Source organism: Octopus sinensis, linkage group LG20 (genome assembly GCF_006345805.1).
Source record: "Octopus sinensis linkage group LG20, ASM634580v1, whole genome shotgun sequence".
NCBI lineage: Eukaryota > Metazoa > Mollusca > Cephalopoda > Octopoda > Octopodidae > Octopus > Octopus sinensis.
This window is the reverse complement of record NC_043016.1, coordinates 15,016,951-15,161,129: the sequence shown is the minus strand read 5'-3', so window position 1 is coordinate 15,161,129 and position 144,179 is coordinate 15,016,951. Positions and strand designations below refer to the sequence as shown.

The 144,179-nt window shown below is 36.7% G+C and overlaps 4 protein-coding genes across 9 annotated transcripts in view; 1 reads left to right on the top strand and 3 right to left on the bottom strand.

Annotated features, from left to right (window-relative positions):
- The window catches only part of LOC115222458 (histone-lysine N-methyltransferase SETD1), a 94,174-nt gene extending 73,775 nt beyond the window's left edge, over positions 1 to 20,399 (top strand). For both annotated transcript variants that reach the window (XM_029792655.2, XM_029792654.2), the window contains 5 exons: positions 654 to 1,924; positions 12,677 to 12,783; positions 13,339 to 13,449; positions 17,097 to 17,354; positions 18,786 to 20,399. In XM_029792655.2, coding sequence (XP_029648515.1) covers positions 654 to 1,924; positions 12,677 to 12,783; positions 13,339 to 13,449; positions 17,097 to 17,354; positions 18,786 to 18,959 — 1,921 coding nt within the window. In that variant the 3' untranslated portion in view covers positions 18,960 to 20,399. The remainder of the gene's footprint in view (positions 1 to 653; positions 1,925 to 12,676; positions 12,784 to 13,338; positions 13,450 to 17,096; positions 17,355 to 18,785) is intronic.
- Positions 20,400 to 40,200: 19,801 nt separating this feature from the next.
- LOC115222565 (SWI/SNF-related matrix-associated actin-dependent regulator of chromatin subfamily B member 1) lies at positions 40,201 to 57,733 on the bottom strand. 3 transcript variants are annotated; one of them, XM_029792841.2, is made up of 10 exons: positions 57,327 to 57,733; positions 51,461 to 51,566; positions 51,014 to 51,098; positions 50,245 to 50,379; positions 47,978 to 48,105; positions 47,647 to 47,813; positions 47,275 to 47,383; positions 44,016 to 44,097; positions 40,590 to 40,742; positions 40,201 to 40,361 (listed from the first exon to the last, which is right to left on the bottom strand). In XM_029792841.2, the coding sequence occupies exons 1-10, from the start codon at positions 57,417 to 57,419 to the stop codon at positions 40,322 to 40,324; spliced, it is 1,098 nt and encodes a 365-aa protein (XP_029648701.1). In that variant the 5' UTR covers positions 57,420 to 57,733; the 3' UTR covers positions 40,201 to 40,321. The 3 variants fall into 3 exon arrangements, with proteins under 3 accessions (XP_029648701.1, XP_029648700.1, XP_029648699.1); XM_029792840.2 differs by having other exon boundaries at positions 40,590 to 40,721; positions 50,972 to 51,098; positions 57,327 to 57,732; XM_029792839.2 differs by having other exon boundaries at positions 50,972 to 51,098; positions 57,327 to 57,730.
- A 15,117-nt stretch (positions 57,734 to 72,850) lies between these two features.
- Positions 72,851 to 132,952, bottom strand: LOC115222540 (phosphoenolpyruvate phosphomutase). Its single transcript, XM_029792798.2, has 9 exons — positions 132,693 to 132,952; positions 117,909 to 117,976; positions 103,998 to 104,094; positions 96,300 to 96,512; positions 94,056 to 94,156; positions 91,611 to 91,728; positions 79,651 to 79,730; positions 74,999 to 75,175; positions 72,851 to 74,150 (listed from the first exon to the last, which is right to left on the bottom strand). Exons 1-9 carry the CDS (start codon positions 132,745 to 132,747, stop codon positions 74,067 to 74,069), a joined length of 993 nt encoding a protein of 330 aa, XP_029648658.1. The 5' UTR covers positions 132,748 to 132,952; the 3' UTR covers positions 72,851 to 74,066.
- An 8,442-nt stretch (positions 132,953 to 141,394) lies between these two features.
- LOC115222600 (CDP-diacylglycerol--inositol 3-phosphatidyltransferase) overlaps positions 141,395 to 144,179 on the bottom strand; it is a 40,797-nt gene continuing 38,012 nt past the window's right edge. For 2 of the 3 annotated variants that reach the window (XM_036511678.1, XM_036511677.1), the window contains exon 7: positions 142,614 to 144,179. This exon is cut by the window's right edge and continues 2,427 nt beyond it. The gene's annotated coding sequence lies outside the window, so the exon portion shown is untranslated. Of the gene's footprint in view, positions 141,426 to 142,613 lie in introns of those variants that run through there. The other variant, XR_005003220.1, reaches the window with a different exon arrangement.

The window sequence follows — 144,179 nt, the reverse complement described above, 5'->3', positions numbered from 1 at the left end:
TTTCAAACTTGGGGTCTCGTTCCTAAGGTATTTTTCAACGGGCATATGGCATAGTGGTTAAGATCGCTGGCTACTAACCCCAAGATTCTGAGTTCAATGCCGGGAAGTTACCTGAATAATAATAACAACATCGAAAAATACCTTAGGAATAAGAACCCAGGTTGGAAATTTCCCGAAGACACCTGATCAAGGCTGGAGGTTATATCAGCCGAAACGTTGTGTTAACAACAAAGAAGATGAGGATAAATATTCGTCAAATGTAAATAATGTACTAGGGATCTTGATTTTTTTTTTTACCGTATTTCAGGTGAATATCTTTGATTTAAGGTAATGTATCCAGTCTAGAAAGCAAAGCTGAGATAACTACAGAGCAAAGTTGAACTCTATAAATTTTATATTTGACTGCTATTTGGTGAAGCTTTGGAATTGTTGCACTTGTGTTTTTTTTTTCGAACTGCTTCTGTGATGGCTTGTTTACAGATATTCTTGTGATTTGTCTGGACAAATATTTCTATTATCTTTATATTTGTGTATATCTGCATTCATGTTCTTGGGTGTGCAACAGACACCACTTTTGTGTTGCATTATTATTTCTATTTCTTTACTTTGCTTTATGTTTTAAAATTCATACATTGTTTTTGATATTATTGCAGGGAAACTGAAACCAAAGTGTCAAATAATTCAAAACCAGAATTATCTGTGTGTCTTAAACTTCCATCATCTCCAGTCAAAGAAGAAACAAAACAAAATATACTTGTTAATGAATTAGAAATGAATGAATGTCAAAACGTTATTACAAATGACTTGGTAAAGGACCAGATAGAAACAAAAAATATTGAAAAATCTGAAATTTGTATTGATAATGAAAACAAAGTGGATGAACAGATTTCATTAGTAGATTCAGAGCATTGTGTGATAACACCAAAAGTGTTGGCTAGTGGTGCAGAATTAGCTGATGTTACGTCAGACAAAATAGATGGTGTGAATTTAAATACTTTTGCAAAGAAACCGTGTAAAGTTTGGGATGAAACAGATGAAGATAGAAATTCCACTGTGACGAATGAACAGGATGTACCAGTTGCTGATATTTCATCAGAAATGACTACTACAGTCGATGAAGATGTCTGTAAAGCAGATCGGTCAAAAGCATACGTTGTTCCTGCAATTGCTGAACACGATTATGTTGCTGCTGGGCCACAAGGAGTTTCACCATCATTGAACTTGAAATTAGATGAAGATACCAGTCATAGTGTTGATGATTCAGATGATTCAGACCGTACTGAATCATGTGATGAGGATAATCCACCAGTGGAGATATTTATTGATCACAATTACTGCTTACCTCATGCAATTGGAAGTATTCACGATGAGAGTAAATCGTTGGAAACAGGCAGCTCAGCTTTATCTGAGGCTGCTTTTAAAGACTATAAATTAACGGATGAGTCTACATCAGAAGTACAAATGCGACCATCGTGGGCAGTTGGTGACCATTTTGCTGCTGCATCAGCAGTTGGCGTCGCCATGCCAAAAGGTCAGATGGCATTAGATGATGATAGATTAAAACCCAAAAAGAAAAAGAAACGTACCAAGGATTCAATGTTGAGTGATATCACAAATAAATCGGTAAACGAAAGAGAAGGTGATATTATGGACACGGTAGTTAAACCAAAAGTTCAATTCCAGCCTCGGACCTATGAGGAAGAAAAGCAAATTTTCTTTGACATATATAATAAAGGAATTGACTTAGAAGACATAAGCTTTCTCCGACGAACATACGATACTTTATTGCAGTCGGAAGATCCAATGTTCGATTGGTTGAATGATATATTTTGGGTGGATCATCCACACACAGATATCCCTGACCCACCACCACCAAAAAAGAAACGGAAAACAGATGAACAGATAAGACCGGTGCATAAGTCTGGTAAGCAACAAAGTGTTTTCTAGTTGTTATTAACTGCTGCAAGTTGAACAATTTATGCTATGATTGTGGGAAAGCAGTGTTAATGCCTTGATTTTCCTCATTACAGCCTTTTCTGAGAGACAATAATAATTGTTGCTTCACTGTTGTGATGTTATAGTTTTCTGATTTTGTGTTGTAGAGCTACAGTTTTGTTGTTTTGTTGGGAAAGTATTAGATGTCTGCTCCTAAATTAGGTGACCCGTTGGACCTAATGATAAAGCAGTTATTGCTAAAATTAGGAGATTGAATGTCTGTAAATTTCTTCATATAAATCTAGCATATATTCTTTTATTCTTTACTTCAGTCAGTGGACTGTAGCCATGTTGGGGTACCATCTTGAAGCATATTTATTCTAAGTTTTGTAATTGTTCTATCAGGCTTTCTTGGATATATCGTCATGTTATGGACAATTAAACCAGCACCAATAACCTAGTAATGAGATGCAAAGATGCAAGTACAAGCATGCACACACACACATGCACACATAAGTCATGAAGTGCTATTACAAGAAGCTATTAAATGTGAAGAATGCATAGGAGAAATGTCTTCCCAAAGTGAACCCAACAGTAGGATCAGCCATTTTAGTTGATGGCAGCACGATAGGGCAGTTAAAGGGATGAAGGCAAGAAAGTCCCAGGGCCATCAGAAATTACTGTAAGATGCTTAAAATTTTTGGTGTTGGAGGATACAGCCTAGTTACCTGCCTAGTTAGGCAGGTTGCACATGAAGTTGTTATACCCCATGAGTGGTGTAACAGAATTATTGTAAACTATTTACAAGAGTAAAGGGAATGTCTTAAAGAGAAGTAATTACAAAGGTATTAAATTGCTGAACCAGTTATGAAAGTTTCATTAAATTAATTAGGAAGGGGATTAACCTTGATGAGATTCAGTTTGGTTTTATGTCAAGAAGTGCTACTATTTGATGTTGTCGTTCTTGTAAGGCAACTACTGAAGCACTTGGTTAAAAGTCACTGTCTTTGACAGGAACATTTGCACTGTGGTTACTGTAGTAATTAGGGGAGACAAATGGTTTGTGAGAGCCATACAGGCCATGTACAGAGGTGCTGTTAGCAAGTTGAGGGTTAATAAGTACAGTGACAAATTTAACAGAAAGGTAGGTGTTCACCAGGACTAGTTCTTAGCCACCCCCTCCTGTTCATCATAGTCCTTCAGACTATAACAGGAATTCAAGACCAGTTAACTGTGAGAACTGCTGTATGCTGATGATCATGTTCTTCTAATTGAAGCAATTGTAGAATTAGAAATGAAATTTCAGGTGTGGAAGCAAAACCTGGAATCAAAGAGCCTTAAAGTTTATTAAAAAAGACCAAAGTTACAGCATGCAGGAAAATGATCCTGCTCATTATATAGAAAAGATATAGGTAGAAATTCCATATAATATACCCAATGCAAAATATGGACACACAACAGGTGCAGTGTTATCACTGACAGGTTAAAAGAGAAAGTTGACTGGCAGATACTGAGGAGCAATAAACATGAAGAACACAAGAAATAGACTTTCTCTAATGGCCAGGATTTCTGAAAGTAGTAGATAGTTTCTGTTACCTAATTAGCAGTGGAGGAAGATGTTCTCAAAATATAGTTGCTAGAATAAGGACTGGCTGGAGAAAATTTAGAGAACTGTGACGTCTGTTGATATAACAAAAGATTTCTCTCTCTCAAAAGTGAAAGGTAGATTGTATGATGCTTGTGTACAAACAGCTATGCTACATGTTAATGAGACATGAACCATGTAAAAAACATGAGAAGACTAGAATCATTTTCAGCATGCTCCATTGGATGTGTAACCTAAGAATGCTTGAACAACAAGGTACAAATGGTATGTTCTGTAGTTGTTTTGTTACTGGGTGTTATCAATGATAGACAACATCAGTGGTTAGCACAAGGAAGAATAATCTCATAGTAAGATCATTCACCAGTATTACATATCTCATAGTGAAATAGTTGGGCAGATCCAGAAAGAATTAAATTTTTATTCTCTTACTCTATTTTTTTTTTAAATAAATAATTTTTAATCGTGTGAAGTCCTTATATATTGCATAGTGTTCATAAGGAACTTGTCACTTGATTTATTGTCTCACTTGAATTACTAAAATACCTTTTACTTAACTCTAGTTATTTTGTACATATGTATGAATATAGTGAAACCTGTTTAACAATTCTTTAACTGTTGTGGCTTAATGAGTTTTCTCATGATGTGAATAATAAATGAAACTTCAGTCAAAAGATTCAGCACGGAAGAGTGTCATCAAATAAAGAATGGACCATGATTGCATAGCATTTGATTCTTTACAATCTAGGCTTGTGAAATGTTCCTAATACTGGTTTGAAACTTTGGCACAAAGCCAGTAATACCGGGAGGGGTTAAGTTGTTAGATCAATCGCCAGTACCCAGCTGGTGCTTATTCTGTCGACCCTGAAAGGATGAAAGGCAAAGTGGACCTCAGCAGAATTTGAACTCTTTCTCTCTCTCTTTCTCTCTCTCTCTCTCTCTCTCTCTCTGGCTGAGCAACCATCAGCTGCCTCTATAGTAAGACACCACTCTGTTAGAGTGTTTCTCTATCACACTCTAACCTTTCATCTGACCCAGAATCACCTCCTCCAATGCCCCTTCCTCTATAGCAAAACACCTGCTTCTCTCTCTATATCACACTCTAACCTTTCGTCATTTAACACAAGTTCCACTCCTCCAATGCTCCCTTACCTCTCATAATTCCTTGTCTTGCAGGTTACATGGTGACCCTGTCAGTGCTGGTGCCACTTAAAATGCATCCAGTCCACACTGTAAATAGGTTGGCATCTGGAAGAGCATCCAGTTGTAAAAACCATGCCAAAACAATTTTACCTGTGCTGGTACCACATAAAAAGCACTGAGTCCACTCTGCAGAGTGGTTGGTGTTAGGAAGAGCATCCAGCCATAAAATCCCTGGCAAAACAGTCACAGTAGCCTGGAGTAGTTTTCTACCTGGCCTGCTCCTGTCAACTGCCCTATCCATGCCTACATGCAAGGTGGACTTTAAATGATGATGAACGTAAAGACAGGTGAAATGCTTCTACGTGTTTTGCCCTGCATGCTAACAGTTCTGCCAGTTTGTTACCTTCCATGTTTCTAATATTATGTCATCAGAACAAATATTGTATTCACTGACAATAATAGTGTGTGAACATTAGCATTTGAATATCAGATTATACATTATTTGCGATGCTGTCTTTTAATAAATGAATCTTTTAAAAAATCATTTGTAATTGTTATGGTGAGCATTGACATGTAAACAGTCCCTTCTTGCAAATCTATTTAGCACATGGCATATACTATTTAACTGGTTCTATTTAGATATGAACTAGTTAAATAGTGTATACCATGTGCTAAATAGATTCACAAGAAGGAACTGTTTACATGTCAATGCTCACCATAATAATTAGATTTATTATAATAATTCTGTTTAGGTCTGTGAAGATGCTTTGCTCAGTGTTTAGGACATTTGGCTCATGATCGTAAGGTCATGAGTTCAATTCCCAACAACGCGTTGTGTCTTTGAGCAAGATACTTTATTTCGCATTGTTCCAGTTCACTCAGCTGACAAAAATGAGTAGCATCTGTATCTCAAAATGGACTGGCCTCGTCACATTCTGTATCATGCTGAAGTTTCCAGTGAACTACGTTAAAGGTACGCGTGTATGTGGAGCGCTCAGCCACTTGCACGTTAATTTCACAAGCAAGCTCTTCCATTGATTGGATCAACTGGAATCCTCATCGTCGTAACTGACTGAGTACCAGTTGCCAGAATTTAGATCTGCTAAAATCTTTTTTGTGTTTTGTTTTTTTTCCCAATGGAAGAGCAATGTCAGTATCCGTCACCTTTGTGGTATGATGGATCATCATCATTTAACATCCATTGTCCATGCTGGCATGGGTTGGACAGTTTGACTAGAGTTGGCAAGCTGGGCAACTGCACCAGGCTCTAGTCTGATATGGCATGGTTTCTACAGCTGGATGCTGCCCACCTCCTAATGCCAACCACTTTACAGAGTACTGGGCGCTTTTATACAGTGTCACACGGGTGTTTTTTATGTGGCACCACACAGGCACTTTTACATAAAATATTGGTAGGGAGAAATTCCAGAGAGTTACAGTTTTGAGGGCAAATAATTGAGTAATGTGTTTAGAATGGGGTTTTAGGGTTATGAAGGGTGGAGGAGAAGTGGTTGTGTTGGCTGAGTGAGAGATATAGTCAAAGAAAAGTTACATTTCTATGGTTAAGTAGTTTTAGTCTGGCTTTGGTACACACTCCAGTCATTAACATGGCACAAGTATTGAACTAACTGACCATTCTACTCTTAAAATTCTTGTCAGTGTTTGTCATGCAAAGTTTTGAAAAAATGAACATTAAAATATTGTGTTAGCATGTATTGTTGTTGTTGTTGCTGTTGTTTAGCCCAGGTCAGTTCTGACCAAGCAGACTATGATCAGATTTTCTTATGACCATCTTTGCCTGTTATTTTTTTTTAAGGCATTGTGTATATAGGACCTCATTATTAAATATGTTCATTTTAAAGAAAGGGTATAATTTGAATGGGACTTGATTCTTATTTTTACCTTATCAAACGACCATATAGAAACCTTCCATGGAGCAGACAATTTTTCCACTTTACAAAGCAATTTTTATTCAATCTACCCTTAATTTGCCATAATCCATGATTCACGGCTATGAATTTCTCCAGAAATGATTTGGTTTTGATAACATGAAGTAATTTCAAAATTGAATTATATCGTTTTACATGTTGCTTTTTACGTTTTCTATTTTTGAAATCAGTTCTGATACTAATTTGATACTAATTTATTTCAGGAGTAACCAACAAATGTGTGTTACATAGGTTCAAGTTAACCCTTTCGTTACCGTATTTTTGTTGAGATGCTGTGTTTCTTTCAATTAATTTTAAATATAACAAAGAATTTAGTAAAATGACATAGTTATCATTAAGCTAATATTAGGAACATAAATTTTGACTAAGGTTTGTTTAGTGGAAGATTTTAATCTAAAACTTATGAAAACAAGACATTTGTACTACAGAGCGAGAGGCAGTTTCAGCTGGGTTGGTAACAAAAGGGTTAATCTAAAATCTGTCATTGCCTGACACATTGGCAACAACTCACACATCTACAAAACTAAAAATGTCATTTTTTTACCTTTTGTAGTTTTCCCTTTTGAGTACAGAACATAGAAAAAAGAATGTTTAAATATATTTATTTCTTTATTGCGCACAGGGGGTTAAACATAAAGGGGACAAACAAGGATAAAGGGATTAAGTCGATTATATTTACGCCAGTGTGTAACTGGTACTTATTTAATCGACCCTGAAAGGATGAAAGGCAAAGTCGACCTGGGCAGCATTTGAACTCAGAATGCAACGGTAGATGAAATGCCACTAAGCATTTTGCCTGGCATGCTAACGATTCTGCCAGCTTGCCACCCTTAAATATGCTTAAATATATTGATGATGCAGTTAGTGTTAGTCCCTGGTCGTTTCTGCTGAAGAGTTTGATCCATGGAATTAATGAATGTTTGTAGTTTTGATTATCTTGCTTTGTGGACATGTCTTAAAACATGGATTCTCTTTCTTTGGAAGACAGAAAGAAATTTTATGAAAATTTGTGAATTTGTGTACTAAATCATCATCATCATCATTTAATATCCATTTCCATGATGGCATGGGTTGGACGATTTGGCAGGGAACTGGTGAGCTGCAGGGTTCCATTGATTTCCATTGTCATGTTTGGCATGGTTTCTATGTTTGGATACCCTTTCAAACACCAACCACTTTACAGTGTCTACTGGATGCTTTTCTCTTTGTTTTTGTGCCACTGGCACCCGTGAGGTTGCCATGTGACTTACAAGACAGAAAAGAAGAAAAGAGGAAGTGTGGGTGGGGAAGGTGGAGATGAGTGGCTAGGTGTTGAAATGCTAAAGTATAGTGGGACAAGCACAAGTGTTTTGCTGTACAGGTGGTACGTGGGTGAAGGAGATGAAAGGAAGGTAGTGATGGGGGTGCTTGAAAGAAAAAGGTCAGCATCAGAAAGGAGAAGGATGATGAATCATGGAAGAGGATGAGAGAGAGAGAGTGAATGCATCCATAAGAATGTGGGGAGGGAATAAACAAGTGGAGTTAGGGGTTAGTGTTGTGAGTGAAGAACAAGAGTAGGGGTGCAGGGGAAATGTCAGTATGCAGAACAGCAAGGTGAGAAATGTAGGAGTGGCTCAGGAATGAGAGTAGAAGAGAAAGTAGTGGGATAGTGTGTAGAGCTGTGGAGAGGGAGAGATAATGATACATAAGGGGCCAAAGTAGGTGGGTCATGATGGTAGATATAGGAGGATATTGAGAATGAATGATGGCAGATAAGAGAAGGGGTCAGAATGGAGTATAATGGAGAGGAGAGAATTAGAGAGTGACTCAAGTGAGTAATTGGTTGAAATAGCATGGGCAGGGATGATAAGGAATGGGGATTGGGTGTAATGTACTGATTCTGCTCTCTAGTACCATAGATAGGGGAGGGTGGATGAAAATGGGGTGGGATAGGACCTTGGACATACATACAAGGAAAAAGAACCCGTGTACGTAAATTTTAAGATATTAGTTAGTCACTGTGGTATATAGATCGTAAAATAGTAATATGATTTTTTTAAGGAAGGTTATACGTTTTTAATTTAATTTTTAATTTTTAAACTGTATTTCATAAATATATTCTGTAGATATTTATAACATTTATGTAAGTAATAAAGGACTAATTTATTTATTTCTGGTTATATGTTTATATATATTGATAGAGAAAATTTTAGATTTTTAATTACTATATTTGTTGATTATAATTTAGATACTTATTTTTATGTATTTATTATTTTATAATTATTAGATGTGAACTTAAATCTAAAAATATTAATAGTGATTATTTTGTTAAATAATTTGGTAATTAAATATTGAAGTATAATTGAGTTAAAGATATTCGATAGTTTATTAATGTCTTTTTAAAGCCAAATTATATCTTCAAAGATAAATACATATTTCTATCTATTTTTTTACCTAAAAAATTAAATATTTAACATAATAAATGTGTTGTAGGAAATAATCCTAATGTCTTAAGTTTCTAATTTAGTTAATGGAGTCTTTTTCTATAAGGAAAATTATTATTTTATTTATTTTTTAAATAAATATTCTTTAACTCTATTTGCTTATTTATTTAACTATTATCGTTAACCTGAAGATTGACTATAATTTTAAATCGAATTTATTTCAATTGAATTTAAACTTAATTGTAATTTGAATTTAATTGTAGCCATGAAACGTACGTAGTTTTTTTTACTTATTATATATTGATCATTCATTTTTATACTTTTTGAGATCTAGTTATATGTTTTATAAAAATATATATTATTTGTTATTTATGTTTTGGTTTATGTCTATCACTATTTGAGTTGCATAATAGTGGTTTTATCTCTAATTTATATTTTATATATACTTGTAATTTTTCCTATGCACATGCTCTCTTACACTCTTCACAAAGATAGCAGTGAAATGTGAGTGGGATGAGTAAGGGTGGGGGGAAATTGAGATTGCATGTGTGGTGCACATCTCTCTCCTATTTGCTTAGTACAACAAGAGGAAATTTCTATGTAACAGACATGTATTAAACAAATTTTATTGATTGTAGCGTAAATAATGATAGAAACTAACATCAAGGTACTTAAAATTATTGTCCCCAAATTTGTTAAAATGACAAACCAAATAAAGATGCTTTAGATAAACAAAAAAATATACACAAACAGATTAAAAAAGTAAGATGCTGCACAATAAACTTTGCTTTTACTTTTTCTGTCACAAACAGTTCCTGGTGATGTTTTATTCTGAACTGTGGCAGGGGATAATTCCATAGAAACCCTTCAGTACTTTGAGAATATTAAATATACACACATTCTGCTCATTTTTTTCTTATACTTTACCCTTTTTTGTCCTTATTCTGTTCGCATAAAGTCCTCTTTCTCCATTCAGGGTTCGTAATCTTGGAAACTGCATGGTGACCTCACTGTGTTTGTTTCCACAAAAGAAAGCATCCAGTACATACTGTAAAGTGGTTGGTGGTAAGGAAGGGCACCCAACTTGGAGTCCTTGGGCCTTGTCAAACCATCCAACTCATGCCAGAATGGAATGAGGATGTTAAACAATGATGATGGTGATGATAAAATCTGGCTGTATGGAAAGAAGCTTGCTTCCCAATCATATAGTTCTGAGTTCAGTCCCACTGCACAGCATGTTGATCAAGTTTCTTTGATTTCTTGGGTTTAGTAGATGGAAACTGAAAGAAGCCCATTGTGTGTGTGTGTATAATGTCTGTGTGTGTGTCCCAACCACTGTTCGACAACCAGTGATGTGTTTGTGTCCCCTGTAACTTAGTGGTTTGGCAAAAGAGACTGATAGAATAACTACCAGGTTTTAAAAAAATGTAAGTACTGGGGTCGATTCATTTGACTAAAAATTCTTCAAGGACATTGCTCCAGCATGGCCATAGTTTAATGACTGAAACAAGTAAAAGATAAAAGTGAGTTGAAAAATTTTGATTAACTGAAGTTATTTATGCTATTAATAAATAAAAACACCCTTTATGTGTATTTAAAATAAAAAATTTTTAAAAACCCAGAAAATAACTTCAAAACAATCAACCAATTTGGTTGATCCAATAAAAAGCATGCAGATGAGAGTGGCTCCTGTCTTTAACCATTTTGCATTTAGACCAATCATATCAGGCTGAAATATTCTACCTATTATGTGTTCAAACTGACAGATCCAGCCTCTCACACCTACCCTACAATGTGATTCTGAAAATGTACCATCACATCGTCAGAATCTCAAAGCCACAAAATAATGCATGATTGATTTAAAACAATATGAGTATATAAGCATTGCATTAGACAGAGTAATGTGAATACTAAAGGTGAAAGCAATCATCATCATCATCATCATCATCATCATTTAGCGTCCCCTTTCCATGCTGGCATGGGTTGGACGGTTCGACTGGGGTTTGGGAAGCCCAAAGGCTGCACCATAAATCTGGCAGTGTTTCTACAGCTGGATGCCCTTCCTAACGCCAACCACTCCGTGAGTGTAGTGGGTGCTTTTTATGTGCCACCGACACAGGTGCCAGACGAGGCTGGCAAACGGCCACGCTCAGATGGTGTTTTTTATGTGCCACCGACACAGGTGCCAGACGAGGCTGGCAAACGGCCACGCTCGGATGGTGTTTTTTATGTGCCACCGACACAGGTGCCAGACGAGGCTGGCAAACGGCCACGCTCGGATGGTGTTTTTTACGTGCCACTGGCACGGAGGTCAGGCGAGGCTGGCACGGCCACATTCAGATGGTGTTTGTTATGTGCCACCAGCATGGAGGCCAGTCGAGAACACTATATCTCTATAGTAGAACATATATTGCTCAAACCTTACCCTGAGTCTGTTTTATATGCATAACATGTTCCTCACGTACGTTCAGTTAAGCCATATTGTTGATATTCATAATATGCATTACATTATTTTTGTTTCCATACACAAATGCCAAGCCAGTTGAGTGCAATATTATTGGCTGGGGAGATCTAATAAAGCTGAAACATATTCATTGCTTTCATCAGATAGCACTAGATTCACTCCCATTTACAATCACTTTATTTTCCAGTTGTCCATTTCAATTAGCAGATATTAAGGTTATCTCACACGCTTTTTTTAAAAAGATTTTTTAATCCTTTAGCACTAAGATTAACCTGTCAAATGTAATGCTTCTTATTCATTCACCTTGTTTTGAATTAATTATGCATTATCTCATAACTTCAGGATTTCAATGATGTAATTGTATGTTTTTAGAACAACATTGTAGGCTAGGTGTGAGAGGCCAGATTTGGCCAGTTTGAACCATGACTAGTTTAAATGCTAAAAGTGGGGAGTCTTTGTCTACTGATTGCATGAAGAATTTCAGTCAACTAAAATTTACAATTCTGTGTCATCACATGTGTGTGAGTCAATGACCATGCTGTAACTCGGGGGTCGCTAAACTTTTTCGACCATCGACCCCCTTTAGCCACTTCTCCTTCCACATCGACCACGCTCCTAATTTAAAATATCTTAATACCCTGCCATACCATATCTTAAATGTGTACTGGGTTCTATTGGTGGCAATTAAAATATTAGCTAAAATATACATGTACGACAGATTAAAAAATTGCATTGAAGATGACACACTTTTTTGCATTTAAAACTATGTGTACGAGTATACAGTATTAAACTTTCTATTTTCATGAGATTGTTTTCACAGTTAGAAAATGTGGAAAATGCATCATATTGCTGGAATATCTTTTATTGAAATTGACAACATCAATGTGAGCTGACTAAATATTTCAAGCAGTTCATCTGGGTGTGCTAGCCTTTCGCATGACCCCCCCCCACACACACACACACACATTTGACCCATCCCTGTAATTTCCATCTAAGGTTGAAAGAAATTAAAATGTTTTTTTCTATATGAGGTGATAATTATTTCAATATTTTTAGCATGTCTTTTTGTAATTACATTCCATATTTATTCAAAATTGGGTTTACATATAATTCTGTTTATAAACAAAACATTTATAATTAATGCTATTTTCTTATTCAGGATCAGCTCGAACAGAAGGCTTTTACAAGATCAGTAACAGAGAAAAGGCTGGATACCTTTGTCATGCAAACAATATGACGAAAACAGCTGAGCCTGGACAACAAAATGTATGTTCAGTTCTATATTTAAGAGATGAGGAATTATTTACATTATTTACATTTGACGGATATTTGTCCTCACCTTGTTTGTTGTTAACACAATGTTTCGGCTGATATACCCTCCAACCTTCATCAGGTGTCTTGGGGAAATTTCAAACCTGGGTTCTCATTCCTAAGGTATTTTTCAATGTTATTATTATTATAACATTGCAAAATACCTTACGAATGAGAACCCAGGTTCAAAATTTCCCCCAAGACACCTGATGAAGGCTGGAGGGTATATCAGCCGAAACATTGTTAACAACAATCAAGATGAGGACAAATATCCATCAAATGTAAATAATGTAAAATGTATGTTGTTTTGATTTTGAAATTTATTTTCTCATTTTCCTGTAGCTATTTTTCATTACCCCTCAGGAGATGACAGGGCCATATACATAATATAAACCAGGGAAAGGACTGTCTGTCAATGAAGGGATGGTAGATTACAACAACCCACATGTACTCACACACACTCATAAAATTCTGTTGCCATGTTTTATTACTTTTTCATATTTCTTTTAGGAAAAGAAGTTGTCAATGACCTCAAGAGAAGCCAGGCACAATATCAGACGTTTCCAAACAAATTTTGGTGATTTAGAGTTGGGTGAACTATTTAAATTTAATCAATTGAAGGTAAGTTTTTCAAAAACAATTTTAAAAAACCTTTTAGTTTTTGTAGACATTATTTCTCTCTGGTCATATGAAAACAACTTAAACGGCAAAATGGACATGTCCTATATTGCAAACAGCCAACCAACCAACTGTTGTATGTAAAGTATGCATTATGGCCCAAGACAAAATTATTACATTTATATCGCAGCATCTAATTAAGGATTTGTCTCATTACTTTTATGTCTAATCATTACAAATCAATTCACAGTAATGATACCAACGAATTGCCTTTTAAACTCATTTGCTCCCACTTCACATTATCTGTCATGCAGTTTATATTCCTCTCCACTCTCTTTCATTTACTTCCAATTTTTTATTGTCTTTCCCAATAGTAAGTTTTGATCACTATTTTCACACATTTAAACATGACATTTTTTTAATAACTTTATTGTTTAGAGACATATTACTCAAAGCCTTTGACAAAATAGCAGGAGATATAGCTTCACACAATGTAGAAGACAACTGGAGGTTTCTATGGGACAATCTGCTAAGGGCCACTGACCAGATCTGTGGATGGTGCAAAGACCCCTCTCGACCCAAAATAACATGGTGGTAGAGCAATGTTGTTGACAGGGCTATTAGAGAAAAGAAACAGGCTTGGAAGGACTGGAAGAACGGTGGTAGCAGGGAATTGTATCAGACTGCCAGAACTGAAGCTAGGGGGCAGGTTTATTTAGCCAGAGGGGAAGCAGATAAGAAAAAATTTGCCAATGCTCTGTGCCGTGAGGACCAAAGACTTGAGGTATTTCATGTTGCAAGACAGTGTGTGAGAGAGAATCGTGATGTTGTAGGAGAGAAATGCACCCACATGTATGATGGTTCACTTACATTAAACGAGGTTGCAAAGAGAGAGGTTTGGAGACGCCACTACGAAAGGTTGCTGAATGAAGAAAATGAATGGGAGAAAGAGGGTCTGCCGAATGTCGACCCAACAGAGGGACCTGTTATCCAAGTTGACAGTACCTTGGTAGATAAAGCAATTAAGAGTATGAAGACAAGGAAAGCCCCTGGCCCATCAGGAATCACTGCAGAGATGCTCAAAATATCTGGCTGTGTTGGCTATAGCCTAGTCACCTGTATAGTTAACCAGGTGATACACGAAGGGGTCATACCCAATAAGTGGTGTAGCAGCACCATAGTCAACTGCTACAAAGGTAAAGGTGACGCCCTAGATACAAATAACTACAGGGGTATCAAAGCTGTTGGATCAAATAATGAAGGTTACAGAGAGGGTCATAGCCCAACTAATTAGAGAGAGAGTCAGTTTAGATGAGATGCCGTTTGGGTTTGTGCCAGGGAAAAGCACCACTGATGCTTTATTTCTGGTAAGTCAGCTGCAGGAAAAATACTTGGCCAAAGATAAACCTCTATACCTGGCTTTCGTTGACATGGAGAAAGCCTTTGACAGGGTGCCCCGATCCCTTATCTGGAAACTAGGGTCAGATGAATGGTTAGTGAGAGCTGTGCAAGCCATGTACAGGGACGCTGTTAGTAAGGTGAGCGTTGGCAACGAGTACAGTAAAGAATTCCGGGCAGAAGTACGGGTCCACCAAGGTTCAGTCCTTAGCCTCCTCCTATTTATCATAGTCCTCCAGGCAATAACAGACGAATTCAAGACAGGATGCCCCCAGGAGCTCCTCTATACTGACAACCTTGCCCTAATTGCTGAGTCACTATCACAACTAGAGAAGTTTCAGGTGTGGAAACAAGGATTAGAATCGAAGGGCCTTAGAGTCAACCTAGCTAAAACCAAAGTCCTAATAAGTAGGAGGGCAGGCAAACCACAAATCCCTTCAGGTAGATGGCCCTGCACGATCTATAGAAAAGGCATAGGTAAAACTCTATAAGATGTACCCAGTGTAATCTATGGACATATAAGAAGTGCAGTAATGTCTGGGAAGATAGTTTTTGTATGTGGCAGATGCTCAGGAGCAATAAACACTGAAAATGCTCAGAGACCAACTTCCACCACATTCTAGGGAGAAAAACTAGAAATAGTTGATAGCTTCGGTTACCTAGGTGACCAAGTCAGTAGCGGGGCAGGGTGTACTGAAAGTGTAGCTGCTAGAATAACCTGGGCAAAGTTCAAAGAGCTCTTACCTCTGCTGAAGACAAAAGGCTTCTCACTCAGAGTAAAAGGCAGACTGTATGACACATGTGTATGAACAGCTATGCTACATGGCTATGAAACATGGGCTGTGACTGCTGAGGATATGCTTAAGCTCGCAAGGAATGAAGCCATTATGCTCCGATGGATGTGTAATGTCAATGTGCATACTCAACAGAGTGTAAGTACCTTGAGAGAAAGGTTGGACCTAAGAAGCATCAGATGTGGTGTGCAAGAGACGACTGTGCTGATATGGTCATGTGGCGAAAATGGATGAGGATAGCTGTGTGAAAAAGTGCCACACCATAGCAGTTGAGGGAACCTGTGGAAGAGGTAGACCCAGGAAGACCTGGGATGAAGTGGTGAAGCATGACCTTCAAACATTAGGCCTCACCGAGGCAATGACCAGTGACCAAGACTTTTGGAAATATGCTGTGCTTGAGAAGACCCGGCAAGCCAAGTGAGACCATAACCTTGTGGCCTTTATGGGGGTGTAACTTGCCCACTTATGCATACCTTCCATTCATTGGACACTGCTTGCGAAGAGCTGTTGAGGCAAGTGAAATCGAAATCAAATTTGATGACTGGCGTCCGTGCTAGTGGAGCACTAAGAGCACCATCTGAGCGTGATCATTGCCAGAACGGCTAAGTGGTGTTTGTGCCGGTGGCACGTAAAAAGCACCATTTAAGCATGATTGATTATTTAAATTGCACTATTATTTCTCTTTCGATAATTTTCTCTTTCCTCTGTTTATACGTTATCTAATAATAATTCATTCCATCATATGCATATATATATATATAAAAGTATAGGTTTGTATTTATGCATATGTAAAAGTGTATATATATATATGTATGTATTTATATTTATAACTTAACCTTATGAACTTTCTAAAATCTCTGACGAAGCCCAGAGGCACGCCCATATACTTTTTATCTACCAAATACTTCAGTTCACTTAAGGGATGGAAGTAAGGTGGGGTTACTATGACCTCTTGGCTGAAACAGCTGTAAGAAATTATCCTATTTTCTATGCTCTAAGTTATATATTTTAATAATTTCTGATATTTTTATATATAATATATGTAAAGCATAATATGTTTTACATGTATGTATATTATTATAATTGTTTTTTTTAAAAAATAAATGAATTGACATAATATAATGTCTAAAAGTTGATGAACACCACCTCTTGATCCCCTCCATTTTCTTATTGCTGTATAAATTAAGGGTAAAACAACTTTTTACCCTCACCCATTTATTACATTCAGTAGTGTAATTACCATGCAATAAAAAACACTTGTGTATTAATAATTGGGTATTCTTCCAGCAGTATATTGGATATTATCCCTTAGTTGGTTGGATTCACAACCTCTAACTCTCTTGGAAGTATACATATATGTATATATATATTAGAGTTAACGTTAGTGTATTGTACTAAAATTTTTATAACCTGTACATTGACATGGTTTAATAATAAAAATTTTTTTCATTTTTACAGTTTCGCAAAAAGCAATTAAGGTTTGCTAAAAGCTCAATCCATGATTGGGGCTTATTTGCCCTGGAACCCATTGCCGCTGAAGAAATGGTTATTGAATATGTTGGACAAGTAATCCGACATTTTGTTGCTGATGAACGTGAGAAACAATATGGTGCACAGGGTATTGGCAGTAGCTATTTATTCCGAGTTGATAACGAAACAATCATTGATGCAACAAAAGCAGGCAACCTGGCACGTTTCATCAACCACAGCTGTAATGTAAGTGACATTTCATTTATACTCATAGGTAGGCATGGCTGTGTGGTAAGAAGTTTGCTTCTTAGCCACATGGTTCCAGGTTCAGTTCCACTTGGGCAGGTGCCTTCTACTATTGCCTTGGGCCATCAAAAGCCCTGTGAGTGGATTTGGCAGATGGAAACTGAAAGAGGCCCAGTGTGTGTGTGTGTGCATGCATGCATGTGTGTGCGTGTGTGTGTCATTGTCTCCTTGCTTTAACCTCACTTGATAGTTGCGAGTGAGTGTCACTGTCATGCAAATGGTATCCTTTGTTTCCAATCCTTCTTAAAAACATGTCTGGCCAGAAGGAAATCTTATTTAACTTGGAAACAAGTGAGGGCTGGTGGCATTAAGCCATAGAAAATACACATCAACAGGTTCCATCCGATCCATGTGAGCATGGAAGAGGACCATTTAATGGAAGGGTGAAGGGTTCCATTCAATTTCTTGCTTACTATGACCTTGGTCTTTACTAAGTTTACTTTAAGACCCTTAGATTCTAGGTTCTGTTTCCACATCTGGAATTTCTTTTCTAATTCTGTTACAGATTTTGCTATGAGTGCAAGATCATCAGCATGTATGAGTTCTAGTCTTAAATTCCTCTGTCATTTTCTGAAGGATTATGATAAATAGGAAGGGGCTGAGGATCGACCCTTGGTGGCCACCTACCTGTACACTAAATTCATCACTGTACCCATGGCCAACTCTTATCCTACTAACAGTACCCCTGTGCTGCTTTCACAAGCCATTCATCCATCTGCAGCTTCTTCAGAGATCACTAAATTACAGAGCAGGTTACTCTGTTGAAGGTTTTCTTTAGATCAACAAATGCCAAGTACAACGGCTTGTTCTTAGCTAAATATTTTCCTTGCAGTTGTCTGACTATGGAAATAACATCAGTAGTGCTTCTTCTCGGGACAAACTGCATTTTATCTGGTCTAATTCTGCTCCTAATTAACTGGGCTATAACTCTCTCTGCAACTTCCACCTAGTCCAGAATCTTGATGCCTCTATAATTACTTCTATCTAAGGCATCTCCTTTGCCCTTGTAGCAGCTGATTATGATGCTGCTGTATCACCTTCCTGAATAACCTGATTATCTATACAGGTGACTAGACTGTGCCCAACTCTATCAGATATACTGAGCATTTCAGCAGTAACTGCTGATGGGCCAGGAGCCTTCCTTTTCACTGTCTTCATATTTTTATCTTAATATTCAAAATCACAAATCTAGCAATAGTTGCTTATTTTCACTAGCGTGTACATCTGTTGCAATTAATGTTTGGTGGTGCTCAATTAGCTGATTTTAAATTTTATGTTGTTAGTTATGGATGTGAAGTTAGTAATGATTACAATTATATATAAGCTCATATATCTTAATAACCTTTCGTTATTTTTTTTTTATTTTTTCAGCCAAACTGCTATGCAAAAATCATCACAGTTGAATCTCATAAGAAAATTGTTATTTACTCCAAGAGAGATATTGATGTTAATGAAGAAATAACATATGATTATAAATTCCCTCTAGAAGAAGAAAAAATCAGTTGCCTGTGTGGTGCCCCATATTGTAAAGGTACACTGAACTGATCACAACCTCTCCTATGGATGAGATGAAAATGTATATCAGTAAGCTTCCATCATTGATAAATTCCTGTAAAATTTGTGAAACATCATTGTTGCCTTTGAGAAAAGAGGAAAGGAAAAAAAAGCACAGTTTTTGTTTTCATTGTTATTAGAAAGGTCATATAAGAAAGATGTTAATAATTCATACTAAGATAGCCATAATCTATAAGATGATAAGGATTCATCTTAGCAAGCATTAAATCTTGTAGAAATGACTTTGTATGGTAAATTATTATAATTATTGAGTATCTTTTTTGAGAAGGTATTTTCTTTTTATTAATGATGTTGACTGCTTAATACCGTAATAATTACTATTGAAATTATTGGAAAATATATGGATAGCCTGATTTTGATTTATAGATCTTAAGATCTTATCAGTTGGTATTCACATAGAATATTATTTTCCATAAAAATGATATCAGGGAAAACTTCTTGTAAACTGTGTCTTCTAATAAGAAAGGTGATGATGATGATAAATATAATTCCATGTAGGAATAGTGCTTTGATACTCATGAGCAAAAGTAGTGTCAAAGACACAGCCTCCTCACTTCTAAATGGGCAAACATTAACCAGCTACTTTGGTAGTATATTATAATTAATGACTGCTCTCACTCTCTCAGAACTCTTAACCAGATTTGTATAAACACTGTATCAAAATGACCTCTTAAATCCTTTCTATGACTGATCTTTAAACCTGTTGTCCTATTTCCTGTGTTAAAAAAGATGGTCGTCTCAAATACTTGGATCTCTCATGTAGGACAGCTTAAACAAGCAATGAGTTAGTTTTGTTGGCTCATTCTAAAACTTCTTCCATTTTTCGTCCATCTGGTCTAAAATGCAGTCTAGATAAGGTTTCCGTATTTATAAATACATAGAAAAAATGTTCATATGAAATCATCTGTATCAAATCTAACATTTAGCTCATTCGTTACACTGCTACAGTCATTAACTGCAATATGTTTTGCATATCGTATTGCATTTAGAAGATCAGAAAAGTATGTAATCCTGGGTTCTGTTCTAAGTGTGTTCTCTAAATTAGCAATTCTTTTCCAACTAAATTTTTATTTCATGTCAGATCATTGCCCTAACATTTGTTATTGCACATGTACAAAATTCCATCACTGGAGAATTCAATTCAGTCATTTTTAGATTTACATACAAAGAAATCTAGAAAAACAAAGTCAAAGATATAAAAATACATGTATTATATTCATGATCTCTTTAGTAATTGTTTTTAGTTGAAATTAAAATAGAATGTCTTCTATATGGTTTGGAAAACTTTAGCAGTTATATGCAATTTTCTTTAACAAAAAAAAAAAACAACAACAACAACAAAAAACTATTAAAAAAAAGAAAAAAAAGTGGTTATTTACATCTAAATAAAAGATAGCAATTAAAGATGGATCAGGAAATTCGATACTAAACATGTCTGAGTGTTCCTAGAAAGAATTAATGATAATCTGCTTTCCAAAGTCTCATAAATTGGGAGATATTTTCAATATTCAGATGTGTTTGAACTTTACAAAGCATATTCGTTAAATTAAAATATTATAAAACCGCAATACAGGATTGGAATGTGCTTCTGAACAAAACACATTTATTAAACTGGAACATAATTTGAGTGCTCTACAAAAGAAAATTGCTTGGAGGTGCCCACTGCATCTATAAAAACTTGTATCCAACAGTTTTGAAAATGCAAACTTTTCTAACAGAGAATTATTATTCTTATTATTGTCTGGGAAAATATTCTATGCTGATGCTGTGTTTGTGTGTGTGTGTATATATGAATGTGAGTGTGTATGTATATGTATGTATGTGTTTGTATGTATGTATGTATGTATATATATATATATATATATATGTATGTGTGTATAATATATATATATACATGTCTGTATATATATGTATGTGTGTATATATATATACATGTCTGTATATATATGTGTGTGTATATATATATATGTATGTATGTATGTGTATATATATATATATATTATATATATATATATGTATGTATATATGTATATATATGTCTATATATATATATATATATATATATATATATATATATAAAACTTGTTGTAAAGATATGTTTTTTTTTTGTTCATTTGTATTTTTTCTTATTAAAAAAACTTGGCTAAAAAGAATTGGACAAAGACACAAATTGCCCGAAAGAACAATAAATTTGAAACACTTCTACTGCCCTGTCTGCAACTTAATTAAAATATCAACTGTGTTTTAAAAATATTGAAAAAAAATGTTTAATATTGGTATTTTGTTCTTTTATAGATGTATTTTATGTTAACGTTGTGTTTTTTTTTTGTGTTGGGAAGGTGGTGGTGGTGGGGGGCATCCATATGCAAAATGTGTAACACTTTCAAGATCTCAAGATATGTTTGTGTGCGTGTGTAAGTGTATTTTTGTATATGTACATTTGTGTGTGCACATGTATGCATACACATTTTACGGTTTAGATTTGTGATTGCAGCTTTTGGAAAAGGTATGTACATCATGCTTTTTGATTCCTTATCTATTCCAGGGTGTTCCCCATAATCCTTTGCAGGGCATCAGAGACTGATGAGCAAGAAGTAAGACAGTATCCTCAAGCCAGAGACCTGCTCTAAATGTTTGCAACAGAGTGAATTCATATTAGGGCCAGATGATGGTATTAAACCAGACAACAGATTATGTTCAGTGAATGTAAAATATAAACATATGAGGGTGTGCTGAAAAGTTCCTGGCTCTGGGTTAAAGAAAATAGAGGAGGATCAGTTAATTATGACTTCATTCAACATATTCCCACCTCTCTCTCTCTCACTGGGTAACCATGTACCTCTTTTATAGCAAGACAACTATTTCTGCCTCTCTATTTCTCTATCAAACTCTAAACCTTTCACCTCCCAGATCTTACTGGAACACCTTCTCCGATGCCTCCGCCATTATAGCAAGACACCTGTTTCTGTCTGTTTGTCACCCTCTAATCTTTCATCCTCTGACACAAGTTCTCCTCCTCAAATGTTCCTACCCCTCTCATAATTCTTTGTCTTGTGAGTTACTTGGTTAGCCTGCCAGTGCTGGTGCCACATAAAAAGCATCCAGTCCACAGTGTAAAGTGGTTGGCATCTGGAAGGGCATCCAGCTGTAAAAACTCCACAAAAACTGACCTCACTGGCGTGAGTGCTGTGTAAAAATCTCTCAGCCCATTCTATGGAGTGGTCTGTATGGAGTTGTCTGTTAGGATGGGCATTCAGCCATAAAAACCATGCCAAAACACACACACACAAGCGTGGCACAGGCACCCACTTGGCCAGCTCCTGTCAAACTGTCCAACCTGTGCCAGCATGAAGGGAGGATGTTAAATGATGACCATGATGATTACCCTCTCAGATTCACACACTTTTTGCAGTGGTGCTTCAGTTTCCCTAAGTCCTGTTAAAGAACTTGGTAGGTTGGGTTGCCAACCAGGCATTTTATGATACCCTTAAAGCTAAGAACTTTTCAGCTCCCCCTTGTATATATGTTAATTGAAATTTCTCGTTAATATACTGAAAAAGTACTGAAAATTGTACCAATTCGTCAAATCTCATTAATAGACCATATAGAGTAAGTAATGTTATATGAGACTATCTCTACAAATTTAATTATTCTATATTTTTACGTGTTTGTTTCGATTAATTTTGAAAATAATAAAGAATTTAGTAAAGTAAATTTGTCATTATTAAGCTGATGTCTAGAACAAATAAATGTGAAATTTTTTGATGGAATAAGATTTTAATTAAGATCATTTTAAAAGAGAGTTTACCTCATAGACTCAGGGCTGGTTTCAGGTAGGCTGGCATCAAAAGGGTTAATAGTGGGTAGAAAATATTTTTTTAGAGGAAATGGTGACTGTGTGAAGTACAACTATTGGTTGTAAAATAATAAAGAAATGCTTGAAACAGAAATAATCTGAATGAGACGAATATATTTTATTAAATTAATTAATCAACAAGAAAAAAGAAATGAAGCTTATCAGAATGTAAATTGCTAATTTCTTGCCTTATTGTCATTTACATAAACCCTGGATGTTTATTCTGGTTTTAACAGAAGTCATGACCAGCATTAGATATGGAACTGTTGGACATATAGGATTTAGGTAAAGCATTTACAACATTGTTTCTCAACCATTTTGTTCCCTATGGAGCCCTTTAATTTCTGTTTTATTCAGGTGAACCCTTCCTGCTGTTTGATGTTTCAAAAATATCCTATTTTTATATTATTATTATTAGGAAGTGTACATAAAAATTAAAGTATTTTGTGTATTGTAAAAGTATAACCAAATTAGTGCAGATAAATTTTATAGACTCATAAGGGTCAGATGAAAACCACATTTTTCCAACCAGTTACATATCACTGCTGTTAATTTGAAATTTGAATGAACTTTGTCCTGAATTAAGAAAGCGAAATCACTGCCATGTATCAAATGTACCCCCACTGAAAACCCCCTGAAATGCTGTAATTACCAGTCATATAGTAAAATTGTCATTTCTCTGTATTTTTATGAAAGTACACTGCTTTCTGAATTAAAACGGTAAGAAAGAATTAAGAGGGAGCTGTTGTGCAGTAGCTTGAAATGAAGTTGCTAGACATAGCAACTAAATTCCCCTGCCATCTTTAAAAAAAAAAAAAAAAAATAATGGAAGAACAGTTGTTCTAGATATAGAAGATTGGTTAGTCATGTCTGAAATGGCTTTCGATCATAAATTCAACTCATCTGGGATTGATCCTAACCTGGGGCCAAACAACATTTCTTGCAATGTGATAATGACAATGTATATATAATGAGGTATTCTTAAAAGAAAAAGAAAAGATTGTTCAGTTTAAGATTGGGTTTATATCCCCCCCCCCCTTTTTTTTTTCATGTTGTTAATTTCGTTTATGACAAAATGCTGTTGTATTACTGCAGTGGTAAATCTGAATTGTATTTTTTTGAAGTAATCTCTAATACATACACAGAATGAAAATGAATAGTGTCTGTGAACGGATTTTAAGAATAGTTACATGGTTTAAAATGTTTATCCATATATGTAATGCATGATGGAATGAATTAAAGTAATCCCGATACATGAAAAAGAAAAAAAAAAACAGATTATGTTGCTAAGGTAAGTGTAATGATTGATTTCAGATTTTATGGAAAGCTCATCCTCTTGAAATTTAACTCCAATGTCCAGCCCATGCTAGCATGGAAAATGGACGTTGTATGTTGATGATGAAGATTGTTTCAGGCAACTTATCTGAGTCATTAATCCTTTAGCATTTAAACTGGCCAAATGTGATCAAAATATTCTCCGTTTTATGTTCAAACCAGAGAGATCCACCCTTTCGCACCTACTCTATAACGTCATTCTAAAAGTAAGCTATAACATCACTGAAATCTCAAACCTATCAGAGAATGTATGATTAATGTGAATAAAGAAGATTGCAACTACTATACTGTCTCAACTGCTGTAATTCAACATTTAATTAACATCCTGGCATGGGTTAGGTGGCTTGACAGGAGCTGCACGAGGTTCCAGTCTGATTTGGCTTGGTTTCTACAGCTGGATGCCCTTCCTAATGCCAACCACTTTACAGAGTGTGGACTGGGTGCTTTTTACATGGCACTAGCACCCACACCAATGCTTTTTAGGTGGCACCTTGGTTTTAAGATTTCAGTTCTGTTGTGGTGGCTTGGTCTTCTACAATACAGCAATGCACCACAGGTCTCCGTCCTCTGTCATCTCCTTTGTAAGGTTCAGCATTTTCAGATCGGCCTTCAATACTTTGTCCCATGTTTTCCTGGGTCTCCCTTCTACCACAATTTCCTTCCACTTTAAGTGATTGGCACTTCTTTATGCAGCTGTCCTTATCCATCCGCATCACATGACCAAACCAGCATGGTCACCTCTCTTCCACACTGCATATAATTCCTCTTGTATCCAACTTCTCTCTCAATACACCCATTCTCCACTGCACATCCAGCGGACCATACCAGCTTCATTCCTCTCCAGCATTTGCATGTCCTCTGCATTCAGGACCCACACCTCACTACCATGCAGCATCACACTTCATACACAGGCATCATACAATCTTCCTTTCACTCTGAGAAAAAGGCATTTGGTTGCCAATAGAAGTAAAAAACTCTCTGAACTTCCTCCATAATTATTATTATATAAGAGTAGAAAAGATGCACATATTCCATCCCCGACATTTTTGTGCTACAATTTACCATTTCTTGGATCTACTTCCCCATGTCACTCACCTCACGTACTCAATATCATCCCATACCACTATTGAACGCCTCATATCATTCATTGACACCCCCCCACTTCCTTTGTTTATCTCTCTCTCTCTCTCTATATATATATATATATATATATATATATATATATAAATAAAATGTATAGTCACACCACACCCATGAGCTCTCTGCCCTTGCCACCAAGCACCCTCTTCACTCCCTTACCCACTACTTATCTCCCTCACCCCTCCTATTTTCTTCACTTTCGCCCCACCCCAAACTGATATTCACCTTTGACCTTGCCCCTTTCCCATGTTTGCCATCCACTGCTTCATCTTCCATATCCCTAATTTCTGATCATCTGTTGCTCATTTAACAGTACCGAACTTAGCTCATCCCCTGTTCCTATCCACACTACATTCTTCTCACATTCACCCTCTTGTACCTAGGATGACATTGTATGCTAGGTATGAGAGGCTGGATATGGCCAGTTTAAATGCTAAAGCATTTAATGTTATGAACAGATTAAAGAACTCACCAGAAAAAGATATAAAAAAAAATATATATTCCACTGTCATCATTTCAAGATAACACATCTTAATAATTTCAAATTTTTGCACAAGGCCTGCAATTTCGGGGAAGGGGATAAGTTGATTACATTGACCCTCAGTGTTCAACCAGTACTTATTTTATCGACCCCAAAAGGATGTAAGATGAAGTTAACCTTGGTAGAATTTGAACTCCAAGCATAAAGAGGGACTAAATGCTGCAAACCACTTTCTTTGGTGTCCTAATGATTCTGCCAGCTTGCTAAAAGAGTTTGTTTCTACATGACACTTCGTAGCTAAGCAGTGTTTAACATAAGTAAATGACCTTTAATAGTATGTAGTCCCTTTAATTTCCAAATGTTCCTTATCCATTCAGCTGGCTTCTTGTTTGGTAGCTTGGCATAGGTTATTAAAATTATGCATTAAGATTGTATGTATGAAGACTGTCTGTTTGTATATTTATACACACACACACACATATAAAGATATTCTTTTACATGTTTCAGTCATTTGACTACAGCCATGCTGGAGCACTGCCTTAAAGGTTTATAGTCAGAGAAATTGACCCCAGGACTTATTCTATCAGTCACTTTTGCCAAACCACTAAGTTACAATGGCATAAACTCACCAGCATCAGTTGTCAACTGATGACGAATGGACAAATACAAACACACATAATAGAGGTGTGGATTCAAGTCTCATGCATATGGCAAACCCTACTTTTTTTTCTGTTTAGGGCTTATATGCCCCAATATTAGACTATCCTAGTCATTGTTTATAAGATTTAAGCTTAAAATATTATTATTTACAGACTGTAATATTCAGCACCACTTACCAAATAATCACAGAAAATGCATATATATATATTGGGTTGGCAACTAAGTTCCTGCCATTTTCTTAAATTTTAGAATTTATTGAGTTTTTAAATTTTGGAATCTATTTTTTTGAGAATTCTATTTTGGAATCTATTTTGATTTTTTTATAGTTAATTTTGGTTAATTTTTGTTTATTTTCAGATCATTAAATTGGAATGTCAAGTTAAGAAAAACAAGCATTTTTAACACCTCCTTCTTTTTGCTTTTAATCAAGGTTCTAAGGCTGCAAAAGCTGCTTGCGACATTTGTGCTGTGTATGGAGAGGGTGCCATAGCTGGAAGAACCGCTCGTGATTGGTATGCCAAATTCAAAAATGGGAATTTTGACCTCAAAGTCACACCTTGTTCTGGTCTTACAGTTGAGTTCGTTGAGGAGCGATTAAACCAACTTTTGCACGAAAATTCTTGTCAAACGACAAGGGAACTGGCAGAGAAGATGGAATGCTCCTACACTGCTATAGAGAAGCATTTTCACTCGATGGGAAAGGCTCAGAAGTATGGAGCATGGGTTCCGCATACCTTAAGGGACAACAACAAAAATCAACAAGCCACAATTTCCGCTGGTTTGCTGGCTCATCACCGCTCAACTCATGGACACCAGCAATGATTTCTTTACCAAATCATTACAGCTGACAAAATATGGTGCCTGTATATCAGTATGAAGCAGCGTAAGGAATGGCTAAGCTCCGGTAAACAAGCAATGCCGAGTGTGAAACAAGATCTTCATCTGCGTAAAATGATGTTGTGCGTATGGTGGGACTGGGAAGGGATTATCCATTATGAATTGCTTGAACAGAACCAAACGGTCAATGTGGAACTCTATGTTCAACAGATGGAACAATTCAACACAGCTATTCAAGAGAAAAGACCTAATCGGCAGCATGGAGTTCTGCTTCATGGCAACGTCCGCCCTCATATTGCCAATATGACCAAGGAAGCCATTCAAATGCATGGCTGGGAAGTGCTGCCACACCCACTGTACTCTCCTGATTTGGCTCCAATGGATTTCCACCTCTTTCAATGTCTTTCAATACTGATGCAGAATTGAGAGCTTGGTTGGATCAATTTTTCGAGTCGAAATTAGTGAGGTATTGAAAATCTTGCTGAACGTTGGGAATAATGTGTTCACCCTTGTTGTTTACAACAAGGGTGAACACAATATTGATTAATTAATTATTTTTTTTATTAAACCTTTTAAAAAAATTAAATTAAAAAAAAACAGTGGGAGCTTAATTGCCAACCCAATATATATATATAATATGCAATGGGCTTCTTTCAGTTTCTGTCTACCAAATCCACTCACAAAGATTTGGTCAGCCTAAGACTATAGTAGAAGACACTTGCCCAAGGTGTCACGCAGGGGGAATGAACTCGGAACCATGTTGTTGGGAAGTAAGCTTCTTACCATACAGCCAAATGAACAAAAGTAGAGCGTTTCATGTCTATAACAAACAAATTGGTCACAAACATGACTCCAAGCAAAAAAAATTTTCTTCACGCTTCTGCCAAATAAAATGATGCTGAATGACAAATGTAAAAGTAATATCTTCAACTCAAAGATCGCAAAATTTGTGTGTCTCCTTTTATTTCTCGCAAATCATCCATTTCACGTGCACAAATTAGCCGTCTTCAAATATTTTATGGGTATACATTTTCACGCATCAAATCCTGAAACCATGATGCCATGTAAAAAGCACTGGTGATGGTGCCACATAAAAGTGTCCATTACACTCTGGTGTTAGGAAGGGCAGCATCCAGCCATAGAAACTATCCCAAAACAAAAAATTGGAGCCTGATGCAGCTTCCAGCCTTACCAACTCCTACCAGGATGGAAAATGGATGTTAAATGATGATGATCCGTATGCGTATAAATTCTCATAGAACACAGGTGGATCCCTCTATCAACTGCCTGCCATTCTGCATTGCCTCTGGTTTTTGCATCGATGCATAAAATGAAATTAAGAATGTAATGACTGATAAGAACAACTGTTTATATAATACTTTCTACCATAGGCACAAGGCCTGAAATTTGGTGGGATGGGGCTAGTTGATTAGATTCCCCCCTACCCAGTGCGCAACTGGTACTTAATTTATCGACCCCCGAAAGGATGTTTAAGTGTTATCATTATACGTAAATCCTGACTCCAGCTACAAAAACGCCATAGCGAGAAATATATTTTCTGGAACACTAATGGACATTAATCGTGCATGTATGTTAAATATTAATAACTTTGTGTTCTTTTAACCGCTATTAAAAAAATACAGTTTAATAATTACAGAAATACATTCATTAATAAATTGAAGAACGTGAAGAAAGAGAAAATAATTTCTACATTATTTTATTATATACATATAGCATTTTTAATATTTGTATACATTTTGAAGAAAAATAATTTTTGTCGTAGAGAATTACGACTTAATATTTTAGCTAATTAATTCCTCATTCTAGCTATTATAGATCTCAGCAATTCAAACAAGTCTTGTTGGATTTTTCATGGACATGGCATAAAAAATAATCAATGTCTCAAAGGAGTGAGTGTCGTGGAGTTTAGTTACATTCCACAAAACACTGAAGTTTTTCCCAAAATCCAGGGTTTTTATAACTGCTCAACTTGACTTTAAAGAATCGAAATCACATAAAAATATTCTTTAACTAATTTTCCGAATTCCTATATGAGCAGTTATTTCAACCAATGGGAAAACAACAATCATATTTCTTTGACAATACGACATTATGTCATATTGCCAGCTACCACAAATTGGCGCTACTATTTGAAAATGGCTACATGCTACAGATGAAAGGCAAAAGTTGACCTTGGTGAAATTTGAACTCAGAACATAAAGGCAAATGAAATAACACTGAGCATTTTACCTGGCTTGCTAACAATTCTGTCAGTTTGCTGCCTTGGTGTTGAATTGTTATAGCTAATTAAATTAATAAGTTGCTTCCCAACTACATGGTTCCAGGTTCACTTCCACCTTGGACCATATCTTTTTTACTATAGCTCAATCTGACCAGAGCCTTGTGAATGGATTTAGTAAATGGAAACTGAAAGAATTCTGTCATTATATGTGTGTGTGTGTGTTTGTCCCCCACTACCACTTAACTGGTGTTGGTTTGTTTATGTCCATTAGCAGTTTGACAAAAGACCCATTGAATAAGGACCAGGCTTAAAAAGTATTGGGTTCAATTTATTTGAGTATAACCCTTCAAGACTGGGCCCTAGTCCAAAGATAGTTTAGATAATTGTATCTAAATGAAGTTAATATGCAGGCAATTTTTTATTTCATAATTACAAGTCAGTTACATTATAGCAATGTAGAACGTGGCTTGTTTAGCAAAAACATTTACTTCAATATTCAAATTTCTGTTCATCAACAATGGAAGAATTCAGAAGTTATCTCTTTAACATTATCATCATCATCGTTTAATATCTGCTTTCCTTGCTGGCATGGGTTTGACGGTTTGACTGAGGGCTGGCAAGCCAGAAGGCTGCACCAGCTTCCAATCTGACCTGGCAATGTTTCTGCAGCTGGATGCTCTTCCTAATGCCAACCATTTCAAGAATATAGTGCCTGCTTTTTACGTGCTACTAGTACAGAGGCCAGTCAGGTGGCACTGGCAACGACTACACTTGAACATTGCTTTTTACATGCCACTGGAACGGGTCCCAATCAAGCAGTACTGTCATCAGCCACGACGACGACTTCACTTGCCTCAACAGATCTTCACAAGCACAGTTTATAGCCCAATGATTGAAGGGTGCTCTTAAATGGGCTGATTGTGCTGCACTGGCATAGGCCGCAGTTACGGTCTCATTTGGCTTATGATTGAGATGATGTTAAGCAAGTTGGAAAGCCAGGTTCGGTTAATGATGGTCGTCATTGTGGTTGCTTAATATCAATCAGTATAAATAGAATGTTGAGCTAATGAGCCAACACCATCAGACACGTATGATTCAGCTCAGTTGAGTATCAGCAGAATATTTCTACACTCTGAATAATTATTCACGGCACATCTGTTTCTAGACTTGTACAAACTCTTGATGAAGATGGCTTTGATCATCATGCTTGTTTTGGCGACATTCTGTCTGCATAATTTAGTCCTGTAAGGCCAACTGCTATTGCGGAATGATTTTAATATTTAATCACATACAAATTTAATTGTAAATTTACCTGGGCTTCACCTAATTTCAGGCATTGCTATTTAAACCAGTGGTTCCCAAAGTGGGCGGTACTGCACCCCATGAGCAGCAGAAAGTAAAGTGGGGCAATAACAGGGTGGGGTGGGGTGGGGGCAATAGATGCAACCCCTCCAAAAAAATAATGGGTTTATTAGATTAAGTTTTATTTGTGAAATATTGTTTTGAATTTGCTGCAGAAAGTGATCTATGTTTGTGGTACTGAGTGGCTTGAGTGCCAAAGGGGCAGCAGCCCGCAAAAGTTTGGGAACCACTTCAGCAAGCCTTAATATTTGCTGTCATGCATGCAAGGAAAACCATTTAATTTTTCAGGGATTACTGTTCTGTTACTTTTTGCCCATTTCTGTACTGCCAGTCATCACCTACTCTCCCTTGTATCATTGATCATTCCTCCACCCTATCATTGACTACTCTCGCCATACATTCCAGCAATCTCTACCCTTCCTGTCCTTTTATCCTTGCTCACTTCTATACACCTTCCACTTTGAGGTACCAGATGACACCTTGTCACCTCCATCTTCATCTCTCTTTCCAGCTCCACCCCATACACTCTCACCCACTCTTGTATAATGCAATTAGCCATGTATCTCTTTTACAACAAGAAACTCGTTCCACTCTCTTCTCCCTAACTATAACCTTTCTCACATAAAGTGCTCTCTCTCTCTACTGCAGTCCCAATTGGTAAAAGGAATCTTAGTCTTGTAAGCTACATGCAGCCTCACTAATGGGAAGAAGTACCTAGTATACTCTGTAAAGTGGTTGACATTAGGAAGGGCATCTAGCCATAGAAAGTGTGCCAAACTAGACATGATGCAATCCGCTGACCCATTAGATCCTTTTTGTGCTGTCCACCTCTTTTCAGCATGGAAGGCATATGTTAAAAGATGATGAAGGTTTAAAAAATTCACATGATGAGTTGTGTTAACGAGGCAGAAATACATCATTTAATGGGGTTATATTGGGTTGGCAACTAAGTTCCCGCCGTTTTTTTTGTTAATTTAGTAATTTATTGCGTTTTTAAATTTTGGAATCTTTTTTTTTTTTTTTTTTTGAGAATTCTATTTTAGAATCATTTCGGAATCTATTTTGATTTTTTTATAGTTAATTTTGGTTAATTTTTGTTTATTTTCAGATCATTAAAATGGAATGTCAAGTTAAGAAAAACGAGCATTTTTAACACCTCCTTCTTTTTGCTTTTAATCAAGGTTCTAAGGCTGCAAAAGCTGCTCGCAACACTTGTGCTGTGTATGGAGAGGGTACCATAGCTGAAGGAAACACTCGTGATTGGTATGCCAAGTTCAAAAATGGGAATTTTGACCTCAAAGTCACACCTTGTTCTGGTCTTACAGTTGAGTTTGATGAAGAGCGCTTAAACCAACTTTTGCACGAAAATTCTTGTCAAACGACAAGGGAACTGGCAGAGAAAATGGAATGTTCCTACACTGCTGTAGAGAAGCATTTTCACTCAATGGGAAAGGTTCAGAAGTATGGAGCATGGGTTCTGCATGCTTTAAGTGACAACAACAAAAATCAACGAGCCACAATCTCCGCTGGTTTGCTTGCTTGTCACCGCTCAACTCATGGGTACAAGCAATGATTTCTTTACCAAATCATTACTTGTGACAAAAAATGGTGCCTGTATATCAATATGAAGCAGCGTAAGGAATGGCTAAGCTCCGGTAAACAAGTGACACCACGTGTGAAACCAGATCATCCACATAAAACAATGTTGTGCGTATAGTGGGACTGGGAAGGGATTATCCATTACAAATTGCTTGAACGGAACCAAACAGTCAACATGGAACTATGTTCAACAGATGGAATGACTCAACATGGCTATTCAAGAGAAAAGACCTTATTGGCAGCATGGAGTTCTTCTGCCAATATGACCAAGAAAGCCATTCAAATGCATGGCTGAGAAGTGCTGCCACACTTGCCATACTCTCCTGATTTGGCACCGATGGATTTCCACCTCTTTCAAATGCTATGCGTGTTGTTTCTTTCAAGAATTGAGATCTTGGTTGGATCAATTTTTTGAGTTGAAATCAGGTGATTTCTACCAACGAGGCATTAAAAATCTTGTTGAACGTTGGGAAGAAGTTGTAAACAACAAGAGTGAACAACATTATTGATTAATTAATTATTTTTTTATTAAACTTTTTAAAAAATTGATTTGAAAAAATGGCGAGAACTTAGTTGCCAAGCCAATATAACTTAGACTCTATTGCAAAAGAGATTCTCCTGCATAGACTTTGGTGTATACAAGAGCTTGTATCTTTATTTCCCATAATGATGGTTTCAAATTTTGGCACAAGGCCAGTAACTTTGAAGGAGTCGGGGGGGGGGAGTCACATCAACCCCAGTGCCCAACTGATACATATTCTATTGACCCTGAAAGGATGAAAGACAAAGTTGACCTTGGTGGAATCTGAACTCAGAACGTTAAGATGGGTGAAATGCTGCCAAGCATTTTGGCTGGTGTGCCAACAACTCACTGCCTTTTTATTTCTTATAATAATGACTGATAATCAATTGGATTGTCAATCAGGTTTTTTTTTCCTTAATCTTTTTCAAGGAATTGAGTTTAAAAAATCAAAGTTGAAAGTAATTTCTGCTTAAGAATCATTTTTACAGAAATTACTTCAGACATTAAATATTTCTTCGATAAAAAGTCAAATGAGAGAGAGTTTGGTATATTAACAAGCATTAAAACACCTTCCTATCACCTTGGAAACTTTTTAGTTGAAGTATTACTACTGTGTAATCCCAGGTCATACCAGATAAGGTATGTCTGTGGCATGCAGGTTGTTAGCCAAATCAGATCCACTGATTCAATCTGGATACATTGCACCATCACTGTCTCATCTATTCTTATGAAACCACCGTGGGGGTGGGGGTGGGGGGTTGACAAAATGAACTCAGAGCACAACTGTTACAGTTCCTATGCAATTATGACTGCTGTTGTACATCCTGGTATGTCTGGATCAAATGAAGTTATTGGCTGTTGCAGTTGTGTACATGTCCCTTGTGCCTGCCAGGACTGAGTCAGGGAGATGGTGTTTGCAGGATGTCGTAGTAATGCACTGAAATGATATACATGTTTGTGTGTGTTTGGCGGGAGTTTTTCTTTGTGTAGTAACAGAACCTGAAGGCATTGAAGTTTGCTGCAACATCAAATTGTGATCCTCTTACATTTTTGAGTAATTCTGTTTGTAACCTGCTGCGATGTATAGTGCACTGCTTTATGTTCTTCATAGTTTATTGTGGTCCCTTATAGAAATATTGGATTCCAGGTAAGACTGGTTGGGTCAAAAATAGATCCAATGGATTGTTTGTACACCAATATTTGCCAAATGTAGAATCTGTATTTGCTCTGAGTAAGTATTCTTGTTTTACTTGTACAATGTCATTTCAGTCTGCTGTGGATGTTATTGAGGAATCATATGTGATTCTTAAAGGTTTTTGTATTTTGTCTCTGTCTCTCCGAGAATGTGAGTGTGGTGGTTGGTTGTATTTCATGGTCTTTAGTGTTGCAGGTTAAGAAGAGAGGTAATAAATCGTGGAGCCAGGTCAGTTGACTTAAAATGTAGTTGGAGTATTTATGCAGCAAGTGTCTGGAAAACTGCAGGAAGATGTGTGTGTGTGTGTAATGTCGTCATTGTGTGAAACTGTATGTTTTGTGTGGAGCAGGAAAAAGTCATTAAGTTTTAGGCTGAAATAATGAGTGCAAAATGAGAGGATGATCATTGTGGTTCTCCATTGAAGAAATTATAGGATCTACAAGTATTGTTCTTGTGCATGGCATCAGCTTGGCTGTCAACCAGAATCTTGTGTTGCTTAAGGGAATGTTCAATATTTTTTTTTTTTTTTTTCTAGTTTCAGCTCAAAGCTGCGGCCATATATATATATGTGTGTGTATATATATATATATATATATATAAAATAGTAAAAAGTGAAAAAACTACAGAAGGCTTGTTTTAAAAGATTAAAAAAAATATATATTTGAGTCATTATGTCAGAAGAATGTTATAATATTTTTCATACAATGACATAGTTTTTGAAGAAATGACCGGTTTCGCGTTCAGCTTTTCAATTTCTTACTCTTCTTTACACTTCTCAATGTAAACATAACGATGTAAGAAATTTGAAAAGCTGAACATGAAACTGGTCATTTCTTCAAAAACTATGTCATTGTATGAAAAATATTTATAACATTCTTCTGACATAATGACTCAAATATATATTTTTTAACCTTTTAAAACAAGCCTGTAGTTTTTTCACTTTTTACTATTTTCTATATATTCAACCACGTGCTTTCACACACCAACTTTCTCACCTATATATATATATGTATGTATAAGAGAGAGAGAGAGAGAGAGAGGCTGTTAGTAAGGTTAGGATTGGCAATGAGTACAGTGAAGAATTCCAGGTATTAGTTGGCGTCCACTAAGGCTCAGCCCTCAGTCCCCTTCTATTCATCATAGTCCTCCAGGCAATAACAGAGGAATTCAAGACGGGTTGCCCCTGGGAGCTCCTCTATGCTGATGACCTAGCCTTTGTAGCAGAATCACCACTGGAACTAGAGAAAAAATTTTGTGTGTGGTAGCTAGGTTTAGAATCAAAAGGCCTTAGAGTCAACGTAGCAAAGACCAAAGTTCTAGTAAGGAGGAAGGCAAACTCACCACACCTTCCTTAGTAGTGGGGGTGGATGCTCAGAGAGTGTTACCACTAGAATAAGAATAGCCTGGGCAAAGTTTAGAAAGCTTCTTCCCCTACTGGCGACAAAGGGTCTCTCGCTCAGAATGAAAGGTAGATTGTACAATGCATGTGTGCGAACTGCCATGTTTCATGGCAGTGAAACATGGGCTGTGACTGGAGGACATGCGTCCATGTTGCGGACACGTAAAAAGCACCAACCGATTGTGGCTGTTTGCCAGCCTCCCTTGGCACCTGTGCCTGTGGCATGTAAAAAGCACTCACGGAGTGGTTGGCGTTAGATTTGTGCTATATCCAAGAAGTAAGGTGGAGCGGAGGTTCCTCACAGGCAAAGAACACAGGTACAAGTTTTTCTGGGCTGGGGACATGGGTATACTTCTTGCTGAGAAATGGGTTGATAAGGTAATCAAGGTAGTCAGAGTATGTGACAGAGTACTTCAGATTAGATTAGTGCTTCACCATAGGTCAACCGGGGCTACTGGATGGGCAGAAAGACCAATTTTATGACACCCTATTGCAGACTACCTTGTTGACAAATGACAGGGACCTTCTCTTTGTGGCTGGTGATTTCAATGGACATGTTGGACAACATGCAGGGGGCTTCCATGGCATACATGGAGGCTATGGTTTTGGTTCCCGCAATGAGGAGGGAACCAGACTGCTGGAGTTCTGCGATGCAAATGCTCTTATGGTTTGCAAAACCAACTTCAGGAATCCCGCCTGTCACCTAGTCACCTACCATTCTGGCAGACACACTAGCCGAATTGACTACATCCTCGCCAGAAAAAGGGAAAGAAGGCTGCTTATATATGCCAAAACCTTCCCAGGCAAAGAATGTACCCCACAACATAGATTAGTAGTTAGCAACTTCAGGATCAGGGCTAAATGGCTGCCCAGAAGACCAGCTTGGAGGGGAAGGGTCTGGAAGCTTAAAGATCCTGCAAATGGTCAGAGTTTTTAGAGACATATTACTCGAAGCCTTTAACAAAATAGAAGGGGAAAAAGCATCAAATAATGTGGAAGACAACTGGAGGTTTGTACGGGACAACTTCCTGAGAGCCACTGACCAGATCTGAGGATGGTGCAAAGACCACTCTCGACCCAAGGTAACGTGGTGGTGGAACAATGTTGTTGACAGAGCCATTAGAGAAAAGAAACAGGCTTGGAAGGAATAGTGGTAGCAGGGAATTGTATCAGACTGCCAGAACTGAAGCTAGGAGACAGGTTTATTTAGCCAGAGGGGAAGCAGATAAGAAAAAATTTGCCAATGCTCTGTGCCGTGAGGACCAAAGACTTGAGGTATTTCATGTTGCAAGACAGTGTGTGAGAGAGAATCGTGATGTAGGAGAGAAATGCACCCACATGTATGATGGTTCACTTGCATTAAACGAGGTTGCAAAGAGAGAGGTTTGGAGACGCCACTATGAAAGGTTGCTGAATGAAGAAAATGAATGGGAGAAAGAGGGTCTGCCAAATGTCGACCCAACAGAGGGACCTGTTATCCAAGTTGACAGTACCTTGGTAGATAAAGCAATCAAGAATGTGAAGACAGGGAAAGCCCCTGACCCATCAGGAATCACTGCAGAGATGCTCAAAATATCTGGTGGTGTTGGCTATAGCCTAGTCACCTGTATAGTTAACAAGGTGATACACGAAGGAGTCATACCCAATGACTGGTGTAGCAGCACCATAGTCAACTGCTACAAAGGTAAAGGTGATGCTTTAGATACAAATAATTACAGAGGTATTAAGTTGTTGGATCAGGTAACGAAGGTCATAGTCCAGCTAATTAGGGAGTCAGTTTAGATGAGATGCAGTTTGGGTTCACGCCAGGGAAAAGCACCACTGATGCCATATTTCTGGTAAGACAGCTGCAGGAGAAATACCTAGCCAAAGATAAACCTCTGTACCTGGCTTTCGTTGACATGGAGAAAGCCTTTGACAGGGTCCCCCGATCCCTTATCTGGTGGACAATGAGGAAATTACGGATAGATGAATGGTCAGTGAGAGCTGTGCAAGCCATGTACAGGGACGCCATCAGTAAGGGGAAGGTTGGCAACGAGTACAGTGAAGAATTCAGGGTAGAGGTAGGGGTCCACCAAGGTTCAGTCCTCAGCCCCCTCCTATTTATCATAGTCCTCCAGGCAATAACAGGAATTCAAGACAGGATGCCCCTGGGAGCTCCTCCATGCTGATAACCTTGCCCTTCAGGTAAAACTCTATAAGATGTACCCAGTGTAAGTGGACATATAAGAGGTGCAGTAATATCAAAGGAAGGCTTCCTTTGATATTACTGCACCTCTTATATGTCCACTTACACTGGGTACATCTTATAGAGTTTTACCTGAAGGGCAAGGTTATCAGCATGGAGGAGCTCCCAGGGGCATCCTGTCTTGAATTCCTCTGTTATTGCCTGGAGGACTATGATAAATAGGAGGGGGCTGAGGACTGAACCTTGGTGGACCCCCTACCTCTACCCTGAATTCTTCACTGTACTCGTTGCCAACCTTCCCCTTACTGATGGTGCCCCTGTACATGGTACGCACAGCTCTCACTGACCATTCATCTATCCCTAGTTTCCTCGTTGATCACCAGATAGGGATCGGGAAACCCTGTCAAAGGCTTTCTCCATGTCAACGAAAGCCAAGAACAGAGGTCCATCTTTGGCTTTCTCCATGTCAACGAAAGCCAGGTACAGAGGTCTATCTTTGGCTGGGTATTTCTCCTGCAGCTGTCTTACAAGAAATATAGCATCAGTGGTGCATTTCCCTGGCACTCATCTAAACTGACTCTCTCTCCCTAATTAGTTGGGCTATGACCCTCTCCGTGACCTTTACTTGATACCTCTGTAATTATTTGTATCTAAAGCATCACATTTTCCTTTGTAGCAGTTGAGTTTGACTCCTTCGTGCATCACCTGATTAACTATACTTAAGAAAAAGGGTCAATAACTTTTGCATTCAAACCAACCCAATTCTTTTCTGACCAAACTGACCAGATCAAGCCTCTCAAACCCACCCTACAATGTCATTCTAAAAGTAAACTTATTACATCATTGAAATCTCAGCCTTTTAGATAATGACGACTGCAAGTGAATATATCAACGAATGCATTGCATTTGACAGAGTAATCTGAATGGCCAGAGGGTTTCAAGGGGGTTAAAGGAAATGCATGAGGATCAATTATGATTTTATTCAACATATTCCCCTTCTCAGATTCACACTTATTGCAGTGGTCCTTCAGTTTTTCAAAGCCCTATAAAAGACCTCGGATAGTTGGACTTCCAACCAGGCCTTTCTTGGTAACCTTAAAGCCAGGAACTTTTCAGCCACAGCCTTGTAAATTATTGTCCCTCACCTCCTTGCAAAGAATTAGATGAGTCACTATACGTTATGTATCTTGTACGAGATGGGTTGTATTTGCAATAATACTTTCCCTACTTACTTAACTGCTTACATTTTAGAATTAGATTCTTTGCTCACAGATCTTTGATAAAATGATATTTTAAATAAGAGCTTAAAAGACAGATTTAACTCAAATATCTCTCAGGCAAAATATACCTTACTGAGGCATCCTTAATGTTGCTAACCTTTGTTTTTTATGCAAGTAATCTTTTATTCCACACATCTTTGAAAGCACAGAACCAGCAGATGATTTGTTGACAGGAAAATGACAACAAATTTCATTAATCGTAATTCAACCCACAGAATACAAAACATTTGCACAAATACACACATTCAGGGTTCCATACAATTTCTGTCAACCAAATTCATTCACAAAGAATTGCTCAACCTGCCCAAGATGCCACACAGTGGAACTGAACCAGAAACCATATGGTCAAGAAGCAAACTTCAAAATCATTATGTCCGTGCCATAACTTACACACACACAACAGACTTCCTTCAGTTTGAGTTTATCAACTCTGTTCACAAGGTTTAGTAAAAGACACTTGCCTATGGTGCTGCATTGCTGGACTGAACCCAAAACCTCATGGTAGAGAAGCAAGCTTCTTAGTCATTAACCACACAGCCATGCCTGCATATATAAGGTGTGTGAGTATATGTATATGCAATAAGCACCATTCATGTGTGGGTCATTGCCAGTGCCACCTGACTGGCTCCCTGTGCTGGAGGCACGTAAAAAGTACCATTCAAACTTAGTCGATGCATACAACATATCAAACATCTCTTACTAACAACTATAAAACTGTTTTACTGCTAATAGAATTTTCTTCTTCAGGTTTTAAACAAATAAAAATTGAAGTCGTTCAATTTTTGATGCAATTTTATATTTCAAGATTTTCAATGTATGTATGAGATTAGTAAATGAATTTTATTTAAATATAAATTCGGGCTTTGATGAATACAATCCTTATGAAATGAAATGATTTGCATAGTGTAATGCCTAAACAGTAATGACATCTGATTTGAATTCACTGAAAAATATCTTACATGTAAACAAGGAATTACATTGGTTTTTAGGTATTTTTCTTTCCTAAAGTTGTCCTCACATATATAGTGATGCATTTTCTTGAAACACAACCAATTCATGAACTCTTCTCAATCAGATTTATATTTCCTGAGACTATAAAAGAAGTAACAGGTTCATTTCATCTTCTCATAAAAGGTCTTGAGAGTTGCTGGAAAATACAGGAATTCTTTCAGTATTTTCTGGCTTCTTTTTTTCCTTTCCCGATAGAATAATGACACTAAGTAATGAATTCCTTATCACCAGGATGGTGCAGTGTTTGCAAGTCGCCGCATTCTCCTACGAAAGAAAAAAGAATTTCATTAATATCTAGAGTAATTGTAAATGTGCAAATGTATATTAAGGTTGAAACAAAGAAAATGTTTTCTTTTTCAAAGAAAAAAACCAATCCAACTTTCTGGAATGTCAGCATCTTTTTAGGTTTTTGGTTTCACTGTAACACTACAAAAAAGAAAAAAAAAAGAAAGTTTGGGACGTATTGAAGGGAATGGAAAAGTAAATACATGCCTGGTATTACGATCCTGATCCCTTATTTTCTTCTCCATTTCTGCATCAGTGAGCGTCTCCAGGAACGGACACCATTGATCAGCTTCGTTTTGGTTGCGAATAGCGACTTCCACTGTGGGCAGAGGTGCCTCACTGAAAGACACAGACTGACGGCTGCAAGTGAATATATCAACGAATGTTGGGGTCAGAGTGTGTGCGGTAGTGAAGACCACTGAGGAGACATTGACAGGACATTGAACGACGTACTAACAACAAGGACACTACAACAAGATGATGATAAGAACAGCTAAAGAAGAACACAAAAAAACAGCCTTCGATAATTGAAATAAAATATAATACAGAAAATTATGCACAAAGAAAACTCTTATATATTATATTCTTCACAAAATGAAAGACAGAAGCAATATCTTAAATAAAAATAAGAATAATAGAAACCAGCAGAAATAATTTTAAAAAAAAAAGGTAATTATTCCTACAAAAACACAATAACACACAACATAAAACTGCAGACAACAGTGAAAGCTCTACTCCGAAATACAAAATTGACAGCAGATATCAAGACATAATTAAAACAAAAACACCATTTAGAATAATGTTCAAAATGATAATAATGATAGAAATACAATTATCTATTTCAAAAGCACCCCCAGCAAACAAACAAGTAGTTTAAATGCTAAGCTATTCTAAGTAAAAAATCAGGAAATAGACAATATCTTTTAATATAATACTAATTCTTAACTACAAACAGTCATTAACTTCACAAAAGCCACCCAATAAATTTGTAATCTATAAATATAATTTAGAAGAATAATTTATATTGAAATAATAAAAGAGAGACAAAATGTAAACAACTTTTCAAACAATTTTTTTTTCTATACAATAAAAACTTACAAGCCACATAAGCAATTAAAACTTAAAAGTCGTATTTAATTTAAATAATGAAAAGTTAAACATAAAACATTTGATTAACACTTATCAATTCCAAAGAAATATTCTAAGTAAAACAGCATAAAAAACATCAGTTTCCTATTAGAATGGTGTTACATGGGGCTCCTAAGAGATCAGTTGTTATTAAGCACCAATTTCCAATACATAATGGGATCTCCTATCCGAAAATGCTCACTACAGTGGGTAAGATGTGTTCTCTTAAGAAAGTAATCAAATCCTCTTATGCACATATCCAAACATGTGACAGATAAACTGAGGTAAGAAAAACATTAACAATTAAAAGCATAAAATATATGAAGTCTAATTCCACAAATTATATTGTAGGAACACATTTTAATTAGTGAATAAAATAGAAACTGGATTTATCACAAAATTGAAATAATAACATGATTTAACCTATATTCTAGCTTCATTCATTACATAAACTTTTATCTATTGTTCATTGCTTTTAACTACAAAGTTGCAAATTTCTACTTTTTAACTTTTCATCCTACATACCAGATTTGTGCCATAGCTGTATGTAATCAAGTCAATAACACAACTATGTCTGACTAGCAACTAGTCGTCTACTCCATACTCACATTAGAAAGGATACCAAATCCTTTAAACTTAGTTACTCTCATACCATCAAGACTTTATAACTGCTTTGTTCTATGCACAACTAAAAATTAGTTTTCTAAATATTAAATTTTTTCGTTATCCTTATTTAACTAAAATAATTCCAAATGTATTGACAATACATTGATATTTTGGCAGATTCAAAACACATTTCAAATACTTGAACCACAACATAAAATAATATCCCAGATATTTGATAGTCTAAAAACAAAAGAACTACTTAAATTGTTTAATAGCTTGAAATAGAAACAAACCTCTGCAAAAACTGAATTTGTATTAATTATTAGAAGAAGTAACTACAAAGAGAATACAAGATTGTATAGATGCTTGATACTTTCATGTTCAAAGGAGTTAGCTAAATCAGTGAAAGCAAGAGAATAGAGCAACTATAATCATATTGAAAGTTTACAATGAGAGAATGAACATGCAATAAAAAATAGATGACACCAGCAAACTGTAGAGAAATAGATTAGGAAAACAGTGGATTATTTTGAATAACCGGATTATTCAAGAGGAAGAGACAGAAGAAAAGAACTTAGCAAATCTATATGGTGTCAACTACACAATTATGAAAAGGTTAACCGAGATGAAGCAGAAGTGAGATTGGAGGATTATGAGAAAGTTAAAGAATACAGAAAGAGACGAAGAAGCAGCATATTATAGAAGAGGCTTTTATCCAGCAGTGGGTCATCAGTGACTTAAGTGTGGGTCATTTGTGTTTACAATGGAGCATGTAAATATAGTGCATACATAATAAGTTGCCTAATTGGTACATAGTTTGAAGAATGTTAAAAATTAGCTATTATTGTACTAAATAAGAATGAAAATCAGATTAGTTAAATAATGAATTACATAAAAGGCCAAATTACAGAATTATTTTAAATTTTAAACGATGTATTCAACTAATATTTAAAATTAAAACTGATAATTAATATTCTCTACAGTTTAAAGTCAACAGTTATTTCAATTTAATCTTTATTTTCTTTAAAAGGGATTTAGTGTTTACAAATTTATATGAATAATTGTAAGACAATTTTGTATTAAATTTACCAAACAATAATAAAAAAATAAACAATATTTTTGTTGTAAATTTTTTAAAAATTTTGGTTTAATGTTTTTCAGTTAAATTAAAATTTTTTAAAAAGTACATTTTTTTTTAAGCACAAAATATCACAAATGTTAAATATTTTGTTAGAATTGATGTAAAAAGAAACCAGAACATTAATATAAATTGTGAATAAGATTTTTGATTACTAATAACAGCTAAATGATTATGTGGATAACAGAAAAAATACAAACTAAAACAAGTTTATTAAATATTTAAATAAAATTTACGTCTAAATTTCATTTTAAATGCGTGCTTCTTAGAGGTCAGATAGTTTGTCTCCAGTAAAAATGGGCAAGTTAACAAGCAGAATAAATTAATTAACCAAGATTACAAAAAGTGTTAATATCCTTTTTGAAACAATATATATATATACATATATTTATTTATATGTACATACATGTATAGTTTTGCATTTACTATTTCTTATTATATTATATATCTCTTCCACAGAAATATGAAACTTGAGGAAATAATGCAGAAGCCTTTTACATCAAGCAACAACACAAAAATTTGCAAAAATTAAAATTTAATCCCAGCCCCAAACAAACTTCACATTGTTATTATTTTTTAAAATTAGTATAAGAAAAATTGTTACAAAATTAGTAAAGTAGAGAAAAATATTTAGTAAGGAAATTGTCAGTATACTAACTATGGTAAAGTAGCTTTGTAAAATGTTAAGAGTATTATGCAGGAACCAAAATAAAGCAAAACACAGCAATAACAGCATCACTAAAAAAAAATCCACAACTTACCTAAATGCATATGTTCTTTGATGCCAACTCAGTTGTCCTCGAATGCTATATGCAATAGCTGTCACAAATTCGCCACCGAGACCTGTATGCAAGGCATAAACAAAAACGTTTCCATGATGATATACTATCTCATAAATGCACACACACACACACACACACATTACTGCATCATCTTTGTATATAGTTTGTATAATAACCCTCACAACCTAATCATCTAACTTCCTTAGTCACCACCAAATTACTGAACGTGGTACCCTGTCGAATGCTTTCTGCAAGTCACTGACTGCCAGGAATTATTCTTGTAGCTGCTCCACTAGGAAGACCTTTTTCGGGCATGAAGCCAAACTACATCTCATCTTGGCCAACTCTGTCATGAATCAATTGTGCTACAAATCATTGTATGTCCTAGTAATTTCTTTCCAGCACATCTCATTTGCCTTCGTAACAATCTAAGATGCTGCAGCTAAGCCATTCATTAGGTATGGTACCTTCCTGCATCACTTCTGGTTGGTAATCATTTATCGTTTCTCGCCAAATATTTTGTGTATCTCCATAACTGGTGGTTCTGCAGCCTTTCCCCTCTCTGTGTCCTTAATTCACCACACTGCTATCAACTGGAATTGCTTGTTCCTATGTATGGTCAGCATGAGGTAGATTCTCTTTATCCAACATATTCTCCACATTCAAAAAGCCTCAAATAATAAGCATTACTTCCATACCATTTTCTTGTCCCAATATCAATGGATGAATGTGCCTTCATCATTCTGAATACACTTCTCACCAATGACATCTCGATTCTCTCTCACACAATGTCAAGCGACCCTTATCACTTTACACCTCTGATCCTCACGTCCCTTTTAACCTCACCCTTAGCCAAATATCCCTATCACTTAGCTGCTCTTCTAGCCATTTGATAATGTTCTCTATTACACCCTTCTAAGCCTGTTTCTCAGCTTTTATCCCACCCCCCACCATCGACTTTCTCTTTCCATCACCACATCACTTTCAGTTTGGTTGAGACTTTACTCAAGCCACCTATCTCTGATCTCTAGCCCTAAGCAGGTTATTAACAGAAATTTCCAATATCTAAGTTTTCCTCCCTACAGTCATATATATCAATTAACATTTCTCTAAATTTATTCCCAACTGTGGGGTCTTTTAGTTTCTATATCCACCTTCTCCATGCTGTCTTTCATTTCTGTGCAGGATTTTATATATATTAAGCCACATTGCTTGGCTTTTGTCCCTTGCAATACAGCATACCACGGAAATTGCATGACTCTCATCCAGAACATATACTCAATGTAATGGAAAACATAATAGTACAGAACCAGAAGTTCAAACACAGAACCATTGGTCTTTGGATGACGGATGTTTTCCTGCTAACTGGATATATTAACAGGTGTAATAGAAACTGAATATCTGATGAGAATAAAATGTTATATCTTTTATCATTTACAGGGGCAGTGGCCATGCTGAGATATTGCTATTGAGGGATGGAAGGCAAATTGACTTGAATAGAATTTGAACTCAGAACATTAAGAGTTGGAAGAAATGTTTCTAAGCATTTTGTCCAACATGCTAACATGAATAACTTTCACAAAACTGAATAAATTTTTGTGCCAAGAAAAGAGAGTTCTGTAATTATTTTAGCCAAGTTAATAAAATACTAAATTAAACTTATTGAGAATGATATGAAAATTAAAAGAAATTTTATTTATTCTTATACTGATTTAAAATTCAGTAAAAGAATAAATAAAATTGCCAAAGGTGCAAATGTACTATTAATTGAAGCACCTGTGTTGGTACCAAATAAAAAGCATCCAGTATACTCTGTAAAATGGTTGGCGTTAGAAAGGGCATCCAGCATAGAAACCATGCCAAAACAGATAATTGGAGTCTGGTGCAGCTCTCTGGCCTGCCTGTTTCTATCAAAATGTCTAACCCATACCAGCATGGACAATGGACATTAAATGATGAAGATTATGACACTCAGGGAAATTACCGATGCTTTACAACTAGATATCCTACAGCACTTAACATTCTGCGAGGAAAACAAGAAAAGTGATTAAATCAAAGAAAAACCGTTTATAAAATGTTTCACATTAATATTCTTATTAGATTAGAACATGCAATGCTCACTTTATGTGTCAGTCAGTCAAAACAAGAACAGTTACTTTCTTCCTACACAGATATAACTAATAACCTCGTCCATTTAAGTTGTAGACTTATTGGCTGATGGAAGAAAACATTAACAGGCCTTGAAATTAGAGGACAACTATACAAACGAATAGGCTGTTATGCTTAATGCAGAACTGGTGTGTAAGGGCAACGATATGAAACAGTTAAGGGAAACAACATAAAATCATCAGGTTCAGGAATCGGCTGGTATATAATGGACTGTTGTATAAAAGAGGGGACAATTCCAGGTGAGACCAAAGACATTATAGCTGTAACCCTCAGGTCATTTAGTTTTCATTAAAGTTTCCAAAATATCTTTTGTTTTCTAAGAAAGGTATGATCAGAGGGAAATTTGGTAGTTATTTTTAGCAGGTAAAGCAATAACAGAAGATTAATTCTTGATTAATGATACAATATAAGATTATATGTAGGTGAGGCTGAGGTAGATACATGTGCTGAAGATGTGATAGGATTATAAGGGTGTCATGTATGTAAAAGGTGCATACCATGATAAGTAACTGATTATTAACTGAGGATAAGAATTTGAAGAAGATAATGAAGTGAAGACGTAAAGTTACAAACAAAACTGTAAGAAAGAGCAAGTGGAGAAGAAAGGTTAGAGAGCTTCATCAACACATTACCATAGGCAATGTGCTGAGAATTTTCCTGAATAGTACTGTACATATCAAACACTTGTTTTTACATCTGAATGTCCTTCCAACTACCAACTATGAAATAAGAGTGTTTTTTTTTTTGGTCAGTCACACAAACTGAATATCAGTCGTTGGCTCAGAGTAATGACAGCAGAAAGATATGAACTCCTCGTAACTATGTGGATTAGTTAGTTTAACTTTAAACTTGAAGCCACTCTTTTTTAATACCAAAGGAATTAGTTAAATTATCAACTAGCAGGTTACAGAAATTCCTCCAAATTGGTTGATTCCTGATGGTAACTTATGGCAGAAGAACTATTGAGAAAAGTCATACAAATAATATTTCTCTTTATTACAATTAACCATACATTCACTATTGTGAAACACCAAAAACAAAAAAAATGTTAAATAATTTAACTTCTCACCCAACTCTGCACAAAGTTTTATAGCAAATTCTTCAGGGCTGTTATCAACCTCTGACATGTCCCATTCAAACTGGTCCACCAAGGAGATGTTACCAACATGAATGTTTAACTGGAAGTGTAAAAGTATTAAAAAAGAAAGAAAAAAAAGACTTTAAAAAAATGAATAAATCAAACAATGTCATTTTTAGGTGAAGATGAGGAAAAAAATGAACGTAATTTTTTCTTAAAATATATTCCAAGTATTAAAGAGATTCTTATGTAGAGATGAGTGTACAGAGTTGTAAACGATTATTAACATAATGGTTATATATTAAATTGTCAACAGTGGCAAAAACTGGATAAGAATTCCAACTTATTGAAAGAAAAATTAACCTTTAAAATAACTCGTTGATCTGCCTGTTCTTCAAGAAGGTTATCTAACGGATAAGCTTCAATTTGTTGCCGAATTGCCTGAGCAATAGCTGGAACAAAGTTGAGTGGGTTAAGGTCCAAATCATCACACAATATTTCTGCAAACTGTTCAGGTGATATAAGGGCTTCTGTTTAGGAACACAAAAAAAAAAATTCATTACAATTTTTCAATTTATCCAAATTTCTTTTACTGTTCACAAAGATACAACTAAAAACAAAGGATGATAAATATTTACAAGGAAATTAATGCTGAATAAACAAAAAGGAAAACAATAAACGAGTATTTGCTTACCGTTTTTATTCCAAGTGAAACAATCTCGTAACTTTTGACCATCAAACTCCATGTCTAAACGGATTGGAATTAACACTTCAGCAGTAGAAGCGTTTTCGTGTATTTGTGAGGGATCTGTGTCATCAAAACTAAAAGCAGAACAATTGAAGGTTGATAAATACAAATACTTAGTTTGTGAAGAAAAACAAAGTAAAATTTTAAAAATTATATCATAGTACCTCATTCAGCTAATGACCTATCTCTAATGAAGTAGCTTCTTGGTTCAATACCTAACAAATAATGAAAGCTGACTTCCCATAAACTTATATCATCGCTTCCAGTAGTAAGAGACACCAATCAACAACTATATTCATACACAAGGTTACAATGAGCCAAGAGAAAACCCACTATTTGTTTGGTCAACCTGCTAGAAATAACAACCGGATCATCCTATCATCTTAAATAAGCATAGGACACATTTTATTCACTTAGTTTTACATGTTACACTTTTATCGCCTTCAAAGTATTCTCCATTTGAAGCAATGCATCGATCCAGATGCATTTTCTGCTGTTTGAAGTAACGCTGGAACTCTTGTGATGCCTTTTAATGTCTCCATTGTTTTTTTTTCTTCACCTTTTCCACATCTGCAAAACGTTTTCCTTTAAGGACTTTTTTCATTCAGGGAAACAAAAGAAAGTTGCAGGGAGTAGGATCGGGCAAATAGGGAGGGTGGGTAAGCCATTTTTAGCTAAAAATTGTCTCACATTCAAGGCAATGTGCTCAGACACATTGTTGTGATGAAATTGAAATCACCACCCTCCACTTTGCTATGGGTCGGGGCGTTTTCATCTAACTGCGCCTCACAAATGCTTCAGAACTGCCAAATAAAATGTCCGGTCAATAGTTTGACCAGGAGGAACAAATTCTGTGTGAACAATTCCTTTCGCATCAATGAAACAAACCAGCATCATCTTCACATTGGACTTTATTTGATGTGCTTTTGAGGGGCATGGTGACATCAAATACTTTCAATGTTCCCAGGCTGTAGCTGTAGCACCAGCTTTTGTCACTAGTGATGACCTTCAAAAAAAAAATAGGTCCAGATCAACTTCCAACTGTTCATTCAGTTCACAACACACTAATGACTGCTTTTGATCTTCTGTGAGCAAGCAAGGCATAAATTTTGCTGCAACTCCTCGCTCAAAATTCGTTGGCAGGAGATCCAGGATACACCAGTCATATCAACTGTTGTTCAGTGATGGTCCTTCAAGATCAGTTCATGAATTTTCATTTATTTAGGAGGTGAACGGTCGTCCTGAACAAGGTTGCTCTTCAAGCAACAAGTGACCATTCTTAAAGCATGAAAACTACTCATAAACTTGTTTTGCTCATGGCAACATCTGGCCACCATTTTACCCAGCAGAAAATGGAATTTCATGAAGGCACACTGTTCCTTCATTTCAGCCACCACAAAAATTGATGAACAGGGGAGAAGCACTGCAAGACAAAGACACACCACATGGCAGTAAGACATCACTTGGTGCCACCAGTTGGCAGAGTGATGCCAGAGGGTCACATCAAGTGGATTCTAGTGGCTTGTCCCACAGAGAACGTTTCTGGTTACCTTTGAGTAGTCCCCTCATAAAGTGGTACTTTAGGCAAGTTCCTTATACTGTATAGCCCTGGGCCAACAAAAGCCTTGTGAGCAAATCTGATAACCTTATCCGAAAGAAACCAACTATGTTTGCAATATTTCATGAAAACATGTCTGGCTACTGATCTGTTCATGTCTGAAGCACTAGAAGAGATAATATCTTGGGTGGAAAAAAAGTGGGGGATGGCAATAAGAAAAGCATCCAGCCATAGAAAAGTCTGCCTCAACAAATTTCATCTGACCCATGAAAACATGGATAAGTTAAAATGATGACAATGAATATAGCTATGAGAAAGAATCTTCAGATGTTGGGGCTCAGAGAGGAGATGACAAGGGACCGAAACATCTGGCAGCTTGCTGTAACTGAGAAGCCACATCAAGCTAAGTAAAATCATGGTTGTACTTGCATGTCCCCGAACATGCCTAATCTTGTGGGCTCATGGGTGTTGGTGCCATGTAAAAAGTACCTGGTACACTCTGTAAAGTGGATGGCATCAGGAAACCCTTTAAAAAACAGAAATGGAGCCCAGGCAGCTCTTCTGCTGGCCAGCTTCGGCTAAACTGTCCAACCCATGTCAGCATGGAGAATGGATGTTAAATGATGACGATGAAATATAAAATCTTAGCACTAACCATAATGGAAATGTTCTCATTTTATTCTTTCCAAGCCGATTGCGATTGATAGGTGTGGAACATGGTACAGCATCTAAATGATGTGAACTACTAGGGAGAGCAGGTACCCAATTGTTTCGCTTGGATTTGTTTTCTCTTTGGAAGTAAAAAAAAAAGAGAGAATGAAACATAAAAAATTTACAAATCAGAAATGAAATGTTATATTTATAAAGTATAAAATAGCAAGCTATAAAAGAAATGCATTTAATTGCAGAGATGCTTAAGAATTAATGAAAATTTCCATCAAAAGATTAATTAGAAAGAACATAATTTACAAAGTATTTTAACATTTTTATTGAAAATGGAAAAATTATATTGCTTGTTCAATTATTTGAAGTATTTTAGCAAGTTGCAGCAATAATTTCTTTTACAAATGAAAAAAGAAAGAAAGAAAGAAAAAAGGTAAAAAAAAAAATCAGATTTTTATCAATGAAGATCCTTTCCATTGAGATTATATTACTTATCAATCATATGAAATCATTTAGAATAAATAATTGCAGCTTGTCCTTTGAAACATTAGTACATTGTACTAATGAAATTTAAAGTTAACAAATGCAGTGAGAAGATATCGATTGAAATATAAATGCCAGATCTATCAGGTTTGGTTTAAAAAGGCAACTTGAGATAATTTGATCGAAAGAACAAAGATACTACTTAATAATTTATTTTAGAATAACAAAATTTAAACCTCGTGGGAAAGGGATCACTGGAAAGAGATACTGCTTTATACTTGTCATCATTTCCTTCAAAAATTTCATCTACTTCTGGAGCTTTCAACAAAGTGATGTTAGTTGCAAGAGTATGTTGCCCAAAACCTACAAAATAAAAATGAAAAGAAAAACAAAAGGAAAAAATTATATTTATAAATAAATACAAGTTCAAACTAAAATTTATAAATATTAATTAAAAAGAAATTTTTAAACACTTATGAAAATTACTAAAAAATCTTTTATGAGAATATAAATATTCTAACTAGCATATCTGCATATATACCATTTCTAAAACATTAGACAAGTTCCATCTTTTTAAAGTGTCTTTTACTCTGGATTCTTCTATATAACTTACCGATTTTATATACATATATAAAATTCTATCACAAGTAGTTTTGTGAATTTCCAAATGTTAGAGAAACTTACAAATAAATTTAATAAATTTTTAAAAAAAATTTTTTAATTACCCATTGCTGCTATCTTTTTCCTTTCTTCCACAGTAACCAGCCGGCGCCACATGGAAGGATATTTCTTGTAAAGTGAACCTCGAAACAGTCGAAGATAGTTCCCAACCTAAAATTTAAAAACAAAAAATAGTAAATGATGCTTTAAATTTTTGTTTTATATCCAACGTCTCTGCCAGCATGGAGTTGAATATACTGGCTGCCTTGTTCCTGTGTGACTTTATTTCTGTAGTTCAACCATCTTAAAAAACATTGTAACCATTGCTAATTTTCTTTGCAGTCACACCACTGCAGTCAATATCCTAGCAATTTATGGTACACACAAAATTACTTCAAATTCCATAACTGCAGAACGCCAGCATTTATTAACCATCTTTCCCTTTCAGACAGCACCACACTACTCATAATCTACTCGAAAAGAAAGATGTCAGTTGGTTAAATTTTCTCAATATCCTATCTCTCAAACACTCGTCACAAGACAAATCATCAACAGCTCAAGCGCCAGCATTAGCTTCTTTACAAATATATAAAAGAAGTAATTACCAAATGGGTAACAGACTATTTACCACTTCCGGAAACGATCAGTATAAAGAGCTGACTAAGTACATATTAGGATCTTGAGCAATCTGATAGTGCACTAATATTTTAGGTGTATTAGATTGACTGGTAGCTACTAGTTGATATAACATCTCTAAAATGTTAGTATCATCAGTCTTCTAATGATTGTACCGCATACTTAGTTTTTTGTACTAATCATCACCTTTTCACTTTTAAGCTTACCTTCATCATCATTTAACGTCCTTCTTCCATACTGGTATGGGTTGGACAATTTCACAGGAGCTGACAGGCCAAAGGACTGCACCAAGCTTCAGTTTATTTTGGCAGGATTTTGTATGGCTGGATGTTTTCTATGTGATACCAGCACCAGTGAAGTGACCAAGAATCTTGCAAGATAAAGACCCTTTGAGAGGTGGGGCGGTATTGAAGGAGGTGGCTCTGTGCCAGGTGATAAGAGCATAACAGAAGGAGGGAGAGAGAGAAAGAGATATGGTGGTGAATGTGCCAGGGCATACACTCACGAGGAAGAGGATCACCAAGGATATGCAAGTAAGGAATGCAGTGACTGGTGAAACCTGGGTCTATAACGGAGATGAGGCAACAGAATAGCAATGATAAAGCTGGCAGGGCAAGGAAGATAGGATTGGGCTGCAGGACTGGCCCTTTCTTAGTACTTTAACCCTGATCATGTTCACATTGGGGTCTGTTTACTAAAACAATCTTTTGCAGTTCTTTGTCTGAATTTACTGTCAGATAACGCTTACAAGATACTGGTATATATAACTTCCATAGATATCTAGCCATAACCATCTTAATGACACAACCAAAAACCAAATAAAATTCCATCGGATGAAATTTAAAACAGTTAATTTAGAAACTGTTTTTGAAATATAATTCACATAAACTATGTAAGAAATACAGAATGAATTTTAAACCAAACATTTACTTTTCAAAATTTCAAATTATTATCATAATCTAATCTTTGTGTTTAGTGGTTAAATAGTGCTTGTCGCATTTCATAATATAATATCAATTGCATTTGTTTTGCTAATTTCCACATCATTTTGTTGAATTCATAAAATATAGCTGGAAGAACTTTCTAAAATGTATAAACAGACATTCCTGTATAGCAAAACAAGGATTACCAAATATTTAAAATACTGACTCAATTAGCTTATGTAAGACAGTTTTATTAAGTTTTGTGTGCTTGTACATTTGATATGTAGTCCTGTTGGAGTAAAGACTGTTTGCCAACATAACATGGCAGTCCTGGTTTAGGACGAATGTTGCTAAATTACAGCAACATTCATCCTAAACCAGGACTGCCATGTTATGTTGGCAAACAATCTTTACTCCAAAGTACTGTTGAAGAATGTCTCTTGTTATGAGAATTACAAATAGTAATTTTCTAATGTGGTCCTGTTGTTTGGTAAAGAGCAATGAACGTGCATAGCTCAATGGTTAGAGTGCAGGGCTCACAATCATGAGGTAATGAGTTTGAAATCTGGACCAAACTGTGTGTTGTGTTCTTGAGCAAGACACTTTATTTCACGTTACTCCAGTTCACTCAGCCGTAGAAATGAGTTGCGGTGTCACTGGAGCCAAGCTTTGTCTTTCCCTTGGATAATAACGGTGACATGCATGGGTGACTGCTGGTCTTCCATAAACAACCTTGTCCAGATTTGTGCCTCAAAGAGGAACTTTCTAGGTGCAATTGCATGGTCAGTCATGACCGAAGGGGGTCTTTACCCTGTTGTTTCATTCTGGGCTGCCAAACAGTTTCTAACTGTGGTTCTGAATATTCTTAAAATTACTCATTAAAAATTTTAATTTTGGACTGAGATTAAGATTGTTCCATAATAATGTAGCTTCATAGGGCTAAGGTAAATAAAGCCAGCAACAATACAGTATTGCCTTACTTGGATATACTAAATAAAATATACATTAACACACAAGTTATATTATGAATATCAGTGCCATCCTTTAATGAACAGATCTTTCAATTATCTAGTCCCCACAACCAGTTAACCAAGATCACTTGCAATATGAAGCACTGGCTTAATTTCATTACTCATCATCATCATCGTTTAACATCCGCTTTCCATGCTAGCATGGGGTGGACGATTTTGACTGAGGGCTGGCAAACCAGATGGCTGCACCAGGCTCCAGTCTTGGTTTGGCAGAGTTTCTACAGCTGGATGCCCTTCCTAACGCTCATAATTAATATGATGATGATTGAGAATGTGGATAGTTGTATTCACAATGTGAATTCTCTCCAAGGACTGAAGGACTAACAAATCAAGATTAGGAATAAAACATGACAAATATTTCTAAGAAATTTGGAACAGATTTAAGTTTGGATAATCATCAACATCATTTTAACATCCATTTTCTATGCTTGCATAGGCTGGACAGAGTTTATTTGAGGCAGATTTTCTATAGTTGGATGCCCTTGCTGTCACAATCCTCACCTGTTTCTAATATTTCCCCATGGTCAAAAGTTCTTGCAGACTGATCGACAATGCATGACTGATAATTATTTATGACTATTACGCAATGTCAAGACAAGGAGAGAAAGACACACACACACACATTTTCCGATTGATCAGATACACTCACAAAGCTTTGATTAGCCTGAGGCTATAAAAAAAGACACTTGCCCAAGGTGCCACTGAACCTGAAACCGTGTGGTTGCAAAGCAAACTTCTTCCCACACCAGGAATAGAAGTGCCTGTCATTTACAATGCATGTGCCTATAATTTTTTTCTAAATTCACACACACACACATGCATGTGTGTGTCATAAAAATGCTAATTATTCATATAAGTTTATTAGGCACCAGTTCTAAAAGGAAACAGGTTGTTTTTAGTTAAAAAAAACCTTGTCAATTAAGACAATATATTCTAAGTACAAAACTACAGAACATGGTAAACTTGGCATATTTTATCATAAAGGATCCTGATGAAGGAGGTTTGCCTGCTGTATATACAAATGTGGAAATATGCAGATTTTAAGTAAGTGAACTAAAAATATAGATCACCACCAATGTTCCATAAGTCTTTGTATGTATAGCTGGTAAACTTCTTTCATCTAACTCCCTAATAGTATTTTATATCAAGTTAACAATACCCTATGGGTTTTCCCTTTTTAACTTGCTGGGACTAGAGGACAGTACAGGATTATTCAGGATCTTCATAGACCAATGAAATTGATTTCCTTGAATCTTTATAAGTTATCACCTTTGGGAAAACATGAGCAGGGACAAAATTCCAGAGGGGTGAAAAGAGGGTAGGGCATAGTTATTAATATGAATTCTGGGAGGTTGGACGCAATAAATGGAGACAAGTGAGTTGGGAATCCTCATGTGGGGGTGGCGTGAACAGGGGCAAGTAGATTGTAAATGATATGAGTTCAGTTAGGTACCTAGATAGCACAAATGCTATATAGTCAAGCTCATTTGTCCTTTTTTGAATTATCCTTGTCTTGAGAATAACGGGAGGAAAATCTGCATAAAAACAAATAATTAAGTGAGATTCTAGCATACTTAATGTAGTGAACCCAAATATTTTAATTAGTTAAAATTACGTACATAGTCAGGATACAAAAACCATTTGTTAAATAATTAACTAGTCACGAAAACAGGGGAGACGACTCTGAATTTTAATTAAAATGTTTTGGCTCCAACAGTGAAACTGAATATCCAACTTTCCGAACCCTTTTTTTTCCCCACCCCCTAAGTAAAAGAAATATTCACGTAACTGAATCTTATACAACTAAACAGACTTAAAACTCAAGCTAAACAGGATTAAAACTTCATAAATAAAATACTAACATTGCGTATAATTTCCAACTGTTTCTATTTTTAAAAAAATCTTCGAAATATCAATTTCATTTTCCAATTATTATTATTATTATTATTGATGCTGCAGCTGCTGCTACGACTACTACTACTAGAAGCGGTGAATTGGTTGGCGAGTTGGAGTATATTTGTTCTGGCTCTTAAGGCTCAAATTTCACCGTGGTAAACTTGTCTTTTTTATCCTTCCGGGGTCGATAAGCTATAGTCGCTAGTCAAGTACAGGGGTCATTATCTTCCACTGTTCCCATTTCCCAAATTTATGCAATAAATCATTTCTGTATATTCATAAACACACGTAATAGAGAGAGAAAGATTTGTGTGTGTGAGTGCGTGTGTGCTATGCCTTCCTCATCTGGTTATCAGTGTAAACATTAAAAATGAAAGGTAAATGAAAGCAGACACGCAATCGCCGCATTCTGTTGAAAACCTAATTATACAAACAACATACATAAACAGTATCTACACTTAGTTTGTGTATATATACGTATGTGTAAATAAATAAACGTACGAGTGCCTGCTTCAAATGTGGCAGATACAGTAGCAGCCACCTCTGAAATTCAGGAAGAAAGAAATCGTTTTTGGTGCTGCAAATACTCTTGGCAATCTTTTGAAAAGTTGTTTTGTTCCGTGTAATTAGGGGGAAGAATAATACAGTGGGAAAACTGTTTCCTGCCGATAAATGAAACTTCAGCAAATTGCGACCATTTCACAATATTTCTTTGAAAAAGTGAACAGCCATATTTTCTAATTGTTATATTTTTATTATTATAATTGTTTTTCTCTGCAGTAATTATTTAGCACCAGGACCAACTCCCATCTAGAACTATGGTCAAAAATATTTCTGCTGTGACTTCACTAATCTTTTTAGGACTACGTGAATAAAAGGAGCTTTGGGTGAGATACAAAAAAAGATAGGAGGTCGAGCGACCACATCAGAGAGATCTTTGTTGATAGAAAAAAATATAAATTTGGTCTCAGCCATATTTCTGAATAAAGACTGCATCAAGTTAATAACAACCATGTGCCTGTGTAGAAAAGAAAGAAAAAGGGTAGCAGCGCTTCGTGTTGACGAAGTCATTTCCGTATTTCTGCAACAACCTTAATTACAACTTTAATTACAAAACAAGAGACAACAGAAATGTACATTTCCAATAAATGGGATTAAATTAGTTAAACAGTTGCTCTTTTCCTTGTTTCTTTTATTTTTATCTTCCAACAAAAATCTACTAATATAGTTTGCTTTTGAATACACACATACACACACACACACACATATATATATATATATATAATATATATACAATAGATTGTATTATATTATATTGGTAGCGAGATGAATAACCGGCCGGTTAAATAGGTTCTTGTCTGATTGCACGGTAACGATTAACAAACTAATTCTTTTTATTTTGGTATCTTCATGCAAAAAAAAATATATATCTATAATATACTCACCTCTGAGCCAATATAATAATATTCTCCTCCATCATCAAGTTGGAATGATTTGGGTTTCTCACCGAAAGTCTTTGTTGCTGTGTGAGCGGCCATTATTATATCTGACTCAAATTACCATCAATCATGAGTGACTCTCCTTTACTTATACTCCAACCTCGAGTGCCACTCACTATGACGATGCAGTCGGCTTCCTTGTCAGCTCTTCCTCCGTAATTCGTTTTAGCTTCTCATTTGAAATTTAAATATTTCTTTTTCACATCAGCAGAAGAGGGTGGAAAATGGTCAATTATAGATGTTGCTGCTTTCCTGAATAAATTAGGTACAAAAATGAAATGAAATAGCTTAATTTAGATGTTTACACGTGGAACATATTCGATATGATTTCCGTATCCTACTTATTCTAATTGTGGTGCTTTATTCTGTGTTCACCGACTTAAATAAAGGAGTGCGAAACTAAAACAGCCATGGACCCATTGACCCCTCCCACAATAACCTGACAACAAGAGATGGACTGAGAAAGCGTAAAAGCTAACCTTTTCTTTTAGGCATCAAAAATTCCAAAATGAGAAGGGAATTATTGTTGAATATATTATTGGACTATGTTTTTATGTTTTATAAATAATCTAGAAGCGTTTAGCAGCTTTAGAGTAAATAACAAATTTAATATAATAGCTAAGTTATATTACAGAATAAAAATTTATTTCGCAATTCAAGCTTTTTGTTGTTTTTAGTGTTATTATGACTTTATTGTCTAAATATTATTCTGGATAATTATAAGCAGAATCTAATTATTAAGTTCGATTAAATTCTGAAGAATACTAACATTCTAATGTTCATTATATGGCGAAGTTTTGGAATAGTTTACCATCGAAGTCCTTATAAACTCATAGGAAAGGAAAAGGGTGGTTTTTTTGATTCTTTAAAAAAAAAAAGTATTCTGGTGTTTCAAACAACGGAAATTACGATTCTGAAAATAAATAAATAAAAATAAATAACAAAATTTTCCCCAAAATTACAGGGTTTTTTTTCCTTCATTTCCCCCAACTTCGGCCCTCATATTTCCCGTAAAAATATGCGATTTCGAAAGACAGCTTATTCCTAGACAGTAGAAAGATAGTTCTATTTATTTTTTGTTTCGTACTATCCCGTCGTCCATTCCTGGGAAGTAAATGTTCTTTTCAGACCTTCATTCGCCAAAGGAATTTGATAATGCATTACAAGCACTTTCAAGCAGACAAATTTTGTAATTACATTAACGATGATGATGATGGTTGCATGCTAATGAAAATGTTAATAAAGGTCATCATAATCATAAACACTGCGAGGATCCTATCGTTTCCAACATTCATATTTTAAAATAATTGAGTTCATGTCATGCAGAATGTGATTTCAATCCTTCTCTCTGTCTTTCTTTTTTCACTTTTACGCCTCTTTTCAGCTCTAATTAGGTAGGTAGATAGGTGGTTGGGTGGGTGGCACGGATGGGAGTCACTATATATCTAATGTCTCATACCATGGGTTAAGAACTGTATACCATTTCTCCTCTAAGGGACTGCTTGGACTTCTATTTCTCACCCTATTCTTTCTCCAACGTACCTTTGATGCTCAACTGGAACTATTGTTCAGAAACACATGGGTGAGAAATGAATTCTAAGTTTGTCTTTTTCCTCTCTAGACTGAATGGAAAAAGTTCTTAGTTCATGATATTATTTGAGACACAGTAGAGATGTGATATATCTTATCATTACCATTTTATCATACACACACACCCTGAGGTCCTGGAAGAGTAGGAAGACAGCATTCAACACGAGCTTAACACTAGCTACTCTTTCAGGAGTGGCTATGTGGTAAGTAGCTTGCTTACCAACCACATGGTTCCGGGTTCAGTCCTGCTGCAGGGCACTTTGGGCAAGTGTCTTCTACTATAGCCTCAGGCCAACCAAAGCTTTGTGAGTGGATTTGGAAGACGGAAACTGAAAGAAGTTTATCATGTGTATATACAACTGATGCTGGTGTGTTTACTTCCCCGTAACTTAATGGTTTGGCAAAAAAGACCGATAGAATAAGTACTACACATACAGAGAATAAGTTCTGGGGTTGATTTCTCTACTAAAGGTGGTGCTCCAGCATGATTGCAGTAAAGATGTGCTAAGCTTTTTCTTTGTCCTCTTATTTTAGTTTTATATGTGGATTTGTGTATACATACAGGCATACATATATATATATATAAACTTTTGTGCTTGGCTTTTGTTGACTTGGAGAAAGCCTTTAACAGGGTCCCCAATCCCTCATCTGGTGGTCAATGTGGAAACTAGAAATAGATGAGTGGCTGGTAAGAGCTGCACAAGCCCTGTACAGGGATGCTGTCAGTAAGGTGAGGGTGGAAAGTGAGTATAGTGAACAATTCTGAGTAGAAGTTGGGGTTCACTAAGGATCAGTCCTCAGCCCCCTCTTATTCATCATAGTACTCCAGACAATAACAAAGGAATTCAAGACAGGCTGCCCCTGGGAGCTCCTCTTTGCTGGAAACCTTGCTCTAATAGCTGAGTCACTGCCAGAACTGGAGACAAAGTTTAGGGTGTGGAAGCAAGGTCTAGAATCGAAGGGCCTTAGATTTAGCCTAGCAAAAACTAAAGTCTTAGTAAGTAGGAAGGCTGTCAAATCACAACTCTCTTCAAGTAGATGGCTCTGCTCGATCTGTAGAAAAAGTGTGGGTAGAAACTCCATACAATGTACCCAGTGTAAGCTATGGACACATAAAAGGTGCAGCAATATCAAAGAAAGGTTAACTGGGAAAATAGTTTTTGTGTGTGGCAGATGCACTGGGGCAATAAATACTGAAGATGTACCGAAAACAGATTCCATCACATGTCAGGGGGAAAAACTAATAGTAGTTAATAGCTTCTGCTACCTAAGCGACCAAGTCTGTAATGGGGGTGGTTGCTCTGAGAGTGAATAGAGTAATAATAGCCTGGGTAAAATTCAGGGTGCTCCTACCTCTGCTGGCAACTAAGGGCCTCTCACTCAGGGTAAAAGGTAGACTGTATGATGTCTGTGTGTGAACAGCCATGCTACATGGAAGTGACTGCTGAGGACATGTGTAGGATTGAAAGAAATGAAGCTAGTATGATCTGCTGGATGTGTAACATCAGTGTGCATACAAGACAGAATGTAAGCACCCTGAGAGAAAAGTTGGGCATAAGAAGCATCAAATGAGGTGTGCAAGAGAGACAACTGTGCTGGTATGGCCATGTGTTATGCATGAATGAAGACAGCTGTGTGAGGAAGTGCTACTCCCTAACTGTATAAGGAACCTGTGGAAGAGGTAGACCCAGGAAAACATGGGATGAGGTGGTGAAGCATGACCTTTGAACATTGGGCCTCACAGAGGCAATGACAGGAGACTGGAATCTTTGGAGATACAGTGTGAATGAGAAGACCCGGTAACTAAAGTGAGATCGCAGCCTTGCACATCCAGCCCTGTTAAGAATAATCCTGATGCATCAAGCAATATGATATGCTTGAGAAGACCTGCTGAGTCAAGTGAAACCAATAATGTAGCTGGAGCTGGTGCCCCCTGACTGGCTCCCATACCACTGGCACATAAAAAGCACCATCCAAAAATGGTTGATGCCAGGTCCGCCTGACTGGCTCCTGTGCCAGTGGCACATAAAAAGCACCCACTACACACTCAGAGTGGTTGGTGTTAGAAAGGGCATCCTGCTGTAGAAACTCTGCTAAACCAGATTTGAGCCTGGTGCAGCCTTTGGCTCTTCAGACCTCAATCAAACCGTTCAACACATGCCAGCATGGAAAACTGATGTTAATCGATGAAGATGATATATATATATATATATATATATATGAGGTTTTGTGAGGAGGTAGATTCCTCTTTAAAGCAAGTGACCTGATAAAATAATAATAATAATAATAATAATTGTGTACAGTGCTCAGGTGCACTACAACTCATCTAAAGTGTATATATAATCAGGTGTAGTTTCGGCGGATTTCGGAAAGCATGAGGGCCTTAAAAGATGCAGTGTCATGGCAGTCAACAACTGACGCAGGCAGTTTATTCCATGCTTCAGCAACTCTGAGCATGAAAAAATGTTTCCGAAAGTCATGGGAGCTGTATTGTTTTCTGACTTTGTAGGCATGTCCACGTGTGTTAGACACATGGAGATCAAAAAGGTGTTCAGTGTTGTTGTTGGTGAGGTGGTTGATAACTTTGTGGGTGTTTACCAAGTCCGTCGCCAAATGCCGGAGCTTCAGTGAATCCATGCCCAGGGAAACAAGGCGCTCAGAATATGGTAGGTGTCTGATGGAGGGTATGCGTTTGGTTGCATGTCTCTGGACAGATTCCGGAGGTCAATGTTCTGTGCAAGATAGGGGTTCCAAACTGATGATGCGAATTCCAAGTGTGGTCGTACCATAGCTGTATACAGTTTAAATAGATGGCTGGAGAGCGGCTAACAAAAGACCTGCTGAGTGATGCCAAGACCACCCTCGGCCTTCCTGACAATTAGAGATATGCTTTGACCAACGCAAATCACTGCTGACAGTGATGCCTAGGTCACGCTCGCAAGAGGATTTCTTGATATCAGTGTTTGGAGGGAGTAAGTGAACGCAGGGTTTTTCTCCCAAAATGCATGGTGGTACACTTGTCCACAGCCAGTTTCAGTTGCCAGTCTGTGATCCATTGCTGCATTGTGTCTAGGTCTGATTGCAGGAAAGAGTTGTAGACATCAGGATCTGTCCTCTTGATTTCAAGGTACAGCTTGATGGTCGTCTGCATATTTCAATACTGTGGCATTCTTTAAATTGGCATCTATGTCGTTAATGTATGCCACAAACAAGAGGGGACCAAGGACAGATCCCTGTGGTACACCCGATGACATCTCATATGGTGTAGAGTGCTGTCCTAGAACTGTGACTACCTCCTTTCGGCTGAGGATGAAGGATTTCAACCAGTTAAAAAGGTCATCCCCCACACCCATTGCAGAGAGTTTCGCCATAAGCCTTTTGTGTGGCACAGAGTTGAAAGCCTTAGCAAAGTCAAGGTAGACAACATCCACCCATGAGCACTGTCAGTATCTGAGTAATGTCCTCAAGGAACTCGACAAGCTGGTCACTGCAGCTGGAGTTAGGGACAAATCCATATTGTGAGGGTCGGATGAGACTGTGAGAGCTCCAGAAGTTCCAGAGTGTTTCTCTGACACATGATTCCATCAGTTTTGCAATACAGCTAGTGAGACTGACTGGGCGATAGTTGACAGGTGATGTGCGGTCGCCCTTTTTGAACAGAGGAATGACACTGGCAGTTTTCCACTGCTCCGGAGTAGCACCATCGTTGAGACAGTACTGGAAGAAAATAGAAAGCTGGTGATCTGAGAATGTGTGCTGAAATAAAAGCAATTGCAGTGCAGTGTGGAAGGTGTTTATAAGCCGTTTAAAAACACACAAAAACCGTTAGATTCACTTCAACATTTAAATTTTATTTGTCAAAATATTTTCTTCGCTTTGAGATGCAGCACAGAATTTTGTCAGTGAACAGGTTGTGGTCTCAAAGTGATGAAAATATTTTGACAAATTAGATTTAAATGTTGAAGTGAATCTAATGGTTTTAGCATTCTATATACATCTTATTTACTGAGCATATACCATAGAAAGCCACAAAACTGCAGTTTTGTCTTGAGAAAGCTTATCATATAGATGTGCAGTACTAAAAACCACAAAAGTGCATCAGTGGCTGTCAAAAGCCATTCAGCAGTGGTGGAGGAATTGATAAATCTACATTTCTGTGTTTTTGAACGTCTTCAGTAGCAAGTTTTATCTTTTTTATGAGAAGCTGCAGTTTTATAGCTTCCCATAGTATATCCACATTAGAAGTAAGATATGCAAAAAATATCCTTAATAGCATTTTATTTCTGTTTCAGACATGAAGCTTATGTTGAGTAATTGTCAAATAATATGGTTACACTTTTTCACCCTTTTTTTTTCACGTTGTTGCTAAAGAAAATTGTCATTGAAAAACTTATTCCGACCTTTTGAACTGCTTTAGATTTTTTACAAAACTATCTCCTTGTAGAACATTACCAAATTGTCTTTCTTCTGCTTTTCTAGTAGTCACTCATTGCTGCATTTTACCAATATATGTTTTATTATTGGGCTGGAGCTCAGCTCCAACCAGAGAAAAGCTTGGTAAACGTGAAACAGGTTGTCTCCCTTCCCCTTCACATTTGTTAATACCTGAGAAAATGTTTTCTCATGTTTCTTTCTACATCTATATTTTCACTTCATCATCATCACCACCACATCCACCACCACCACCACCACCACCACCACCACCACCATCATCATCATCCTCCTCCTCCTCCTCCTCCTCCTCATCATCATCATCATCATCATCACCACCACATCCACCACCACCACCACCACCATCACCATCATCATCATCATCATCATCATCATCATCATCATCATCATCATCATCATCATTTAATGTCTGTTTACCATGCTGTCATAAGTTGGACGGATTGACAAGAACCGTTAACTTATCCTGACCAGATATGGGACATTGCAAGAGAATACAAAACATTTTTAGGACCAAGAAAGTGAACAACATTACTCTAGGTTTCATTGATATTAATTAAAAAAATTAACTTTATATTAACACATACCAACACCATCTAAAAACAAAATAACAGATCTTCAATGAAATGTTTCCTTGTGCTTTTGGCATTCTTTTCAAAACGTGGGACTAAACCAGAAGCATTAGAACTTTTCATATATCAAATTTTCTGTTGATTTAAATGTGACCCCCACCACCAAATCTGTTTTCACATTGAATTGTCTGCTAATTATCACATTATGTGTGCTTCATTTAGTGATTGTGTGAGTGCTAATTAGGAACTATAAACTATCAGTTAATGACTTGACATGTGACCTGTTTACTCATTTTACTCCTCAGAGTTTAATTGGTTAAATATTTTGATCTGAAAATAAAAAGCAAAGTAAATAATTCTGAGCTTTCTATGTTTCTTATAAATAGTGTCCCTTAATAACAGTGCCCTGATTTTGAAAACTTCCTCTCCAGTTTGCTTACATTACACAAATAGAGAGTAAATTCTACTGATTGTTTATGGGTTAATTATAACTTGTAATTAAATATAACTTGTAATTAAATTTGCAGCCAAAGTTATTTTTGATTTTGTTTTGTATTTTAAACTTAATTAATTTAGTTCCATTCTTATTTTACTACCATACCCGTGTCATGAAAAATGCCGACAGTTTTATTAATGACAGAAAATGTCACATCTACACAATGGGAGAAACGATTGCTAAACATCAGGAAATCTAGTAAATAAAGGTACATAAACAGAATCGAAGCTCTTGAAAAATCAGATATGGTTGCACTGTCTTGATTGAAAATATCACCTGCATAATGTAAGTTTGTGTGTACATGTACACACACACACACACGCATGCATGCACACACAGACGTACTCACACACATATATGATGGACCGTCCTGTCAGTTTCGACATATAGGCCTCTGACAACATACTCTTTCTTTGTCAGTCATAATGCTTATGTCGAATGTGACGTTTAAGTCCACCCAATGATTTGCAAAGAAGGCCACAGATCCTGCAAGTATGAGAATTAAAGGTCAGTGCAGATGACATATTTTCACCCACCTTTCTCCTTTGTCTTGCACCCCCAAAGCCTGTTAATGCTGGTTGCAACAAAGTTTTTAATATCATTTTGACACAATGATCCCCATTTTGTCCATTCCAAGGCTGTTCACTCAAAGGTGTTGTGAGCAATCTTCAGTTCTAAGAGGTTACTCTTCAGCTTGTCCTTATATCTGAGCCATGGTCAACCAACATTCCTGTGTCCACTCTCAGGCTGGCTGTACATGAGAACTTTGGGTATTCTTTGGTCACTCATTCTGATGACATGGCCAACCCAGTGCAATTGTGATTGTATAAGGAAGCTCTCAATTCCACCAATCCTACACTTGCTAAACAAGTCGGCATTACAAATTCTGTCATTTAGTGTGTCATCATCATCATCATGTGTGTGTATATATATATATATACACACAGGAATCATCTAAGTGTCCATAAGTCAAGGAAAAGATGCACTCATATGTCTGTCAATAGAGTGGGTACATTAACAAAATGTACAGTATTATATATCATCATCATCATCATCATCATTTAACGTCCATTTTCCATGCTAGCATGGGTTGGACGGTTCGACCAGGGTCTAGTAAGCCATGGAGGCTGCACCAGGCTCCAGTCTGATCTGGCAGTGTTTCTACAGCTGGATGCCCTTCCTAAGACCAACCACTCCGTGAGTGTAGTGGGTGTTTTTTACAAGCCACCGGCACAGGTACCTGGGGTGGCAGGCAACGGCCACGATCGGTTGGTGCTTTTTACATGCCACCGGCACGGAAGTCAGTCAAGGTGGCGCTGGCATATACATATATATATTTGAATAAGTTGGAGTCAACAAGAAGGAATACAGAGGACCATTTATCTGTAATCACTACAATTGTTTCTACCCAACGTAGCTCTCCAACTTTGCAGGTATTTGGTTATGTAACTGTTCCCTGTATTATGAGATCTTGTTTCCTCAGATGGTATATAAATATTGTTTCTGTGTTCTGTAAACTCAAATTCTCAGCTTCAATCACATCCTTTCTGTCTGCTGGGGTCTGCAAGGTAGCAGTAGCCACTCAGTGTATCAAAAAATGTGTTGTGGTTGAAAGTCTGTTTATGAAAGTGCTTTTAAAGTATAGATGGAGTGGAAAGGTGGCTATGCTATGGATGTACTTAGGTTCATATTCCACTTTGTGGAATGATCCCCTGAAAAGAGATCAGGGTCTAAGTTTAATCTTTTGAGTGCTAGTGTCATGTAAAAAGCACTGAATCCACTCTGGAGAGTGTTAGGAAGGGCATCCAGCTGTAAAAACTCTGCCAAAACAAACTCAATAGCCTGAGGTAATCTTTTGCCTGACCAGCTCCTGTCATCTGTTTCATGTATACTCATGCATACATATAAGATAAATGTTAAATAATGATGATGATGATGATGATATATATTGCCCCAGCATGGCCACAGCACGTGAGCTGAAACTAGATAAAATAAAATAAAATAAAAATATATGTACATATGTTCTTGTTCACTTGACATCTATATGTATATATCATGTGAATGATAATATTTCGAAAACAAGTGTTTAAAATTTAATTTAATTTTTATATTTGTATTTGTGTGTCTGTGTGCGAAACTGATGACTGAATACAATTTACAATAAAAATTTGCAGTTTTATTTTGATTAAAATACCAGCTTCTTCAGAGCAAATCCTTTGAATGCTTTTCACCAGCCTTCAGAGTGTCTGTGACTGTCACCCACTCCCACCCTTCTCTCCCCCGCATGAGATACACAATGCGTTTTATTACATGGAAGATTAGCAAACCTTGGGGACACTGTTTCACGGCATCCACACTGGGCTCTGAATAACAGATTTCTATTGATAATTTTAGTGTCATTGCTCTGGGGGATGTTTAAATCTCTAATCAACAGGTAAAAAAAATCACCTCCTTCAACACTATTCACTACTCCCCCTACAAGTCTTTGTCTTGCAAGTTCTTTGGTGACCCCTGCCTGTCAGGGTTGGTGCCACATAAAAAGCACTCTGCACACACTGTAAAGTGATTTGCATTAGTAGGGGCATTTAGCCATAGAGAACATACCAATGCTGACAGTAGAGTTTGGCCAAGTCCTCTGGCTTGTCAGCTCCTGTCAAACCATTCAGCTCTTACCAGCATGATGGAAAGCAGAGATTAAATAATGATGTAGTTGAAACTACAGATGCAAAATGATGTTCTACCAAATATGGCTGAGACTGAAGTACGATTCTTGAATTAGTTTGCATGCATTTTCTTAAAGAAACCCCTAAACTTCAACAAAGTAGAAATACAAGCAAAATTAGTTTATTATTTCTGCTCCTAATTTGGTGAATTAAAATTGTAGTTAGAGAAGAATGGTTGGAATAGTAAATGAAGGGAGAGTAAAAGAGAAAATGAATGAAAAGGTTTACGCATGAATACTTTATGAGACAAGAGATTTGGTCTAAAACTGTGTGTTGAAACTCAAATGATTGTAGCAGAGAATATACAAGTCAGTCATTAAGAAAAACAATGAATGTTAACTTCACTTAAATATTTATCATTTGGTGTCAACATTTTTGTTGCTTGAAACTGTGACTTGTTCACTGATGGCACATTTTTAGCTGCATTCTAATTGTAACACTGTAATTCTGTGGATTTGGATTCAATTCTCTTTTGTCAATTGAGGTCTGCCTCAATACATCTGAGGCAGCTAAGCATATAACTGATGTTGTCTTTTTAACCATGTCCATTCACATCCACCACACAACCAAAGCCCTATGTATTCTGTATGGTTCGTATGTATTTTAGGGAAGAATATGCTCTACAATTCCTGCAACAACCACATCTCTCCTAATTAGGTGATTTTTACTCACTGCTGCAAATTAGGGAAGATTACCAACTAAAAATCAAAATATGTCCATATCCATCTCACACTTTGCAAATTCTCTTACGTTATTATTACCTTACAAATTGTAGCCAATTCTTTAGGTCTGCTGCCAAAAGATCTCAAAGAACATTGTATAATTCTCTCACCATTTCCCAAATGTAAGCATTTCTCCTGCTGAGAAAGCTTCAGCATTTACACTTAATTCCACCAATTTTCCACCAATAATAGGACACACCAAGTAACTTCAAATGAGGTTGCCATCATTGACAATGTTTTTTCATTCAACATCAAGTGTTTCAATTGCTTGCAAGACCCAGGTTTAAATATTTCCATTTTCTGATGAAAGACAACAAAAGTCCTTTTGATATCAACCTGCCTGAGGCTGCCTCTTGTTCTATGATATAAAATTCTTGCTTTAAAGTAATCTAAATCAAAATATTCCATCAAAATTCCATGCTAATGTCTGTTCCAAAAACAAGTTTAATAATAACAATGTTATTTTACTAATTTCTTTATTATTTTCAGTAACTGAAATAAAAACAGATTATTTCAACAGAAATATGCTGACAAAAGGGTTAAATCTCAAAGCTAAAATCTTCAAGGATGCTACACCAGATCAATGACATATGGAACATTATTTGTCATAGAATAATGTAAAACAATGTTTATAAGTTTAATAGAATATAGTTCAATGTGAAATAAACAAATAAAAACTGTTCTTTTATTTTTTTAAATATTTATTGCACCAAATGAAAACACAATAAGCCAACATTAGAAAGTTTTATAAAAATAAATACATTTCTGTGTGTATATGAGTGTGTATGTGTGTGTGTGTATATATATATATATATATATAAATATATATAAATGTTTAAGTAGTTGAATGAATTATCCTAGTATGGATAATTCGGTTAACCGATACCCGGGTAGCAAATTTACGTCAGAAAGCACAGTTGAAGCTACATGCCAAGGGCAGAAATCACGTGTTTTCGTGTGGAAATTTGTTAAAGGAATCTTGTTAAATCGTCGTTCGACTCCATTCTTTCATTTATATATATATATATATATATATATATATACACACACACACACACACACACACAGTGGCGGACTGGCCAGGTTGCCACCTTGCCTGATGGCAAGTGGGCCCCTTCTCCATTAGAATCCATATATGGGGGCCCATCCTCTCAAGTTTTAGAATTTTTTATTCACTCTTGGAAGAATGAATTATTTCAGCCTGACTGAGTTTGTAGACAGTTGAAAAGAATACTTTTAACAAAAAAAAAAAAATTAATAAACGATAGCATTGTAGTTGTAGGTGGACCCCCTTAGTTTTCTAGCAACCAATATTTTTAGACCCAATCTGCCATCGTATGTGTGTGTGTGTGTGTAAAATACAAAGGGAGCCATTCAACATTTATAAATATTTTTTTTAAATACAATAAAATACCAATAAGATGAAACGTTAATTTCCAATGACTTTTCTTTCCCAACAGCTAATTTTAGCCAGGAATTCCTTCTTTTAGTACTATAAAACTGGCAGTATGTTTTCTGATTGAACCATGAAAACTATTTTTGACAGGTTTAAAAAAAAAAATTTTTTTTTTTACAAACTGCTAAAATTCTCCCTTACTTACAACTCCTAACAACACTGTCACCATTCTTGCAAGTGTCAGGGTTAGGGTCAGGGGCAGAATTTAAAATTTAAACAGACACCACAAGGCATCATCCAGTCCAACATTCTAAGTATTCTGCCAATCCCAGAGCTGGGACTGGGACCTTTTTTTTCCAGCACTATAGAGAGAAAAGGTATCACAGCAAAATTTTAATCCATAGAACAGAATGGTGGCACAAATACCAAAAAGAATTTTAAGATTGTAACAATTCTGCCAAGCTGCCACCTTTTTTAATAATATAAATCTAATTAAATTCTATTGAATCTATGCAATTGTTTCATAATTTATACTTATTCTGCACAATTCTAATGCTTGAGGTATGTTTACAACATCATAACCTTTAGAAATTTTGACAAATGAAAAGTAAATAAGTTATTTAAAAAATCACATCTAAAGGAATCATTTAAAATTGTATGTTTATTAAGAGAAAGCTAGCATTAAAGAATTAAAGGAAATATAATTATTTTTGGAATAGTGGATCTCCAAGCAAATATAAAGCTATAAAAAATAGCAAACAAATATTGGGTTGAAAAACTGTTTTGGACAGAATAAGTCAAAGGTTGCCCATTCAAAATGTTTATAGCTTTATGTAAGTGCTTTGAGATCCAGTATTCCAAAAAAGGAATTATTTCACATTCTCAAGAATTTTTATAACATCACTAGTTTTTTTTCTTTACTGTTTGTTTATCCAAATCATTTACTGTTTGAGAAATGCTAAGCTCGTTAAGCTTATTAATGATGTAATGTAAACACCTAGAAAAAAAAAAAAATTGTTTCACCCAAGTCATCAAAAAATATACATACTCAGTACTTTTTCATTTATCAGGCTTGAGTTAAAAAGTGATATAAATTAACTAACAAACATCTACTGCCGACATTGAAGATAAACTCATTGATTATTTGACTCCAGGAATTAAAAAAGCCAAAGGAAAATGTCACAGACAAAAGTTATAAAAATTTCAATAAAGAAAGTTGCAGTGTAAAAAGTTACATTTCATTTAAATACTATTAGGAACAGAGTAATTAAACATAAAATTTTTAGTTGCTTACATAAGTGTGGGAATGAAATTTGGGTGCAAACCCAGGTCCAATTTAGGATGATGAAAGTGTTTTCATTACTCCAAAATTTTAGAGGGTGTGCTTGCAAGCCCTGCATCTCCTATTCCTGAACTTACAAACTGACAATAAACATGAATATCTTAAATATAACAATGAAACATTAAAGCATTAATTTACTTAATGCTTCCTGTTGTTTTCTTTGTTGGATTTATTCCAATGAAACGTAACATTTCTCTTCTACAAACATTTTACTCATATCCAAAAATTGAGATCTTAAAACTTATTTTTTCCAGAATTCAAATCAGTGAAATGTGATTTTTCCCTCCTTTAAATTTGTATTCAGTAATTATTCTAAGATAATGGAACAAAAGTAATTACAATAGCATGATGCCAAATATTTTTCCACAAAGAACCAGCAACAGAAACAAAGTAAATTATGTGTTTACATTATCACAATGATAAAAATATACATTTCAGATTTGATCGAATTTTCATGAGACAGTAAAACAGCATCAAAATGTTTTAATAATTAAAAAGCAATCAACAGATGTTTTGTTAGAACATAAAACACAGCATTATTTACCAAGAGAAAACCTCTCATATGGATATGTGGTGCATAAAAGCAGTCACATTTAGATGGGAATCGTCTGCTACAGCTGCTGGAACTGCCTGGTGACAGGGTTTTGCCCTGTTTTGGGCTCTGCAATGGTAGGCGTTTGGTAGCAACATAACAGCTGAATCTCACTGTCAACAGGATAAAGAATTTCAGTAACTTTCCAAGCACTGATGTCACAAATAGCAAGCAGGCTTATTAAAAGATAATAGTGATAGAAACAGTGTTAATAACAAAAAGCATTAAGTCGGATATAAAGACTGCCTTTTGGTATTAATAATGTTTCTCCAACAATTAATTATTTTTCAAAAAATAATTAATATTTCACCCCCATCCCCCCAAATAATAATGATATCTGATTTAGGCATAAGGCCAACAGCTTGGAGTGAGAGTGGATAAATGAATACCATTGACTTCAAAAACATAAGTAGATTGACTTTGGCAGGATTTGAACTCAGAATGTAAAGAACTGGAATAAATGCCGATGCTCTAATGATTCTGCCAGCTCATGGATCATAACAATAATAATAATAATAATAATAATAATGTAGTTTTATATGAATTGAGCATGAAATTGGTAAAATATTAAATATATCTTTAACAAAATTATCTGAACATTATACAAAATAATTTATTTTTTCCAAAATCCATAGTATTTATTATTTGAAGCTATCAAAATATCTATCTGTATTATAAGATTTTATATCTTATATGCACTGTTCAATATCATTTTTAATAAATAGTAATAATAATAATAATGAAGTATTTGTGCAAGTGGGGTCATGGTAAGGACACTTAGAATAAAATACTCAAATGATGTAAACAAGTTTTGTTAAAACATTGAGTCTAAACAAAAGGCATATTGCTTTGTTCAAGAACAATTTGAAGGATTAAGAACTGCTACCCCTAATATATATATATGTATATATATATATATATATATATATATATTATATATATATATATATATATATGTATGTATGTATATATATTGGCAGAACGATGAAGATGAAATAAAGGAAATGCAAAAACTAAAATCAGGAATAAAATGAAATGGGTGGATAATTGATGGAAAAAAGTAGAAAAAGGGATGCAAAAATAAAGAATGGTTCAAATGTAAATAGAATAGAAAGATGGATACATGATGATGATGATGATGATTGTTATTGCTACCACCCTCATTATTTCTTCAAATTCAATCTACTCTGCCACTAGGTATATAAGGAGTAGCAGTATCTCCAGTAAAATAAAACACCTTTTGTTGAACTCACTGTTTTAATAATGTGTGTGTATGTATGAATATTTATAAAAAAATCCTTAAAAAGAGTACAATGGAGTTGCCATGGTGACAAGGTCTGTCTAAAATGCTTGATTTTCCATTCCCCATAGTAACTTCCCTATGCTCCTTTTTATGGATTTTACTAAATAAGACAAGCCTTGTTGATGTAGACCAGCACCAAGCTCTATGAGGTGGTATCAAAAAGTTCCCAGACTAGTTCAGTAGCATGCCAACAGATGACAGCACATGATTGTGTGTGCAGTGAAAGCTAGCAGTGACCTTCATGAGACAGTATGCCGAGTGACATCACTGTGTTTACTTGACAAGTTGTGAAATTTGTGTTTTTGCGATTACATGTGTATGTGTGTTTGTCATGGACAGGAAGTTGGAACAAAGTGCCAACGCGAAATTTTGTGTTAAAATCGGGAAGTCTGCTACAGAGACATTGAGCATGGTTCGGCAAATTTACCGTGATGAGACAATGGGTCATATGCAATGTTTCAAGTGGCACAGGTGCTACAAAAGTGGAAGAATGTCCCGGGAAGACGATGAGTGATCTTGAAGACTTGCCATGAGTGCCACCCCAAGAAATGTGGAGAAAATTCATGTATGAAGATTCGTGTATGAAGATCGTCAGAGGAGAATCAACGATGTTTTGAAGCATTTGAGAGAGGACATTCAGCGAAAGCAACCAGGTCTGTGAAGCGTGAAGAATTGGATTCTTCACAATGACAATGTACCCTGTCACCGAGCTCTTCTCATTCTTGAGTTTCTCACTAAAAACTACACGGTATCACTTCTGCACCTGCCCTATTCGCCAGATTTAGCACCTGTGGACTTCCATCTCTTTCCCCAAGATGAAAATGCAGCTTAAAGATCACTGTATTAACACTGTTGTCAAGATCCAGATGGAATCACAGAAGGTCCTCAACTCATGGAAAACGACTTCCAGGCCAGATTCCAAAAGTTGCAGGAATGCTGGGACAGGTGTATTGCTGTGCAAGGTGACTATTTCAAAGGAGATGATACTAAAACTTTGGTAAATAAGTTATTTTTTATTAAACATAATTAGTCCGGGAATTGTTGATACTACCTTGTATATGCGTGCATGTGTGTGTGTGTGGGTGAGTGTATATATGTCGTGTGTATGTATATATATATATATATATATATATATATTTATGTGTATATATATTTGTGTATACACATGTATATAAATAATTTTTTTTTCAAAGCTCTTAAGAAATATAATTTCCATTCAAAAAATGTAAAAAAAAAAAATCGTAGACAAAAGTCAAGTTATTATCATTCATTGATATTCTGTAATAACACCATATAAAGCCAGAAAAAAGAAAACGATCAGAATGTTAACTGAAGTTTTTATCAGTTAGGGAAAATACCAATATTTACCGACACAGAAAAATGATTTGAAAATTTAACAAAAAAAAAAAAAGAAACAAACAATAGCCCCAAAATTTATTCCCAACAATGATTTGTTTCTTATTTCAAAAGATTAAAAAAAAAATTAAAATATCATCTTAGCTCATCTTTGAGGTAAATAGATTTTTTCAGCTTCAACCAGTTCATGGTCACGTTGCAGACGGAATATTTCTTTCACAGGAGCTACCTGCAAATTATAAAAAATAATAATAATAATAACATAATTCACAAAAGATTGTTTATGTCTAACCAGGAACACTTTACCGAATGACCCCTGGCCAATTTGACGAATTTTCATGTACTTGTTCATCTGCTCAAGTCAGACCATATTGATAAAGATAGAATTTAACAATAATTAAAATTAAAGATTGAAGATTTAATATAATTTGATTGCTATTTCATATTGATATCGTTTATGTTTTACTTTTTTCAGTCATTGGACTGTGGCCATGCTGGGGCACCACCTTGGAGGGTTTGAGTTGAACAAATCAATGCCAGTTCTTTTCTTCTTTCTTTACTCTGTCTCAGCATGGCCACAGTTCAATGACTGAAACAAGTAAGAGAGAAAAGATATACTGGGATTGATTTGTTCAACTAAAACCCTTCAAGGTGGTGCCCCAGCATGGCCACAGTCCAATGACTGAACAAGAAAAAGATAAAAGATATACTGGGATTGATTTGTTCAACTAAAACCCTTCAAGGTGGTGCCCCAGCATGGCCACAGTCCAATGACTGAAACAAGTAAGAGAGAAAAGATATACTGGGATTGATTTGTTCAACTAAAACCCTTCAAGGTGGTGTCCCAGCATGGCCACAGTCCAATGACTGAAACAAGTAAAACATAAAAGATATACTGGGATTGATTTGTTCAACTAAAACCCTTCAAGGTGGTGCCCCAGCATGGCCACAGTATAATGACTGAAACAAATAAAAAATAAAAAATAAAGATAACAATATGACTTAGTGAAAGGAATATTGACATACGTTCCTATTTTTTGGAAGCAAAAATCTTTATAGATTCTGGAAAGAACTTACCGTTTTTTCAACATTTACAAGGGACTGATCCTTGTAGATTGTTGCAGATAAACTTTGCATAGCTGTGATTGAGGCACGCAAGTTGTGATTAGCCCAGATTACCATAGAACATCCTAAGTCTCGGAAATGTTGAGTCGGAACTGTGTAATACTTTGTTGGAATTATTATCACAGGAGCCTAATTAAGTAAATATATAAATTAGAAACATATCATTAACTGTAAGAAGATCATAAGAAGATCATGCAATAGGTTTTCAATAAAGGTTTAGATTTCCTTAATTGCATAAAAAGTAAACTCTGAAAATTCAAATATTTAAATGGTTTAGCGAAAAAAAAATTTTTTTAAATGATTTCAAATTTTGGCACAAGGTCAGAAATTTTAGGGAAGGAGTTAAGTTGATTACATCGACCCCAGTACACAACTGGTACTTATTTTATTGACCCTGAAAAGATGAAAGGCAAAGTCGACCCCAGCAGAATTTGAACCGAGAACATTAAGGTGGATGAAATGCCAGTAAGCATTCTGCCCAGTATGCTAATGATTCTGCCAGCTGACTGCCTTAATAATAAACAACAACAACAACAACAGCAACAACAACAACAACAACAAGAAGCACGGGGATGTCAGAAACATCTAGAAAAGATACCAGGAGAACCATGTCTCAGAGAAATTCAAAAGATTGTGCTGACAAACCCTATCCACTTAAATGTCTGTGTTGTATTACATGAAGATATTTCGCTACCTCCCTTCCCCAAGCTTTCAGTCATACTGTAATATCTCTTATCCTTCACTCGCCCCAGGATGCTGGGTGTGTCTCAGCAAGTGGTTGTAACAAACATGCAGATTAAAAGTAAATAATAATAAACATAGAGGAGATAAACAAGGACAGGCAGAAGGATTAAGTTGATTACATTGACTCTAGTGTGTAACTGGTATTTATTTAATCAACCCCAAAAGGATGAAAGGCTAAGTCAACCTTGGCGGAATTTGAGCTCAGAATGTAATGGCAGACAAAATACCGCTAAGCATTTTGCCTGGAGTGCTAATGAATCTGCCAGCTTGCTGAATAATAAAAAGCACAGGGATTTCAGAAACATCAAGATAAGGAGACCCATGTCTCAGAGAAATCCAAAAGATTGTGCTTACAAGTATTGCCCACATCCTTAGAAAAACCCTATCCATTTAAATGTCTGTGTTGTATTACATGAAGATATTTCACTACCTCCCTACCCCAAGCTTTCAGTCATACTGTAACATTTCTTATCCTTCACTTGCCCCAGGATGCTGGGTGTGTCTCAGCAAGTGGTTGTAACAAATATGCAGATTAAAAGTAAACAACAATCTTTTCTTCTCTAGGCATAAGGCCTGAAATTTTGGGGAGGAGGATAGTTGAGTGCATTGACCCCAGTACTCAACTGGTACTTATTTCATTGACCCCAAAAGGATGAAAGGTAAAATGAACGTCAGCGGAATGTGAACTCAGAATTTAAAGATGGATGAAATGCTGCTAAGCATTTTGCCCAATGTACTAATGATTCTGGCAATTCACCGCCTTAATAACAACAACAACAACAATAATAAATAATAATAGCAATAATAGTCATCATCATCTTCATTATGCACAAAGATAAACACTCTTTTTCTCTCTCTCTCTCTCTCACATACACACACACATATTTGCCTGTCAATGGTTACTCAGTAACATACCATGCAAATAAAAATATTATTCTAGAATGGTTTTGAAAATTTTTTGTGCTAGAAGCCAGAGCATGCTACACTTCTGTAGGTCTGCCAGCAGACTGCAAAATCTTTTTCTTTTGGACAACCAAAGCTGAAATCACGTATAAGAAAAATGCTGGTACCTAAGACCAAGAATTATTGCATTTTCTCAGAACTAAATATTCCTCACTTTTCATGAAATGGCATGCCATATGATGTTTTGGATGTGTGCAGGATTGTCACTGTGACAGAGGATGGTGCCAACAGTAATGGACAAGAGGACGAAGCCAGCAGCAACATGCCAGGAACTGAGGCCAGTCCTGAAGTCCCAAGATGGTTACAGAGGAAGCAGTGCCTTCTTCGCTTGTTGGCTGATGACGAAACAAGTTAAGGCATGTGGTCAGGGTTGAGGAGAGAGCGTGGGCAGGTTGGTTGAATGATTTTCATATCGGGGGAGGGTGGGGTGTTATGAACCAGACTGTGTTGTAGGGAAGGACCAGAAGTGCAGGAGTATGCATGTCCTGTCAGAAGTTGGGTCTGTGGGTCCCACTGGAAGGGGCATGGTGGGCATGCGGGGTCTGCAAGGCACAAGCAGCCAGCTGGTGACAGACGGCACATGAAAGCAGCCACATTAGATGGTATGGCAGCAGACGGAGCACACGGACATTGTGAGTGACCCTCTTCAGACCGACAGGTAAGACTACCACAATTCTCTCTTTGCTTCCATCTTTTTCCTCTTTCACATCACACATATGTTAGATGTGGTGAACGGTGACACGTTTGAAATGACATTTATCAAGAAATTGAACATAAAAGCTGTTCTTTGGTTCTTTGCTAAGATGGAAGAAGCATCACAGCTAAAGACAGGCTGAGCGTAATTGTGGCCTGCCTTGATGTTTGAACGAGTCCACAAGTGAAAATGGAAATAATGATTTTACAGGATTTCATGCATCAAAGGGATAATAAGTGCCACAGAATCTATTGCCAAAGAATTGGTACTCTGATATTATGGACACTGATAAAACACAAGAAGTGATGAAGATGAAACAAATATCACTGAAAGACTTTCCATTAACCAAACTCTTGATAATCATTTTGTTTTACAACATTCAACATAGCATTTTCAAAAAAAAAAGGAAAAAAAGAATCAACAAAATTATTGCAAATGATACTGATCAAATTACAAATTATGATCAAACCAATTTAATCAATATTTCAGATCTTCCCTATGCTAGGCTTCAGTTAATTTAAGAATAGAAAATGTCCCAATAAATTTCTGAGTACCTTTATTTGATAATGATTACATAACAGAAGGGTGGTGGTGGTGGTGGAGAGGTAAACAAGTCTCTGAAACAGCCATATTAAAGAAAGTTGTAAGAATAATGTCTAAATGTCTAAGATGGATTGTAAATGCAATTATAATTTTCCAGACCGTTAACTTCATGTTTAGAGGTGAAGAAAATATGTTTTAATATTTGTATCTAAACAATGTTTTCATCAGTTAGATCTTTGACTATGATCAGGTGAATTATTTTTGAATGAGTTTAATAGAACCACATTGGATTGTTCTCAGAATCTGTATTTCTAAACAAAAGATAGATAACCCTCTTATCCACTATGTTACTTTTGCATGTATACAAGGGGGTGCTGTAAAGTTTCTGGCTTTGAGGGTATCGTGAAAGGTCTGGCTGGGGGTCCAACCTTCTGAGTTCTTTTATGGGATTTAGAAAAACTGAAGGACCACTGCAATAAGTGTGTGAATCTGAGAGGGGAATTTGTTGAATAGAATCATAATTAACAGATATTCCTGTATTTTCTTTTACCCAAAACCAGGAACTTTTCGGCACCCCCTTGTAATTAATGTGACATTTAAAAAAATAATTTTTTTTCAGTACATGAGATCATGTTGAAGTGATATATGTGCTGGCCTTAAAGGGTGGCTTTTCAACAAGCTGTACACTGCTTCTATCTTTCTAAGTTTCCACTGTGGTTCTGAATCAAGCATGGATTTTCCTTCCATAGATTTATAGATTTTCCACTTCAGCAAATTAATCGTTCGACCATTCCTGATCTAGATGTTCCTCCATTCACACTTGTCTTTAGTGGTTTCCCAGATTCTCCAATGCAAGACCTTTTGGATATGTACTGGTTGTTGCAGATGCAGTTCTGAATTTTTTTCAGTCAGTCACTTGCAGGAAGGTTGAGGTGTAATGGAAGTTAGTTTTAGTGGGGGGAATGTGGCCTGGTGGTTAGTGTGCTGCATTCAGGATTGCAAGATTGTGAGTTTGATTCCGAGACCAAGCAGTACATTATGTTCTTGAGCAAAACACTTCATCTCACATTGCTCCACAATCACTTTTACACCTGACGTGTGGTACACCGTGCATCTGTACAGGTAATCTTGATTTGATGGAAGGAATGAATCTATTCATCTCAAACATTTTATCACAATAAACCAAACATTTGTGGAGGTTGGTCAGCAAGAAAATGCAGAACCATCTTTCTTGGACTACAAGAGATTACCATTATTTTCCAGGTAATTAATTTTCTGCTGTATAAGTTTAGACATTAGAAGTGCAGATTGTTTTAGATCTGCTTTGATGCTTTTGACAATTCATTTCTTTCTTAACACTGTATGGATGGTGAGACTCTTAAGCTTTGAATGATTAAATAACTTCAATTATTCCTGTTAAAAGAACAAATACTTCAAACATCATTGCAAGGTAAATTTTATAAGTAGCTTTTAATTATCTTCTTAAATGCTAAGAGGTATTTTAAAGAATTCTTGTTTAATAGCATCTAAGGAACATTATTATAGAAGTGTAATCCATTGACATAGAGAGAGAGAGACCAAAATCTACTTATATCATCTCCAGGTTTTCAAAAGACTGGCTGTAGGTAACCAACAATATTTATAAAAAAAGATATCTTACCTGATTGCTCCAAGCTTTCATAAACGATTCAATGTCTGAAGGATCACTCTTTTTGCTATGCATTACTATAGCATCAGCTCCTTCAGAATAAAAGAGACAAAACAAAAATGGATAAATGGAATGGAAGAAACACAATATAATTTTCAATAACTTTATATATTTGAAACAAAAATGGAATTCATAAACTTTCGGGAGAATGTGAAATAATTATTTTTTGGAACAAATATACATACATACATACATACATACATACATAAATACATACATACATACATACATACACACACACATACATACATCTATCTCCATCAATGAGCATGTCTAGATACACAACAATATGCATGAGAATACTTATATAAAACATACAAATTTGCACGCACATACATAGTTATACATACAAATGAACTGAACATACATAATACATACATACCACCACCACCACCATTTAATGTCTGTTTTCCATGCTGGTATGGGTTAGGTGGTTTGACAGGAGCTAGCAAGGCAGAAGACTTTGAAGGACTGTTCAACTGTCCATTGTTTCTATGGTTGGTTACCCTTCCTAACACCAATGACTTTACAGATTGTACTGGGTGCATTTTATGTGGCACCAACATTGGTAAGGTCACCTCAGAACTCACAAGACAAAACCTCACAACAAATATAAGCTGTGTCTGGGTTTCCTTTATTGTACACATCAATGAATTATAAAAGCTAAACATTCTTTTAAAATAATTCTTTTTTGGAACAGTGGGTCTTGAAGCACACACATAAAGTTATAAATAATAGCATGCACGTAAAAAGCACCAACTGATCGTGGCCATTGCCAGCCTCCCCCGGCACCTGTGTTGGTGGCATGTAAAAAGCACCATCTGTATGTGGCTGATGCCAGCGCTGCCTTGACTGGCTTCCGTGCCAGTGGCACGTAAAAAGCACCAACCATTGGTGGCCGTTGCTAGCCTACCCTGGCACCTAAAAAGCACCATCCGTACATGGCTGATGCCAGCACTGCCTTGACTGGCTTCCATGTCGGTGGCACGTAAAAACCACCAACCGATCGTGGTTGTTGCTAGCCTCCCCTGGCACCTGTGCCAGTGGGTAGTAAAAAACACCCACTACACTCATGGAAAGGTTGGTGTTAGGAAGGGCATCCAGCTGTAGAAACACTGCCAGATCAGACTGGAGCCTGGTGCAGCCTCCTGGCTTCCCAGACCCTGGTCGAACCATCCAACCCATGCCAGCATGGAAAACGGACGTTAAACAATGATGATGATGATGATATATATATATATATATATAATTTTAATCCAAATGGGAAACAAAAAAACAACAACAATGGAACAATTACAGTATTATTATTAATAGGCGCTCAGGAAATGGAAGCAGGGAGGTATGACGTTTCGAGCGGAGCTCTTCGTCGGAAACATAAAGAAGGAAGAGAGAGGAAAGAAAGATCCCAGAGCGGGCAACAGGAAAAGAGAAAAAAACGACTGGTGTTTACGAGTTGCACATGGTGAAAGGCGGATGTTTACGATAACAAGAGCAAAGTGGGTTTTAAAGGCAAAAGAGTGGAGACAAGTTGGTAACGCAACAGATGTGTGTGTATGTGTGAGTGTGTGCGTGTGCGTGTGTGTATGTGTGTGTGTGAGGCGAGATGAAAAAACAAAAAAAAAATTATGTGTGGTTAGTGGGTGTGTCTGTGTGTAGGCGTGGTGAGGTAGGGCGAGACAGTGGTCAGCTTAGCAGACAAGGTCAGTAGTAAGAAAAAGAAGGAGGAAGGGAGGGAGGGAAGGGGCGGGGGCGTATGTAGCGTGCCAGCGTGTGTTGAGTAGTAGTGTGTGTGTGTGTCCAGTGTCGTGGTGGTATTAATGGCGAGTAGATTGAATGTGTGTAAGAGTAATGTATATATTTAAACAATGTGTGTATATGTGTGCGCGAGTGTGTAACGAAAAAGGGGGGGGGTTAAGGAAAAAGGACTCCAGCTGAGGGGAAGATGGAAGAGTGGTCCCGCAGAGACGGGCATGGGAAAACCCAACGACATGCAACGGTCCCAGGAACGGGCGGGAGGTCTCGTCGGGTCCAAGAGCGAGGTGCATGCGGCGCGTATGCGTGCGCGAACCGGCACAAGCGCGTGTGTGCGTATGTATGTGTGTGGATGTGTGAGTGTGTCTGTGTGTATGTCTGGGTGGCAGTGTGTCCGATGAATGTATGTGAGTATGTGTGTATGTATGTGTGTGCATAGATGTATGTCCATGTGTGTGTGTGTGTGTATGTGTATGAGTGTGTATGTATGTACGTGTGGGTGTGGGGAAGTGTGTGTATGTGCATGTAGGTGTGTGAGTGAGTGTGTGTGTGTGTATGTATGTGTGAGTGTGTATGTATGTGTGTGTAGGATGCATGTATGTGTATGGGTGTATGTATGCGTGTGTGTATGTATGTATGTGTACGTGCGTGTGTGTGTGTGTATGCGTGTAGGTGTGCGCGTGTGCATGCATGCATGCATGTGCGTATGTGTGTGTGTGTGTGCATGTGTGTGGGTATATATGTATGTGCATATATGTGTGTGTATGTGCGTACATGTGTGTGTGTGTGTATGCATGTGTGTGTATGTAGGTGTGTAGGCGTGTGTGTATAGGTGTATGTATGTAAGTATGTATGGGTGTGTCCGTGTATGTGTGTGTATGTAGGTGTGTGGGCGTGTGTATATGTGTGTGTATGTAGGTGTGTGGGCGTGTGTATATAGGTGTATGTGTGTATGTCTGGGTGTGTCCGTGCATGTTTGTGTGTGTGTGTATGCATGTGTATGTAGGTGTGTGTGTACGTGTGTAATGTATGTGTGTATGCGTGTGTATGCGTGCGTGTGTGTATGTAGGTGCGTGTGTATGTGTGTGGGAGTGTAGGTGTGTGTGTGCGTGTGCGTGTTTATGTTGGTGTGTGCGTATGTGAGTGTGAGTGTATGGGTGTTTGTCATGCATGTGTGTGCGCGTGCAGTGAGTGTGTGTGTAAGTATGTGTGTGTGTATGTTTTGTTGAGTGTGTATGTGTGTATATATATATATATATATATATATATACATACATATATATATATATTACACATTGTGTTGAAAAATTCTTTTGGAAAGAAAATTCAAAGGCTGCAGAGGGTGGGGTAGTAGTAATAATTGTGTTGTTACACCCATGAAAACTAGAGAAAGAAATAAGTGGCTGACATTAATATGATAATGCTCACTTTGAGGTGTGGCTGGTGAGAGCCTCAAAAGAAAACAGATCAAGAGAGGAAATTGTGTGAGTATGTTATAGAAAATACGATAGAATAGCCCGAGAAAAGGGTGAGGGTGAAAAAGAGAAAGATAAAGGAGGAGTACAATGACAGCATTCAGGTCGAGGTGTTGTAAAAATTAGCAAGCTCCAACAACTAGAGACCCAAATCTACTTTTGTTATTTGTAGGTCACCCAACAGTAGAAGGTGAATATGAGAGACAAACTGTAGAGTGACTGAAAGCTTTTCTAACAAGTAAACAATTTTTCTTTTTATGTGCAGGGTGGATTATGTGCAGGGTGGATTATATGCAGGGTGGATATGAAGTAACAATTAATCAGCAGAATATCGGACAAAATGCCTAGTTTAGAAATAGAAAGTATAATGGTCAAAGTAAGAAGAAGTAGCTTAGTGGTTAGGGTTTTGGGCTCGTGATCATAAGATTGAGGTTTCAACTCCTGGACCGGGCGACATATTGTGTTCTTGAGCAAAACACTTTATTTCATTTGCTCCAGTCTACTCAGCTGGCAAAAGTGAGTAATCCTGTGATAGACTGGCGTCCTGTCTATGAGTCAGCATGACTCGAGAAGGTAACCTTTTTTTAAAAGTAAGAAAAGGTTGGGAAAAGATCAGGGAGATATTAGCCCGCCTTGTTCCCCAGAGTGAAGGGAAGATTGTATACAGTACTTGCAAAATGTCAGCCTTGAATATTGAAGATTTACAAAGACTATGAAGAAACAAAGCAAGCACACTCTGATGAATGCATAAAGTAAGTAGGGAGTACAAATGAGCTGAGGGGTGAGACTGGGTATAAGAGAAATCAGGTAAAGTGCACAAGGAAGGAGGCTGCATTGATGTGGGCAAGTGATGTGTGTAGAGAATGACTGCTGTGTAAGGACGTGTTGAACACCATAAGTTAGTGGAACCTATGGAGACCAAAGAAGAGTTGGGATGAAGACTGAGCTGAAGATACTGCAGAGGACATGACAAGGACCAGTACTGATTAGTGATATGTGATGCTGCGGAACACCTGAAGACTCTGAAACGAGTGTTTAGAGGCTTAAAAATCTGTAAAGATAATATTTGTCTCTCTCTGACACCTTCACTTTCATCTATCCATTTCTCACCCTCTTCTTTCAGCTTGTAGCCTTCAATCTCTCATCTTTTTACCATTTGTGCTGACTGCAATATGCTCATCACTCTGACCTCTCGTCCTTCACCAGGCCCACATATAAAAGGCTACACTGGACAACAATCATCCACTTATCCATTACACTCTTATATACTATCACCTGGTAATCTCTCTCTCTCTTCGGAACCACCTCTATTCCCACCTAACACTCTTACTGTTATCCACCTCTGCTATTGCAAATCTATTCTTGATTCCATTTACAAAATATCTTTGCCATTTTCCCTATTATATACTCTTGCTCTTTCCACCCTCCTACCCATTCTGGTTTTTCTAATGCCATTGCTCTCTCCCTCTCTTCCTAGGTTATTGAGTACATTTTCCACTCATACTTCTGTCCCTCCTCTCAACTACACTTTTTTGCTTTCACACTTTCCTACTTGCTCCACATGCCTTAGGTTGCTGAGTGCTTTTCTGTACATTCCCCATTTACTGAGTACAAGACACCCAACCTCACATGCTCGTACAATGATGGAACCTCCATCTCTACAGAGAAAAAGTAAAACTGCCACAAAAAGGCAGGGAAAAAAAGGACCCATACACATTGCAATGTGGTTGGCAAACGAGTAGAGAAAATGTAAGGTTCTGAAGTTACTTTGGCCCAGTGTCACCGAGGATCTATCAACTCCTCTAGTGTTGGTGCTATGTAAAATGGTTGGCAATAGGAAGGGCAGTCATAAAAGCCAAGTCAAATGACACACAAAAGCACCAATCTTCAAATAAGAAATGTTTTTGACCACGGAGACATAGATATAAAGTAATATTGATGAGGATGCTTAGCTAAGGATTTTTACTTTCTACATTCAAACCCTGCTCAGATCAATTTTCACCTTTCTTATTTTCTGAGTATTGGTCATGTGATCAGGTGATTTATATTCTGATAATGCATCGTTGATGGGAATGAAATTATATTAGAAAAGAAACAATGTCTTACAATTGGGTATTGATTAGGGTTAAAATACTTGATAACATTTCTAGAAAATTATAATTTTAGAAAGGTTGGTTAATCTGGTCCTTTCTTTTGGAAAAGGGGTCTCCCTGACTATGTCCCATGAAAATGAATATTCACATATAAATTTTACCTTTACATACAGCCAATACAAAATACACACCCCAGAACAGATGTACATTTGTTCTGGGGTGTGTGACCCATCACCCCCCCTCCACCTTCTGCTGCTCAATCCCCCCACACCATAATTTTTTTTTCCCTGTTTCTTTGTTTCCTTGTATTTACATATAGATTCAATAAAGATTATCCAACTAAAAACTATTTAAAAATATGTCACCGTGTCCTATTTATTACACATTAAATTCCAACTTGAACAATATGATTAATTTGGTAAAATAAATTATGAGAGAAGATATCAACGTTAGTAGAATACTTAAATGTTTTTTTTTATCACTCTAAGCAAAGAAATATAAAAATAATTTCAATGAGATTTGAACTGTGATAGGGTAGGCATGAAAATAAACATTTCTAAATTGCTTTCAGTTTCAACAATAAAAATAATAATTTAATCAACATACATTTTGTACAGAAAATTATATACATTAGTAATCTTTATATAGAGTATATTAGTTACAATGTAAAAAGATTTAGCAATAAGGGCCAACATTTTGATCCCTGTTTTTAACAAACTGAATTTACCGTATTTACTATTTGCATATAAATAGTAAAATCTTCTTACTTTTTGTAACTAAAAGTCAAATACAATAATATCTATATTTTATGTATCCCTTTTTCTTTCATTCTTGGATATAATGCTACCCTCCTATCCCGTCACCAGTCTGACCCCAAAATTTTGGATTAATTTTATTGCCTTATCTACGATTGGATGTGGCTAAATATTAGTATGTAACTACATGATCATATATATATATATATATAAGTAAAGGTAATAAACCTCATTAAGGGATCATAAATCTAATGAAAATACTGGTTAGTTACCAATCTATGGAAAGTTCAACCGTTAACGGTTTTATAGTCGTTATCTTAACATGTTTTTCTCATCAGTATATTCTCACTACCTGTGAAGAGACTCATCTTATAATGATTTTAATTTTATAATTATCTAAAGATTTCTGAATCAAAACAGTTGTTAGAGATGTATTTTATAATTAATAAATAATTTTATTAATTACCTCTCCCTTTTCTCCTTATTCTTTAAATATATATATATTTAATAATAAATAATTATTAACTTTTAACTCTCCGTTTTCTTTCTTTCAATTAACTGAACATGAATTATATGCTTAATATATACCTATTGATTTAAAGAAATTTCATTTCCCAAAAATACTAGGTACAGAACCAGTGTTTCCTTGGATGTAGCCATCCTCTATCAGGTCAATGTACCCTCTAAACAACTTTCATGTGTGTGTGCATGTGTGTGTGTGTGTGTGTGTGTGTGTGTGTGTGTGCGTGCGTGCGTGTGTACATCCTCAGCCATCTTCTTCATCATCATCATCATTTAATGTCCATTCTTCATGCTGACATGGGTTGGACGGTTTGACAGGAGCTGGCAAAAGCAGCTTTAGCAGGCTCTGAATGTTTGCCTTGGAAAGTTTTCTGCAGCTGGATAACTTCTCTAATACCAACCACTGTACAGAGTGTACTGGAAGGTTTTTATGCAGCATTGGGCCTCATGGAGGCAATGACTAGTGACCAAGACTTTTGGCAATGTGCTGTGCTTGAGAAGACCCATCAAACCAAGTGAAATCATAGTTTTGGTTGGTGCCAGAGTCATGTAAGTGACACATAAAAAACACCTTTCAAGCATTGGGCCTCATGGAGGCAATGCGGCCGATGCTAGTGTCGTGTACCAGGTACCCATGCCGGTGGTATGTACAAAGCACCTGTTGAGTGTTGGGCCGAACAGAGGCAATGTGGATCCCATTCTGTAAAATGGTTGGTGTTAAGAGGGTCATCCAGCAATAGAAACTATGCCAATGCAGACTGGAGTCTGGTGCAGCTCCCCAGCTTGACACACCTGGTCACACTGTCCAACCCATGCCAGCATGGACAATGGACATTAACTGATGATGATGATGATGTCTTGGGCTCGCTCCTCTTTATAATCCAGATAAATGACCTTTCCAGCATCATAAAACATTGCAAAGTGAACATAAGCGCCAGAAAATTATCAATGAAGAAGACCAAACTCAACTCCAGTCTGATCTCCATGCTGTAAGTTAATGGCAGACAAAAACAAAATGCAACTAAATGAAGGAAAATTTGAGCTGATGCGTTTTGAAAAAAAGACAATGCTAAAACAGCCATGCTCTCATCTAATTATATCAGAGACCAAGGAGTAATTGTTGACAGCATTCTCAGTTGGAGTGCCCACATCAACAATAAAGTCGATTTAGCTCATAGGATGAGCTCCTGGATCCTAAGAACCTGCTGGTCCAGAGAACAAGGTGTCATCATTCCACTTTTCTCCTCCTTTGAACAGCCACACTTGAATACTGCTGCCCTGTTTGGTCTCCCCATACAAAACAAAGCATTTCAAAAATTGAGTCACCCCAGAGGACATGCACTAAAAGAATTAAAGTCATGACTGATGTAGATTATTGGGACCGCCTTAAAGCATTGAAACTCTATTCTCTCCAGTGCCACCGTGAGCAATATATTATTTGCACGATGTGGAGAACATACCATCAGCATTGCCCAAATGACCTCAACATTAGCTTCAAAATTCATCCAAGGCTAGGAACATAGGCCATATGTCCCCTACCCAATTCAGGATCGCAACACATAAATACACTGCAGCACAATTTCTTTTCCTTGACAGGCCCTGCCCTATTTAATATTTTCTCAAAACAGATCAAAATGGAAAAGGATCCCATTACCTTTAAATGGAATCTGGACCAATTTCTTCAAGGAACACCAGATAAGCCACCCATACCTGGATACAACTCACTCAACAAGAACTCACCACTCAAATGGACCATAATACCACAAAACTTGACTTAAAAGGATTTAGATAATTCTATCAGGTGGTGCTATTAAGTTAGGCATGACCTGGACCAATCTTTGGTCGAAACGTATCTAAGTTGATATATATATATATATATATATATATATATATATATATATTAATCAAAGTATATAGTACTATATAACCATTATGGGTACTTTTACCATTGGTTTTACACTAGGGGTTCAACCAGATGTTAGGTAACAGCATGCTTATGTAACTCTGAGCTTTTCAGAGTTGGCAGTTATATATATATATATATATATAATATATATATCTGGGCATGAGAGGAATCAGGTGTAGTATGCAAGAAAGAACACTGCACAGTTATTAGGGAGAGAAAAGAAAAATCATGTGCAGTTATGGAGGTTAATTGCTCTGCAGGTGTGAACATTTCTTCCAAAATCAGCAGAAGAAGAATAACTATGAACAATTAATTCAAACCTGAAATAATCTCCCTGATTTTAAATTAACATTCATACCAATAGTAAATGTTTAAGTCATAATCTGGAGAAGCTAGGATTTTCAAGCAAAGACAGAAACCAGTGAAGATGATTTTTACAGATGCAATCTATAAGTGGAACAGTAAAAATATGCAAAACCTTCTAAACATTTAATAGGTAACAATTATCATTATTATTATCCAAACTCCAATGATGGGGATTTTGTTTCTTTGTAGAAAGTATGTCCCTCATTCTAGGAGCAATGCTAATAAATAAAAAGACATACATACATGCATGCATGCATGCATACATACATACATACATGCATGCATGCATATACTGTTATCATCAATTTACATGTGCCTTCCATGCTGTTATGGATTGGACACTTTTGACAAAGATCTGATGTGGTGTAGGACCATGTTGGTCTCCAACACCTGTTTTTCCATGGCTTCTAAGGTCGTATGTCCTTCCTAACACTAACCTCTGTACAGAGTGCACTAAGTGTTTCTTTCTGGCACCAGCACAAGTGAGGTGGCCTTGCAACTTGCAAGACCCTAAAGAAGCCCCCACAGCAGAAAGAAGAATAGGATAGAGAGAGAGTGTGAAGATTCTAAGCAAGATGATGAGAGAGGATAAAGCATGATAAAATGAATGGATGATAGTGGAAAGAGTAACAGAATAAATACTATTCTGGAAGAGAGTACATAGGAATAAGAGAAAGGAGGAGAGGATTGTTACCAGAGGTTTGTGAGAAAGGGAAGCAAAAGGTGGTAAGAGTGATGAAATGGATTGGGTATCCTAGTGCTATCCTGGATTATAAGGGCTAGTATGGGCAGAAGATGTGAGGAGAACAAAACAGGAAATAAATAGTGAAGAGAGTCACTGAAAAAAGAGGAGTTTGGGCTGGGAATCATTGAAGCAGACCAAAGAGTGAGAGATGAGCAGATGCTGTATTTTATATATATATATATATATATATATATATATATGCTTGTGAAGACCTGTTGGGGCAAGTGAAATTGGAATCGAAATTGAACCATTTAAAGAAAATGGAGAAGTAATTAATAAAATTATTTATTAATTATAAAATATGACAACATCTCTGACAGCGTTTTCAATTTAGAAATCTTTAGATAATAAATCTATAAAATTAAAATCATTATAAGATGAATCTCTTCAGAGGTAGTAAAGATATACCAATTAGAAATACATGTTGAGATAATGGCTATGAAACCGTTAACTGACAGCAAATATACAAAAAGAGACAGTTACTGAAGGAACCAATTTAATATAGCTTATTGAGCTGATTCTACATAAATAAATCATCATTATCTCTTATCGGCTCTTTTTGTATATTTGCTATCAGTTAATGGTTTCATAGCAATTATCTCAACATGTATTTCTAATCGGTATATCTAAAGAGACTCATAATGATTTTAGTTTTATAAATTAATTATCTAAATATTTCTGAATTGAAACAGCTGTCAGAGATGTCATATTTTATAATTAATAAATAATTTTATTAATTACTTCTCTATTTTCTTTAAATATATAAATATATGACCCAAGAGACAGAACAAGGCAGAAACAAGGAAAATGCCACTTATATTTGAACACTAAACAAATATTCCTTTAAAAAAACATTTCTTTTAATTTTTCTAAATTTAATTATTTAATCGTTACAGTTGAAAAGGTCTCAAAATGACTGAAACCGGTACTGAAATGTTCTTTATAAAATTATTTTAGTATTTTTTATTTTGACTTGTGCGACAACTTCTCGATTGTCCCAGAGAATTTCCAATCATTATTCAACTCTCCGAGATAAGAGAAAACAACAAAGTACAGGACTAAGTAAATTAGTTTGGCGTCTTAAGGACAACAATATAACTTTCAAGCTGGATTGGTCCATATTGTCTGTATCCTTTCCTTTTGATAAGGGCAGGAAATATTGTGGCATTTGTAATTCTGAACTGTTCTATATCCTTTTCGCCAAGTTCCCCTTGGTAAAAACACTAATAGAAAAATCCTATAAATGTAAGCATTGGCAGAAGCACACTTTCCACTCATATAAATGATAAATAAATAATATAGATAACCTCTTTGGTTTTAATAATTAGTTTCACATCTACACCACTGCCATAGACAAACTCTTTCTGTCTACTCCGTTGCATGAAACATTACTACTAAATATCGTTGGCGTATGTTTATCTCTTTCTCTCTACCTCTCCCCCTTCTCTCTCTCTCTATCATACGCACAATCAAACACAGACACAAATTTGTCACCTCACTACTAAATATATTTGACAATTGTCCCCCCCCACACACAATTACACACACACACACACACACAGATGCAGTTACATACACACACTCATACACACACATAAACACTCAAACTCATTAACAAAAGCAAATACCCGCGCATCCCCATACATACAGCATACATACTGTCCCCTTCCTATTTTTAAAACTTCCTCCTTCCAACCAATTTTGACGTCATTGCTTATAACGGATTATTTTAAAAAAACACTCATTATCACTGTGGACACCATGTAGGCAGTCATCAAAACGCTTTTGTTCATCTTGAGGCTGATAGAGGTTCCTTGTCTTTCCTGATGAGAAGACGGCATAATGCACCCTTTATTCCTTCGGAATTAAGAGTATGCAGTCTTTGAAACATGTGTTGAGAGTAAAGGAATTTTGTTAAAATCTTCGTTCAACTCCATTCTTTCATTTATTCATATATATATATATATTAAAAATATATATATATATATTTATTTATGATGTGTGCGTATGTGTGTTTGTGTGTGTGTACGTATGCATATATACTCATGCCCAATACATACATACAAAGCTGCCTGTTACAGTACTGAAATCTCTGTTCTACATGATTTGTAATCTGCAGTAAGTTAACTGGAATAAAATATTTATAACGGAACTGAGATCAACAGAATATGTTTTAGGAAATATCAATGATAATGACACGATGTTTAAACTTTGTGAGAATTTGATATCTTCAAACTTTCCTCATATTCAATGTAAGCTCAGGGAAATTTGTAAAAGAACAGTGAAGACAACACACACCTGCTTTAGCATAAGCATCAGCTCTCTTCAATGCTTCTTCAAGTCCATATCCTGAAATGAATGCTTCAACTCGTGCCACAATGCAAAAGTCGGGATCTCTCTGACTGTCTTTGCAAGCCTTTGGTAAAAGACAAAAAAAAAAGAAAAAATGTAAAAAAAATATCAAGTCGTGGTTTCAAATTTTGACACAAGGCCAGAAATTTCAAATGGAGGTGGGTAAGTAAGTCATATCAATCCCCAGTACTCGACTGGTACTTATTTTATTGACCCCAGAAGGATAAAAAGCAATGTTGACCTTAGCAGAATTTGAACTCAGACTGATGAAATAAAACTGGTACAGTAATAATTCTGCCAACTTGCAGCATTAGAATATTAAATACTACAAGTAATTACCATTAAATTAGTTGATAGAAGTCTGCATTTAATAAAGAAATAAAATGCACAGGCGATCCAGTGCCGGAAAAGGAGTCTGGATTATTTTTCCTGTTTTTTTTTTTACTTAATTTTTGAGGGCAGTCGGGTTCATTTTTAGTATTCTCATTTGTGAGAGCAGTCAAGTTTATTTCAGATATTCTCATTTTAAAAATCATCTCTGGCTAATCATTGAGGGGACGTTGGTGGTGCCTTGGTAGAGGTGTTCACTCTCTGAGTGCTCTTGTTGTTATTATTATTACCTCCACCAAGGAAGGAGGTTATGTTTTCATCAGCATTGGTTTGTCCGTCTGTGTACAAAATTACACAAAAAGTTGTGAACAGTATTTGATGAAACTTGCAGGAAAAGTTGGTAATAACACAAGGAACAGATGATGAAATTTTGGTAGTGATTTGGAAACTTTAATGGATTCTTGAAGGATTTTTCATTTGTTATATTTACTTTACATGAAGTATTACAATGTTACATTCTTTGATTATTTTCCTTGAAAACACTTTCATCGTTTCCACGTAACCTATGGTGGCATTGCTGTTTCCAAAGTTTATTTTCGCTTCTCTATTAGTAATTTTACTCGCGTATCTATCTTAAAATGAACTGCTTGGCAGAGGTCTGCAGAGCTTGCTGTTGTCATTGATGTATTATAACTGCTTCAGATGATTCCTGTTTTTAAAGGGTTTTTTCTTCAGATCATATGGCTGTGTTATTTTTTTTTAACCCCACCAAGGAGGTTATGTTTTTGCCGTCACTGATTTCGGAAACTGGGCAATTTTCAGCATGTATGTATATGGGTAGAATGAGTTGGTTGGCGGAGGTTTGCGCTCTCCAAGTGATTTTCTAGTTATTAATATTATTATTATTATTATTATTATTAAGGCAGCAAGCTAGCAGAATTGTCAGCATGCCAGGTGAAATGCTTTGTGGCATTTCATCCATCTTTATGGTCCGAGTTCAAATACTATTGAGCTTGACTTTGCTTTCATCCTTTTGGGGTCGATAAATTAAGTACCAGTCAAGCATTGGGGGTCGATGTGATCAACTAGTCCCATCCCACCAAATTTCAGGCCTTGTGCCTATTGTAGAAAGGATCATCGTCATCGTCATCATCATCAGTAGTAGTAGTAGTAGTAGTAGTAGTAGTAGTGGTAGTAGTTAGTGGCTATGGCTGCTTATTAGCTTTTATTTTTTACTTGTTTTATTCATTGGATTGCAGCCATTCTGGAGCACTACCTTGAAGGGTTAAATCAAATGGCTCAACCCTGGCACTTATTTTTTAAAGTTTGCTACTTCTAAGTTATCAAGACATAAACAAACCAACACCAGTTGTCAAGTGGTGATGGGGGGACAAACACACACACACATGCATCATCATCATCATCATCATCATCATCATCATCATCATCATCATTCTTATTTAATGTCCATTTTTCATGCCGGCATGGGTTGGATAGTTTGATAGGTGCTGGTCAGATGAAGAGCTGCCTAAGCTCCATGTTTATTTTGGCATAGTCTCTACAGCTGGATGCCCTTCCTAACGCCAAACACTTTACAGAGGGTACTGGGTGTTTTTACACAGCACCATCATGGATGCGTTTACATAACACTGGTACAGGTGCTTTTTACATGGCACCAACACCCAAGAGCCCACAAGATTAGGGTCACTCTACGAAATCCACTTCAGTCAGCCTGGGGCTATTATTGAAGATACTTGCTTATGATCAATCCCATGCTTTGAGACTGAACCTAGAACCATGTGGTTGGGAAGCAAACCTGTTACCACATAGCCACACCCGAATATTTATTGCACAGTGCTTTCCAATGCGAAAACTTGAAATAACATAGCTTATTTCGTGATGTTCCTACATAAAGCTATTTTATAGATTTTTGAAGTCTATGTTCTTTTTATCAGTTCAAAGAGACACACAATGACTCCGAAACATCACAACTATTCTAACACAAACCAAATATTTCAGTCAGAACCAGATATAAAAGTTATTCATAATGCTTAACAATACCTTGATCTTAAGAGAAAATTCTTCAATATCTGCCAATGGTTGAACTCTTCCATCTAATAAAGAATTTGTTTTAGGGAATAATTTGTCTTCAATACAAGCACCTGTAAAGGCAAACAAAGAAAAACAATATGTAGGTGGAAACAATTATCTTTACAAAGAAATATGTGGTAAAATGTGTGAAGAAAAATGAAACTAACTTAAGATTATGAAAGAAATAACTACTCCTTCAATAAACTGTGAGTTAGATTGAACGGAATTAGTGGTCCAGTGTTTCTTATATAAGTATAACATCTTTTATCCTTTACTTGATTTAGTCATTGCACAGTGGCCATGCGGGAGCACGTCCCTGAAGGGATTAGATGAAGAAATTGACCCTAATTTCTTACTTTTCTTAGTTAAGTCTGCTACTTATTCCAGCATCTGTTTGCCAAACAACGGAGTTAAAGGGAAATAAACAAACCAATATTGGTTGTCAAGTGATAATGGGGGACAGATACAACCATAAAGACATCCAGCCACCCACCCCCACATATGATGGGCTTCTTTCAGTTTCCATCTATCAGATCCACTCTCAAGGCTTCGGTTAGCCAGAGGCTGGACACAGAACCATGTGGTTAGGGAACAAACTTCTTACCACACAGCCTTGCTTGCATTTTATATATATATATATATATTATATATATATATATTATATATATATATATATAATACACAGTGGTACCTTGACTTACGAGTGTCCCAACTAACGAGTTTTTGAGATACGTGTTGTCTCTTGGCCAATTTTTTTGCTTTGAGTTGCAAACTAAAATTTGGGTTACAAACCAGCTTCAGATACTCCACCATTTGTTGGCATAGCGCACACCACAGTGAACACCATGACATCTGCCCAGCATCCTGTGTCTTATAGCTCGATAGAGATGCATGTTAGCAAGTGCAAAGATCGTTAGCTAGACAGGTGCTAAAATGCTTAATTAGTCATTGCAGGCCACAGAAGCATCAGTGTTGTGCTTGCAGTTATTTTGCAAAACTTTGTTTTAGAAACCATGGGTCCGTAGAGAGTGAGTGCGAAGGACAGTGGGTACGAAGAAGTGGACAATGAGCTTTGAATTAAAGAAAGAAATTATCAAAAAACATGATCAAGGTGTGTAGTTGACACAACGAAGCAGTATGAGTGTAGCACTTCTATGATTTGCACCATACTGAAGCAGGAGGAATCGATAAAGGCTGTAACGCCAGTCAAGGGTGTTAAAACAATTTCTAAACAGTAGACATCTATCCATGAAAATATGGAGAAGCTGTTGATGGTTTGGTTGAAGGAGAAACAGCTCATAGGAGATTTCGTGACAGAGGCCATAATCTGTGAGAAGACTGATTTGAAGAATGTTTACAACAAAATGAATTTCACAAGTATCCAATGGCCAGATGCTGGCATTAAACTGGATGTTGGATTACATCTACAACCCAAGAACAGGAACTGCCTCGCTAAAATGTTTTTACACAGTTTACATCTACTAAATTTCCTTCACAAGACCCTGCGAAGTCAAAAGGGCCAAAAACATTTGCTTAAGATGGTATGTAATGAGATTAAATCCCCAAACCATGGCAGTTAGTATCACTAAATACGGTTCATTATCACACTTTGGTGTCCAAAATCTTTTCCATTTTTCTTCCATAAGAAAACTGAGCGTTTGTATTGAGGAGTTCCTTTGGTATATCTTTTTTATTTGGTTATTTTTTATTGCAGTTAAATTGGGATGAACATCCAAGACACAAACTGAAATGGATGATAAAGATTCCTTACACTGGACAAACGACAGGTGCTACCTTTTGATCTTGCACATTACATCTGGAGCTGGACTAGTTGCAGTTGATGTGGGTCTAAATCTTCACTATCTTAGCTATTGCTTATTTTAGAAGACAATTTATGTGAAAATAAGAATTACATGTCAGGTTCTTTGAAAATTCTTGAAATAAAATAAATGAATGAAAATAAATGACACACATTTGGTGATAAAGCAAACATAAAATTAGTGGCACCAACAGAAGTATGCATCATAAAAGATTAACAATGGAATGGGAAAAGTTATAGTTCAAAGTCTTTTACAAGTCGTTATCAACATAAATTAGTTTCAAATATGAACAAAACTACATCCCAAGTTTAATTCTCCAAGAACTTACTATCATACAATAGCAATTGTCAATGATAAGAAGTCATTAGAAAAAGGTATTTTGTTGATTATTTACCTGCTATGCCTCGCTCTTCCAATTTTTTGACAAGTCGTCGGGCATTATTGAAATTGCCATAGCCTGTGTCTGCATCTAATAAAATTGGGATATCGGTAGCATCTGACATATATTCTACAACATCAAGGACTTGGGTCCATGATGCCTCGTTGCTGTCACGGACTCCAAGCTGAGCAGAAATTGAAAGCCCACTGCCCCAAATCCCCTTGAAACCTAACAAATAGAAAGAAAAAAAAACATACAATAAACAAAAATAATATTTTTAATTAATATAAAATAACTTAATCTTTCAAAATATTTACTTTATTTAAAGACCCATGGAAAATAAAATCTGGAATGAATTTTCAAAGATCAAAGTACTGTTTAACCCAAGGTCAGTGCTGATTAGGGACAATGGGATGACAAATCACAGTCTGGCTATGATCATTCCAACATATTTTCACAGAATATATTAGTAAAAGTGTCTTTAATTTTTTATGACAGTAGGATGTGGTTTGAACATTTGGCTGATGTTTCTGGTAGATCAAACAACTATTTAAACTGATTTTTTCCATTAGCTTGTTATTTAAAACGGGTGAAATAATAAGTGTGAAAAAAAAAAAAAACAGGTGTAGCACAACTATTCACATGTTTAAGACTTCAAACACATATTTCTTGAAACTATTTCTTAAAATTAAGAAAGCAAGCTGCATCTTAATAGAACTGTTTTATTATATCTTTTCTTAAAGCCACTCCACTTCAAAGCATTGGCCGTGAGAAATCTTTTGTCAATTAAACATGCGACACAATATCAAAATTTAATGAAATGAATGTCACATGTTATTCTTTATTATATACACATTTCAGATCCTCAACTTCTTCAATGTGCAACTGCACTGGAAATTTTCATAACAAGCTAAGCTAGATTATTTACATTATTTACATTTGACGGATATCTGTCCTCATCTTGTTTGTTGTTCACACAACATTTCTGCTGTTATACCCTCCAGCCTTCATCAGGTGTCTTGGGGAAACTTCAAACCTGGGTTCTCATTCCTAACGTATTCTTCGTTGTTGTTGCTGTTATTGTTATTATTATTATTATTATTATTATTATCATTATTATTCAGGTTACTGATGAAGGCTGGAGGGTATATCAACCGAAATGTTGTGTTAGCAACAAACAAGATGAGGACAAATATCCGTCAATTGTAAATAATGTAAATAATTCCTCATCACTTAAATATAGAACTGTATTAAGCTGAGCTAGGGTAATATATTGTTGATATTAATTAAGAGGGTTAACAAGGAGGTTATACATTCGTAATATAATGTTAGTGCAAGAAGGCTAGCTGGTAGAATTGTTAGTTTGCCAGATAAAATGCTTAGAGGTCTTTCATCTGTCTTTATGGAATTCAAATTCTGCTGAGATTGGTTTTACCTTTCATCTTTTTGGGATTAATAAAATAAGTACCAGTAACCGGGGTTGATATAATCAACTAGTTCCCTCTCTTGAAATTGCTGGCCTTGTGCCAAAATTTGAAATCAACATAATGTTAATGTATTTGTATGTTAATTAAGAATATAGCTAGTATATGATGTGATATCAAAAAGTTCCCGGACTAGTTCAGTAGCAGGCTAACAGATGACAGCACCTGGTTGTGTGCACAGTGAAAGCTTGCAGTGACCTTCATGAGGCAGTGGTGTGCTGAGTGACATCATTGTGTTTACTTTGAAATTTGTGATTTTGTGATCACATGTCTGCTGTAGTCTGCAATTTGTGCTATGGACAGGAAGTTGGAACAAAGAGCCAATGTGAAATTTTGTGTTAAACTTGGGGAGTCTGCTACAAAGACATTGAGTATGTTTTGGCAAGCTCATGGTGATGAGGCAATGGGTTGTATGCAATGTTTCAAGTGGCATTGGTACTTCAAAAGCAGAAGAATATCTCTGGAAGATGATGAGGAAGACCTGCCAATGACATCACTCTTAGAAATGTGGAGAACATTCATCATCTTGTGCATGGGATTGCCAGAGGAGAATCAATGATATTGCTGGTGTTGTTTGTTTGTCATTTGGGGCTGTGCAGGCAATCCTAACATCTGTGATGAATTGGATTCTTCACAATAACAATGCCATCCTGTCACCAAGCTCTCCTCACTTGTGAATTTCTCACCAAAAACAACATGGCATCACTTCTGCACCCACCCAATTTGCCAGATTTAGCACCTGTAGAACTTCCATCTCTTTCCCAAGATGAAGTTAAGCTCAAAGGTCACCACTTTAACACTATTTTTGAAATCCAGAGCAAAATATAGAAGGTCTTCAAATGGAAAATGACTTCTGGGCCAGATTCTAAAACTGGCAGGAATGCTGGGACAGGTGTATTGCTGTACAAGGTGACTATTTCAAAGAAGATGATGTTAAAACTTAGGAAAATGAGTCATTTTTTATTAAACATAACTAGTCCGGGAACTTGTTGATACTACTTTGTAGATTTAATGTAATTTTCATGATTCACTAAATATACACCATAAATTCTTAATAGACTGAAAATTAGTTGAAGAAAGTAATCAAAAACCTAATGGCATCTGTTGTCAGCTCCCAAAGAAGGGGGAAAACATGTCCAAGAAATTAAGAACTAATTTTACATAAAATTCAATTTACTTATTTTTGAGGAAAATCTGATCTTCACTCATAAACAAGGGAGACAGCAATGAATGTTTCTATCTTATTAGACCTCATAAGTGAAATATAATCTTCTCAAGGCTCATTTGATCAAGGAATATAGACATTGTACATGTATAAAAGTAGCTGAATGACTATTTCTCTAACAAAATACTATAAGAAAAACACACATGGTCTATTGAATATTAAGCAAATGCCTCGATGGTTGGTATTGTGTTTCATAATATAATTTTATAATTAAAAATTGTCATAATTATATAAATGTTCTGCTGATGTAAGTAAAAGTGATTTCAGCAACTTGGAATTTCATTAGAAAACCGTTGATAAGTTGTGCAAATCAGTAGTGGACTTGCAGACTAATGATCATAGACATTCCAACCAAGGTGGCAGTGGTGGTGGCAGTGCTGTCGTCATAGAAGTCATCATGATCATCATCATTATCCTTTAATATCTCTTTTCCCATACTGGCATGGGTTGGATAGTTGAACAAGAACAGATGAGCCAGGAGGTTTCCACCATCTTCTGTATCTTCTTTGGCATGGTTTCTGCAGCCAGATGCCCTTTTTAATGTCAACCACTTGACCAGAGTGTATTGAGTGCTTCTTATGTGGTACCAGCACCATTGAGGTCACCAAGTACTTGCAAGGTAAGATTCCCCCACTCGAGTGAGCAGGGTATAGACTGGAGGAATAAGAAACTGGGACAGAGGGAGAGGGGCAGATGTCTTGCTGAAGAGGTGAATGCATGGGCTTGCCTACCTGGAAAATGAGAGAGAGAAAGATATGTGAGGCCCAGGTACAACAGGAATATGAGAGAGAATAGGTTAAAAGAGGGGAAAAGGTGGATGTGTAGGTAAGTGTACAGAGTGAAAATAGTGTGAGAGATGATTTGAAAAGGGGAATGAATTGGATGCAGAGGACATCAGTTCAGTGTAGAAGAAAGTGAAGGAAACAGAAAATGAGTTATGGGGGAAGGCTTGACAGACCCTCAGTTCTACTGAGATGGATGGGTCTTATCAAGCACAGCACAACATTAATCATCTCAGCCTTAAATCTCCTCTGAGAAGCTCAACATCTTGAGGTCAGTTTGCACCACTTTGTCTATCTTCCTCGGTCGCCCTCTTCCACAAATTCCTTCCATGTTTAATGATCTGCACTTCTTTATACAACTGTCTTCATCCATTTGCATCACATGATCACACCAGTCCAGTCTTCTCTCCTGCAAACCACATCTGATGTCTTTTATGCCTTATTTTTCTCTAAGCACACTGTCATTGCACATCCATTTCTTTCAAGCCTTCACATGTTCTCTGCTTTCTCAACCCAAGTATCACAGACATGTAGCTTTGCTCTTCATTACACAAGCATCATACAATCTGCCTATAATTCTGAGAGAGTGACCTTTCTTTACCAACAGAAGTAAAAGTTCTCTAAACTTTCTCCAGCCAATTAGTATTCTAGCAGCCATACTTTCAGAGCATCCTCCTCACTTAGGTTACAGAAAATATCTACTACTCCTCAGCATTTCAGAACATCCATTTCCTTTGTGCTCTTATCATTTATTGCTCCTGCACATTTGACAAAGACAAATTCCACATTCTCTATTAATCTTCTATTGATTTCATCACACCTCTTATATGTCTATAGTTTGCACTGAGTACACCATATGGGAATTCTACTACACCTTGTCTACATATGGAACCAATCTGCCTGTTCTCCCGATAATTAGGTATAGTGTATGTGGCACAATATAATCTAATGTAGTTTTACATATACCCAAAAATATCCTAAAAAAAAATAAAAGACAAATGTGGATGAAACATATTTGACCATAGGTTTGTTCAACAAAGTTTGACTTGGGGTTAGGGAATTAGAAAAACAGGACCATGAAGAGATAGCAACATTTGTTTCAGGGTATTGTAACTATTGTTGATGTTACTGTGAACTGTTTGAGATGGTCCACAGCATTTAAGCAGTCCAATGACTAAGATCAATATAAAATAATAAAAGAAGTCAAATATGTTTGAAGAACAAATATATGTTCCTGCTTTCTTTTGACTTGAATCATTTATTAAATACAACTTAGTAAAGACTCTTTACTTCTTGGCGGTGTTAAATCAATACATTTATTAATAACATTCCAAGTTATTCCAAGTGAATCAACACAAATCTCTTACTGCAAACAACTTTTCTGATGCAATAAACATCTACACAGCTGTCTCTCTCTCTCTCTCTCACTCACTCACACACACACACACACATCTTACAATGGTACCTGTAACAAAACACATGTCACCAAAGAATATTACAGCCGAATAAAGAAAGTTTGGACCTCAGAACTTTCTGCATTCAGTAAAACAGTGGCCCACAATGTGCTTGCAGTGCCAGTAATCATATCCAACATTTCGACTGCTTGACTGGATGCTTGATGAGATCCAAGCCGTTGTTACTAACCAGTACACATAATTTCCACATCAACAGTGATGTAGACCACCTCTACCTTAAATGGAAACAAGGCGACAAAGGCTTGACATCGATTCAAAATACCTTTGAATGTTGTATCATATCCTCTATTTCAGAAAGGAGCAATCCTACTGCCTTTCCTTATTTGAGATGCACTCACCCATTTCTGCCCCACCACCTATAATTGGAAATCTCTCCCCCACTGCTCTATCTGGTGGGCAATGCAGAAGCTAGGGATAGATGAATGGTTAGCGAGAGGTGTGCAAGCCATGCATAGGTCTGCAGTTAGTAAGGTGAGAGTCACCAATGTGTGTAGCCAGGCAGTGCTCCCGCCTGGCAGCACTCCAGTTGCTGAAAAACAAGTAAAATATAATAGATATATACATGTGTGTGTGTGTGTGTAAGTGTGTGTGTGTGTGTTTTGCATGTGTATGTGTGTGTGTTTGCATATGTATGTGTGTGTGCATGTGTATGTGTGTGTGTTTGCATATGTATGTATGTATTTATATATGTATGTGTATGTATTTACATATGTATGTGTGTGCATTTTGCATATGTATGTGTGTGTTTGCATATGTATGCGTGTATTTACATATGTATGTGTGTATTTACATATGTGTGTGTCTGTGTGCTTGCATATGTATGTGTGTGAATTTACATATGTATGTGTATTTACATGTGTGTATGTGTGTGTGCATGGTAATTGTTTAAAAAAATCTTTTTTGCAGTGACTTGTTATACTATCAGCAACAACAATTACAACATTAACATCTGGTGGGAAGTTAGTTTGGTTCATCTGGAAAAGACATTTTTTTGATAAAATTCTTTTTCTATAAATAAAATTATCTGTTTTATGTGTCAGTCCAATCCATGTCAGCATGGAAAGCACACATTAAATGATGATGATGATGATGATAATGATGATGTTGATGATGTGTTAAATTTTGGAATAAATTTTCAGATTAAATGTTTTTCCATTTCTTTCTTGTATTTTGGGTTATTCCTTGGGCATTTAAAGAATGAGAAAATCCTGAATTTGTCGTCCCCCCCCCCCCAGATTTCTAAATGGTCACAATATGGAATTCCCCTGTAATTCCGTTTGTTTAATCTGCTGTTGATATGCTCTTTTCTGTTCACAAAGAGATTTTCTAATCTGAGGAATGGCATTTTCTTTGCAGATGGGGCAGTCTGCACAATAGAATTGGTTTCCGCTTTTGCAGTTCATGTTTGCATTTATCTGGAAAAAGAATCTGCTTTCGAAATTTTGTAATTCTTTATTCTTTTAATTTGTTTCAGTCATCTGACTGCAGCCATGCTGGAGCACTGCCTTTAGTCGAACAAATCGACCCCAAGACTTATTCTTTGTAATCTTAGTACTTATTCTATCATTCTCTTTTGCCGAACCACTAAGTTACGGGGATATAAACACACCAACATCGGTTGTCAAGCAATAGTGGGGGAACAAACACACACACAGACACACACAAATACAACAGGCTTCTTTCAGTTTCCATCTACCAAATCCACTCACAAGGCTTTGGTTGGCTCCAGGCTATAGTAGAAGACACTTGTCCAAGGTGCCATGCATTTAAAAAAAATTTCATTATCTATTAATTTGTTTAATTTAATTGATTATTAATTTCAAAGGGTAGTTTGACCAAAATTTAACTCAACAAATGTAAGGGTTTTCTACAACTTCAAAACTACACACACACACACACACACACACATGTATCTTCTTGAAACAGCTACAGCCAAAATGCATCTTACTATGCCCTTCCATGAACCTCAGCACCCCATTAACTTTGCCATGTCCTTAACTTTACGTTTTATGTCAGTTCCAATAACATCAACATAGTTAAGTAGTCTTAATCTCTCTATAAATGTAGAGAATTCTCCAAAATATAACATGTGGCACAGCCACATTTTCACCATGATAGCAATGACTGGCATAACTGACCATGTTTTGAGGCACAATTGTTGAGATGAGTGGAACGTGTCTTTAAATGTCTTTTAATTTTCTTCTACTCTGGCCATAAAATATGAGGTTGTGAGTTTGATTCCCTGACCAGGCTGTGTGTTGTGTTCTTGAGCAAGACACTATATTTCACATTCCTCTAGTTCATTCAGCTGTAGAAATGAGTTGCGATGTCACTGGTGCCAAGCTGTGTCAGCCTTCGTCTTTCTCTTGGATAAGGTCAATGGCATGGAGAAGGGATGCTGGTATGCATGGATAACTGATGGTCTTCCATAAAGAACTTTGCCTGAATTTGTACTTTGGAGGGGAACTGTCTAGGTGCAATCCCATGGTCATTCATGACCGAAGCGGGTCATTACCCTTTACACTACATACATATAATGGCATGGAGAGGTGAGGCTGGCATGCATGGGTGACTGCTGTTCATCGATAAACAACCTTGCCTAGACTTGTGCATTGGTGGGGAACTTTCTAGGTGTAATTCCATGGTCATTCATGACCGAAGGGGGGGTCTTTAGACTTTAATCTGCTGAAGTAGAGATAACCAAGACCACTCAGTAATTACGACAGCAAATTAAAAATATACGTTACCAGTTTCTTGAACTATTCGAGCACTCAATCCATTGTGGCCTTCCATGATGAATTCAAGTTCTTTTGAAAGCAGCATCTGTTTTAATTGTGTTGTTTTCTGTTTAATTAGAAAATAAAAACCCAACAAATTAAATCAATTTCCACTTTTTAAAAATATACTAATTTAGCAACAAATCAACAGAATTCACTAGAAAAGTAACAAAAACGGCAGCTTCTTATTCTTCTTCTACTACTACTACTAGTGCTGCTGCTACTACTGCTACTACTACTACAACTACTACTGCTGCTCTACTACTACTAATACTACTACTACTACTGCTGCTGCTCTACTACTACTACTACTACTGCTGCTGCTGCTGCTACTACTACTACTACTACTACTACTACTGCTGCTACTACTGCTACTACTACCACTACCATAACAACAACTGTTACTGCTACTGCTGCTAATACTACTACCACTACCATAACCACTACTGTTACTGCTGCTGCTACTACTACTACTACTACTACTACTAGGTGAATGATTAGTTAGAACATCAGACATTCCTAACTTCCTTTGTAAAAGATGTGTAATGGTACACCCTGGATACAGGTATCAGCAAGTGTGTAATATTGAGTGCTTCCAGAATTATTCCATTACTGAAATAGAGCTTAGTGTATTGTGATGGACAATGATCTTGGAGAATTGAAGTGAGAAAGGCAGAGAAGGTAGAAGAAAAGATTAGGAAAAGGGCAAAAGAAAGAAATAAGAATTAGAAACAAAGAGAGGAGAATCGGGAACAACAAGAGGCATTAATTCTGGAGGAAAGGAATGAAAGTAAGGTGAGAAATGGGGTCAGGAGGTGTCATATGATGAACAATAAAGCTAGAGTTAATAGGTAAAGAATAAGAATCATTAATCAAGAAATATGAACAGTATAAACAATGGAGGGGGCTAGTCGATTTCATCGACCCCAGTGCATAACTGGTGCTTAAATTATCGACCCCCACCCTAAAAAAAAGGATGAAAGTCTAAGTCGACCCCAGACGAAATATTGTTAAGCATTTCGCCCGGCGTGCTAACAATTCTGCCAGCTTGCCACCTTAACAATATGAACAATAATGATAGGCAAGAATATTTGGCACAAGCTAGACTGAGAATGTAGGCTAGAAGAGAAAAATTAACTGAAAAGGAGAAATAAGATTTCCAAGAAATTAACCAAAGTCTTATGAAAAATACAACAGGATATAATTACCAAGTGTGGAAATGTTTATTGTTGACACTGTACCACTAAATGGGTTGTGGAATGTCTATGGTACTACCATTTATTATTATTATTATTATTATTATTAAAGGTGGCAAGCTGGCAAAATCGTTAACCTGCTGGATGAAATGCTTTGTGGTATTTCACCCGCCACTACATTCTGAGTTCAAATTCCACTGAAGTCAACTCTGCCTTTCGTCCTTTCAGGGTCAATAAATTAAGTACCAGTAAGACACTGGGGTCGATGTAATCAACTAGTCCCCCTCCCCTTAAATTTCAGGACTTGTGCCTTCAGTAGAAAGGATTATTAAAGAAGTTAGTTATTCTACTAAGACCAAACAAATTGTTGATTGTAACCAAAATTATTTGAAACACATGACGTTAGGAAGGCGTTAGGAAGGGCATCCAGCCGTAGAAACATTGCCAGATCTAACTGGGCCTGGTGCAGCCTTCTGGCTTCCCAGACCCCAGTTGAACCGTCCAACCCATGCTAGCATGGAAAGTGGATGCTAAATGATGATGATGATGATGGATACTGTATTTCATTACAAAATATGGTCACAAAACGTTTTGATACACTTTGTCCTCTTGGTTTATTTATTGCAGACAAAACCCCCACAACTTTCATCCACACCTGTATTTTACCTGACACGTAACCTAATAAAACTAAGAAACATGTAGTTATGAACGTTTCAGATTATTTCAATTTTTAATATATTTACATAATTTTCACACACACACACACAAAAATAAGTCATCAATACTCTTAATCAATAAAAAGAAAATTGATAAAAGATATGAAAAGTTTACAAGAAAATAAGCAACAGGATTGCAGCAGCTGTGTTGTATGAGTGAATTTGGAAACTTACAGTAATATAAATAGAGAACTGTTGAAAGTTTTATCGAGGTAGATGTGAGGTAACATATTTGAGAGGGTAGGTGTGAATGTAACTCTTTGTCATTGCTTGTGTGTTAGTATCACTGAATATCTATGTGTGTGTGAGTATGTAAGGATCTGTCTGTCTGCAGATCAGCTTTCGTGATCATGATGATCATCATCATGATCGTTTAACATCTGTTTTCCATGCTGGCATGGGTTGAACAGTTTGGCAGCAGCTGGAAAGCTGGAGAGTTGCACCAGGCTCCATTCGCCTGTTTTGCCATAATTGCTATGGCTGGATGCCCTCCCTAATGCCAACCACAATAAAAGAATGTACAGAGTATACTGAGTGCTTTTTACATCATGGTACCAACAAGGGAGTTTTTATGTGACACAAGTATCCATATTATGCATAGACATGGTTGTGGTTATTATTATTATTATTATTTTGGTTTGGCTCAGGTTTGGTTTTTACCTGTAACCTTAGGTGTTCTCAAATTTTCCAAAGTCTTTCAGGTGCTTAGAACTCTCCTGATAATCCTTGTTGTCCCTAAGAGACAAACTTTCTGTAGAAGCTCTACAGAACATTCTATTTCCATCTCCTTCAGCCATTTGTCTACATCTTTCCTTACTCTTCCCAACGCACCAATTATTATAGAAATGACCATTACTGTCCTCACGCTCCAAATTCTTCTTATTTCAAATTTTAAGGGATTGTGTTTTTTTTGTTTTCTTACTCTTTCTTTATTATCCTGGAATCAAATGGGCATGACAAGTCAATAAGTAAACAACTTCACCTTTCCTCATCTATAATCATGAAGTCTGGTCTATTATTTTCTAACTTCATGTCCGTTTCAATAGGAAAGTCTGACAAAATCTCCAGTACTCTTTCAACTCAATGATTGTATCATGTTTCCAGCTTCAAATCTCCATTTCTGGCACAGTTTCCAGAGTATAGCTTTTACAATCTGGTCATGCTTCAATTTCTTATATTCTTCCTGTGCCAGTTTGGTGCTTTCAGCCACAATGTGTACCACTTTCTCGTTCCAATTTCCACAAGCTCTACATTTTTCTGATACATTCTCTCCATATATATTTTTTCTCAAGTGGTTTGTTTTTATTGCTTGATCTTGGGCTGCTACAATTAGACTATTTCTCTTTTTTTCGTTATTTTAATCCAGCCCAGAATTTTGTTCCACATACTTCTTCGGCGGTTCTCTAAAATTAGCCATGCAGGGGTTGATTTGTCTGATGTGCTCTCTTCGTATTTCATTCTTGTCTTTTTCTCCTATCATGTGCTTCATCCCCTGTTCTTTATTCGCTCTCTTTAGCAGTTTTTCTGTGCTGCTCTGTAAACACTCTACTAGACGTTTTCTTTTTTCATCTATACATATCCCTCTGCTGCTATTAAGCTTCTTCCACCCTCGTCTCTCCCCAAGTGCAGCCGGTTGATGTCAGCTTTCGGATGGAGGGCTCCATACATCATCAACTACTTCCTAGCTTTTGACAATGTATTATTATTGTTATTATTATTATCATTATTATTATTATTATTAATATTATTATTATTGTGATACTCTGGTGGAATGGCGTCATCATCATCATCATCATTTAACATCTGCTCTCCATGCTGGCATGGGTTAGACAGTTTGACTGGAGCTCATGAGCGGGAGAGCTGCACCAGGTTCCAATCTGAGTTTGGTATGGTTTCTACAGCAGGATGTGTTTCCTAATGCCAACCACTCCAGGAGTATAATGGGTACTTCTATGTGCCACTGGCACAGGTCCCATTTACATGACACCAGCAACGACCACAACTACAATTCATGGTGGGTGCCATGTACATGGCACTGACAATGACCACGACTAAAATGCATTGGCACCGGCATTGACCATGACAATTCACAGGTGCTTTTAACATCAACTCTATGAGGCCCAACGTTCAAAGATCATGCTTCACCACCTCATCCTATGTCTTCCTGGGTTGACTTCGCCAACAAGTTCCCTCCACAGTTAGAGATCAGCACTTCACACAGCTGTCCTCATCCATACGCATCACATGACCATACCAGCACAGTCTTCTCTTTCGCACACCATATCTGATGTTTCTTATGCTCAGCTTTTCTCTCAAGAAGCTTATGTTCTATTGTACATGCACACTGACATTGCACATCCAATGAAACTAACTAGCTTCATTTTCTTCAAGCCTATGCATGTCCTCAGTGGTCACAGCCCATGTTTCACTGCTGTGCAACATGGCTGTTCACATACAGGCATCATACAGCCTACCTTTCACCCTGAACAAGGGGCCCTTTGGTACCAGCAGAGGTAGGAGCACTCTGAACTTTGTCCATCCTATTCTTATTTTCACAGCTACACTCTTGGAACATCCGCCTCCACTACCTACTTAGTCACCTAGATAACAGAAGCTATCAATTACCTGTAGCTTACCCTGCTGGCAGTTGATGGAGTCTATTTTCTGTACATTTGTCGTGTTTATTGTACTTGTGCACCTTTCACCCACAAAAAATATTTCCCCTGTTAACTTACCTCTTTTATTGCTACAAATCTTGTGTGTCCAAAACTTACAGTGGGTACATCTTATGGAGTTTCTACCTACATCTTTTCTACAGGTCAAGCAGGGCCATCTACCAGACGTGATTTCTGATTTGTCTGCCTTCCTACTTACTAAGACTTTGGTTTTTGCAAGGTTAACTCTAAGGCCCTTTGATTCTAGGCCTTGCTTTCACACTTGAAACTTCTTCTCTAGTTCTGGAAGTAATTTGGCTATGAGAACAAGGTCATCAGTATAGAGGAGCTGCCAGGGGCAATTGCCTGGAGGACTATGATGTACAGGAGGGAGCTGAAGATTGATCCTTGATGAACCCTTACTTGAACCCTGAATTCATCACTATACTTGTTGCCAACCCTCACCTTACTGACAGCATCCCTGTACATGGCTTGTACTGCTCTCACCAGCCACTTGTCTATCCTTAGTTTCCGCACTGACCACCAGATAAGGAATCAGGGGACCCTGTCAAAGGTTTTCTTCATGTCAACAAAAGTCAAGTACAGAGGTTTGTCTTTGGCTAAGTACTTCTCCTGCAGCTGCCATACTAGAAATATAGCATCAGTGGTGCTTCTCCCTAACACAAAACTGCCTCTCATCTAGACTAACTCTCGTCCTAATTAGTTGAGCTATGACCCTCCCTGTTACTTTCATCACCTGAGATAACAGTTTGATACCTCTATAATTATTTCTGTCTAAGGCATCACCTTTACCTTTGTGGCAGTTGACTATGATGTTGCTACATCAGTCATTGGGTATGACTAACCAGACCATACCCCCACATTGCCAGATTCTTTAAGCATCTCTGCAGTGATTCCTGATGGACTGAGAGCTTTCCCAGTCTTCATATCCTTCATGGCTTTATCTACTATGTTACTGTCTATTTGGATTGCTTGTCCCTCAGTTGGACCTACATTGAGCAGACTCTCCTTCTCCCATGCATTCTCTACATTTAGTAGCCTTTCATAGTGACACTTCCAAGCCTCTTTCTTTGCAGAGTCACTAACCGCAACTGAGCCATCGTCCATGCAAACACACTTCTCTCCCACAACATTACAGTTTTCCCTGGCACACTGTCTTGCAAATGGAAATACTTCAAGCATCTGGTTCTCATGCTGTAAGACATTGGCAAACTTCTTCCTTTCTGCTTCACTCCTGGCTGAGTATACCTGCTCCCTAGCTTCCCTTTGAGCTGCCTGAGTAACCACCTTGCAACCACCACCCTTACAAAATGTCATGCAGTATTTATTCCAGCCAAGGTCAACTGGACCATTCATCTTTTAAGTATCAAGTACAAAACAAGTACATAGACCAATACTATCAACTAATCCAACCCATCAAATTTTGCAATTTACACAAGTACTAAAAATGAACAGTACAGCCATTTTCCCAAGCTATTTTATGAGTCATGGCTTTTTAACTTTACCTATTTACTAATTTTTAGAATAACTATTTTTATTAGTGAATATCCTTTCACTTGACTGAAGTAGATGCTAAGATAGTCAACCAGTTACAAGGTAGGTTGGCAAGCAGTCATGTGATTTACAAACAAAGTTGAGAGATTAGATCACTAGGGCAGGTAAAATGTAATCTATCAATACAGTTAAGTAGTCAAAAAGGTAAGTAGGGCAAATGCGCTAAAGGCACAGAACAAATATTTACTGATTTAATCCTTTTCATACCAACCTGTCTGAAACTGCTACTAGTTCTATTATATAATCTTTCTGCTTTACAGCAAACCAACCTAAAATCTTTCATCATAATTTCATGTTAATTTATGTTAATTTATGTTACAAACAGTAGTTTAAAAATGACAAAGTTATTTTACTAAATTGCTTGTTATTTTCAAAATTAATTAAAACAAAAGCAGCATATTTCAACAGAAATATGCTAACAAAAGGGTTGAGATTTGGAATCCTTGCCTTGCACTCAGCAGTCTAAGAATTAAACTTCACAAATAAAATCTCATTGCCATAAGAAAAACAAAGAGAACAACCAAGTGCAGATGCCATGCTATTCAATGGTTGAGGTCAAGCACTTGTGTGGCTTTCACTAAATATATTTTCTTTGTAATACATTGTGTATATTCATAAAACAATGACTAAGTTCAAGTGGATTAATAGATTATGTTATTTGGGGAGATTATCTTTTATCTATAGCATCAGCACCTTTAGGATTGTTTTACTAACATAATTGTAACTTAAGAGAGTCCCATACGTAAATGCAAGATAAGATGTTGATGATGGTAATGGTGTGTGTGTGTGTGTGTGCAGGTGTGCATGTCTGTGTGCACGCATTCATGTTTGTGTATGCATGTGCATGTAGTTGTGTGTGCATGTGTGTCTGTGTCTGTGCATGCATGCATGTAAGTCTGTCCACACCACCATTTGACAACCAGTGTTTGTTTATGCCTCTTTAACTTAGCAGTTTGGCAAAAGAGACTGATAAATAGAATATGTACCATACTAAGTACTGGAGTTGATTTGTTCAAGGCAGCACTCCAGCCACAGTCCAACGATTGAAACAAGAAAAAGATGGAAGATAAAAAATAATGAAGCATATAATTTGGTCAAGAACCAAACCAACAGTAGCTACACCCTTGTGCATTTGTCCAAAATTATTGATTTTTTTACCCAAGCAGTAAATGAGTGATGATCACAGCTTAGGACATAAAGAACACCAGAGTTTTTACTGGTGTCATTGTATATATATATATATTATATATATATATATATATAATATATATATATACACATATATGTATATATGTATGTGTGTGTGAGGTTTGATCAATAAGTATTTAGTTTGTTGCCATAGTAACGAAGCTAAAGCACACAGAGTGAAGCCGCTAGACACAAATTAACCTTGAACTCTGCTGTGCATGCACAATAAGTTTTAACATTCTAGCTCACTTCCGCTGTTTACGGCAGTGCTGGGAAGGAAGGTGTGTAGTGTGTGATCATCACATTGACCATGGCAGAGAAAGTGGTCATGGCAATACCTGCTCAGAGGCCTATGCAAAGTTGTAGAAAGTGGATGAGCCACACACAAGTGTATAAGTGGTTCATATGTTTCTTAGATGACTGAAAAATGTCAAATATTGACAAAAATTCTGGGAGACCCGCAACCAGCAGAAATGAGAAAAACATCACAGATGTGCATGCAGCTGTGAGGGGAAATCATCGAATTACCATCCGTGAGTTATTGGAGGATGTGCAAATTAGTTATGGTTCAGTTCAGTCCAGTCCACTATCACTGAAGATTTGGGCATGAGATGTGTGTCTGCCAAGTTTGTGCCAAAACTGCTTTCAGCTGACCAAAAAGACACTCAAGTTCCAGTTGCACAAGATCTTGATTATGTCAAGAATGATGGAAACTTTTTGAAAACTTTATGTAAGCCTCTGAGCAGGTATCATCAGGCTTTTGGCAAAATTTGATACAGATTCTCTGCTCAAATTTTTCTGTCATAGTCAATGCAATGATCACACACTACACACCTCCCTTCCAAGCACTGCTTTTAACAGCAAAAGTGAGCTAGAACATTAAAACATAGCAGAGTCCAAGGTCCATCTGTGCCAACCAGCTTCACTCTGCGTGCTTTAGCTTCATTACTATGGCAACAGTCTGGATACTTATTAATCAGACAATGTACACACACACACACATATATATATATATATATATATATATATATATATATATAATAATAATAATAAATATTGTCTCTAATTAATATTATATATATATATATATATATATATATACTAGCAGAGATACCTAGCTTTGCCCATGTCACATGGAGTTGAAGAATTAAACTTTTCTTTTATATTTTCTGTAATGAACTGGAATAGCTAGGATTCAAATGTCATCAAAATTGCAGATTAAGAATTTTAGCGAGGGTTGTTTCTTTACACTCCCTAACAAAAATTCTAATGATGACATATTTATCCCATACTACTCATCTTTATGCCCAGATCCAAAATCGAAATCTTATGAAACCTATTTAAAGGTTTTTGCTCCTGAAAAATGGAGCACATAGAGCTCTAAAATGTGGGAATTAAGGCCCCTATTGTGTGTGTGGAGGGAGTGGGGCGTCTTAATGTTAACCAGAGAAGTTGAATTGTTGGGAATCTTTTTTAACTTGGGTCTTATATCATATCTATTGTTCAAATTTCTTTGAAATTGGAAATATATGAATGTTCACTGGGTTTGTAAAAGAGAGCAAAGCTACAGGAAACCAAAAGACAAATGATCACAATAAGCAGTCAGCTACCGTATCCTAGTTGTTACCACTCCCCAATGTAGGATTCCTCACTATGAAGGTGATAGGCACAGCCGTAAGATGCATTATGGATCTATAGCAATTGGAAGGGCGTGACCCAACTGAAATAAACATTAACAACTGTGTGACGTAAGGGCAAAGGAGAAATGAAAGTGTCACCTCTAGAGTTTGCCAATGATCACTATGCTGATAGGTAACCAGACAGAATAAAGTTGCAATCTATAAATCTCTTTCAATGACCAGTCACTTATCTGGAAAAGCCTTGAAATCAATGTTACCATATGGGGACTATGTGTGACCCATTCATAAGAAAAAGACTGAAAGGAGGTATGCAGCCAAATAACTTTACTCAAAATAACACTTTGCAACTGAATCAGTGGAGGCAAAGATGCCTCTCCTTTACTTGACAATTTATGCACCACATTGCAGAAATCACAATCTATGTATATCTCAAAGCAAACTCTTACAGTGTTGTACCATTGAATTACAAATAACACTCCATTTGTATACTCAGGTAACCTACAGCTTCCAATTGCACTTATCTTAGGAAAAATGACTAAATTGTAGGGGTTAAGCCCCTAATAAGTTGAAATTTTAGAAATATTACTTCATTTGTGTCTAATATCTATGGTTAAAATTTCATTAACAGCAAAAATGAATTTCCATGGGGGTTATTGCCTAATTTATGCCCCCTCACTTTTAGACATATACTGCATTACATCTGTCCTTATGCATGGAATATAATTTCCAAATTTCATAAAGATCCATTCAGTACTTTTGACCTAGTTTTGGATCATAAAAAATTACTAAAATTTGGTGGTTAAGGCCTCCAATTAAGGGGTCTTAGAATCCTCATGAGAAGCAGAAACTTTGGGAATACATCTCGATGTGTGTCAATTACCTATGGTTGAAATTTCATCAACATTGAAAATTTATGAATTTTCATAGGGGGTTCTGCCCCCTTTAAGCCACCTAAAATTCAAACCAAACATATTGTATTATATCCACCTTTATGCATTGAATCTAAGTTCCAAATATCATAAGGATTCATTCAGTAATTTTAGTCCATGAAATTGTATGAAACATACAACATTACCCTTCTTCATTAGGATCGGTGCAGCAGTTTTCGAATCTATAAGTAACACACGAACACACATAAAGACATTGGCTTTTATATAATAGATATATATATACACATATACATACATGTCTATATGTGTGTGTGTGTGTGTGTGTGTGTGTGTGTATTATATATATATACTCTCTTTTACTTGTTTCAGTCATTTGACTGCGGCCATGCTGGAGCACCGCCTTTAGTCGAGCAAATCAACCCCGGAACTTATTCTTTGTAAGCCCAGAACTTATTCTATCAGTCTCTTTTGCCGAACCGCTAAGTGACAGGGACGTAAACACACCAGCATTGGTTGTCAAGCAATGCTAGGGGGACAAACACAGACACACAAACACACACACATATACATATATATATATACATATATATATATATATATATATATATATATATACGACAGGCTTCTTTCAGTTTCCGTCTACCAAATCCACTCACAAGGCATTGGTCGGCCCGAGGCTATAGCAGAAGACACTTGTCCAAGATGCCATGCTGGGGACTGAACCCGGAACCATGTAGTTGGTAAGCAAGCTACTTACCACACAGCCACTCCTGCACCTATAAATATACATATATATATATATATACACACACACACACACACACACAGAAAGATAGATTGATAGATACAATTGAGTGAGCAAATAAAAATATGAATCACTGCCTTGAAGAATTCTTTGTTGAATGAATCAACCACTGCTTTTTTTTTATTTTGATAAGCCTGGTACTTATTCTATCAGTCTATTTTTGTGAAACCAATAAGTTATAGGGATGTAAATAAACGAACAGCAACTGTCAAGCAGTGATGAGGGAGAAACACTTACACAAAGACACACACATACACTTACATATATACACACATGATTGATTTCTTTCAGTTTCTGTCTAGGAAATCCACTCATTAGAGATTCATAGACAGACAGACACACACACTTGTATGTATGTATGGATGGATGGATGGATGGATGCATGCATGCATACATGTATGTATGAATGTATATGTATGTGAGATAATAGTTTCACTTTAATAGTTTCGGTATTAAAGTGAAAGTATCTGACATTAGAACAGAGAGATTTTATTGTTTCACTTTTGACACGTAATACTGAAATAGTGGAAGAGATAAGAGATTGCTCTGGGCTCGCATTAGGCAATGGCCCATGACACTACATGGACCCTAAGTAAGATATGTGTAAAGTTTGAATGAAATTGGTTGTGTAGTTCTCAAGTTTTAGTGCTTCACACAGACAGATGTACATTCTCATCTTTATATAAATATATATATAACTGGCACTCCGTCACTTATGATGACGATGAAGGTCCCAGAACAGCTTGTTCATGAGATTAACGTGCAAGTGGCTGAGCATTCCACAGACAAGTGTACCCCTTCATATACTTTTCAGGGAGATTCATCGTGACACAGAATGTGACAAGGCTGGCCCTTTGAAATACAGGTACAACTCATTTTTATCAGTTGAGTGAACTGGAGTAGCATGAAATAAAGTGCCTTGCTCAAGGACACAACATGCTGCTGGGAATCGAACTCATGACCCTATGATTGTGAACCAAATAGCCTAACCACTAAGCTACATGTCTTCACACACACACACACACACACTCAGCTGTAGAAACGACTTGAACCGTCACTGGTGCCAAGCTGTATCTGCCTTTGCCTTTCCCTTGTATAACATTGGTGGTGTGGAGAGGGGAGGCTGGTCTGGTATGCATGGCCAACTACTGGTCTTTCACAAACAACCTTGTTCAGACTTGTGTTTTGGAGGGAAACTTCTAGGTGCAATCCCATGGTCATTTATGAGCAAAGAGGGTCTTTACCCTTAACTATAACTATATATATATAATATTATATATATATATACATATATAAATGGAATTAAACGCAGGTGTTATTCAAGTCTTTTTACTTCCGACACATGTTTCGAAGAAAACATTGGTATTATTTTACACCATTAAAATGGTGTAAAATAATGCAATCTTCTCATCAGAGAAAAAAAAGAAACTAAACACATCAGTAAGACATTTTAACATTCAAAATGGTACATTATTTACTTTTGACGGATATTTGTCAATATATGTAAATAATGTACATAATTCCTCATCTCTTAAATATAGAACTGTATTCAAAATGGTGTAAAACAATGCAGTCTTCTCATCAGAGAAAAAAAGAAATCAAACACATCAGTAAGACATTTTAACATTCAGAATGTTAAAGACTTATTGATGTTTTTGGTTTCTTTTTCCTTGATGAGAAGACTGCATTGTTTTACACCATTTTATTCCTTCTGGAATAATACCAATGTTTTCTTCGAAACATATGTCGGAAATAAAAAGATTTGAATAACACTTGCATTTAACTCCATTTATTTATTTATGTATACTATACAAAAACATTTCACCTGAACCTGGAGTTTCTACCTTTATAAGTAGGCTGTTACATTCTTGGTACTTGTGTGAATTTTTGCTACCTTGGTAACTATTTATTTATTTATTTCTGTATTATTTGTAAACATTGAAAAAATATACATACGTTTATATATATATATATATTCAGGGTGGCACACTCAAAAATAGCCAAATAGCCTCGGTTCCATAGTATAGTATGAATATAGAAATACATTTACACATGAGAAAGCACCTAACCCTTTGTTTGCAAGTGTCATTTTGTTATTTCATTTCCTTGTACGTGCTATTCAAAAACCCAGTGTAGTTTGCTCTTGTCATTCACTTTTAATTGTTGCACACATATGAAATGATATGGCTACAACTTTATACCCATTGGCATGACCTCTTGCTTATGTGAGACTGCTGTGCCAATTAACATGTTGACGTCTTTGAACGTTGAGTAATCCTTTGGCTGATATCTTGAATAACTTGTGGCATTTGAAGTGTCGGGTCTCTTTGTTTTGGGGTGCTGTGTACTGGCCCTGTAACAAGCCACTTCTTGACCAACACTTTTATCGTTCTCTTTGCTGGTAAGCCTTTACCTACAAACTTGACTTCAAAAATTTTACACACTTGCTAAACAGAATGAATTCTCAATAATGTTTCCACAATCTTCAATCTTTCTGCTATTGAGTACATCATCTTGTAGAAAAAGCGAGAGATGTTCACTCAATGTAATCTTACAGTCAACAAATGTGGCGAGGGTGTGGTGAGGACAAAGCAAACAGTCAACCCGTGTGCCATCTTTGTTCAAGCATTTTGTGTTGGTCCTCTGACATGCGACCTTTTATGGATGACAAGGTGAGCTTTTGAAATTGCAATGCAACTGCAGACTACACAGATGGTGAGATTATCACTGGACCCTTTCAGTGTGAGGTGATCCTAATGAACATTTGTTATTCAAGGATCTAAATCCTGACCAACCTGCTTGCCTGTCTATATACATTACAGACAGGCTCCACAGAATACCACTTAACAATTCTAGTTTCAATAGTGGACACTACAATCTGTCCAGTGTTTCATCACAAAGCCTGACCAACAGCACACATGTCACAGTACTAATGGTGATGGTGAAGGTGGTAGTAGTAGTAGTAGTAGTAGTAGAAATAAATAAATGTGTGTGTGCTGAATGTTACTGTTTCTTGTCCAATCATGCCAACAACAATGACTCACCAACTTATTCACATGAAGAATTGCAGGAATTGGTTCAAGAACTTTAAAGATACATATAACTGCTTCTCTGGCATACACACACGAGACACAGAGAGAGAGAGAGAGAGAGAGAAAGTGGGATGGTATAGCTAGACGGTCATTACAATTTATGTTCTTTTCTTTTGATAGCTCACCTTGACTTTGTTTGGTTCCTGACTTGAATGCATCCATCGAGATCCATTTAAAAAGGCTCCTTTAAATCCTAGTAAAATACAATAACAAAAAATAAGATAAAATATTTGATGACCTCAAAAAGTTCAGATATATATAAAAGAAATTAAATGACAAGGGAATAAGAAATTATGTCATAATTTTAATTAGCTTACAGCTGTTTCTGCCATAAGATGCAATGCACTAATAACAAGTTATTGGTATCGCTCTGATGAAGCTAAATAATAATATCATCTCACATCATATCTCTCTGTATATAATCATATTACACATACACATTTTCTGTGTTAAATGGAGAAGTGGTGACAAGTGAAAGTTCTACAAATAATCTTTTCTATTATAGGGACAAGGCCTGAAATTTGTGGGGTGGGTATAGTCAATTACATTGACCCCAGTACTTTAGGAACCGGTCAGGTGGGCTTGGCATCATTCACATTTGGGTAGTGTTTTTTATGTGCCACCGGTACAGGAGCCAGTCAGGGGGCACTGGCAAATAATCTTCATGTTTGATAGACAAAGCTGAATGCTAAAAGGCTAATCTCTTAACACTGTTTTACTTAACCTCCAACTATTTTTCTATAGAATATCAAAAGAGATATTCTATTAATTGTTGGTGCCATCCTAAACAAGACTACAGTAATCAACTTACAACATAGCTACAAGTTTAGTCAATGTCATCAACTTTTGGAAATTGTTACTCTGAAAGAATAACCACATTTACTCATTGCTTTATTAGCAGAAAAGATATCATGGTACTTTTCAAAGATGGGCAAGAGTTTTCTACTAAAGCTTTGGCCTGGCTCAAGCTGTGTGAGTGGATTTGATAGATGGAAACTGGAAGAAGCCTGTCATGTGTGTCTCTGTGTTTTTGTTTGTTTGTTTGTGTTTGTTCCTCATCACTACTTGACATCAGTGTTGGTTTGTTTATGTCCCCATAACTTAGTGGTTCAGCAAAAGAAAACAACAAAATAAGTGCCAGACTTAAGAACAAGTTCTGGAATCCCTTTCTTTTGACTAAAACCCTTCAAGGCAGACCTGTTGCATGGCTGCAGTTCAGTGACTGGAACAAATAAAGATGAAAGAAATGGGAAAAAATTCTTTGATTGTTTTTTTTTTGTTTTTTTTTTTAATCAGATAAAAGACAAACCACAAAAGCCTTCACCCAACCTTTTAAAAACATTTCGTTTTTAACTTGTTTCTGAGTTTCAGTAGTTTAATCAACATTTCATCCCTGTTTGTATCCATAGATGAGTTCAAGCCTAATACTGTACGTAAGTAAACATCTACTCTTCATTTTAGTGGGCAGCATCTCGATTTCTGAGGTGCCAGCCATCACGAAAGAGATGACATCAAGAAAAAAAGCAGAGCCTCACTTATCAAGCAAAATGATTCAAGATGATTCACATAACAGAGATTTAAGAGACATCACTTAGAGAAGACAACCATATCAGATCAAACGTGATGCCAAACAGCTCTGACACACGGACATTTGAACTGATCCCAAAACAATCATTCATCTACAAAGACTCTAACAATGGGCTTGAATCTACTTATTTTAAGGATTACTATCACAGACTAAAGGTTATCTTTGATAAACGTTTTCGTCTGATCTAAATTGATAGGAGTCCTATCAAAATAAAAAATATATATTTCTTTACTACCCACAAGGAGCTAAACACAGAGGGGACAAACGAGGACAGACAAACGGATTAATCGATTACATCAACCCCAGTGCATAGCTGGTACTTAATTTATCAACCCCGAAAGGATGAAAGGCAAAGTCGACCACGGCGGAATTTGAACCCAGAACGTAACGGCAGACGAAATACGGCTACGCATTTCGCCTGGCATGCTAACGTTTCTGCCAGCTCGCCGCCTTATATATAAAATAAAAAATATAGATCAGATCTACAGCAGCATTGTGTCCTTGAGCAAGGCACTTTATTACTTCACATTGCTCCAAGTCCACTCAGTTACCAAAATTGAGTTGTATTCATAATTCAAAGGACCAACCGTGTCACATTCTATGCCATGCTGAATCTCCCTGAAGCTATTTGGCAGTGTACAACCAAACCAAATCTGATAACACTAACAAGAACAACCTTCAAATTTTTTGCCATGATCTTTAACTGTATTTAACAATGTTTTAGTATAAGAATATGAACTGTTCAAAAATGTGTAGCAGCAGCACCGCCACCACCACTACCACCATCATTATTATTTAATGTTCACTTTCCATGCTGTTGGACAATTTGAAAGGGAACTGGTGAGCTGTAGGGCTGCATCAGGCTCCATTATCATCCTTATCTTGGTTATTATGGCTGGATGCCCTTCCTAATGCCAACCACTTTACAAAGTAGTATCGGGGTGCTTTTTATGTGGCACCAGCACTAGTGAGGTTGTCATGTAATTTGCAAGACAGAAAAGAACAGAGAAAAAAAGAGAAAAATAGCTCCTACTACAAAGAGGAAGTGTTTGGGAGAGGAAGATGGGGATGGATGGTTTTATGTCAGGTGTTTAAATGTTCAAGTAAGACAGAAGGACAAGTACAAGTGTCTTGCTGTAGAGAAGATAGATGGGTGAAGGAGATAACAGGAATGTAGTGTGGAGTACCAGGGCAAACTGTCATGGTATAAGAAGGTGGGTATAAGGGAGGCTACAGACAGTGGGTCAGGGGAGGGGGATGAGAGAGTGAATACTTTTATAAGGGGGGGGTAAAGAGGTGGAGGAGAAGTTAGAGGTTAATATAGTGAGTGATGAGCAGAATCAGAAAATCATACATTAATAAGTTTATTGGTGACAATTTCTTATAATTGTTCACCATGTTTTACATGTCAGCATTTGGAGCAAACCATTGGAGTCTGCTTTTAATCGAAACTGCAATCCAATGACCGTGAGTTCGCTTCCCTAACCACTGGGCCATTGCACCTCCACATAAAAGTATATAATTAAATGCTGTAAGACATTCTGTCTGGTGGCTTCTTTGTCTTTCAATGGCTGTCCTTCTGCTGCTATTTTTATTATCTCTTTGATTACGATTCAGTAAATCGTTACATTCAAAGGAAACTGTTAGTTTAATTCCTTAATATTTTTCTTCATGCTTTAGTTCACTGCACATAGAATGTTAGCTTGCATGCCACCGCATGAAACTATGCCAAAGCAGGCTGTAGAGCTTGGCACACTCCTCTGGCTTGCCAGCTCCTGCCAAACTGTCCAAGCCATTCTAGCATGGACAATGGACTTTGGAGGATGATGATAAGGATGGTGGAGTGGAAGCAGCAGTGCCACCAATACCACTGCTGTTGCTGCTGCCATTACCACCACCACCACTACCATCATCATCATTATCCAAAGTCCACTGTCCATGCTAGCATGGCTTGGACAGTTTGGCAGGAGCTGGCAAGCCAGAGGAGTACACCAAGCCCTACTGCTTGCTTTGACATGGTCTCTAAGGCCTAATGCCTTTCCTAATCCCAACCATTTTACAGAGTGTACTGGTTGCTTTTTACATGGCACTACAGAAGTGAGGTCACCAAGTAATCTCATTGCCAAATGCAATTTGCAATTTGCAATGTGCAATTAATTTTTTCTTTTTGCATTTTCAAATACATTTTAATAAGAATCATTTCAACAAATGTTTGAAAATTTTTGCAGTTTTTATCACTCATTGCAAGCAATCTTCTAGTTAAGATTGGAGACCAGCTTTGATTTCCCTCTCAGTTTCCCCACTGACAGTATTTTGGCTAAGCATTGTTGTTATTTAACTCTGATACAACAAATATATTAAGCCTGGAACATAATCCATTAAACTGGATATTGTCAGCTTAAACTGATAATATCCAGCCCAAATATTCTACCCTTTTTATCTTGGAACTGCCCTACAATACCATTCTATAAATAATCATACAACTGGAATCTGGAAGCTATGAAATAAGGCAGGATTAATTCAAAACAATGTGAATCAATAAACATTACATTTGACAGACTAATCTGAATGCTGAAGGGTTAATGAATATCTGGACCCACATTGTCTAATGTATCCTTCTTTCTCTTAAGATAGTCAGAGATATGATATGAGGAATATTAGTCTGCTAATTCTAGGAGGTCAAGCTGCCACATCAAAGCTCCCTATGCCACATTTTGTCCTGATTTAGTTTTATTATTATTATTACAATTGATGCAAGGAGGCAAGCTGGCAGAATCATTAGCACACCAGGCAAAATGCTTAGCAGCATTCTGTCCATCTTTATGTTTTGAGTTCAAATTCCGCCAAGGTTGTCTTTGTCTTTCATCCATTCGGGGTTGATTAAATGTCAGTTACACACTGGGGTCAATGTAATTGATTCCCCCACCCCACCCACCAAATTCCAGGGCTTGTGCCTATAGTAGAAAGGATTATTATGATTGATGCAAGGCAAAATTGGCAGAGTCGGGGGGGGGGGTTTATTTTGTAGTAAGTATTTAGTTACATTTCTCAGTTGTTGTCTTTGTCTTTCTTCATTCTGGTGTTGATGTAAATAAGCACCGGTCCAATAGTGTAGGTGATTATATTGATTGTAACTGTGTCTATGTTAGAAATCATTTTTATAGGCCTAAATCTGAAACCAGTGAGTGCACATGGATAAATGGTTAAGGGCCTTTGCCTCAAGATTATAAGGCTGTGAGTTTGATTCCCATCAGCATGTTGTGTCCTTAAGCAAGACACTTTATTTCATGTTGCTCCAGTCCACTCAGCTGGCAAAAATGTGTAGCACCTGTTTTTCAAAGGGCCAGCTTTTTCACATTCTGTGTCATGCTGAATCTTCTTGAGATCTATGTTAAGGGTATGTTGTGTGTCTGTGGAGTTCTCAGCCACTTGCATGTTAATTTCATGAGCAGGCTGTTCCATTGGTCAGATCAACTGGAACCCTCATCACTGTAACCAATGGAGTGGCAGGCCTGAAACCATTTTCTAGCAATGAGTATAAAATTCAATTGTAATGGCCCCAGTAGAAAAGGAAAGTCAGAGTCTAGATTAGCAAACTATCATCTTTTTCAAATGAACAATATTTGTCAATGGGGACCCTGTTGACTTTTTTTATATTTAATATTTGTAACCTCCATGTCTTATAGTAGTCCACAGTCACATACGCAGCTCGGTGGAAACATGAACAACAAAAGGTAGATTGAAAAAGTAGGAGTTGAATTTAGTGTGCTAGTTTGGTTTTACTTATCAAACATAGAAAGAAGCTTCAGCTTTAGAAAGAAAAATTCAAATGCAAAATAAAAATGAAGAATGAGCAGAGTTTTGGAATAAACGCATCACTGATCTGGCTATAACTTGTTTATTAACTTTTTTCAAGAATTCTAGATTTCTATGTTTTCGAAAGTCAACATTCTACATAAAAAAAAAGATGTTGAAGTTTTAAAATCCCCCTCCTTGTAACCTTTTCATTTTTAACTTCTTTTGCATTTTTGAGACAGTGAAAAAAAAAAAAAAGAAATTTCAGAAAAAGCCAAAAATGAAAACGTTATGTATATTTTCTCACAACAACACAAAGTATAGTGAACTGCTGAATTTTTATTTCAAAATAGACAACATTTACCGTTTGTTTTATTTTGAAAAAGAAAGTAAGTCTGTTTCAGACAGTAAAAGCTCTGAAACATTTTCTTTTAAATCAAATTAATTTGTTATCAAATTAAGACAATAACATGAAAGATGGAAAATAAAATAGAAATATGTCAGATATTTTAGTAAAATTCATAATGATTCGTTTATAAATTTTCTTTTTTCAAATGCAATGGCTTATTTGTAAAATTTTTTTTGTTGATATCCAAGAAATTGAATGCAGATGATAAGATTGGATAATAATGTTTATTCCAAATGATTGTTAATGCCATAATTCCAATGTCGTTATGAACAAAATAATTAATTTTGTCAAATATCCTAGAGTCAAGAATTTGAAATAGAAATATTTCAAAATGAAAAATATACAATTCATTGTGTGACTTTCATTTTCTTTCTCCTCTTTCTTTTTTCTTTTATTTTCTATTTGAAAGCTTCGAAAAAATTTGTGGCAGAGTTGTTATAATTGTTGTAAGAAGTGAGGATAAAATAAATTAAAAATTTTTTTTCAATTGTCATAGTCTTTCATGTTAGAAGTATATAATTTCAATGAAATTTTCAAAAAAAAAAAATGTTAAAAGCCAGTTAAGTGATGTGCTTCTTCCATAGCACTGCTGGATAAAGATCAAAGCTACCTGAAATAACAACCAAAAAATCTATGGAATTTATTTAGAAACTATTATAGTAGATCACATAATGCTAAGTGTTGAATGAAACTATTAGTGAGATACTATAAGCAAAACTATTCTTGTATGGAATAAAGAATAGTCAGGCACCAAATTCAAGGAATAGTAGTAGAATGTTAAATTTTCAGAACTTCATTTAGAATTATCTCCCTCTTTCTATCAACAATATTTTTTGCATCACACTTGCTGGATTCCTTTCATAAATACTTGATTATTACCTTAATAATGCTAATAACAACGCTAATTGCTGTAACATTAAAAAGGATCTTAAGAGATACTTTTAGGAACTTGATCAAATGGATGTTGAATAATTGGTAGGGCTGATTCTGGGTGTGCTGTTACCATATCAAAACCAAGTTCATTTGATGTTTTCAAGGAAACCATTTATTTACAGAAATATAAACAGAGGCTTCTGCCAAGGGTAAGCTGTATGCCAGAAGCATCTAGATAAACCTTTATTACTAGAGATATGACTACATACTTGCTAGGAAAAATATCTGTGTCTTCATGTTGTGAGAAGCAAGAAAATTCTGTGTTCATGGTAGACAAATGATTTCTTTTTAACCTGGGGTTGAGCAGTGACCAAGAAACTTGTTTTCTTATGGACTTCTGCTGCTTCTGTCTAATGTGTGGCATTCATCTCAATTTACAGCCATGTTTTGGTGAGAAACTCATGGAAATTTCCATTCAGAGCCATACAATTGAATGATTGTAGCTAAAATACTATTGGCAAACAATTAGGCCAAGATCGTCTGATGTATTAAAGCTGTTGTTCGTTACTGAGCTGCAATCTTTCTTGTCTACTAAAGTGTTAGGAGTGGTACAAGAATAAACCACTAAAAATTGGACAGGCTAACAGATGTAAAAATCTCAGTGAAATTTTACAATAGCTGGCCATCAAGTCCCATATTTCATGGGAAAGGAAAATTCCCTTCTTTCAACAGAAACAGAAAAGGACACAGAGAAACCTAAAATCTCAAAGACCTCAGGGCCAGACTGAATCACACCCATACACTTTAAATACCTACAGCCTGAAGGAGTCACTGAATTCACCACTTTGCTTAGAAAATTGTTAAATTCCCATAATCTGGAAGCTGGATAAAACTGTTGCAATTCTAAAGTCCAACAAATGCCCAAGTATCATCACACAAACCCATCACCCTCCTATGCATATTTTCAGAAGTTCTAAGAAAACTAATCTTTTTACATCACTTCCGCACATTTTCTGTTCACCAAATCACAATATGGATTCAGACTGCTACATTCAGCCACCCATTACAAACAAATTTAACACAAAAAATACATGGTTGTTATAATAATGGAAAAAACAAACAAAAAAAAAACGACACAATGTTTTAATTCCTATTAATATTAACAAAGCCTTCAACTCCATTCTCTGCTCACCATTCATTAAAAAAAAAAAAGAAAGAAAAAGAACAGCAAATGTACTGAACACTCCCTTAATGTCTAATGTCTTAGAATTCAGAATTCTTTGTAAAATATAAGGTTCATTTACTTACATTGTCTTGATTTAATCACGCATTGTCTTGTAGCTTCAAGATTTCAATGCTGCGATTGTATATTTTTAGAATGATATTGTAAGGTAGGTGTGGTCAGTTTAAACATAAAACAAGTAGAATATTTTGGCCAGATACGGTGGGATTAAATGCTAAAGGGTTAAGGGGGTAGTCTGGTTAGTAAACAAGATGTCAGACAGCCAAGCTGATGCCATGCACAAGAACAATACTTGCAGATCCTCTAATTTCTTCAATGGAGAACCACAAGGATCATCCTCTCATTTTGCACTCATTTTTTCAGCCAATAAAGGCGGCCAGCTGGCAGAAACGTTAGCACGCCGGGCGAAATGCGTAGCCATATTTCGTCTGCCATTACGTTCTGAGTTCAAATTCCACCGAGGTTGACTTTGCCTTTCATTCTTTCAGGGTTGATAAATTATGTACCAGTTATGCACCGGGGTCGATGGAATCGACCATTTGTCTGTCCTTGTTTGTGCCCTCTGTGTTTAGCTCCTTGTGGGTAGTAACGAAATAGGTATTTCATCTGTCTTTGTGTTCTGAGTTCAAACTCTGCCAAGGTCGATTTTGCCTTTCATCCTTTCGACGTTGATAAGTTAAGTACCAGTTGTGCACTGAGGTCAATCTAATTGACTGGCCCCTCCCCCAAAATTTCAGGCCTAGAGTAGAAAAGATTATTTCAACCTATAACTTAATGACTTTTTCATGTTCCACACAAAACATACACAGTCTCATACAATGATGACATTAGACACACACACACACATCTTCCTGCATTTCTCCAGAAATTGCTGCATTAACCAAATTCACAATCTCCTTCTCACTAATAATTCCTTCATCTCCTTCTTTTTAATAATTCTTTATAATTTTCGGCACAAAGCCAGCAATTTTAGAGGAGGTCACAAGTGGATTATATCAACCTCAGTGCTTGACCAGTGCTTATTTTACGAATATCAAAAGGTAAATTTGACCTTAGTGGCATTTGCACTCAGAAGACAAAAAGGCCCAAGAAATACCTATTTCTTTAACTACTCACAAGGGGCTAAACACAGAAAGGACAGACAAACGGATTAAGTCGATTACATCGACCGCCAGTGCGTAGCTGGTACTTATTTAATCGACCCCGAAAGGATAAAAGGCAAAGTCTACCTTGGCGGAATTTGAATTCAGAACGTAGCGGCAGACGAAATACTGCTAAGCATTTCGCCCGGCGCGCTAACGTTTCTGCCAGCTCGCCGCCCAAGAAATACCACTCAGCATTTTGACCAACATGCTAACAATTTTGTCTGGTTACCACTTTAATAATAATAATAATAACTGCTTCTACTATAAAGAGGGAGCTAGTTGATTTCATTGAGTTCAGTTCTTGACTGGTACTTATGTTATATCAAGCCTGAAAGGACGAAAGGCAAATTCAAAAATTCAACCTTAATGGAATTTGAACCAAGACAGGCGAAATACTGCGAAGCATTTTGCCAGGTATGCTAACGATTCTTCCAGGTTGCCAATGATGATGATGATGATGGTGGTGGTGGTGGTGGTGGTGCTGAGGAGGAGGAGGAGCGGGCAGATTTTTGGAACAACTTCCTTGGAAGTCCTACACTCAAGGGGAAGGTAAAAGTGGGAGAGGGAAAACTGAAATTTTTGGAAGAAAATTGTTCTGAATTGTTCAGAATTGTGTTGCATGAAACAGAGAAATACTTTTAAAAAACATTTAAAAAAACCCCAAACACTACTCCTTTTTATCCTCTTGATATAAGGGTTTTGAGGACAACTATTCCAAAAGTTCTCCATAGAGTAGTACTTTATTTATCAATGTGAAGTCAAAAGACATGATTTCTACCAACTCCCAGAAGAAATAACATAGAACACCAAAGACAAGGTACTAAAAGTTACATACAAATTCCTCACAACCTCCATAAAAAAAAAAAATGTGCAAACATAAGAGCGAAATATGTAAAAAATACAAAGGTGTACAAACAAGACATTAAATTCATCATGATCTATCAATCCTACCCTGTACCCCCGCTACCTCTCCGTAACAAAACCACAATAAACTTCGAAGAATAAAAAAATCGCACGCTATGCACCATAAGAATTTATACACACGCACGCACCGAAACATTAACACAAGAATGTAAAGCCACTTGGATATGCAAAAAGATGAGTTTGATGTTTCCCGAATTGTAATGCCTGCAGTCTCTGTCACAGCATTAAAAACCACGTCCAACAACCCGTTCACACACACTTACAAACACCTTTAAAAAAAAAAAAATCATTTATCCCTTTCTTAGCCAGAACAAAGCATAAAAGCAGGGTGGTTTATATCTTGGAAATAGCAGCAATTTTAATAGAGTCACTGGTCTCAAACACTCTACTAGGATGCACACCACTGAATAGTAAGGGCTGGGAAATGACAACTGTTGCGCTCTGATTGAGTCAACTTTTCCCACTTAGGCGGAATTCTGGTTTAGGTACCCAATATAATCCCTCATAACCTTTTTTCTATTTTGAGGAATTTTCAGGAATTTTTTGCGAAATTGTATTCTTCACACGGGAATTCAGACGATTATTAAAAACGAAATTTTTTTAAAGCGTCCCTCCAACCACGAATCCTAAAATTTCCACTTTTTCGATTTTTTTTCCCGAAGTTTAAAGTACGGCAGATCGAATACTTGGCTTAAATCCCAACATTGAACCACTTTGAAGTGCATCAGTATTCCATTAAATATATTTATAGGGAGAAAAGGAATATATATTGAAAAACATTAATCCATGTCAGAGTGGCAAAGAAACTAGGAAGGTATCAGGTAGTCGTGGGATGTGCAAAAACACTAGCTATCTCGCTCTTAAATCATACATACAATTTTTTTTTCACAATTGTATGAATTCCCGTGTTTAGAAGACAAATTCGCAAAATTTTACTGAAAATCCCCCCCCCCCCCAAGTTATGAGAAGTCATATGGGGTGCTTAAAAGAGAATTCCGCCCCCTAGTTCAACTGCGAACACAATAACAGGACGTGATATTAGCGGGGTGAATAGAACGCGATTTGTTGTATTTTAAGGTATGTTTAAGGGAGTGGGTAACTGGTTAATGCACAGGACGGGCAAAGCAAATGATATACCACTGTGTAGTCATCACCATAAATTACGGGTGCACCGAAATAAACTGGATAATGGAGTGAGAGCAACTTTCACAGATTAACACACTGCACTCCATAGACTCTTCCCTGCATGTCACAGTGTAGTGTAGTATGGTCTTTGTTTTAAACGGTGACCTTATTTAACAAGGAAGACAGTTATGTATGTGGTGATTTATCGTTCGGTTGACCGATTTGGATGACATATAACTCAGCCGAGGCTACACAACAACGAACCGTTGCTAGAAGCAACCATATTCCCTTTAAACAACAACCTACTTACTCAAAAAAAAGAGAAGACAATTTGGGCTAACGCTTCACTTTCACTTTGTCAAACTGGTGATAAGTGTTGGGTGTGCATATAAGGTACAGCCTTGCCTCACCGTGTCACGTTGATTCTACCCAAGAATTACGTTAAGGGTACTTATGTCTATGAAATACTCAGACTCTTCGCACACTAATTCAATGAATAGTGTGTCTTGTCTGGTCGAACAGCCAATGGATGCATACACATCGCAGTCGACAGCAGAGTCCATCGCACAGACATTATAGCATTATATTGTGGCACCCCGTCGTTTACGAAGACGTGAAATTAACGTGCAAGTGGCTGAGCACTCCACAGACACATGTACCCTTAAGGTAGTTCTTGGGGGAGATTCAGCGTGACACAGAATGTGACAAGTCTGGCCCTCTGAAATACAGATACAATAGAAACAGGAAGAAAAAGTGAAAGTTGAGGTGAAAGAGTACAGCTGGGTTCGCGAATACCCCCTGCTGGAGCCTCGTGGAGCTTTAGATGTTTTCACTCAATAAACACTCACAACGCCCGGTCTGGGAATCGAAACCGCGAGTCCGCTGTCCTAACCACTGGGTGCCTCGAGAAAAATCGTCGGTGACAGAGACTGTCAATCACAGTCCCTGCACCACTTAGATGGCATTCCGTATACTTAGCTAGGGAGCTACAACATAGATGTCATTTACTTCGACAAGCTTTAGACCAGTGACACAACCATTTTTTTTTTTATCTGCGGACCCCTTCGTTCACTATATTATTCTGGTGGACTCCCACAGCCATTCGATGTTTAAAAACTAATTTTGTACACACTTCCATAAATATTTCGTACCTCGGTTTGAAATAATTTTTTTCTACACTTTTTTTGAGTGCATTCAACGTATCTGACCACCAAACCTGCCACAAACCACTTTTTCCCGGAAAAGAAAGGGGAGGGTGGTGGGAGTTTTGTTTCGCGGGTTTCTTTTTCTTTTCCAGGTTATTTCACATGCTTTCAACGAATGTGACATCGAAATCACTCGTATACAGCTCCTTTCTACAGAAAAGGAAAGAATTTGGCTGGTATTTCTAGCACGTTTTGCTACCGCGTAACAGCTTTTTGCGATAAAGGACCCACCGATATTTCTCTGTGAAAATATCAAGATGAGGAAGATTGAGGTTCATCGAAAGAATGCGAAAGAACCTGGAAAAGAAAACAAAAACTTGCGAACGGGTCCTTTACGAAATAGTTACCGAAACGTGTTTCTTGCAATAGACACATTTACATCAAAACATTTTACAGACCCTATTGTGGATCCCCAATTTACTTTTTGCCAGCGAAGACTCCCAAAAATCTTATACAGATCCCCCAAAAGCCATATGGAGCCCGGTTGAAGAACCTCTGATTTAGACAAAGCCACCCATAGCATTCTGCTAATTATATTATCCAACACTGGAATCCGTGGAAAGGTACTGTAGTGGCAGGGGCGGATCCAAGGAGGGAGTGGAGGCCTGAGGGGCACGTACCCCACCCAAGAAAAGAAGTGCACCCTTCTAAATAATGTTATTACACCCTTTTATCCTGGAATTGTATTCCCTTTTGACCTCGTGCCCTCTCTTCGAAAGATTCCTGGGACCGCGCCTAAGTGAATTAAATGTTTCCTGACAATCAGAACTCAACATATGACCGATGGAATTTATTCAAGACCAGCAAAAGTCAGTGGTGTCCCTCCACCCAAAGTATTGAGTCGAGCCCGATATCCACCTACTCTTTTACTTGTTTCAGTCATTTAACTGCGGCCATGCTGGAGCACCGCCTTTAGTCGAGCAAATCGACCCCGGGACTTATTCTTTGTAAGCCCAGTACTTATTCTATCGGTCTCTTTTGCCGAACCGCTAAGTGACGGTGACGTAAACACACCAGCATTGGTTGTCAAGCAATGCTAGGGGGACAAACACAGACACACAAACATACACACACACACATATATATATATATACGACAGGCTTCTTTCAGTTTCCGTCTACCAAATCCACTCACAAGGCTTTGGTCGGCCCGGGGCTATAGCAGAAGACACTTGCCAAATGTGCCACGACTACGCTACTAGTACCGTATCCATTTATAGAAATTTCATTAAAAACCATCCATTTTTCTGAAACGAAATCGTTGGGGGTGGGGACGTTTTCTTGATATACGTGTAGTGTATTTACATATACACACTACACGCACACACACACGCGTATATGTGTGTGTGCGTGTATAATAGATACATAGTTAGACTAGTAAAATAATTCTACAACGAAAATGAGTAACGCAAAAAAAAATAATAATGCTTCAAGTCTATGATAAAAAAAAAATAAAATAGATTTTTTAAAAAAATGAACTTTGCCGGTTGCTAAACGAAATGAAACTAACTATAGTTTGGCATAGTGAAAGTGGAGCATTATATTCTGATGTTATTTGTAGATTACCATTGGACAGTCGTGGTTGGAACACTCTCTGGATTGGTATAGGGGATTGATTTAATATTGCTAAGAAAGCGTCTTCAATGGTGCGAATGGAATTATAATTTAAAAAGTTTGGACTGGAGTTGGATCGATATGCCACGTGCTCATAACTCTCAAATCGTCTTAAACTCTCTATTCTTATAAGGAATTATAATTCCACTGCTGAGTAAAGTACCACTAAATCTTCAACTTAGCGACAGTCGATGTGTCATTTTTTCATTTAGACAGTTCTGACAATTATTTATAATTAAATTCGTGTTGTTTGGCCGCCAAACTTAAGCTTTCTAGCTGCGACCATCGCGTCTTTATAATATAAATCTAATTGGACAACTTCTAGTTTTTTGGGTTTTTTTTTTTTAAAGAGAAAAGTGTGGTTTGAGAGCTGTTATTTGTAGCATATCAAGCGTCAACGGCTCTGTAATTTTAGCTATAGTCATACAAAGAGCTGTAATTATTTATAGCTCTAAACCATAATTAATCTCGAATTCCTCCCATCCACCCTACGGTACGAGTATTATTACGTTATCAAGGAATTATCGGATATTCTAACTCCATAGAAGTCCGGAAACAAACCGAACAAAAGACAGATATTTATTAATTGTTGTTTTCTCGCACATTCATGTTTTTTAAGTAGATGTCTTTTTTTTTTCTTTCTCTCTCTCTCTCTTCTTTTCCTATTTTACCTAATTCAGAAACAAAGGATAATTCGCGTATAACATTTTCATACACCCTAATTGCACAAAAACAATACCGAAACCATAGTAATTTACGTTTTGAGTTAAAAACAGAAATATCTATATAACTATTATCCCCTTTTGTGGGTATGTATTTTTAAAAAATATAATTGTTAGCAATTAGCAACGTCATGAATATGTTGTGGGCTATGAAACGTATCATTACAGACAGCTTCGTGCTGTTCACGAAGGTGCGCGAATAAATAAAACAACAAAAAAAAAGAAAAAAGATCTTAGCAATTAATTCTTACAAACGGAAATATTTACCATTGGAAATTGTTCGGTTAGTAGTATATACGACGGACAGAAGTTTTGCAGCCATGGTTGCTTGGAATTTTCTAAATGCTATTGCAATTTATTTTCGATGATATTAATTGCAAAACGGATATTTGATAAATCTCTAGTGTTTGTTTTAGAATATCAGTAAGAGGCTAGGCGTTGGTTTGGCTACATATTGACATATGATAAGCAATCAGAACAAAATAAGGAAAACTAAATATAATAATGGGTGAATTAAAAAGATATTTAAAAATTAATGTTATTAATTTTTCATAAAGTAAATGAGAACGGGAACCTAATAATTAAAAGCCGGTGTATCACACACCCCCTTTTAAAATATCTTTTGGTTTGGTCCATATCACGTGATTCTTTCACGAAACAAATGTTGCGTTGAATGGAAACATTACTACTAACTTACACTGCGATTTGTTAACTTGATTATGTATATACCGGTATATAAGAGGATGCTAATTAACAAAAATAATTTTTATTACTTTGAGCAGCTTTTTTCTAAAAAAAAAAAAAATAAAGAACGATAGAAAAACGAAAGTAATAGTTCTGGTGGATCTTTTTTTGTTTGTCTGGAGCTGTGGAAAATTCTAAGTTTATTGAAAATTTTTAAAATTTGGTGTATCAATGTAGTTTTCCAAACTGAATCTCATAACAGATTTAACTTTTTCCAGAATTTTTTTTTAAATAACGTTATAGAGGTTTAAAGTTTGATAATTTTCACCCAGTCAGGAAATAGGATGTGGGAGCTGTCGTTTTGTATGTGGAGTGTTTTTATATGAAACTGTAAATAAATCAAACTGCTTTATGCACAGCATACAACCTCTCATAACTCATAAATTTTTTTGAATTTTCAGAAAATTTTATTGAGTTTGTGGATCCGAGTTTGTATTCTACGCTCGGGAATTCATGTGATTATGCAAAAAAAAAAATGTGTATGTATTTGGTTGTTATTTGTAGCACATCTCTCGACCAGGATACAAGCAGCAGATGGGCTCAAGCAGCAGAACCCAGCATTGACACATATGCTTTCACACAGAATATATATTTGTCAACGCATACTATCTCGCAGACAAAAAGGTTCTCATATTTGGCTTGTTACAATGGAAACAGGCTTGAATGTATCTGTGGCTTACAATTGGCTAAAATTACCCAAAATTTGCGAACTTTAAAGGCTAATAACTATTGATTCATGGTAAAAATGAATTTCATGGCATTGATTAGCATATAAAGCTACATCATTACACCAAATCTGAACTCAAACTGAAGAGATTGAAAATTGGCTGCCAAGCAGAAAAGATTTGTTCTGGTTTTATTGCGAAAGAATAAGTACTGGATGATTTAATTTTAATTCTAATTTAAAGACCAGCACACTGGCCAAAATACCTAGCAGTATTTTGTTCATTTTACACCTAAGTTCAAATTCTGCTGAGGTCGACTTTGCCATTCATCTTTTCAGAGCTGATGAAATAAGTACCAGTTAGACACTGCAGAAAGGATTATTATTATTAGGAGTAGTAGTAGTAATAGTAATAGTTGCAATTAGGTAGTGAGCTGACAATCGTTAACCCTCTGGATCAAATGCTTTGCGACATTTCATCCAGCTATACGTGCAAGGTTCAAATTCAGCCGAGGTTGATATGACAAGTACCAGTCAGATACTGGGGAGCAATGTAATTGATTAGTCCCCCCCTCTTCCTCCTCCAAAATTTCAGGTCATGTGGTTTTAATAGAAAGGGTTTTTTATTATCATTAATCGTTAGCATGCTGGATGAAATGCATAGCAGTATTGTGTCCGTCTGTATGTTCTGAGTTCAAATTCTGCCGAGGTCGACTTTACCTTTCATACTTTTGGGGGTTGATAAAGTAAATACCAGTTGAACACTGGGGTTGATGTAATCAACTTACCCCCTCCCCCTTTATATTGCTGGCCTTGGTTCAAAACTTGAAACCATTATCATCATCATCATTATTATTATTATTTGTAGTAGTAGTAGTAGTTGTAGTAGTAGTAGTAGTAACAGTGGTGGTGGTGGTGGCAGCGGTAGTAGTAATAGTTGTAGTAGTAAGGCAGTGAGCTGGCAGAATTGTTAGTACACTGGACAAAATGCTTAGCAGTTTTTGTACTGTTGCTACATTCGAAGTTCAAATTCCACTGAGATTGATTTTGCCTTTCATCCTTTTGGGGGTCGATAAATTAAACACCAGTGAAACACTGGTGGAGAGGTCGATGTTGTAACTGACAAGTCTCCTCCCCCAAAATTTCAGGCCTTGTGCCTCTAGTGAAAAGGATTATTATTATTATTATTATTATTATTATTATTATTATTATTATTATTATTATTGAGTGAGAGAGCAGTTCATGCCATCAAAGTGACACTGGGGTAAAATATACGAAGCCCAATATACCCATCATGACTACCCGTCTGATAAAGGTACACCAGGCACATGCATCACAACCATATGTGCGCGACATGGTGATCTCATATCAAGATAAACAGCACATGACCTTGCAGGTGGGGCCCAGTTAGAATTTTCTTCAGGTTGAGTAGCCCATCCCGCTCAAATGGTCCCTGAATAAGGGTTGTTTAAGGATGTTGAAAGAACCACCCATGTTTCCAGAGGTGAACTATTGAAACCCCAAAGAATCCCTCTCAACACATGGCTATGATGCTACCCCACTACTTCTGCTCATGATCAGAGATGCACATATCGTCAGCCACTAAGGGACATGCTCAACTGGTTAAGGTCAAACAACTGACAAGCAAATCTGTGGTATTGAACAGAATATTTGCTGTAGCCCATCTTTTATACCAAGACAAAACAATGTACATGATAACACTTCCAATCAGTTAAGATCAGAAGCCATGAGAGCCACTGCCTGGTACTGCATCAGGGCATTTATTATTATTATTATTATTATTATTATCAGTATTATTATTATTATTATTATTATTATTATTATCATCATCGTCGTCATTGTTGTCATCGTCATCATCATCATTAGTATTGAAGACTTCGCACAGCATCCAGTATCATGATGATGTTGTTGACTGAAGATATTGTGTCAACCGGTTGGGGTTTGTACTGTCTGTCAAATCACAACAAGGACCTCAGACAGACACTGCTTTATGCATTATGCGTGCAGTTCTTCCAAGTAATGCCAATTTTTGCAATACGCCCAGATTGTTGGTTATTTCTAAAGTTCCCAGCTGTTTCTTCAGGTTGGTTAGTATGAAACTCATGCTCCAATGACAACAGGAACGACCTTTATGCATGACTCTCCCAGCTGTCACATCTTGGCAATCTCAATTCTCAGGTCTCCATATTTATCAGTCTTTTCTCTTTCTTTCATGATAATCTGTTGATCTCTTGCCACTGCTACATCAATTATTCAGTAGTCATGTTTGTCTCTCCTAAAGGTTATTACCTTTTCTGGAGTTTGTTGGTACAAAGCACCCGTTACCTCCAATCGACTTTCATGATAGTAGCCAGTGAAGGTTCTGCACTACCTTGTCATGTCTGCACTTGTACTCTTTCTGCACAAGACTTTCACAAGCACTAACAATGTAAGTCATGCTTTCAACCCTCTTCCCATACATTCTGCACAGGTTTGTTGCACTTGTGTGGTACATATCCCTTTTCACTGAGTTAGTATTCAATGCCTGGTCCTGGGCAGCAATGATTAAACTTTCAGTCTTCTTTTTAAGGCCACCTCCATGATGCTTGCTGGTCTTTTAAATTGTTAGTTTCATGGTGGAACTGACCATGTAATTCCATGCAGAGTAGAGTTTCTTGTTTCTTATTGGCTATTTTTGATCAGAATTCGTTAGCACTCACAAATCCATTGTTGGTAAATCCTTCTGCATTAGCAGCATACTCTAGCAAGTCTTGTTTGCTGTTTACCAAATGCCTTGCCATGTTTCTTCTTTCACTGTTGATGCACTCTCATACGCCAATCAGGTCATGTCCACCTTTACACCTCTTCACGCTGGGCCTGTGTACATTCGCCTTCAGGTGGAGGGCACCATGCATTGTCATTGCCTTTCAGGTAGTGCAATCAAATTGGTTTATCTCTGCTCATATCCATTTCAGAATGAGTGCACTATAGCGGACTACAGCAACAGCCCATATGTTGATGGCAGTCAAAAGGTTCCTTGAGTTGAATTTTAATTTCAAGAGAAGTTTTAGGCACTTCAAATATGCAGTGGTGACCTTGTCTTTCATTTCTCTGTGCAAGATATTGTCCAGCTCCAGGATCCCAAGGTACATCATCATCCAGGTCTTCCATTTGCTCTCTGTTTGGCAATTCCGTGCCCCAACAATCTGCTATTTTCCCCTGTTCCAAAGTGAGCCCCACTCACTTTGAGATACTGAATTCCATCCCTATATCCTTGCTGCACATCTGCTCAGTCTCGACCAGCCTCTCCATTTAAGGCTCTGCTTTAGCAAACAGTTTTAAATCATCCATAAAGAGAAGTTGATTGAGACAAGGTCCAGTGCACATTAACTTTGCATAGAACTACAAAAAGTGGGATCAAGGCTATAACAAATAACAAAAGCGAACAAAAATCCCCCTGGAAGATACCTCTTTTAATTGTTACCTTGGATAAGTGCTGGTTGATACAGAAAAGATGTGTTTTCCAACCAGGCATGTTGTTCTTAATCAGTGCAAACATTCTCAGCTATTCCACACATCAAATGTTTTCAGAATCCATGAATGCAGCAACATGTAAACCTTTTTAAAGTCTATTCAGGCCATGCACCAGTTTTTGTGGTACCGTTTGCAGTTCTTTATTACAACCTTGTCTATCACAAGGTGGTCCTTGGTACCCTTGGGCCCTTTTAAGCGTCCCTTTTGTTCTACTGGAAGTAGATTGTTTTCCTCAAAGAACATATATATTTTCCCTGCGAGGATGCCTGTTAATACTTTCCATAAGAGGTTAAGATAAGCAATGGGTCAGTAATTGCCAACCTCATTGTCCTTTGACCAATCTTTCATCAACAATATTGTCTTTCCCTCTACAATCTACTCCATAGGCAATTGTCTAATTGCAACACAATTCATTTGTGTGTTCACCTAAACCACTTGAGCCAGTAGCTTTGGATTCCATCTGGCTGCTTTCCAGTTTGGCAGTTTTGATACCCGTGTAATTACATCATCCAATGTTATACATACATGGCCCTGTCATTGAGCTTCAGGGTGATGGAGTTTGGATCTCACAGAATAAATCCACTTGACACCGTGGTTGTGGGAAATGTCTTGCCCACAGATATTCCAGAATTTGCAGGTTTCCTCTGCTTCAGGAAGTATATTATCTTCTGTATCTCCTCCTAAGCTCTTAAAAAACTGTCTCTGGTTATTTGAGAATAACCTGTTTTGCTGGAACTGTGATATGCAATCAGTGTAGTGTTGCACCTTTAATGTTTTTGCCTGCACGTTTTAGGGTTTTGATAACAGTTTTGAACCCTTTCTTTTCTATTTGGTATTTTGTTTCAAGATATGTCCTCACACCTTTTTTTAGCATGTTTCCATTGCCATTTGGATCATTCTTCTATACGACTCAGATCTTTACGCAAGGTTTTCATAAGGCCTTCAATTCTCCGCTTCCACCATCGCTCCTCCTGTCCACCTGCTTTCCTCTTTCTTTCTAACCAGTTCACCTACTAAAATTGAAGTGGATCTAATCAAGTCCCTTGTTTCAAATATATCTTTTGTTAAAATGTATTTCAGGATCCCATCAACCTTTTGGGTTGCACATTTTATATTGTTATGGTCAAAGCTTTTAAAATTCACTGGTTTGGTCTCTGTTCTTGGTAACCATTATATCCTCGAGTCTTCCTCAGTTCATACAAGGTTTTCTGCGTTATATTGATTGGCCGGCCTCTCCTCTACTCCACCTTCACCTTGCCTATGCATTCACTGATCTTCACCTACATTATCCTCTTTGAGGTTATCACCACTACGGAGGCTTTACCTGATTATCTGAATCTGGGCCTCATTAAGAAAGCTTCTAGTCCGAATCTGATTCATGATCCCATTTGCTGTAAACTGGAACATACCCAGCAGGTTCCAAAGTTCTAACGACCTTTTCCCGACAGCTTTACATTTGCCATTGTTCTTGTCTAGCAAGGCTTGTTCATGGCACCTAATTGCCTTTTGTTTTTTGTTCATATTAACAGAGGCCAGTCGGGGCGGCAGTGGCAACGGCCACGAACGGATGGTGCTTTTTACATGCCACCGGCACGAGGCCAGTCGGGGCGGCCGTTGCCAGTGCCGCCCCGACTGGCCTCGTGCCAGTGGCACGTAAAAAGCACCATCTGTTCGTGGCCGTTGCCAGTCTCACCTGGCCCCTGTGCTGGTGGCACATAAAAAGCACCATCCAATCGTGGCCGTTTGCCAGACTCGTCTGGCACGTAAAAAGCACCCACTGCACTCATGGAGTGGTTGGCGTTAGGAAGGGCATCCAGCCGTAGAAACATTGGCAGATCAAACTGGGCCTGGTGCAGCCTTCTGGCTTCCCAGACCCCAGTTGAACCATTCAACCCATGCTAGCATGGAAAGCGGACGTTAAATGATGATGATGATGACAGACCACTTATTATTATTATTATTTATTAAGGCAGTGAGCTGGCTGAATCGTAAGGACGCCGGGTGAAATGCTCAGCAGTATTTTGTCTATCACTGTGTTCTGAGTTCAAATACCATCAAGGTCAACTTTGCACTTCATCCTTTCAGTTGATAAATTAAGTACCAGGGTTGATGTAATCGAATTATTCCTACCCTAAAATTGCTGCCTGGGCAGAAAATACAAATATTCTCTGATCTGTCCAAGATAACTACATTTTATAAGATCCTTGTACTCTTCGCAACTTTTACACAATCTCTTAATCTCCAAGTAGTTCCTTCAAAGTTGTATTGCAGCAGAGGAAGCAAAGAACACCTGAAGAAGCCATTTGCCATCACCAATAGAGTGGCATTTGCCTACTGCTGCGAGATCATCAGGAAAGCAAAAGTTGATTTGTGCATTACAGAACCTGCAAGTTTCCGGACCTCCCAAAAAGCAATCAAGCTTCCCAGTCCCTTAAAAGGACTTGTCAGTGTTGTGCAAATAAATTTCCTGCATTCACACACACACATACACAAGGAAATTACCTTGGCCAATCTTCACTTTGCTACCAAAAGCAAAAAATTCTTCAAATCTCTCCCAGCCCTTTCAAAGTAAACTAATCTTGGTGTCTCTACTATTTATCCAAATATATCCTATAGGTGCTGGCATGACTGGGTGGTAAGAAGTTTGCTTCCTGGCGACATGGTTCTGGGTTCAGTCCCACTGCATGGCACCTTGGGCAAGTGTCTTCTACTATAGCCCTGGGCTGACCAAAGCTTCACAAATAGATTTGGTAGATGGAAACTGAAAGAATCCCATAGTATATGTGTATTTTTGTGTCTGTTCCCACCCACCACTTGACAACTGGTGTTGGTATGTTTACATCCTTGTAACTTAATGGTTTGGCAAAAGATACAATAAGCACCAAGCTTTAAAAATAAATAAGTCCTGGGGTCGATTTATTTGATTAAAACCCTTCAAGACAGTGCCCCAGCATGGCCACAATCTAATGGTTGCAACAAGTAAAATATAAAAGATGCCAAGCTTAGCCATTTTTAAGAATTCACTCTACTGTCCCATTATTAAAAAAAGCAGCTTTTCAACCTCACAAAGTTGAAGAAAACAAGCTTCTGAAAATTTCAGTAACTCTCTAAAGTACTTATATACAGTAAAAAGTATCTATAATTAAAATTAAAATTAAACAGAAGCACCAATAACTAAGTTCATGAATATAGGCACAGGTGTAGCTGTGTGGGAAGAAGTTAGCTTCTCAACCACATGGATCTGGTTCAGGTCCACTGCATGGCATTTTGGGCTACTGTAACACCAGGCTGACAAAGGCCTTGTGAGTGGATTTGGCAGATGGAAACTGAAGGAAACCTGTCATTAAATATATATATATATATATAAGAGACAAGTTAAAAAAATAATGTTTCATCATCATCATCGTTTAACACCTGTTTTCCATGCTAGCATGGGTTGGACGGTTCAACTGGGGTCTGGGAAGCCAGGAGGCTGTGCCAGGCCCAGTCTGATCTGGCAGTGTTTCTACAGCTGGATGCCCTTCCTAACGCCAACCACTCCGTGAGTGTAGTGGGTGCTTTTACGTGCCACCTGCACAGGTGCCAGGGGAGGCTGGCAAACGGCCACGATCGGATGGTGCTTTTTACGTGCCACCTGCACGGGGGCCAGGGGAGGCTGGCAAACGGCCACGATCGGATGGTGCTTTTTACGTGCCACCGGCATGGGGGCCAGTCTGTTACATATAATTCCTTTATTAGAGTAAATCTGGCTTACAGCTGTTTCCAGTAGTCATTATAGATAGATTTACTCCATTGGTCTACTGACCAACTGAGGTAAATTGAATGACCCAAGAAAATTAATGCTATTTTTGTCAGAGTCATTGCTGGAAACCAGAGAGCTTACGAAATATTTTGTCCAGAGTGATAATCCCTCAATATATATATATATATATATATAGCTGGTCTTCCATAAGCAGCCTTGCCCAGACTTGTGCCTCAGAGGGGAACTTTCTAGGTGCAATCCCATAGTCATTCATGACTGAAGGGAATCTGTGTGTGTATATATATATATATATATAACGGGAAGCTTTATGAAAATAGACAAAAGATGAAGGCAGGTTTACATATAGCTACGTCTGTGTGTGTTTATCCTCCACCACCATAACTGGTGTTAGTTTGTTTATGTCCCTGTAATTTAGTGGTTTGGCAATCCCATAGTCATTCATGACTGAAGGGAATCTGTGTGTGTGTGTATATATATATATCCCTCTCTATCTTTTGGAGAGGCACTGAGCAGCTATACGCACTTATACACAAACGGCAGTAACTTCCACCTACCGAATTCAATCACAAAGCTCCGGTTGGCTCAGGGCTATAGTGGAAGACACTTAACCAAAGTGCCACGCAGTGGGACTGAACCCGAAACCAAGTAGTTAGAAAGCAAGCTTCCTAACCAAACAGCCATGCCCGATATATATATAGCTACGTCTGTGTGTGCTTATCCTTCACCACCATAACTGGTGTTAGTTTGTTTATGTCCCTGTAATTTAGTGGTTTGGCAAAATAATTACTGGACTTTTCAAAAGATAAGTACTGGGGTTGATTTGTTTGAGTCCAACCCTTCAGAGCAATGCCACAATTCAGTGACTGAAGCAAATGAAAGATAAAAAATAATACAATGATAAAAAAAATAACTGATGTGACCAAGATGACATTGTGATATAATCTACAGTGATATAATATATCCATCCACCCAGGAGAAAAACTGCCCAAAAATCTAAGTCTGTCAATGTAGAATCAGTCTCGTTTTGTGCACTCAGTTTTATTACAAGCCATAGGGTTTTCATATTTCGTTATTGCCCACAAGGGGCTAAACATAGAGGGGACAAACAAGGCCAGACAAAGGGATTAAGTCAATTACATCGATCCCAGTGCATAACTGGTACTTAATTTATCAACCCCGAAAGGATGAAAGGCAAAGTCAACCTCGGCGGAATTTGAACTCAGAACGTAGCGGCAGACAAAATACTGCTAAGCATTTCGCCCTGCATGCTAACGCTTCTGCCAGCTCACCGCCCAGAAAACCCTACCAGCCATAGGGATTTCTGTCTGATCAGATGTGTGGCCCTTGTAGGAAAGTTGTATTTTCTGTAGAAATAAAGTACACACACACACAAACACACTCATTCATTTAGTGCATAAATTATTATAATAATGCTTTAAATAAAGAAGAAAAAAAAACATAAAAATTCAACAATAAAGTAGTATTGATCTTGGAAAAGATATTTATTGTCATGGTTTTACACGGTAGCCTAATTATTATATAAGCAAATGATATTTGTTCAAACATTTAGATGGCAAATTCTAAGAAATTGTAATCACTGATACTAAGTGCAATATCTAACCTCACTAAATACACATTATGTATATACTATGTAAGTATATGTGTCTATTTACTATGTAAATATGGCTAGCCTCACAATTGGTTCATTATATTAGGCATTATGAAAAATTCTTAAATGCACATAAAAACTTTCAAATTTCCAAATGTCATTTGGGTTCATTAAATAAATATTTAAAAACAAAAGAAATCACAAGTGCATTTTCTCTTCTTCTCTACAAACAATTGCTTTGAAGTACTTCGTCAAATTACTTCAATTTTGTTTAGATTCTTTAATATGAATGTAAATAACTTGGCTTTATCATACATTTCAAACATATCTGAGGAATGATGCCATCCGTAGCTAAATGTGTGTAGGTCAATCTCTTGAACTTTCTTTCTCTTTAATAATTCATCATAAAGATGTGAAACAAAAACAAAGAACAAACAAAAATAACAACACTAATGGGTTTTTTTAAGGATAATTAGAAAATAATTAACTTTTCAGTCAATTGTTAATCAGAGAAAATGCATCGTTAAAAACATAAATTAGCTTTGTAAAAGCCTAAAAATAAAAAAAATAAAAAAATTAATAATAATAATAATCATCCTTTCTACTATACACGAAAGGCCAGAAATGTTTTGTGGGGAGGAGCTAGCAGAGTGCATTGACCCCATTGCTTAACTGGTACTTGTTGTATTGACCCCCTCTTAAGGGATGAAAGGTCAAGTCGGTCTCAACGGAACCTGAATTCAGAATGTAAAGCTAGAAAATAATCCTTTCTAATTTTTGGCACAAGGCCAGTAATTTTGAGGGGTGCAAGTTGATTATATTGACCTCAGTACTCAATTGGTACTTATTTTATCAACCCCCAAAAGATGAATGGCTAAGTTCACCTTGGCAGAATTTGAACTCAAAACATTAAACTGGAAGAAATGCCACTATGCATTTTATCTGGTGTGAATGATTCTGCTACCTAGCTGCCTTGATAATATATACACATATATATATATACATACATATATATACACACACACAAACACACATACTCACACGTATATATATTTTCATGCACATGCACACACTCACTCAAATTTCTTGTATAGAGCTATTGCATTTATCAATTCAAAGCTTCTATCTGTTTTTGATATACAAATGAACAATATAATTATTATTATTCAAATGTTGGTGGAATGTCGCAGAGCAATCCAAAATCAGAGCGTACTTACTTCAGCACTCTCACTCCCTGGATTCATAAGAAAAACTGAATAAACCTCGAATTCTATTGCCATTGATTTTATTTATCTTCCATTATATAACAATTACACCTGATTTCAAGTGATAACAAGAACAATTATTTTAGAACTTTATAGACAATATAGACATGAATTCATGTTATTTAAAAGTAGAATAAAACCTGAATGTATTAAAATAACAATGTTTTTTTTTTCT

What these genes read in the sequence shown, in the direction of transcription:
- LOC115222565 (XM_029792839.2), bottom strand. Translation starts at nt 57,419, where the DNA reads ATGGCCGCTCACACAGCAACAAAGACTTTCGGTGAGAAACCCAAATCA. An exon ending in GAAAAAGATAGCAGCAATGG is followed by an intron (nt 51,099 to 51,460) that starts GTAATTAAAAAA and finishes TTTATTTTGTAG; the next exon opens with GTTTTGGGCAACATACTCTT. An exon ending in ATCAACGAGTTATTTTAAAG is followed by an intron (nt 47,384 to 47,646) that starts GTTAATTTTTCT and finishes TTACACTTCCAG; the next exon opens with TTAAACATTCATGTTGGTAA.
- LOC115222540 (XM_029792798.2), bottom strand. Translation starts at nt 132,747, where the DNA reads ATGGCTGCAAAACTTCTGTCCGTCGTATATACTACTAACCGAACAATT. An exon ending in TGATGCTTATGCTAAAGCAG is followed by an intron (nt 79,731 to 91,610) that starts GTGTGTGTTGTC and finishes TTTATTCTGAAG; the next exon opens with GAGCTGATGCTATAGTAATG. An exon ending in TGAAAGCTTGGAGCAATCAG is followed by an intron (nt 75,176 to 79,650) that starts GTAAGATATCTT and finishes TTACTTAATTAG; the next exon opens with GCTCCTGTGATAATAATTCC.